The 134,084-nt window shown below is 40.2% G+C and overlaps 3 protein-coding genes and 1 pseudogene across 4 annotated transcripts; 1 reads left to right on the top strand and 3 right to left on the bottom strand.

The window, feature by feature from the left end:
* Positions 1-2,153: 2,153 nt before the first annotated feature.
* Positions 2,154-97,389, bottom strand: LOC137294676 (barrier-to-autointegration factor-like). Of its 2 annotated transcripts, none has more exons than XM_067825747.1 (3): positions 97,261-97,334; positions 93,171-93,322; positions 2,154-2,771 (listed from the first exon to the last, which is right to left on the bottom strand). In XM_067825747.1, exons 2-3 carry the CDS (start codon positions 93,294-93,296, stop codon positions 2,625-2,627), a joined length of 273 nt encoding a protein of 90 aa, XP_067681848.1. In that variant the 5' UTR covers positions 93,297-93,322; positions 97,261-97,334; the 3' UTR covers positions 2,154-2,624. The 2 variants fall into 2 exon arrangements, with proteins under 2 accessions (XP_067681848.1, XP_067681847.1); XM_067825746.1 differs by lacking the exon at positions 2,154-2,771 and adding an exon at positions 85,002-86,131 and having other exon boundaries at positions 97,261-97,389.
* On the bottom strand, positions 21,157-21,994 carry LOC137294254 (uncharacterized; annotated as a pseudogene).
* A 4,802-nt stretch (positions 97,390-102,191) lies between the features above and the next one.
* LOC137294675 (probable RNA-binding protein EIF1AD) lies at positions 102,192-107,622 on the top strand. The gene is made up of 4 exons (XM_067825745.1): positions 102,192-102,385; positions 103,750-103,858; positions 105,774-105,882; positions 107,032-107,622. Exons 1-4 carry the CDS (start codon positions 102,299-102,301, stop codon positions 107,222-107,224), a joined length of 498 nt encoding a protein of 165 aa, XP_067681846.1. The 5' UTR covers positions 102,192-102,298; the 3' UTR covers positions 107,225-107,622.
* Positions 107,623-107,700: 78 nt separating this feature from the next.
* LOC137295331 (ciliary microtubule inner protein 1-like) lies at positions 107,701-116,615 on the bottom strand. Its single transcript, XM_067826647.1, has 3 exons — positions 116,542-116,615; positions 116,174-116,258; positions 107,701-107,973 (listed from the first exon to the last, which is right to left on the bottom strand). The coding sequence occupies exons 1-3, from the start codon at positions 116,613-116,615 to the stop codon at positions 107,701-107,703; spliced, it is 432 nt and encodes a 143-aa protein (XP_067682748.1).
* Between the last annotated feature and the right edge of the window lie 17,469 nt (positions 116,616-134,084).

Below are 134,084 nucleotides of genomic sequence, written 5' to 3' on the forward strand. Positions count from 1 at the left end.
TCACGTTGAGGCTGATGAACCATCTCTTGCACAACGCCGTATCAAATTATCTTTACAATATATCACAAAACTATACTCTAACGAATCTAACCCTGCATATAACTGTCTTCAGTCCTCTTTATGAGGATATATATAGCAAAAAGTCTTCTATTGTTCCACCTCTTGGGCTCAGAATAAAGCCGTTTATTGCTGCTGCTGGAATTGAGCTGGACAATATAGCTCCCTTCCGTCTTCTTTCCTCTCCCCCTTGGCAGTTGGTTAGGCCACAGGTTGACCTAACATTAACTACATTTAAAAAATGAGAAACGAGTGAATTACAGTATAAACAAGAATATACTCAACTGAAACATACATATAACAATTACAAACCCTTATTTACAGATGGTTCCAAGGACGGTGGCGCAGTTCCTTGTGCCACTGTCATTGGATCCAGAACATTGGATCTTCTAGAATTCCAGATAAAAGCTCCATTTTTACTGCCGAAGCAAATGCAATATTAACAGCTCTTAAATATATTCAAAGACACCCTAAACGTAAACAATATATAATCTTTTCTGACTCTCTTTCTTGCCTTCAGGCTATTAAAAATATTTCTTGTAAACATCCACTTTTAATAGAAATTATTGAATTGTATAATGATCTTGCTACCGGCCAATACGACATCGTCTTTTGTTGGTTACCCAGCCACGTTGGCATTTCTGGGAACACACTCGCTGACCTTGCTGCTAAAGCAGCACTCAACAAATCTGTGACACCAATTCTCATTCCACACACTGATTATAAAGCTACCATTAGGTCTTACATTCGTGATCTGATGCAGAAAAGGTGGGACACTCAAGTCGGTATCAACAAGTTACATGAAATACAACCCTACATCGGTTACACCTACTTGGGTTGTCAGTCCAGATTTGAAGAGGTCATCATGCGACGATGTCGCATTGGCCACACAAGATATATGCATGAATATTTGCTTAAAGGTGAAGATCCTCCGTTCTGTATCCCTTGTGATGAAAGAATCACAGACAAGCACGTTTTGCTTGACTGTGTTGAATATTCCATCACAAGGGATAACTATTTTAAATCGGGAACTATGAAGGATCTTTTTAGTAACGTTAGTAATCATTTAATCTTTGCGTTTTTAAAAGAATTAGATTTATTACATGACTTGTAAATAAATTAAGATTGGAAGTTGAATCAGGAACTACGATTTTTAGTGGCTGTATCCTCGAAGGGGGTTGAAGTACCGTAAAAATATTGTCCTCCTGAGAGGGTACGTAAGTGCAAAAACTGTTGAAGTCAGATTTATTCTTCCACTTTTTTAGCCGTAGAATATGTGTCATTTTAATTTGTGGCTAATCTTGCATACAATCGCTAGCAGCTGAGGGGATGGTGTAAATCCACCTAGGGACCATGCAGGTAGCAGAGGTATTGTAAGTCCCCATGGTCCCTAGTATGGTGATCTACCCTCTGTTGTTGGCGATCTATGGCCTGGTTTTATATTGTACTGTCCAAATAATGATACTGTTATATTTTTATAAGTTTCCACACTAGTTTTAATATGAACTGTGATAGTCTAGTGTTTTTACTGTCCTTCGTCGACAGGTTCTACATAATATGCACACATATATATTTTTTTATGGCACGTATGTTCTCGTCACGATATGGCTGCAACATTGCCGATGTGACGTTAAATCTTAACTCACTCACCTTTATCTTTACCACATCCAAATCTTTGAAAGACAATATGAAAAACAAACATTGACTTTTTCTAGTGGATAATAACTTCTGTATCCTAATAAACAAATATGGAATTATCAAAATTGTCACAGAAGCACTAAACACCCTTAGGCTTTGCTTGTTTATTGCCGAAATGGCATCATTATTTACAGCTTATTGATGGCTGTCCGTAAAATGAACTCTTGGCAGACCAAATCAGTGAACCTGACCACATGATCCCATCAGTGTCCTTATGACAAGCTTCTAAAAACCCTACCCTGGATCTTCTAGAGCACAATAGGTATCAGCTTCAGAACATTAACTTGAGATACTGATGTTACACAACCACAAAAGACACATTTGAATACTAGCCCCTCTCTCTGTGTATCCCAAATATACTGAAAACAACACACAAATTGCGATACGAATTTATTGAATATTAATACAATGTCGTCCTTATTTGTCCTTAGGAACTTTCTCCATGTACAGTTTTTCAAAACAAAGAATCATAACTGCGGAACTGACAGTTTATACTACATCGCGCGGTCAGTCAGAACAGTCAATTGTTTGTTAAGCTCCCATTAATAGCAATGAAATTGATGGACATGTTGATTTGACTGATTCCTGGGCTGGGTCGCTTCTAAAACGCATGGACTAAACACAAGGGAACTAGAGGTGTAAAGAAGCTGACTGGGACATTATGCTACTATCAGTCGTCATTTTAAGATTCACTTAAATTTCTGTCTCAGAATTGATGTATTATGGTAAGAACTCGAGGCGGCATGTGTACTATTCACGAAAAGCATACTAAGAACTTAAAACAATCCATTCCTGCAAATGTTGGAGTAAGAAGAACAAAGCGAGGGTAAGCACGAATACGTGTGACATGACTTGACAGGGCAGGCACCTCACAAGTGACTATCACACCAGGCGTTCAGTGCCTTGTAGCAGTTCTCCGCATCGTTGGCAGTAGCAGAACATATCCAGTGCAGCCAGGCTACGAACAACTCTTTATTCTTGTCCCACAGCAGGAACTGGCCCAGAACATTGTACGCCTGGAAAAACAAGACACAATAATTGTTGGAGGTGAGAGGTGAAAGCAGTGTAATGATACTGTCAAGTAACAGATTATCAACACTAAGCCAGTCGTTTTAGCCCCACCACCCGAGCGAGTGCATCCTGCAGTTTAGCATGCATACCCACATGAGTAAAAATAGCATTCTTTACTTAACCTAACTCCCTTGTCAGAATTCTTTGATGCTGCATAATTAATTAAAACTGACGACTTCGGTTGCCCTTGATACTGAGGAGACAAAAATTTCAACCTAGTTCATGCTTAGAATTAAACGTATTAACTGTGCCTGTATGTCTACATAGGTAGCCATCGCAAATACACGTGAAAATGGTCAAAGTAACCTAATCAAGCATTTATTCGAATTGCAGAAAGCTTGCAACAAACAAGACATATCTGAGCAAAGAAAATGGCCGGCAATATTCGCTTTGAAAGGGCATGCTTTTAACGCGTCAGCATGCTACGCCTTGCAGGTAAAGACTACAGGCATGCTTCATGTGGGACCTTCGCAGCGTGATGCTGCTCGTCAATTCAACGTCCATGGAAACATCATTTGGTACTGAAGGTGATTTGCAAAACAATCAAGCTACACAACGTCCTTGTAGTGGTCAGTTACAGTAACAGCTCCACATTAAGACCAGTTCTAGGGGATTCAAACCATGCACCTCCAACACAGTTTCCAGCCAACAACCGTTACAGTTTTATCATGCCTGGCAACACTGGTACATCAGGGAGAACAATTTGATGACATCTACGTTACCTTTGGAAGGCACCCAAGCAGATGACGCTAGACGGTTGACGTTTAAGCCTCCAGAGGAACAGAGATCTATGCAGAGATCACATGGGGAGCATGTGAGATGATGAGTGTTCTCTTCACTTTTCACAGTATTATAGTGTTATCTTGGCTGATAAGATCACCTCATTTGTCACAAGATAGACACATCTAGGATGAAATGGAGCAGCATTTTTGACATTGTCCAAATTCTCCAAAATGCTGGAGGAATTCATATTGAATTTAAGCGACGAAGCCAGGCCTGCATCAATGTACAAGGTGGACATTCGTTGCTGACCACGTGACCTTGCTTGTGACCCACTTTTTGTACTTTGGCTTATTTGCATGTGCCAGGTACACTGTTCTTCTGTTGAATATTACCATAACTCGAAACAATTGTCTTTTCATGTCATAAGATTATATTTGCGACAGTTATGGTTTAATGCTGATTCTTTTTCCTTTGAGTGCATTTATTTCTACGGGTACAGATCACCAGAGCTCTCCCTATTCCTTGTCAGTTACAGGCTTCTCTCCCATTGGTTCTGATACAAAGTCCCGATGTTTTTGAGTTGTCATCCCTCCAGATGCTGTAGAAGACATCCTTCTTGTTGAGATAACAACATTTTTATAAAAAATTGTCATTCCTTCTTGAAAACCGACATGATAACTTTCATGTTCGTTTCCTTGTTTTCATTTTTATCTTTTATTGTTCGGAGAAATGTTGATGCCCTATTTTGTGGCCAGTGAACAGAACGTCTTGGATACGACAAAACAGTGACTGATATTGTGAGCAATGATCAACAGTGTTGGAGTATGATACCACAGTGAACTATGAACTACTACAACCAACTCGGGTTGCTGGAGACCTATCCTAACACCAGAACCCCTCAAGGGTAAAACATTATCCAATACAACACGCAGCATCACTCGCCCTTCCAACTGCCCATAGGACTAGTCTCATATTTTAAAATTATTTTAGGTGGGTGGGGTGAGTGTGGTTGTGTTCAACAGAAAACACCCATGTGGTAGGGGAAACATAAGGATAATGATCATCTTTCAAGCAGTTGTGGGAAAAGACCACCCAAAAACAAGAATATCCAAATCCTAAACATTCGTAAAAATGATCCGTGGTAGTTCATCAATCTAATCTAAACTACCCTTAAAAATTTAGAATGCTAATAAGTGCATTACTATTACTGTAACAATGCTTGTGATATGACGGTATGTGCAGAGTGGTAAGGTAGATATGAATTGTCCTTGTCGCTTTCGACATAAATGTGCTGCTGAACATATACACTTAGAAAGGCCGGGGAACTTCATCGGAGTCTATAATCATATCAATGATAATAATATTGGATGTTCCTTATGACCATAGTTGTTTGTACAGTAATTGCTCTTGAAAGGTGTTTGCTTGCTCTATAATGTGAAATCTGCACGTAAACCAAACAATACGGATAGAAACGAACAGTACCTGTGTGATTCAAGATAAAAGGTATACAGTGATTTATCGACCTTCTTAAAAACTGTCAAAACCAAGAATGTTCGTGTATGGAGCTACCGTGTTGTGCGCGTGCATACCGTGAGTTCGTGAGTTTAGGGATGGTGATAAAGAGAAATGGTAGTGCTTTCATAAGATGTCTGTCTTTGAAAAGTTTGTTGAAGCTTATACTTCCTATCCAAATTGAAAATGCACGTTCCCTTTCTAATATTTAAAAGTGTAGGTGGGAGAATGGATTGTAATGTCAGACGTGTTTGCCTGTCACACACTGACTGCTCTATGAGTTTGCAGCTCTTATTGCAGGCTTCAACGACTTGATCTCACGCCCCCAAACTCCGCCAACGTGTGGGGAGTTTGGGAAGTTTGGGGAGTTTGGAGGATTGTACTTCCGTTTTTCGTTTAGGAAATCTCTCAACTAGAAAGCCACAAGAAAAGCATCAGAATTGAGATGGCATGTAGTCGCCGTATGCGGCTCGCGGGACCATGAAGACTAGGTTATGTGGCAAAACTATTTTATTCACTGTTCCTTCGACAAGCACGCGTTGCTGACGAGTAAATTCTCACTCATTCCCCCGGTAATGTAACAGCGACGACTAGAGTGTGTATAGACACGAACACAGCTGCCTATGATAATGATGGCAACATTTTAGATGTTGACAATTATAATGTTGAAGATTCATCCTGTGATAATGACTGAAGTCCTCAAGACAATTTCATATGAAGATAATTTGAAAATTTGAATGGGTGTTGTCAGAATGTGTCCCATCAATGTCAGAAACTCAGACTTAATAGTCTGCAACAATTAATTTGTGAAATGAACTGTTCTCATATGCGTTGTTTTATTGTCTATACATTGTCCTGAATTATTCGGTCCAAAAAGGTGTCGGAAGGGCTAGCGACATGTTTGGGTCATTTGCTCCACTTTCCTGTGACAGTTTAAACCGGTTTCTAATACTGACCTGAAAAGAGGAAGATGGTTCAGTGTCAGGAAACGAAATAGGATTTAACAAGAAATATCGTAAATCAGAACACTTTTAGAGTCTTCAGCTGTTTGGGCCTCAATACCCGTCGCGTATCACCGAATGGTCTCAAACATATTTTGTTACTTGTGAAAACGTAGAGCTGATGGTAAACTATGATTTTGAATTTTAATTAATTTGAATATGTTTCATGTTGTGTCTAAATTGTTATCAGACATCAGAAATTCTTTTTAATGTCACAAAATCTTTTAGGTATCATAATATTCCTTAATGTTTTCATACTATAAATCAAATTTCTGATAATCAATGTTTCATGATATCGATACTTGTTTCGTGACATCATAAAACTGGATGTTTGTAACATCAATTATTTTTGGACATGATAAAATAGAAGGTTTATCGACGATGTTCGTAAGGAATATGCATTTATTAGCTGCCACAGCAAGGAGGAGGTCGCCAAGAAATCTTCACACAACAAAGTTCTGTCCCTTGTATGTTCTGCGCATCGTGCTCTGCATCCATTCTATTTGTATTTGAACACAAACGCTAGTAAACTGATACACTTTCAATTCGAAACAATATTGCATCTAATAGAACACACTTGTATTGGTATAATTTTGACTTGTACAATTGTATGGTTGGAAAAATTCCATTCCATTTAGTAGCTCTCATTAGCTTTTCCTGTAATTTAGCAAAGGATTGGTTATCGAGAAATTGGTTCGAGAGGCGTGATCAGTAACAGTTGGGCGAGTCCTTGCCATAGACCAAGCTTCTGTAGGTGGTATTGGGTTAGCAATAAGACCTACTTTTTCTGATCATATCATATTATTTAACCATGAATGTGAATATATTATCTTGCATAGTATATCTAAAGGACTGCTAAAAATCGATAATGATCTTTATCTGGGTATTGTGTATTTGCTCAGATAGTTCTAGATACGCAAAAGATGGCATCGATGACATGTGAAAGATAAACAATCGATTTTACAAATGCTTGCTAAGTGTGATTTCATTTTACTTATGGATGGCTTCAGTGCAAGGAAAAGACTATTGAAAGAACAGTGCACAGTTGACGAGCATTTAATTGAAAACCGTGATATCGATATTGTAACTATGACAGATATGTATGAAACTAAAAATATTCTTTATGTTTCTTCTCTATCGATAGCAAGAGCTAACCAAGATTTAGGAAATGCAAATGCTTGCCCAGGAACTTTATAGAACTTTGTGAAAATACAAATATGTTTATATGCAAAGGGAGACTAGACAAAGGTAAGGATGAAAGTAACGTGGCATGAAATGACTAAATTTTAATTGATTGTGTTTAATATTTTAATCCTCATCACAATGTTTTCCATGTTTCGTTGATTTTGATGTCATTGATGTTGCACATCTGTATTCAGATGTTTACTCTTCTATCGTGGTCTCATTGTCTATATAGGATTAAATTATGCTAACTCGCAACCACCTGATGATAGTATAAAAACAATAAGTAACAAATGTAATACTTCTGAAATACCAGACACGACGCTATCTCTATAACATGATAGGTGTAAAATTTAAAGTAAATGTGGTCAGTGAACGAATGTGTTTATAGCATATTGTCATTAGTAGACACATAGACAGGCAGAAACATGTGTGAATAAAACAGGCATAGAGTTTTTGTCTGTGACAGAGATGGCTTACGACTATCATTATATTTTTCACCCTTTCCACAAATATGTATTAAAACATTCCAGTTTTCAAGCTGAGCAATTTTTAACAATGAAATTGGTATTTCTAATGCTATACTCCCTTGAAAAAATGTTTTCAAATCTGCAACCAAGTGTGGGACCTGTGCATTTTTATTATTGCAGACCCAAGATGCTTGTTATCATAAACATCTCTTGTTCTCCAACTTCGAGCACAGAGAGAAGCCTTGAAAGCATTACTTGCTCTGTTGTTACGACTTGCCTTCCTGGTTCAAGCCGCGAGAACCTAATCACTGGACATGTTTTATGGGTGCAGCGCAGCACAGCTGTTGAAAGCACTTTTCAAGCGACCGCTTGGTTAAAATTAGTGAATCGTTTTAACTCCGACTTCGCAGGGGCGTTTTTTTCATCGCGCTATTTTCAACTTCACAAGTTGCATTTGCATTTTTGATAATTTTTGACTGTAAGTCCGTACCAAAAGGTGTGAGAATCTGAAGCCATATAACATTAACCAAAGTCTCCAACAATGCTGCAAGAACTCAGATATGGAATTTCAGCGACATCAGGCGACGAGGCCTGGCCTGCATTTATGTACAAGGTGGACATTCGTTACTGACCACGTGACCTTGCTTGTGACCCACTTTTTGTATTGTGGCTTATTTGCATGTGCCAGATATACTGTTCTTCTTTTGAATATTACCATAACTCAAAACACTTATCTTTTCATGTCATAATATTTTATTTGCGGCAGTTATGGTTTAATTCTTTTCCCTTTAAGCGCATTTATTTCTACAGGTACAGATCAATGTTTGTAATGAGAAATCAGTTTATTAGAATATCTTGATACGTTTTTGTCAGTTGACTGACATTCTTTTCATCAATGTCAGCTATGTTTAGTTCTTTAGTCTACTGAACTGTAAGACATCGTAAAGTGTATTCTCACCTTTGGAAACCCCCTCTCTCTGAGTGTCTTACCATGAGCCTGTCCTATTCCCGGTAGGTCAGTTACAAGCTTCCGTGCCATTGATCCTGATACAAAGGTAGAGTGTTTTTGAGTTGTCGAGGGTGGCATCCCTCCAGATGCTAAAGGACTTGACCTGTTAGAAAAATAATAAGCATTTATTCTGTGATCATTCCTCCTTTTCCAGAAGACATGCTACATCTGATACTAATCATGCTATCGATAAATGAGTGGCGAAAACTTAGCAATAATTATTATTGTTTCGAGAAATGCTGGTGGCCAGTAAATAATACCTCTTGGATACAACAAACCAGTGACTGATATTGTGAGCAATGATCAACAGTGTTGGAGTATGATAACACTGTGAACTATGAACTACTACAACCAGCTCGGGTTGCTGGAGACCTATCCTAACACCAGAATCCCTCAAGGGTAAAATATTATCCAATACAACACTCCGCATCTCTCGCCCTTCCAACTGACCATGGGGCTAGTCTGATAATTTGTTTTGGGTGGCTGGGGGTGGGCGTCGGTTGGGAGTGATTGTGTTCAACAGAAAACAGAAAACGCTCATTTGGTAGGGGAAAGTATAAGGATAATGATGTTGTGCGCGTGCATACCGTGCGTTTAGGGATGGTGATAAAGAGAAATGGTAGTAGATTCGTAAGATGTCTGTCTTTGAGAGGTTTGTTGAAGCTTATACTTCCTATCCAAATTGAAAATATAGGTTCCCTTTCTAATATTTTAAGAGTGTAGGTGGGAGAATGGATTGTAATGTCAGACGTGTTGGCCCTGTTGATGATTTAGCCTTATCATCCGTTCTTGGGTAATGATTGAAGGACTGATGAAGGACAAAAACTAGCTAAGGTGTCAGATTGCCAGCGCCAGCGCCCCACTCACTGGATGCATCACTTAGGGCAAAGAAGGATCATGTCTTGCCATAGGTAGGATTTTTGACGTGAGTGGATCGATGTCTCTCACATCAGAAGAGGTATACCCAAAAGGTCTCGAGTTCAAAATACCTACTATGTCGATCCAAAACAGTATGGAGTACCGCTTCAGTCACACACTAACTGATCTTTGAGTACACAACTCTCATTGCAGACTTCAACGACTTGATCTCACGTTCCCAAACTCCGCCAAGGTGTTGGCAACGTACTTTCCTCGCTTCGGATGGAAAAATATTTTTCATGTCAAAATAAAATATCGGCACTATCAAAGGTACACTTCCATTTCCTCACTTAGCTGTGCTCTCTCATTTCTTACCCCACGTTTAGTAATTACTCACGTGAAATATATTTTATTAAATATTTTAAGCGCCACTCGTGGTATTCAGATCGTTCTTCGCCTCGATTACCCCTGCCAGCTTCCAGTTGGAAATGTGAGAGCACAACCCGGTAAAGAAATGGGTGTATACTTATGATAGTGGCGATGTTTTATTTTGACATGAAAAATATTTTTCGAACTGAAGCGAGGAAGGTATGTTGCCAACCGTTGCTCGTTTCGCTCGCATGTAAGAAGACTGGTCATTTTCTATAAGCTGCGTAACTCATTTGCACTATAATTTGCCTGTGCATCAACAAGCACGCAATACTGATGACTAGAGTGCGTATTGTTACAAGTGTGTAGCTACTGTATATTTTGTTATTAAGTAATAATTATTATTGGGCCACAACGTTTAGTGTTTTGAATAATAATTATGATGGGTCACATTTCGTATAATAGATGGTCAGCATTTTTAAGATTTTGGCAGCAGACTCTCCAGAAATTATCTGCCCTTGGTTTTCTATTTCCTGACATCCGGGATTATTCAAGAGCATTCCACGTGAGTGGCGATGTTCGTGAGTGCTCGAACTTTCGGGAAACGACTGAATTTACATATATATGCTAGCTGCCGTGGTGGAGATGGACATTCACCGGAGTTTACATTGCAACGAATCCGTCAATGCTTGAATCAACATTAGCCGCTGTCAGACCGGTCGCAGTGTTACATTCTGGATCACTGTTTCTCTCGCACTTAGACTTTGGTGAGTTTGCCATATTATATTTTGTGACCCACTGACTTAGATTTTGTCTCATATGTATTATATTTGAAATCGGTATTGTGAAATTGACTTTGAATAACTTGCTGTCTTTGCCAAATAATACAAAATTTGAATGTTTTTTTTCACTTGTCTTTATTCGGTTTTGCTGATTCACAGGGGTTTTCTTACATCGTTTGTCACGGCAAATTCATAACCGTAGCAAAATTGGGGGCTCGTCCGGGATAGAATTCATTTGACGTTTGAGACCATTTGTGAAATTTATTTCAATTTTTTTTTGCAACAAGTTAATTGTGGAAGCAGCAAAATGTGCTCTGAGACAGTTAGTTAGTTGAGGAAATCAGATTTGATCCAAGTTTCCTCACATCTCAAACTTGATGCCAGACCTGCAATGATGAAATTTCAGGTTTTGAAAATTGTGTTGAATCACTATATTGATTAGGGAGTTTTTGAAGATGATGTTTTGGAAATGGTGCCAGAGGAAGGTTCAGATCAATCAGAATATAGAAACATGAAATTCAATTACAAATTGAAAAAGAAGAAAATAGAAACAGGAAGAACTAACAACGTTGGAAATAGAAAGGGAAATGGAAAGAGACAGAAATTAAGGAAAGAGACAGGAATTAGAATTGAAGAAATTGCAAGCTGACAGAGAAATTTCACTGAAAAAGCTTGAAAACCCGTCTCAACTCTCACATTCTTCCTCATCTCACACTGCAAGGCATGTTAGGCTTGTACCCCGTTTTAATGAGAAAGAAGTAGATAAATATTTTCTACATTTGGAGAAAGTTGTTGAAAATCTCAAGAGGCCTAGGGAGTCACGGACTATGTTATTGCAAACTGTTCTGAAGGATAAAGCTCAGGATGCTTATTCAACTTTCTTAGTACAACAAAGCTCAGGTTATGATCTTGTCAAGAGTACACTCTTGAAAGCTTATGAGTTAGTGCCTGAGGCTTATAGTCAGAAATTCAGAAATGCTCACAAAAGGGACAAGTCTGACCTTCTGGTTCACAGGGGGTTTCGTACATCGTTTGTCAAGGCAAATTCTTAACCGTAACAGTATAGACACGAACACAAGGTTATGTGAAAAAACAAGGAATTGAAAAGTTTAAAACTGTAACTGAAGCAGTGTTCGAACTGTCTGCAGTTTACCCGTCTGACAAGTGATAATTTAGGAGCTGATCATGATCCTTGAATCCTGAATTGCTGATTCAGCGACCAAATCGTCCTAAAAACATAAACAAATAGTCCAATGCACGTGTTTATTGATAACTATCTAAATCGTAAGCAGTAACGTCACAGGTCAGATTCTGAAGTGTTACAGTATAACCGCAGTTATTCGCCACGGGTAGAAAGCAAATCCGTGTTGGCTAGGAGGGTTTCCCAACCCCAGGGATTTCAGGAAGTCAGAGATGATGAGCAGATAGACTTCCATGCATATGTGGCAGAGGGTGAAGAGGATGATGAGACCCAAACAGCTGAAGACTCTAACAGCTGCTTTTGATAATGTGCACGTGGAAGATTTATCCTGTGATAATGACTGAAGTCCTCAAGACAATTTCATATGAAGATAATTTGAAAATGTATGGGTGTTGTCAGAATGTGTCCCATCAATGTCAGAGGCTCAGAGTTAATAGTCTGCAACAACTAATTAGTGAAATGAACTGTTCTCACATGCATTGTTTTATTGTCTATACATTGTCCTGAATTAATCGGTCCAAAAAGGTGTTGGGAGGGCTAGCGACATGTTTGGGTCATTTGCTCCACTTGCTGGTGACAGTTTGAATCTGTTTCTAATACTGACCTGAACAGAGGAAGATGGTTCAGTGTAAGGAAACGAATATGATTTAACAAAGAAATATCGTAAATCAGAACACTTTCAATACCCGACGCGTATCACCGAATGGTCTCAAACATATTTTGTTAATTGTGAAAACGTAGAGCTGATGGTAAACTATGATTTTGAATTTTAATTAATTTGAATATGTTTCATGTTGTGTCTAAATTGTTATCAGACATCAGAAATTCTTTTTAATGTCACAAAATCTTTTAGGTATCATAAAATACCTTAATGTTTTCATCAAATTTCTGATAATCAATGTTTCATGATATCGATACTTTTTTCGTGGCATCTTAAAATTGGATGTTTGTGACATCAATTATTTTTGGATATGACAAATTAGAAGGTTTATCGACGATGTTCGTAAGGAATATGCATTTATTAGCTGCCACAGCAAGGAGGAGGTCGCCAAGAAATCTTTATACAGCGAAGTTCTGTCCCTTATATGTTCTGCGCATCGTTCTCCCTATCCATTCTATTTTTTAATTGAACACAAACGCTAGTAAACTGATACACTTTCAGTTCGAAACAATATTGCATCTAATAGAACACACTTGTAATAGTATAATTTTGACTTGTACAATTGTATGGTTGGAAAAATTCCATTCCATTTTAATAGCTCTTATTAGCTTTTCCTGTAATTTAGCAAAGGATTGGTTATCGAGAAATTGGTTCGAGAGGCGTGATCAGTAACAGTTGGGCGAGTCCTTGCCATAGACCAAGCTTCTGTAGGTGGTATTGGGTTAGCAATAAGACCTACTTTTTCTGATCATATCTTATTATTTGACCATGATTGTGAATATATTACCTGGCATAGAATACCAAAAGAACTGCTAAAAATGATAATGATCTTTATTGTGTATTTGCTCAGATAGTTCTACATACGCAAAAGATGGCATCGATGACATGTGAAAGATAAACAATCGATTTTACAAATGCTTGCTAAGTGTGATTTCATTTTACTTATGGATGCAAGGAAAAGACTATTGAAAGAACAGTGCACAGGTGACGAGCATTTAATTGAAAACCGTGATATTGATATTGTAACTATGACAGATATGTATGAAACTAAAAATATTCTTTATGTTTCTTCTCGATCGATAGCAAGAGCTAACCAACATTTAGGAAATGCAAATGCTTGCCCAGGGACTTTATAGAACTTTGTGAAAATACAAATATGTTTATATGCAAAGGGAGACTAGACAAAGTTAAGAATGAAAGTAACGTGACATGAAATGACTCAGTTTTAATTGATTGTGTTTAATATTTTAATCTTCATCACAATGTTTTCCATGTTTCGTTGATTTTGATGTTATTGATTTTGCACATCTGTATTCAGATGTTTACTCTCCTATCGTGGTCTCATTGTCCATATAGGATTAAATTATGCTAACTCGCAACCACCTGATGATACTTCTACAAAACAATAAGTAACAAATGTAATAATTCTGAAATACCAGACATGAAAGAAATATTGGAACATTTCAAGCATATCAATAGCAAGTAGACTATTTCTGATTTTAAAATGATTAAAGATGAAATAAAATGATGACCACATATTTAACGATGCTATGAAAGACGTGGCACATGCTATCAAAAAGCTAAAGCGAAATAAATCTTCTGGAACTGATGACATTGAAAATGACTATCTTGTTGATTCCTTTGAACTACTTGGTTCTGTGTTTCTTCAGTGTTTCAATTTAATATCCTCCACACATGAAGCATGGTTGACCGGCTCTGTTAGACACATGCACAAAGGTACAGGCCAGATATCACAACCCAATGCCTATAGACCAATTACTACTGTCAGCTGTTACAGAAAGTATTTACTAGTATACTGAACATTTTCTTGGAAACAAACTATATTTTAACCCTAGACATGTTATAGAAAGGAACATTCCACTAACAGTGTTATATTTGTTTTGAACTTGCCTACTCAGAAGTTATATTGTGCGTTAATTGGCTTTTCTAAAGCTTTCGATAATGTATTAAGGATTGGACTTTGGCAAAAAGTTGGTGAACAAGTAAATTTTTTAATCTTATAAAATATGTGTTGGAATATCAAATCTTACGTATTTTCAAATGATAACATCACAGATTATTTTCCATGTTATTTGGGGGTTCACCAGGGTGAAAATCTTAACACCGCTTTTGTATTGTTTATTTATTTTGATTTAGAACAATCTGTCACTGATAACAAAACGAAAGTTTTAATTTTTGGAAGTGACTCTGCCCAAAATAGTGAACTTAAATTAGTCTTTGAACACTTTCCAGTTGAAATTGTATATAACTATACTTATCTTGGAGTGACATTTAGTAGAAAAAGGAAATTTAACTTAAAAACCTTGCAGCACGTTTGTTTATATATAAACACATGTAGAATTCATTATGCTTTGGACTGTTTACTTAAGACATTTGATGTTATAGTAGCTCCAGTTCTTTCATATGGCTGCGAAACTTAGGCTTATGAAAATGTGAACATCACTGAATAAACATCATTTGAAATTTACATAAATGGCCAGCGATTTACGAAAATGTATCCATACGATTATGGTATATGGAGATTTCCATCACCGCGGCTAAGTCTATCGTTTTGTCATTGGAGTTTACTTGATAATCCTGCAGAAATGATCATTATTGAATAACAATAATTATTATTCATATGTAAAAAGTATATTTGAGAATGATTTTGATCCCTGGACGTGTTAAATCCTTATTAGATAAGTGTGGTTTATCTTATGTAATTTAGAGCATATAAACTTTGTAATTCATCAGCAATAGGTGATCAGCATGTAAACTTCAGTGGAGGGATCATGAGGCCATAACAAGTCGGGAGAATTTCAATTGAAAAGTCAATCGCAGTGACGTCACAAGCGAGACAGGGGTCAAACGACCACGTCACAAGCTCAATAATGGGTATGTTCACCACCGGCATTGAGAGCAGCAGTGCATCGACGCCACACAGAGCCTATCAAACATACATGGAAGGCTTGTGGGATATCACGCCAGATACCCTCAAGTTATGTTGCAAAGTCAAGGATGTTATCTGGCGGATGAGGAAGATGGCATAGACGTCGATCCATCTCGTCCAAGGACTATGACGTTTCAGAAAAGGAATTGCCACAGGTCGAAGAATCTGATCCCTCACCAGTTAAGCTGCCCTGAACAATCACCAAAGGGGTTCTTTGGTGTGCTGTTATTCCACCACCAAAATGATTCCTCTCTAAGACACAGACCTGTGCATAACGTTCTCCCGCGCGTCTATAGGCACGTTGACGTCCATCACTATGGAAAACCTGGACTCATCTGTGAAAACAACACTTCTCCACCAAAACAAGGGTCTGATTTCGGCACCACATTCGACGAGCTTGTCGATGGCGTTGTGTCAGGATAGGTCGTATGGCGGGACGTCGTGGTCTAATCCCGTGGTGACGTAAACCTTGTCGAACTGAGTTGGGGTGAATACGGCAAAGACCTGGGATGGTCCCGGACAGCCATCACTGCCATCATCTGAAACCTGCGGCGAAGGTAGGTCACCCTTATCCATCTGTCCTGTCTCGGAGTTGTTACACATGGACGTCCAGAACGTGGCCGATCGGTGACGTCATTTGTGTTCTGGAAGCGTCTCACCAGTGCAGAAATGGTGGCAGTGGAAATGTGCAGCCACCTGTCGATGAAACATTCCCGCACAGGTCATGCCAGTGACCTCATGACGTCGTGCAGAAATTAGCCCTGGCATACTATGCGTTTCACTAGCCGTTTAGTTGTTTGAACGATCGCAAGGGCAGGTGTTGAGCTTTCCAAAGTGACAGTATCGTGTGACATTCATTTGCTCTGATTCTCTTTCCCGGGATTCACCTGCCACAACGTATTCCACGTCTCAAGGACGAAACCACTGACATCACGGAACGTGGCACGAGGATGCATGTTGGATACATGTCACTAATCTCTGAGTTTAAATCCTTATGTGTTACTACATATGTTTGATAAATTTACATTTAAATGTTTTGTATGCACAGTTTCTTAATGTGCCTCGTAAATATCCTACTTATCTCCACATCTACCCCTATCGACCCAGCCTTGCACCCAGGTTCGTATGGCCTATGCCGTGACAACACCTTCCGTCACAAACCGTCGGAGAAATACTCATTTCTCAGAAATCAACTTTTCAGGATTTTTTGATTAACCTTAACCTACTGACGCGACAAAGAAAGGCTTTCAAAACACATCGAAAGGCAATATGGTCTCTATACATGCAATTTCAAATAACACCAACGTCAAAGTGTGCTTGTCATTTGAGTCCGACAGATTTGTATTATCACGAAAGCAGACGTGCACTAACATGACTCCATACTGTCAACATTGCACTTATGCACTGCCGCACATCCCTACACTAATGAAATCAGCATGTGTCCACACAGATTTGATAAATTTAGATGTAAAACGTGTGTATGCACAGTTTCTTTATGTGCCTATCAGATATCCTACTTATCTTCACATCTTCACCTATCGACCCAGTCTTGCACCCAGGTCATTCTCAGTCAATTATTATTTCAAGGTTACCTTAAGCTACTAAAGCGACAGTACAAAAAAGTTTTCAAATCACATCGAAAGCCAATATGATCTCTATACATGCAATTTCAAATAACACCAACGTCAAAGTGTGCATGTCAGTTGAGTCCCAAAGATTTGAATTATCATGAAGGTAGATGTGCACTAAAATGACTCCTAACTGACAACATTGCACTTATGCACTACTGCACATTCGTACAATACTATCTCCCGCAACAACGAATTAGGTTCTGTACTCACATAGTTTTATACAGTCCTTCTCTTCCTTACTTCCAGGCGAATCGGACTGGACACAGCAGAACAAACTTTTTACCAATCAGAAGAGAACGTTCTGCTGACTTTGAAAGCCGCACTGCTTTGCGAGTGGTAACAGCGTCTTTTAAGGTTTTCGAGCCTGCTACGCCCTCATCACATGTCCCGATACAACACTTTTGATTCGTTCTGCACAGTTCAAAAGGTTACTCCACGGTCTTATGTCGTACCTCGTGATCAGGGAAGAGAATCTGACTGGCTGAATCTAATTCGTCAATCCTGTCTGAGTCGATGACGTTACGCTAAAAATAGATATCTTTGAACTTTACCTTTAAAGTCTTTAAACTCGTCAACAGATATATATATCATTATTCTATGAGTCCTCTCGTTTATATGCCAGTCTATCCATAAAGCGAGAGTTACATAAGATTATAAGGGGAGGTAGTTAAAACATTACTATTTACAACGCAATATGGGAAATACCTATGCTTGAAATAGCTCACAATGGTGTGTCCACGTCTAAACTTGTTGTGACTGGAATGAACCGGTTGAATGAACCTACAGGAGTGTTTGCAATAATGCTGATCTAAAGTTGTCACTATGTATGTAACCTAACCTCCAAACCCTTCCCATTGTTTGAATATAGTCTATTCATACACTGACGTCACGCAAAAAGTACGCCCCTGTAATTCAAACAGGTTGTATCTGACTGGAAACCCCCAGCTGTTCATTTTAAAGCAACAATGTTGCTAAAGTATGCAGTTTGATTTGAGGTATGTAATGATCAACAGGTATTGGTGTATTTGTAATAAAGAGTGTAAATAGCATCAACTAGCTGAGTTTTTCTTCTTGGGTAGGAATGATCTCGTATATACACATACATGTATAAATTGCATTGAAGGGGACACATTTGCAAAGAAATACACAACCTCAGATGTTAAGTCAAAACCTTTATTTCATGAATATCACAATGTCATAACCATGAACAAATTCAGACATCCAGTCAGTCAACTTGTCTTTGTGGTAAAAACAATATTTTTAATAATCAGTCTATGGACTGATAGTCTCTCCAAATTCACATATAAGCTGGTTGTTATGCTTTATAAAGAGCCAGTTCAATTTTACACAACATAATATCAACATTATATAATTATATATATACTGTACTTGATCAACATACTGTGTTCAGGAACGCTTTCAATTGCTTTCTCCTGTTATAACAAAACTGTGTCATTACATTCTCAAGTTCTAATTGAACAAAGCAACCACTGTGCCCATCAGCAATGTAAATCCTAGAAATACATACAGTCCCATCTGATATGAAAGGTAAGAAATGGTTTAAACAAATACACATGTAAGAAATAATTACTTCCTTGAATCTTATAATGGCCATGAGCTAGTGTATGAACTTTATCCCACAAAACATATGTCTTGTCGTTAAAGCAACTCAAACTAATTTTGTTCACAGCTACGTTGTAGAGCTGGTGACCTTTGCTCAGAATGCTGTGCATATTGTGTCTATATTGTACCTCAATAAAGAGAAATTGTTTGTACATGGAATGTCTAAGTTACTTCTTCATCACGGTTCTGGACACACCCTTAGTCGTCTGTTTTTCTTTTCCATTATGAAAAAGAGAATACATTTTTGGTCTCAATCCAACAAACTGTTCAAGGGCCCAGCCCCAACTTCGTCTTTGAACTTTCCGAAAACTTTGATATTTTGTACAGAATACAGAGGGTGGGAGGGGTTATGATTGCTTGTGTCAAATAAATCAGCATGCTTCGTTATATCGGCATACAGGTTTTCTGTCTAAATGTCATAACACAATGAGTCTGTGTCGGTAAAACACAAGTTTCAGGTGTACAGCCACGAGATCAGGATTTAAGACTTTATAGGTCTCAAAAGTAGGCTTAACACAAAGTTTTCTGTGTCTTTTAGGGGAAGTGACCAATTCAATATTAACATGCTTCCTCACATTCATCATTGCCAAAACATGGGTTATTATATAGCTTGATTCATTCTTTGCTTTTTTCGTTTCTGTGTATTAAAAGAATGTAAGGTCTTAACCATGGTGACTGTTGGAACTGGATTGCTCGATGAATTTTGGTCAACTCTAGTCCCTGCTTCAAATAGAACTGTAAGTTCCTGTAGTGTACGACACCGTTTTGTTTATCATACAGATTTGGGACTACTTTTTTAACAGGTTGTCCCTTGATATAGTATTTTTCTCTTAACTGCAGTGAATGAGGAGAAACCATGCTTTTTGTTACTGCCATGGACTCTGGGGCTAGGGGATAGTCATTCATTCGTACCTACTCGGATCATTCCGGCAAGCAGGTTACGGAAAGAGGCGAGTAGTTACGAATGGATAGTCACTGTGACTGTCATGCAACTCGTGTGGATACTCTAGGTCAACTTCCAAAATGTATCCAGTTTTAGAATCGTGAGAGATGCTCTGTATGTTACGTTTGTCAAGTTTGTCAATGTCATCTGGAGTCATCCATTGGAAGTCTCGCTCAGGCAGTGGCTGGGTCATGGCATGACCATACAGATGGATGATTAGCATCCTAGTACATGATATACAAAGAGGGGGGGGGGTGTCGCTGGGTCTGAAATCCTTTTTCAGATAAGGATTGTTAGCTCCGGTCTTGATTTCCCCTCAAGCCTTGTTCTATCATGAGATGCATATCCAAATTCGTGAGTAGCTCAAGCCTCACGTTTCCCATCTTTAGCATAGCATTCAGACCCATCCCTGGCAGTGTGTAATAATGGGCAGGGTCGAGGTGATAGTATTCTAAAGCCATGTCCCTAAAATTCACAAAAACGCCTGCCAACAATAACACATCCTTTTTCATGTATAAGTCATGATAGTCACCCATTGTCTTGAAAACGAAAGTAGACCATACCTGCTGTGCATGAACATAATCACTGTCTGAAATATGACAGTCACTTAAAACATTAGAAGAGTCATGTTAGGAAGGAGACAATTCATCTGTCATTTCATCATCCATGGAATCATGGGGATACAATACCTTTCTTAACAGACACTGAAATTGTTGCTGGTCTAAACACTCGTGTTTCAGATTCTCAAATTTGGAAGAACCTTCAGCTTTCAAATTGTCTACCAATGTTTCTAAAGATGCATTTAGAAACTGAATCGAATCAATAGATCTCAGATTGCCGACAGAGAATGATATGTAATTTTCCATGCTGTTTGCCAAACATTGTAGTTTTTGCTTGATAGATTTATCCAGCTTTACATGATGAGATGACTGTCATTCTGAAATGTTTGCTCTTCATCATCAGTGATTCTCATTGGTGCCTCCTGATCTAACAGTTCTGCAATATGTTTCTCTTCCTCCAGTAGACATTCAGTGAAGCGTTGAATAGCGTTGGGGCCTCTGTAAACTACACATGGTTTATAATAGTCAGGGTTTGAACATACAACCTTGTAACAGAATCCTGAAGGCTCACGTTGTTGGTAAACATTGGTGTGTGACGTGTTTGGATTAGATTGACAGCTGCTAACTTTTCAGGTAATGCTTTCGAAATCTGCATAGATTAGAAACGGAACCCTTAGCTGTTTCTGAAGACTTTTAAACTTAACCCATTTCTCATCATAGCTGCCTGGTAATCTAACTTTCTGTAGGCCATGAGAATAACGGTAGTACGGTTTATGTTTATCAAGCAAATTTTGTCTACTGAAGCCATGAAGACAGTGTTTACAGTAAAATGTCTGATGTTGATTCTATTCCCCATCAAACAAAATGTCTCTTTTCTCCTGCACTTAACAATAATAAATCTAATTCCTTTAAAAAGTTGCACTTGCTAACATTGAGTGGGAAACACCATCGTTATCACCCTCATAGCCAAAAACATTTACTGAGATATCATTTTGCTTTTCAAATTTGTGAACTTGTGACAGAGGCATAGGTATGTAAGTTCCCTCTAGATTGAAGTATTTTTCAAACTAAATATACTTTCCAACTCTGTTAGCATTCTGTTTCCAGTAAACAGGATAGAGGGCTGCTAACACTGACCACACAAAACATTTATTATCCCCATTTTGGATATTCATGACAGCCTTCTTTTCCTTCAGATAATTTGGCAGGGGATGTAACTACTGGCTGGTAAGGGAGCATACTCGGCCATGTCCACTTCTAAGTGAACAATGTGATCTAACAATCATCCCCTACCTTCAACCTGAAACTCCTGAGTAGCAGTATAGAGCGTTTGATAGGCTTCTGAAATTTGATCTGCTCTTTCAGAGATGTTTGCAAGAACATGCTCTGCAAAAATGCTACCATTATTTTCATAGTATTTATTTCACGTTCAGTGTCTGAAACCATTTCATACCTTTTTTCTCTAATAGGAAATCATGCAATAGTGTTTCAATATTTTTTTCTCATCAGCGAGAAATTGTAAAATATCCACAGAACTCATCTCAGTGGGAGTGAGAGTCGCTGTGGAGACTGACCCCTCTAGAACCTCCACTCGTCTGCCACTTACCTGATGTCTTCTCTCTTCATAACACCCCAGTCTTCTTACACAGCTATCATACTGCTGTACACTGCTCCCAGAATATAACCATGTCATGTCAATCAACCAATTAAGGCATGTGTATCGTAATTCTCATGATAACCGGGAAAAAACAACTTTTGTTCCAAAACCATTAACAAATGGCATCATCTCCAGTTTGGCATTGCAGTAGAAGATACAATGGCAGTCCGAGACCACTTTCAAGAAAGCCCCCCTGGAAAGCTTTATTTCACAAATAAAGCATTTGTCAAGCCCTTTGATCTCGCTGCCATTGTATAGACTACTTTTGCATGCGTAAACAACGTCCTGGTCACTGTTACCGCGAAACAGTACTTTCCTGGTCACGTGTTGGCTTTATGTCATGTTGACAGAAAAAATCAATATTTACTAATTGTGCCATATCGCACAATTTGTAATTCCTCTACCATGAACTAGCACTTTCCTGATCACGTGATGGCTTGCACTGAAACAGATTAATCTTTCTTATCCCGTGTTCTATGTACGTTTTTTAATCATTGTCAGTAGACTTGGACTTGATATCTTGTTTCCTCTTATGGTACTTGTTGAGTTCAGAGAGGATTAAACAAAACTCCTCTTCCGAGATCTTACTGTCAGTGAGTGCAGTAGACATATGCTCACTTATCGTGTTCAGCTTTGCTTCAGTCATATTTCAATGCCTTGCAATGCAGTCTGCAGGACACAAACCTAAACATCAGCCCTGCTAACCCTACCACGCCAGCTGTTATTTCAATACCTAGCTCTATAGGTACAGCCACAGTGGTGGCCAACACCCCAACACCCGTCACCCCATGCTGGTAGTCATAAGGGCAGTATTAGCCCCATACACGATATTGAAAGCTCTATGGTACTTCTCATATAGTGTGTCGCGGTCTTGTTCTTGTTGCTATTATGCATCACATAACTGTCTCAAGCGGAACATATATATCTTAATTGTGTTTTACTTAAGTTTTTATCAATGTATACCCATGGAAAAATTTAAGGGAATGCATGAAATAGCTGTGACTTTTAATCTTTGAAACAGTAAGAGAAAAGTTCATACAGATGAAAAGGCTTATGTCAAGTGATGAAAATCAATATCGGGTGTGTCCCCCATGTCTCTGGAGAACTGCTTGGCATCGTCGTGGCATGCTGTGAATGAGTGTACGAATGGTACCAATTGGAATTCTATGCCATTCTTCCTGGAGAGCCACGAAAAGTTCATTAAAATTGTTGGGATGAACAGGTCTGTCCCGAACATTGCGGCCAAGAACATCTCAAAGATGTTCAATGGGGTTAAGGTCAGGACTTTTAGCCGGCCATTGCAACATCAGGACACCTGCAGCCCTCTGTCTGTCCCGACAAACATGATCGTTGTGAGGGCGGGCATTGTCATGCTGGAACTCGAACATTCGACCTACTGTTCGCGCAAAGGGGATCACAATTGGGTTCAAGATCTCATCACGATATCATACACCTGTTATCCTGCCATCAACATGCAAAAGATCTGTTTTGTGGTTAAAGGTAAACCCGCCCCACGCCATAACAGAGTCCCCTTCATAACGACCATGCTGTTTGATTGTGCAGGCACAGTGACGCTCCCCAACGCGTCTCCAAACTCAAATTTGACCCTCATTATGGTCTAGTGTGTACCTGCTGTCATCACTAAACATGGTGTTTCTCCATTGACGTACGGTTCTTCCTCCATGGTTCTGTGCCCACTGCAGTCTCAAGTGCTTGTGTTGCTCAGTCATGTTGATTCCAACCAATGGACGGCGGCTTTTTAGTCCAGCCGATGTAAGACGATTATGCACTGTATGTGAACAAACGTTTGTTCTTCGCTTGAATTCCATATTGATTTTGGAGGAGGATTTGAACCTGTCTCACAAAGCAATAAGGCGTAGGGTCCGGTCATCCCGTAGGGTGGTTTTCTTTTTCCGTGCCCGACCACGCCTCATTTTGACGTCACCAGTCGCTCTATAGAGATTCCAGAGTCTGGATATCACGCTGACAGACTTGTGAAAAGTTGTTGCAACCTGTCGTAATGAGCTTCCTCCATTAACCATGCCCAATGCCTCCCATTTCTGTGCCAAAGTTACGTACTGTCTCGCCATGTTAACACCAGTTAAGCTGCCCTGAACAATCACCAAAAGAGTTCTTTGACGTGCTCTTATTCCACCACCAAAGCGACTCCTCTCCAAGACACAGGACTGTGCATAATGTTCTCCCACGCGTCTATAGGCATGTTGTCGTCCATCACTATGGGAAATGTTAAACCTGGGCTCATCTGTAAAAACAACATTTCTATACCTAAACAAGGGTCTGATTTCGGCACCACATTCGACGAGCTTGTCGATGACGTTGTGTCAGGATAGTCATACGGCGGGACGTCGTGGTCTAATCCTGTGATGATGTAAACGTTGTCGAACTGAGTTGGGGTAAATACGGCAAAGACCTGGGATGGTCCCGGACAGCCATCACTGCCATCATCTGAAACCTATGGCGAAGATGGGTTACCCTTATCCATCTGTCCTGTCTTGGTGTTGTTACACATGGACGTCCAGAACGTGGCCGATCGGTGACGTCATTTGTGTTCTGGAAGCGTCTCACCAGTGCAGAAATGGTGGCAGTGGAAATGTGCAACCACTCGTCGATGAAACATTCCCTCGCAGATCATGTCAATGGCCTCATGACGTGCAGAAGTTAGCCCTGGCATACTATGCGTTTCAAAAGCCGTTTAGCTGTTTGAGTAATCGCATACCCTATCGACCCAGCCTTGCACCCAGGTCCGTATGACCTATGCAGTGAAACACAAACCTTTGGAGAAATACTCATTCCTCAGATTGTTCGATCACACTCGTGCAATTCTCGTTTCAAGGTTACCTTAACGTACTGACGCGACAAAGAAAGGCTTTCAAAACACATCGAAAAGCAATATGGTCTCTATACATGCAATTTCAAATAACACTAACGTCAAAGTGTGCTTGTCAGATGAGTCCCATAGATTTATATAATCATGAAAGCAGACGTGCACTAACATGTCTCCTTACTGACATCATTGCACTTACGCACTGCCGCACATTCATACAACACTGTCCCCCTGGAACAACGAATTTTCGAGGGATATAGAAACGAGTTCCGTCCGTCCGTCCGTGCGTGCGTCACACTTTGAAATATATCTGCTAAACTATTCGCCACAGCTTAACCAAATTTGGTACACTCATGAAGCATAATCCATAGATGTGCCTTTTGGGGGAGATTTAGATCCAGATATGAGTTTTATTTTTTGTGTTTTCCATGATTTAGTCTGTGACTATAAGGATGCCATTTTGTCCGGAGCAGATCTCCCTAACTATATATCTTTTAGATGCGCCATTTGATAGTTAGACCTAGATAATAATTTTATTTTAATTCATTTATTTATATTTTGTGGTTTCTGAGGCAACAATTTCGAATTTTGCCTGAACTTAGTGGTTGTGCTCTTCTCAGGAGCAGAACTTTAAAACTGGTCATTTTTCTTCACCAAACCTGGCACATGGATAGGTCTCGTTGTGTACTAGTGATTTGGAATTCTGACTAAAACATTTTTTGTGTCTCTATGCCAGAACGTTTAGCTCAGATAGAATTTGGAGGTAGTGCGACTTTCTGGAGTAGAAGGTAAAAACCTTTCAATAACCCTTTTCCACTTTGCCATATACACACCAAAACATTTGACACAATCATAACTACTGGACATATGTGTCGAGAGTATTTTGCCATTGCGGGGGATACTGATGGCTGTGTCTTCTTGTTAAATCAATATCAGATACGGGGCAGAGTTGTGTGGGGATTTCAGGAAAGAAGTGTTGTTCATAAAGCGTGTAACAGCTTTTGTAAATTTGTTATAGGGGTAGGTAAACATGTATCAAGTAATGCTGCATTAGCAAAATGTGGAAGATACAGTAAGAATATTGATTATGATGTTAGATGTATTACATTTTGGTGTAAACTATTAAGAATTTCTAATGATCGTTATGCCAAACAATGGTATAATTATATACTGAGACTGAATTCTGTTGCTAGGATTACCTGGGTTTCTAAAACACGAAAGCACTTAAATGTGTAAGCACTTGGTTATGTTTGGCTTTCCCAAGATATCGGAAATTTACCATCATTTCTATCACTATTTAAGCTGGGATTAATTGATTGTCCAAGGCAAAATATCAGTAGCAGTAACATGGAACCATCCAGTCTTAAAGTCCAGTCTTGTTTTAAAAGTATTTTATCATGACTGTCGCTTGACAATCATATTTTAAGAATTAATTTAAGAGACTTAAGAAGATAGTTATGTATGTTAAGATTCAATGCATTACCGTTAGAATGTAGGAAACTATAAACTCAGATTATTTTGTAAGATGTGCAATAGTAACAGAAATGAAGATATGGTCCACTTCCTATTTGAATGTGATATATATGCCCCGCTACGAAAGGTGTCGCCTTTGTATAGCCACACACAGACGATACATCAAGGCTGGTCTAGAGTCATAACACATCAGTCCGTGGTGTAAGTAATGATAGTCAATCGCTCATTTACTCTCCAGATATCGTAAGCGCTAATACTCTTGGGGAATTAAAAATAAACTAAAAGGACACAACACAATCCACTCCAGACTTCGGCTTGAGTGTAGCGATCTAAAATCGAGATACGTTTACCGGATATATTCTCTTCAACAAAAAAAGAGAAGTAACTATACATGTTGTTTGGAGTTTATTCAAACATGACGTCATTGCTCAGTTACTGTAAAATCATCACTTTACAAATTTCTAAATCATCCAGAAAGTGTTTGGTGAAACCACAGAGGACTATTGAAGCCACTTGGTCAGGAAAAAATGGCAGTATCTCGTGTGTTTCCACCATGAGAATCGATGAGAGCGGTGCCCCAAAGAAGAAAGGAAATGACGTTATGTTTATTCTCTTGCTAAAGTGCAATGTTCAGTTCGTGTAATGTCTGAGGTGACGGATTACGTCGTTCAAGAGTATCCCATGGATGGGATATAAATCGGGTGATCGACAAGGCCAAGGTAACACCTGAACACTGTTTGGCTGGAGGAAGTCCTGTGAAACACGTACAAGGTACGGTTGAGTATTGTCATGTTTCCGCTGATATTGATGAAGAGAACGACGTGACGTTGAACTGGTCTTCTGACAAAGAGTCAGCGTGGCTTCCCACAACCAATAGCTAACTGTGTGGTTTGGTCCTGAGATTTGGTCCATGGATCTGGATTTTTGTGGAAGATGATGCGGCCCTTGTGTTTGAACTAAGATGTCTCAACAGCATGTAGACATCCTGGGTGGCGGTGGTAACTCTAAGTCGACCAGAATTTGGTCTGTCATGAACACTCCCAATGTTGGTGTATCGGGTCCATAGGTTTGACATGGTCTGTCAGGTAACCCTAAAGTGCCTTGCCCCTTCATGCTGCGATGCCCGTCCTCGTAAACGGCCGATGGCGTTGTCGTTAATCTTCTGTCAGTCTTTTCATTATCTTGTCGTCTATAGAGGCTTAAAGCATTGCATGTCAATTGTATTTCAAAGCCCACAGCCATAGCTTTAGCTCAAGGTGATACACAATTTCATGAAGCAAGTGCATTTCATGTAGGGTACGTTTTACCGATTCACTACAGACGTGAGTGTAATGTAACGGGCCTTTTTTCCACGTTTCAGTTTTCAAACGTTTTTGTCGTCAGCAACCATTCCCTCACATTTTGGGTAGCAGCATGGATTGGTTTGTGTCAAATATTTTTCTAAAATTAAAACTTTTCCTATGTATAGTTTCCATTTTTGAAGAGTATATATCTGATAGTCCTGAATGTAACTGGGGGCATCACACCTCATCATTTCTTCAACATCTGTCCCATATTGAACGACATAGGATTAAATGCATGCTAGAAGATTTAATTTGCCTTCAATCTTACATGCTCGATTTCATTAAGTGGCATGTTAAGAAGCAGGCGAATGAGATAAGGCCAAACTTCATGGATGAACAACGTTTTTATACAGATGATGCAACATTTCGATACAGATTCCTGTATCGTTGTCAAGCCAGTATGTCACTTGTCTTATATGGTCATTCAGGCTCATCAGAACAGGTAATCTGGACAGTTAATATCTGCACATAACTGTATCACGTCTTCCCACACATTCTCGCAATTTACCTAACCCATTTCATTGCATATGCCGTGCCTTGATATCTTGATAACAGCAACTAAATTTAAACTTTACCGATTCTTTGCAAATTGTCGCACAATATATCCTCTGTAATGACTTGTACATGCCTTTTATGTTTGCACCCAGCTCATGTGTACATCACTAGCTGTCATTATGATTAATACTGTTGTATCATCGTAAAGGATCGGCATTGATATAAGTATGTTAATGCTTGTTTGTCAATCCCGTCATGGTCACATGAATGAATATGTTTGAAGCATTTGCTCGTGGATTCTTTTCCATCTGGCAATATATCTTCCAAGGTACCCGTGAAGGGTTTAGATGACACATCTTCGCTTGTGTCTCGCGAAGCCATATAACATTATTCAAATTTTCCAACAATGCTGCAAGAACTCATATATGGAATTTCAGTGACATCAAGCGACGAGGCCATGCCTGCATCAATGTACAAGGTGGACATTCGTTACTGACCACTTGACTTTGCTTGTAACCCACTTTTTGTATTGTGGCCTATTTGCATGTGCCAGGTACACTGTTCTTGTTTTGAATATTACCATAACTCGAAACACTTATCTTTTCATGTCATAAGATTTTATTTGTGGCAGTTATGGTTACAGATCAATGTTTTTCACGAGCAGTCTTTTTTTTAGAGTATCCTGATACGGTTTTGTCAGTAGACTGACATTCTTTTCATCAATGTCAGTTATGTTTAGTTCTTCAGTCTACTGATACTGAAATGTAAGACATCGTAAAGTGTATTCTCACCTTTGGAAACCCCGCCTTGCTGAGTCTGTCACCAAGAACTTTCCCTATTCCTGGTAGTTTAGTTACAAGCTTATCTCACATTGGCTCTGATACAAAGCTACGGTGTTTTTGAGTTGTCGAGGGTGGCATCCCTCCAGATGCTGTAGACAACATCCTGACCTGTTATCAGATGACATTCACTTGTAAATAGCAACCATTTGTTTAATTGTCATTCCTTCTTGAAATCACAAAATCATGTTCGTTTTCTTATTCTTATTTTTATCTTTTTATTGTTCCGAGAAATGCTGATGCTCTATTTTGTGGCCAGTCAATAGAACGTCTTGGATACGACAAACCAGTGATTGATATTGTGAGCAATGATCAACAGTGTTGGAGTAGGATACCACAGTGAACTATGAACTACTACAACCAACTCGGGTTGCTAGAGACTTATCCTAACACCAGAATCCCTCAAGGGTAAAATATTATCCAATGCAAAACTCGGCATCACTCGCCCTTCCAAGTGACCATGGGTGTTTCTCATAGACCCAGAATCCCGACAGGAAACAAACACTGACAACTGTGTGATCTAAGACGACTGCGAAACTTAATGGTCTACAGTGATTTATTGTCCTTCTTGAAAACAGTCAAGATAAAATTTATTATTACTCGCCCGTTGAAGATACTGCAGTGCAATATTTTTACGGAAATATTGCATTAGTGTAATACCTCTTGACGTATAACGTCAAATTGGTTCAAAGTTGTGACGTCACAATGCTAATGCCGATGTGGCAATTTTACTAGCCCTTGCTTACTAGCTGAGAGTGATCACACTGTAGGGAATTTCGCGGCACTTTCTGTCAATTTATGTTGGCAAGTAATAAACAGAATACTAAACTCGCTTCCGTGAAATATCATTTTTATTAATATCGTTAAAGATTTAGTATCACACTCGCTTTCGCGCGTTTGATACCAAACCATTAACTCGTTTAATAAAAATGGTATTACACGGAAGGTCGTTTAGTATCCTCTATACGTGACACCCCATGCACGTGACACCCCATGCACGTGACACCCCATGCACGTGAATGGGGCTACTGTATTGAAAATTGGCATTCCCATTTGTAGGGGTAGTGAGATAGAAAAATGGTGGTGCGTTCATTAGATGTCTGTCTTTGAAAAGTTTGTGAACGCATACACTTCCAATCCAAAGTGAGAGTTCAGGTTCCACTACATTTTGTGAAGACTGTATTTGGGAGAACGGATTGTAATTTCAGACATGTTGGTCTGTTGATGATTCTAAGCTTCCAGTCAAACGTAGACAATGATCCTCTATAATTCATCATTCAAATCTAAACAAACCTTTCAGAATTTAGAAAAATAAAGATGGAATTTCAATGCTGTGATATTTCCGCGATGATATAGTAGATGTGTGTTTTTGTTATAGCTGTCCCCATTACGTCGTACTGAACATTACTGACTGTAATTTCCAACGTGTTGGCCTGTTAAGGATTTAGCCTGCCCCAGGCAATATAACAGTTAGAAATCGTCATACATTGTTTAGAGCTCTTTGGTCAGGACAACCTGGAGTTTACATCGCATTTCACTAAAATTCCGCCCCAAATACTTTTTATATTCATTTGAATCTTTTGTAATACCAAGAAGATTTATCAAAAATTTATGCCTAGCATGTCAGACGGTTCGCACATATAGAGAATGAGATCGATATGAGCGAGTAATCAGCTTCTGATAACGTTTAGAGTGTGCGAAATGCGAAACAGTAGATGAATACAAGGAATAGTCACCGGGATATTTTTATTTTTTTATTAGCTTTTTATATCATCAGTGACTCATGATGATGCAATGATACAATTTGACTGGCATCCGGCATATTGCGACGGGTCTGCGAGCATGCCACATTATTTTGTCAAATCTTTGAAAGAACTGGGAGATTCTTAGCCTAACAGCACTAACCTACACTTACCTTCTGAGAAATACATGTTCCTATTACAAACTGATTGTTTATTGTCGTATTATCATATCTTACCTTTTACTTGGTTTGATGGCGCAAAGACGTATGTTTAATCAACACAACCGGGTCCTTGGGTAAGTAACGAAGGTATTGCGCATGCTCAAGATGAAATAAAACAACAAGCATGACATAAGACAGGGGGTGCATGGTTGGGTGGGGTCTCCGAGCTATAATAATTAAGATTTCTCAACAACATAAGTTATTCCTATTGGGATTTTTACTACAGTGCAGATATGGTCACTGTAACTTTGACTAGGAGCAGGGAGTTTTTATACAGTTTTAGATTATCAGTCAAGTTTGAACCAAGTCAAGTTTGAACTGGTTCTTTTGATGTCAGTGTGACCCTCTTGTTTCAGATCAATAATTTGTTGAATACAGTCACACCTCCCCGTTTCATTGAAATGCAATTCACATCAGTGCTTTCTCTATACATCCAGTATAGCCTACCTGGAATGAACTCATCCATTGTCAACCCAACACAATAACGAGAAAGCGTTCGATTCAAATCATTGTGTTTCATACCAGAAACCGAAAAGAATGTTAACATAGTTTCATTTTTCAACCTTCCGTTGCATTTATAGAGGTAACTGAACACCATTTAAGCACGCATAAATTTATTTACAACTATAAGTAAGTAAATATATTAAATTAGGAAAATTAACGTTATTTTTGTGGGGTTATTTTTAAAAATTTACTTCATACCTTCCACATGTTTTAAATGTGTCGGACGTATTTCTTGTTGAACAGTCTGTTGTGGATATTCCTCATTTAACTATTGTCTATGTTATTCCGTCTTATTTTGTTTAGAATGGAGAGCACACAAGAATTTCAGAACACCATGCAAGCTCAAAAAGTCATTTGGCATAGCTTTACTGTATGTGTTCAAATCTTTTTATGTATAATATGCTGCACGCGCGATGGATTTGCTGCATCAAAAACATCAATGACGCTTCTAAAATGAACAAACGGTGCCTTAGATCCTGAAACAAACGTTTATTAAAAATACGAATTCTTTCACAGAGAACCTCTGTATTACATTTAAAAAGTGTACAATTTGTGTAATTACACGCCATTCCGCTGCAATGGGTAGCACAACATGAGTGAAAACTATAAAACGCGTGTTCTTTTGTATGAGATTTTTAATACTGGTTTAAACAAATCGAAACTGTTTGATATTCTCAGGCAAAATAAAACGAAACACAGTCAAACTCACAACATTAGAAATTAGAAATATTCATAATGATCTCTAAATCGAATGTTTCATATTGATGGTTCACTTATTGATACTTATACTATTTACGTCAGTTGTGATCAATATTATTGCCTGATCAATATTATTTGTGGATTATATGTAATGGAAGTGAAGACAGTTGACTATTTATCATTTAACATGACATTATGCTGATACAAGATTCACACCATGCAATGTTGAGGAAGATGATCTAGTGATATCAACAAATCGATACATACATTTGAACGTTTTTCAAAGATGATCTCGAATGATATCTTCTTTGTTTCTCAGATGTCACAAATTGTTTAATGTCACAAAATGAATTTTAGGTATCATAAAATACATTTTAGATGCTATAAGTACAATTTCAGATCATCTGTATTTCATGACATCGATACTTATTTCGTGACGTCATTAAACTGATATAAATTTATGATTATTACTATTGATATAAGAACACAGAAGGTTTTACAAGAATAATAGTTAGGAATACTTAGGGGTTGTATGTGTAAAGGTCGCCAAGAAACCTTCGCATAGAGCATGGGGAGCTGTGTCTCTGGTTCGTTCGGCTGCAGTTTAGCATGAACATCCTACTTAGTCACGTTGTACTGACGTCGAGGAGACCAGACCTTGTTGCACCCATTCTTGCCGTTAGTTTTGTCTGCTGATTTCAGTGTTAGAGCTACGTACTTCACGAAGAAGGGGTTTCTAAACTCTGTTTGATTCAGAAACGGGCCGTTTTATTTCAGATTTTATCATTGTACAAAACTGCCACATAAATAGAAATAGTGCACATGTTTATCATTTACTAATACCCAACAGCTTTCTCATATTTGAAAATTTTCCGGACTCCACCAAAAAAGTTGTTTAAGAAACTATTAGCATTGAAAACGCACAAGTTGTCTGTCGAGGCGGGGTGAAACTAGTACAAACGATTACTTTGTCAAACCAGCCCAATTCTAATTTCTTCAATACAAGATAAATACCAAAACAATCGATACACCCTGAAGAATATTTATTCAAACAATATAGTAATTTTAGTGTTGAATAACACTACAGAGGGCAGGTCATAAATAACCAATGGATTACCAGGAGAATAATGACCACTGTTCACACACAGCAGAGAAGTCTATAAATCAATACTTATAGCTGTGTCATCACAACTGTGTTATAAATGTAATTTAACTCTCTTAAAATCAGACTATCAAGATCTCTCATAAGAAAGTGCAGCTTAAATATACATCAAAAGTTGTGACTTTGATGTGAATAACGTTCATAAAATATGACTATGTGATCATCTGAAAATTGTGTGTATAGGTTTCTATAGGTATACATGTATACGCATAAATATACGCCGTGTCAAAACGTTACTTTGACATGGACTTTTGTTTTGATAATCTTGTAAATGATCGTTTGCATCTGAATCAGACAAAGAGAGTCTTAAAATGGCTAAATAAACTTAATCAATCAGTTGCTATTCGAAATGCTTGAAACTTACAACAAGCATGACATATTTGAACAAAGGTGGTCAGCAATATTCACTTTGAAAGGCGAGACTATCAGACGCTCAGTATTTCGACGCTGTGAAGTTTTATATCAAGATGCGCAGAAGTCAGGAAAGCGTCTCCCCATCATTCTGCTACGCTTTAAGGAAAATGACTACAAGTATGCTTCGTTTATGACCACGAAACATGATCGTGCTCCTGAATTCAACGTCCATGGAAACATCATTTGACACGTATGGGGTTTGTTTGCGGCAAAACAATTACGTTACAGACTGTCCCTGTTGTGGTCAGCCACAGTAACAGCATCACATTAAAGAGGAAAAAAACGCCCTTAATCCCTTAGGTGAAACAAATGGAAATTGGAATAAGTTAATATCAATTCATGAATATATACACCCAATTTTCTTACAATGAATGTCTAACACTCAGTATAAGAGCTACATGGAACCTTTGTTTGCCAGGCTAAACAGGTCACACTTGACCCCTCTTTGACGTAATTGGTGCAAGAAAGCGGTCTAGCATGAAGGATGGGAAATAAAAGCAAAACGTCAATGCTGGGGAGAACCACGTTAGAAAAGTGTGTAAAGATACGAAAGGAGAACTAGAACTGAAAATGTAAGCAACAGGATGGCAAACAGTTTTCACTTTTATTAAGAAATGAATGAAGATATTTTGAATAGAATTGAAGATATCTTGAATTGACTAGAAGACATATTGAAATGAATTGGAGATATATTGAATTGAGATAATTGTAGATATCTCCAAATAAAATTCATGACGTGGCGAATTGAATAAAGGATATGTTAAATCATTATAATGATATCTAAGATAAATTGCTGATATCTTGAACTGAATTAGAGGCATCTTGAAATGAATTATACATATCTCAAAAAGAGAAAATATATTGAGGAATTACTGATATGTTAATTGTCTATAGATATCTTGAATTGAATTGGAGATCTCTTGAAATTGATTAAGGATCTTTTAGATACAAACAAATTCAAGATACCTTAAAATACTTCGGGTTACATATCCGTAAATACTTCCGGGTCGGAAAATGGCTGTCTATGGCAAGCCATTTTCACATTTATTAAGAAATTATAGATAGCCGAAATTGATTTGAAGATATCTGGAATTGAATTGAAGGTATCTTGAATGGACCTGAAGATATCTCGAATTGAGATAATGTTAGATATCTCCAATAAAATTCATGACATCGCGAATTGAATTAGGGATACGTTGAATCATAATAATGATGTCTTGAAAGAAGTGATGATGTCTTGAAATGAATTAGAGATATCTTGAAATAAATTAAAGATATCTCAAACACGGAACCCCTTGATACCAAGCTTTCCACAGACTCCATCATCATTCTCACTAAATCCTGTATAACGTCTACCTACTGGGGAGACAACACGGTCTGCCCATGGGATCCCCTCTTTCCCCAGTTCTTACTGAAATCTACATGACCCATTATGGAGGAGAAACCCTGGGCCCCTATCCATCCTGTCAGCTGGTATAGGCAGCTGGATGATACCTTTGATATCCTCGGGAAAGACCAAGACCCCACCTCACCCACAATCATTCAATCAATGATATTATATACCATCGGTCTATGAAGTGAGTGAGTGAGTGAGGGAGTTAATATTTAACGTCACATCGGCAATATTTCAGCCATATGGTGACGAGAACATTTAACAATCATAATATACTATATGTAGATTATAAAACCTGTCAACGAAAGACAGTAAAACAACCAGTTAGTCACATCTAGCCACAAATTAAAAATACACATATACCACGATTAAAAACAGTGGAAAGTCTAAACGTACATGGAATGTTTTGGGACTTACGTTCCGTCTCAGGAGGACAATAATTTTACAATACTTCAACCCCCTTTGAGGGTACAGCCACTAAAAATTCTAGTTACTAATCTAAAGTAGCAATTATTAAAATATATCTATCTATAGAACATATTACAATTCAACAATGAAATCAATTTCCTTTAAAAAACCAATAATTAAATGAGCACTGACTGTGTTAAAAAGATCGTTAACGGTTTTTACTATAAAATACCTATCCCTTATGATGGAGAATTCAACACTGTCAGGCAGGATATGCTTGACCGTGACTCTCTCATCACAAGGGATACAAAATGGGGGATTTTCACTTTTAACAGGCATGCATGAGTGTATCTAGTATGGCCAATACGACAGGGTCGTAAAATGACCTGTTCAAATCTGGACTGACAGCCCAAGTAGGTATAACCACTATACGGTTTTATTTCATGTAATTTATTCATGCCTACTTGCGTGTCCCACTTCTTCTGCATCAGATCACGGATGTAGGTTCTAATGCTAGCTTTGTAATCAGAGTATGGAATAAGCCTCGGCAGCAACACCGGCCATTGTGTTACCAGAAACGCCTACGTGGCTGGGTAACCAAAAGAAGACGATGTCGTATTGGCCAGTAGAAAGATTATTATGCAATTCAATAATTTCGATATTTTTAATAGCTTGAAGGTAAGAAAGAGAGTCGGAAAAGATTGTATAGTTTTTATGTTTAGGGTGTCTTTGAATATATTTAAGAGCTGTTAATATGGCATTTGCTTCTGCAGTAAAAATGTAGCCGTTATCTGGAATTCTAGAAGATATTGTTCTCGATCTAATGACAGTGGCACAAGCTACTGCACATTGGAACCATCTGTAAATAAGGGTGTAATTGCTATATTTAGTTTTCAATAGGTGATATTCTTGTTTATATTGTAAGTCATTGGTTTCTGATGTTTTAAGTATAGGAGAAAAAACGCCTCCGAAGTAGCCCCGAGGGATTTCCCGACCCCCGAAGGTTTACATTCTCTACCAAAACTGAGGAGAAGTTTTTTCTCTTGCTTATAAACCGTCATTTTAAATATTGCGTTATAAGGAATTAGGACCTCACTATACCGCGAACATTCGGAATGACAGCAATGTCGCAACTCTAATGCACAAGTTAGAAAACGCACGGGATTTTCACGCAGTGCACGTGTTTTTTGTGAGTGAGTCAGTTATATACCACGTGGTTACTTGAATCCGCTCATTGCTAACCATGGCAAACCAGAGCGAAGACGAAATGTTTTTAACACAGTCGCAGTTTAAGAAAGATGATGCTGCTGCTGCTGCTGCTGCTGCTGCTGCTGCTGCTGCTGATGCTGCTGCTGATGCTGATGCTGATGCTGATGCTGATGCTGATGCTGATGCTGATGATTTTCTGTTCCGTTTCGCGGCACCTTTGACTGAGGAAGATATTGAAAGGAAATTATCTCGATGTGTTCCAAGAACGACAAGGTACAAAAATGATTGGGCGAAAGGAGTATTCAGGCGATGGCAAGAAGAGCGTCGGACGAGGTCAATGGATGCAAACATCGCGCTGTCGTCGTCCGTCTTGACTGAAGACTTGCTGGATATGACTGCTAAAGATATAAATACAGCCCTAAAGTATTTCCTATTCGAGGCGAGGAAAGTGGACGGGACTTGCTACCCAGCTGTTACTGTGTATGGGCTATTCACGGCAATAGCGTCACACTTGAAAGCTAACAAATCTCCTTACAATCTGATGGAAGGCGAAGAGTTCCAGGACAGCAGACAGGCACTGGACGCATGCATGCGTGAGAGGTCCACAGCTGGTCTTGGAGCAGACGTGAGAAAACCTACAGAGGTGATAACTCGAGACGAGGAGAACACTCTGTGGGAGAAGGGGGCTCTTGGAGAAGGCACGCCGCAAAAACTCCTGGACACAGTCCTCTACTTAACTGGTGAGTTGCATTTTGCATTTGATTTCCCTGTCGAAAAGTCGGATATTAGCAATTTTGGCATTTACAATCAAACCTTCACATCGAAAATAAATGTGATTAACTGGAACAAAATGCCCGACTTCACTTTGAGGCAAACCAAACCAAACAAAGTTTGGATGGATATTTTGAATCCCGTGTTAAGACCAAAATAGATAAACATTATATAATTGTGTACGGAATTTTATTTTCCAGGACTTAACTTCGCCTTGAGAGGTGGAAAGGAACATCGGAGTTTAAGACTACACCAACAACCTCAGATTACAGGCCCACATACAGACCAGAACGGACGCAGGTACCTGCAGTATGTGGAAGACGTCTCTAAGACAAATGCCGGGGGAGTGAAAGACAGGAAACTGCAGAAGAAAAAGGTGCGAGCGTATGAAAATACCAAGAACCCGGAACGATGTTATGTGCGCCTTTTCATGAAGTACAAGTCACTTTGGTATGTATTAGATGTTTTCTGATACATTTCTGATACATGTTATACATTCTTTAGATATACCACTCATTTAATCACATCATGCGGGTGACTTGACCCATACTGCATGTACATTGTCTTATAATTTTACTCCCTGATGATGATTGCACGCATTGGTTTAGGGGCATATAAATGACAAATGCAAACATTTCATACTTAATTGATTCTATGTCAACACAATTTAACTTTCCAGCCTACCATCTTCAACTCGAGCAAATGCCTTTTACTTCACCCCGATGAAGAAACCTAAGGATGGAAAATGGTACCTAGAGTCGCCCATGGGCCACAACACAATCCAGACAACGGTGAAGAGAATATGTGCTGAAGCCGGAATTGAAGGAAGGAAAACGAACCACTCGCTCAGATGCACTGCTGCTACCCGTCTCTACGAGGCAAACATAAGCGAGCAACAGATTTGTGAACAAACTGGTATGTAACTCAATGAATATCTGCAAAACACGAATGAAACTTGAAGTGACTGGGCCAAATTGCAATTTGGCGATTTTAAATGCTAGAACTTGTGATGTCAACATGTGTTATGGTTAACATGCCAAGATCCGGGTTCGAATCCCAATGATGGCCCCAAGCAAAGCGATTACAATATCATATAAATTGCTTTTCAAACGGTTATGTACAATTTGAAATGACTTATCAAGATGAATTCTTTTATTGTAGGTCACAAAAGCGAGGCAGTGAGGGTTTACAAGAGAACCAGTGATCAACAACAAGCAATGGCGTCAGATGTTCTCTCATGTTCAGCTCCAAAGAAAACTCAGACGTCTGCGACAGTGTCGGTTCCTACTTCAGAGGGAGATTCCGGTACAACACAAACTGTCGCTCACGGAAGTGTTACAATGACGTTCAATTTCAATTAAAACACTGTTGTCAGAGTTTTTGTTTTTCCTTTCCTGTGAATGCAGATTTCGGTGGCTGATCGCTCCAAACCGGTACTTTCGGGACGAGGGTTTACTCCTAGTAAAACCTGGGAATAGGTTTTACTTAAATCTAGTTAAACCTATTCCCAGGTTTTACATTGGGAGTAAAACCTCTTACCGGGTATTGGTGCAAGTAGAAAGGATAATGACCATTAAAGGCAGTGATCAGAATTAGGTTTATAAATGAAGTTAATGTTAGGTCGACTTGTGGCCTAACCAACTACCATGGGGGAGAAGAAAGAAGACGAGGGGGAGATATGTTTTACAGCCCAATGCCGGCCGAATAAAGAAAGGGTTTAATTCTGTGCCCTAGAGGTGGAACAAGAGAAGACTTCTTTCTTACATATTCTCATAAAGTGGATTGAACACAGATATGCAGGGTTAGATTCATTAGAGTATAATTTAGTAATGCATTGTAAGGATACTTTTATACGACGTTGTGTAAGAGATGGTTCATCGGCCTCAAAGTAGAGACTGTCAATAGGTGAAGTTCCGAACGACCCAAGACAAAGTCTTAAACCTTGGTGGTGGACAGAATCAAGAAGTTTAAGGTTGTTTTTGCAAGCTCCACCATATACGATGGAGCCATAATCAAGTTGGCCAGTGATCGATATAGGTGTAAGAGGGTTGCTTGATCCCCTCCCCACTTTGAGTTGGAAACAACTTTCAACAAATCTAGTGCCTTCAGGCATTTAGCTTTAAGGGATTTAATGTTCGGTAAGAAGGTTAAATGAGAATCGAACATTAAACCCAAGACCTTGGCCTCCTTTACAACTTTAATGGGAGTGCCATTTAAAGATAGTTCTGGGTCCTTATACAGCTTATATTTTCTAAAAAAGTGTATACAATTAGTTTTAGACTTTAAAGCCGTTTTCAAGACTCCATTTGTTTATTTTATTCAAACACAACTGTAGCTGCCGTTCAATAGTATGCACATTTTTACCACGACAAGAAATATTAAAATCATCCGTGATCCGTCAATGGGATCTTTTAAAACCTTGGATAAACTGTTGATCTTAATACTAAATAATGTGACAGACAAAATACTGCCTTGTAGGACACCTTGATCCTGATTATAATAGTCAGACAGCGTTAAACCCACTCGGACTTGAAATTGCCTGTCGGTTAAAAACTGTGATATGAAGAAAGGTAAACGACCGATTAAACCAAAATCACGTAAGTCCTTTAAAATACCATGCTTCCAAGTGGTATCGTATGCTTTCTCCAAATCAAAGAATATCGATACTGCATCTTGTTTATTGACTATAGCATTTTTGACAAAGGATTCTCGACGTACCAAGTGGTCAATGGTACTACGAGTTTTCCTGAAACCACATTGAATATTTGTTATAAGATTATTGGTTTCAAGATACCAAGTTAATCTATTGTTTACCATTCGCTTCCATGGTTTTACAGACACAACTCGTTAAAGAGACTGGCCTGTAATTCGAAGGATCAGTATAATCCCGGCCAGGCTTTGGTATGGGAACTACAATGGCATTAGGCCATGAATTTCGGAAATTCCCTGTAGTCCATATCATATCAAGTATATTTAGCAATGTTTCCAGGCATGATTCGGGTGAATGTTTCAGGAGTTGATAATGAATATCATCAGCCCATGTTGCTGTATCATGAGCTTGCTCAAGTGCTGTATATAGCTCATGTAATGAAAATAGTTCATTATAATTTTCAACATTGTCTGAGTTAAAATTGGTTGTGTTCTTCTCCTGCTGTTTCTTGTATTTCTGAAACTCAGGGACGTAATTTGATGAAGACGAATGTTTGGCGATGTTTCACGAATGTTTCACCAAGTTTATTGGCAAGGCACCCGTGGAGAGCCACCTCCTCGTGGTGGGTGCTGGGTAACGCCAAGAGCTCGCCGACGCCCCCGTTGTGGACCCGGGGGGATATTTGGTCCACCAACCCGTTTGCCGTGGGTTGCGGCCCTGTGTCGGTGGAGGACGGGAGTCTGGGGGTTGAGGGCACTGGGGGCCTGTGAACGCGTTCCCTTTGCTCAACACACCCTTTCGACCCTTACTTCACCTAGACGGGAGGTTGAATGGACCCGGTTCAACCAATCGGCTGGTCATGCCAAGCCCTGTGCATGGAATCTATATATATTTATCATTGCATATACATAATTTGAAATTGATGTAATTTTGGTCTTGGCTTCCTTTTCATAAACATGTTTGGTTTGAATTATGACGTTTAGAACTTTGCCTAGAGTCTTATGCCCAGAAGGCGATGGCTCATGGGCCAATCTGGTGGATCAATTATTCATAATTCTTCTACTGGAGTATATCATCCGGGTATCCTTGGTGCTGCAGGCTGGAGGCCCGCTTGCTTTAGCATTGTCCTTGTGACACTCCGTGGTGGGTGGGGAGCTCGGATGATGAAACCTAAATAACTCACCATGGCCAACTCACCAACTCTTGAAAATGACCCTGTTGATGATTTCAGACCGTCTAAACACATTGACTACTGGCCACGTTTTATCGTCATCGAGACCAAAGATAATGCACCTTTAAAGTTAAACCCTTTTGCGGTGTCTAAAGGTATCCAAGGCATTGCCGGTGATTACGTTCTAGTGCACTGTTGATCGAGTGTGCCAAAAGGCAACAGTCAACGAACCTTTTGAACACTGACACTTTCGTTGGCACTCCGGTTACCGTCACGGCCCACAAAAACACTGAACACGAGTAAGGGAATCGTACGTGATCGAGATTGCTTTCTGGCAGACATGTCTGAACTTGATGTCGCTTCCGAAATGAAATATCAGGGTGTATTGTATGTTAAACGTTTCACAACCCGTAAAACAACACAACTATTCAAACTAGTACCTATCTATTTTCTTTCCCATCACCTACTGCTCCAACATCACTTATAAAGCTGGATACTGTAATATCAGTGTGGAAAAGTACATTCCGAATCTCCTTCGGTGTTTCAAATGCCAAAAGTTCGGCCACGGTGTCAATACTTGCACATTGGCTGTTGTGTGTGCTCACTGCAGTGAAAAGACACACACAACAGAAGATTGTGACAGTAATGTCAAAAAATGCACCAACAGCTCAGGTGACCATTCATCATTTTCTAAACAGTGTGTTATTTGGAAAGAGCAAATGGAGGTAAACAGAATAAAGTTTACTCAAAATATCTTCTTTTCTGAGGCAAAAAAACTGGTAAAGAGATCTGATCTTCCAGAAAGTCTACCTCTAAAATAACTTCCATTCTAAGGCACATAGCTTGTCGCTCTCCAAAAGAGTGCGGGGTAGATCCCCAATAAATCCCCCCCAAAAGATAGTTTATTCCAATAATATTGTACAGTGGAACTGCAGAGTACTAAGGACTAATTGACAGGAATTACAGCTATTAGTCCAAGATTTTACACCTTCAGCGTTATGTCTCCAAGAGACATATTTAAAACAAACAGATATATTTGACCTTCGTCATTTTAATGCATATCATTGTTTTTTCTCCTCCGGGTGATAGGGCCACTGGCGGATCATCCATTCTCGTCAGACAAAGTGTTATTCAAAGCCCTGTTTCACTTATTACTAATATGCAGGCTGTTGCAGTAAGAATTACTTTATATGTAGCGTTTACGCTATGCTCTCTTTATATTTCACCGTCTTCGACGTTTGCCAAAACCGATCTTCAAGTTCTATATGATCAGCTCCCGAAGCCCTGCATTATAATGGGAGGTTTAAAGCTGTTGGAAGCTGTTGGAGGACTTTTGTTCTGACAATGATTTATGTATTTATATTGATGGTTCCAACACATATTTACATCCTGGTACAGGGACTTATTCTGCTCTCGACTTGTCACTGACAAATTCAGAACTATTTAATGAATTCGAATGGTCAGTCCACGATGACCTGTGTGGAAGTGACCATTTTCCTACTATATTAAAAGCTGTAACTCCATCTGATGTTCCTCCATCATCAAGGCGAAATTTTATAAAGGCTAACTGGGCTTTATATGAAACACTGAGTGCTGAGAAACTTAATCCTGAACGTTTTATTGACGTTCCAGATGCTATTAAATGTTTTTCTGATGAACTGAATTCCATAGCTGATGAGTGTATTCCAAATTCCTCTGCATTTCCACATATTCGAAAACCATGGTTCAACGATGACTGCAAACAAGCTAGGAAGGCAAGGAAAAAAGCAGAACATTCTTTCCGTCGCCATCCTATGGTGCATAATTTAAATAAATTTAAAATTTAAAATGCTAAAGCACGGCGTACTTTTAAACAGAACAAACGCCAATCTTGGCAGAATTATGTATCTAAAATAAATTCTCGGACACCCATGTCCAAGGTATGGAACATGGTCCAGAAAATTAAAGGTAAAGGTACTAAATCTACTGTCCATCATCTTAAACATGGAGATCAATTACTTACTGATAAATCAGATATCGCGAATAAACTGGGCGAAACTCTCGCTAAACACTCTTCCTCTTCCTCTTCTAATTATATACCTAAATTTCAGCAATATCAAAAACAACAAGAAAGGAAAACTATTAACTTCAATTCTGATAATGGGGAAGATTATAATGAAACGTTTTCTATTCATGAACTCCATAATGCTCTTGATCAAGCTCACGACACTGCTACAGGCGCTGATAACATACATTATCAACTCCTGAAGCATTTACCAGAATCCTGCTAAGAAACTCTTCTAAATATTTTTGATGATATTTGGACATCGGGTAACTTTCCACCATCATGGCGTGACGCTATAGTAGTACCAATACCTAAACCTGGACGTGATCATACGGATCCTTCCAAATATCGACCTATTTCATTAACTAGCTGTGTTTGCAAGACCATGGAAGGCATGATAAATAATCGACTTGTTTGGTACTTGGAAACTAATAACCTTATCACAGATATACAATGTGGTTTCCGGAAAAAGAGAAGTACAGTCGATGACTTAGTGCGTTTGGAATCATTTGTGAAAAACGCGCTGATTAAGAAACAACATGCTCTGTCTATCTTTTTTAATGTTGAGAAAGCACATGACACAACCTGGAAATATGGCATTTTGAGAGATTTACATGATTTCGGGTTGCGGGGTCGTTTGCCTCAATTCATAGCCAAGTTTTTAAATAACAGACAATTTCAAGTCCGAGTGGGTTCTACCCTGTCTGATCATTACAATGAGGATCAGGGTGTTCCACAAGGCAGTATTTTGTCTGTTAAACATTTTAGCATCAAGATCAACAGTTTATCAAACGTTTTAAACGATTTAATAGATGGATCTTTATTTGTGGATGATTTTAATATTTCTTGCCGTGGTAAAAACATGCATACTATTGAACGGCAACTACAGTTGTGTTTAAACAAAATAGATAAATGGTGTCTTGAAAACGGCTTCACATTTTCAAAATCAAAAACCAATTGTATACACTTCTGTCGTAAATATAAACCTCATAAAGACCCAGAAGTACATGTATTTCTAAGTGGCACCCCTATCAAAGTTGTCAAGGAGGCTAAGCCAAATGCTTGAAGGCACTGGATTTATTAAAGGTCGTTTCTAATTCAAAATGTGGAGGGGATCAACCTACCATCCTTCACGTATATAGATCACTCGTCCGCTCAAAACTTGATTATGGCTCTATCGTATATGGTGGAGCCTGCAAAAGCAACCTGAAACTATTAGATTCTGTCCATCACCAAGGTCTAAGACTTTGTCTTGGTTCTTTTAGAACTTCACCTATTGACAGTCTGTATGTGGAGGCCGACCATCTCTTGAGCAGCGCCGTATTAAGTTAGCTTTACAGTACATTTCTAAATTATACTCTCATGAATCTAATCCTGCCTATAACTGTGTTTTCAATCCCCTTTACGAGGATTTATACAATAAAAAATCTTCTCTTGTGGCGCAGTGGCTTGTGCCACTGTCATTGGATCCAGAACAATATCTTCTAGATTACCAGATAATAGTTCTATTTTTACAGCTGAAGCTAACACCATATTAACAGCTCTTAAATATATTCAAAGACACCCTAAACGTACACAATATATAATCTATTCAGATTTTCTTTCTTGTCTTGAGGCGATTAAAAAGTTATCATGTAAACATCCACATTTAATTGATATTATTGAATTGTATAATAATCTTGCTACTGGCCAGTACGACATCGTCTTCTGTTGGTTACCAAGTCACGTACACAATGGCCGATTTTGCTGCCAAGGCAGCACTTAACAAATCTGTGACACCACTTCTTACCTCAAAGGGGGTTGAAGTATTGTAAAACTATTGTCCTCCTGAGAGGGTACGTAAGTCCACAAACATTCAAAGTAAATTCTAAATTTCCAGGATTTTAATCGTAGTATAAGTGGGTTTTTTTATTCTATGGCTAGATTTCCGAAATTGCTGACGACTGAGGGGATGATGTAAATCCAGCTAGGGTCCATGCAGGTAGCACAGGTACGTAGGTCCCAAAACAGTGGAAGTCAGATTTAATCTTCCACCTTTTTAGTCGTAGAATATGTATCATTTTAAATTGTGGCTAATCTTGCATACAGTCGCCAGCAGCTGAGGGAATGGTGTAAATCCAACTAGGGACCATGCAGGTAGCTGAGGTACTGTAAGTCCCCACGGTCCCTAGTATGGTGATGTACCTTCAGTTGTTAGCAATCTATAGCCCAGTTTTATATTGTATTGTCCTCTATAGATAAATTGTTTTAGGCATAGCTACTAGTTTTACGTTCTTTTCTGTGATGTGCTAGTTGTTTTACTGTCCTTCGTCGACAGGTTTTTATAATACTCATATATTCCCTTTTAATGTTACGTTCCCGTCACAATGTGGCTGAAATATTGCCGATGTGACGTTAAATTTTAACTCACTCACTTATTGACAATGTCACCCTTATCTGTCAATACATCGTCACCATCCTTCAGATGGTGAACAGTAGATTTGGAACCTTTGCCCTTTTTTCGTTTAATCACATTCCAAACTTTTGAAATTGGTGTGCGGGAATTTATCTTCGAAACATAATTTAGCCAAGATTGACGCTTATTCTGCTTGAAGGCGCGTCGAACCTTAGCATTTAGAATTGTAACTTTGTTAGTTATGGACTGTAGGATGCCGCCGAAAATATTTCTCAGCTTTCTTCCTACTCTTTCTGGCCTGTTAACATTCATCATTAAACCATGGTTTACGAACGTGTTGCAGAGGACTTAGGTATAGTTTCATTAGCTATATTCTTCAGTCCGAAATAATGGCCAGTTGGCCTTACTGAAATTCCACCTTGTTGCAGGTGGGTTATCAATCGGATTTATAGCTGTGAGAATTGTTGGAAAATGGTCACTTCCACAAAGGTTATCATGGACTGACCATTCAAACTCATTGCATATATCTGGATATGAGGGTGACAAATCAAGTGCAGAATACGTTCTTGTACCAGGATGTGAATAAGTGGCTGATCCATCATTAAATATGCATACGTTGTTATTAGATATGAAGTCTTCAAGTACTTACCCTTTAGTGTTAGTATCAGTACTTTCCCATAAAGGGTTAAGATCGTCCATGAAAATACAGGGTTTGGGACGTTGGTCATATAGATCCTGAAGATCGGACTGCTGAACAGCTGAAGATGGTGAAATGTACAAGGAACAAAGCGTGAAAGTTATTTGTAAAGAAATCCGTACTAAACAGCCTGAAGATTGCTTTTAAGGGGAACAAGGCTATGAATAACACCCTGCCTCACCAAGATAGAAGCGCCACCAGTGGCTTTATCACCTGGGGGTGAAAACGAATGAAATGAGTTATACTGACGCAAGTAAAAACTATCTGTACTTTTCAGGTATGTCTCTTGCATACCCAGAATCAACTTTGAGTGGGGAGGAGACTGCAGCGGAATAGGCGAGAGCGGTGGATGAAGCAGATAATTCATTATCAACAAGTTTCCTTGCATCAGCAAAGGAAATGTCATTGGTATGTTTGACTTTCAGAATTTTTGTCTGTCTCACGAAAGAGGCTCATGTGCTCACCCTTACAATTTGCGCACTTGATGTTATCAAAGCAGTCTGTGCCATCATGGCCTTTACAACACCGGAAGCATACGGGGGTGTTTTTGCAAGATCTTGCACCATGACCAAATTGTTGGCATTTGAAACAACGGGGTGGACTTGGTATGTACACATCCACACCGATGTTGATATAGCCTGCTTTAACAGAAGATGGAATCTTTGTAAGGGCAAAAGTGAAAAGGTAGGTGTTTGGTTTTTTTATGGTTTTGTCACCCTCTCTCCTTTTAAACCGTTTTACAGTACTCCTTTAAGTTTCATTTCCGCCACGATCTCTTCTTCAGACATATCTGAGAGGCACATTGCGCGATCACGTACAATGACGACAAACAGAACTCGGGGATCATTAGTGCCCGATTGGCCCATGAACCACCGCCTTCTGGCATAGGACTCTAGACAAGAGTGTGATACAGTAACAGTTTGGTGGTTTCCATAGTAACCACGTGAAATATCAATATGTACACTAAAGTATAATTATCCATACTCACGGCATGACGTGACCAGCCGATTGATAGAATCGGGCCAATTGTACCACCCGTCTTGGTGAAGTTATTGACCTCAACCACCAGGATCCCATCCTCCACCGACACAGGGCCGCAACCCACGGCAAACGGGTTGGTGGACCGAATACACCCCCGGGGACCACTACGGGGGTGAACGGCTCTTGGCGTTACCCTGCACCCACCACGAGGAGGTGGCCGTTCACGGGTGCCGGCCTATGAAGAACTAATCAAACTATAAACTATTCAAGCATGTGTCTATTTCTTGTTAGTGCTTAATCTCCCTCTATTTATTGTTTTACTTCCTTGCTGTCCTCTTCCAACTTGTTAATCCACAACATACCATGTATGTAAAGCTTCTCACTACTTGGTTGTATTCACTTTTAGCTTGATAACGATGGAAGAATCTACATCGAAACGTCGCTCAACGTAATAAACAAGGACTTGCAGTCCATAATGTTGTATGTTTCATTTTTTTCACCCACCAACAAGCATCAAACAAGTAGTTGTGAAAACTATGTAACTGTGTATAATGTAGAGTATTTCACAGTCGCATTATGTTGTATACTTTGAATGTGTGTTGGTTTTAGTGTAGTGTGTGTAGGCACTCTATACAATCCCCAAAAAGAAATGCAGAGGTAATTTGTATTTTTAAAACTCTATTAATTACCTATCGTGTTAAAACAATCGTTAAAATATGTAACAAAAGTGTTGATGACATGATTTTACACAATTGCACAAGTAAAAAATCGATTTTACCTGAAAATGTTGATTTTGATGAGATTTCTTACAGAAATTAGAAAGGCCACAACGCAACGGAAATCACCCTCCAGCTGAAATGTGCAGCAAAGAGCATTCAGTGTCTGGAAAAAAGACCCAGATTGCTTTCATAAATTGGCATTCGTTTTGGAGGAGTTTCATGGTCAAATCACGACGTCACATCTTGACTCTTCGACACGGAACATCGACATTGAAAGAATGCATGCTGGAGATTACCAATCTTCTCTCGACGGAATATTAGTCTGTGCGAGATATCATGGCTTGCGGCTCGTTGCAGCCAAACAGGTATATCTCTGTCCTCATACAGGCAGATCTCGAGTTACCACTGTAGCCAAAAAACGGTACATCCGGGTACTACAGGTGAGCGATCGTACTGCCACGGATGAAAGCACATCAGCCAGGGTGCATGGACTTCAGAGGATATCCAGTCCAACTGTACGGATCAGGCTGAAAGAGATTGGTCTGAGAGCCAGGAAACCCGAATAGGGGTCGTGCTACGTCGTCACCATCGCGGTCAGCGTCGCCGTTATCTAAAAGTATCCACTTGGTTGTATAGACATTACCTTCTCCTAAACGTGTGTAATATTCCACGCGCTAAAGTCTATTTGTGGACGAGTTATACATGTTTCAAACTACAACATTTTCGCAACAGATTTCTCACCTATGCGAGGTTTTTTTTGTTTTTATTTGGAGGAGGGGTGGGGGGGGGGGGGGCGGGGGTAGTATACACATACTGTTTATGTTCTTTGAAAGCTGGTTGATAAATATGATTGTAAGACATACTGTTATTGAATTAAAAGTGACCCTTGTTTATTTTATTCAGGTGTTGTGTTGTCTGTGGGTTGGTTCAGGCTTACCTCCTGACAAGCGAGCTAATTCCCCAAGACACGTGTTCTAACATAATGGTTGACGTTAATCGCAGAGAGTGAAATCCCGCTGAGGGAATTAACTCTCCCTCCGGGTATTACGCAATATTGCTTCTGTATATACCAAGTGCTCAGCGCATCTGTGGCGCATTTGTACGAAAGCCTAATGCTGCCACTTTGGTAGCAGAAAATATTTTTTTCAAAGACAATTATCTTTACTTCGATTATTTACTCGTGGCTTCTAGTATTTTCTCGTTATTTCAATAATTTTCTCGTTATTTCAATAATTTTCTCGTAACTTCGAGTATTTTCTCGTTATTTCAAATATATTTTCGTTGCTTCGATTAATTTCTCGTTACTTCGAGTATTTTCGAGTATTATACCGTTGAAAATTGTGGTATGTACCCTGATAAAAAAGACAACATTAGGTTTAGAAATGATTATACGACCTCTGGCCATATGAAACTTTAAGTGTTCTTGAAAATGTTCATTCAATATTTTCAAGAAAACTGCTTCGCTACATGTTGTATGTGGAGACTGGAAGCGAAACAATTCGTACTGATATTAATACCAAAATGGTATGCTTTTTGAGCAAACTGAGTTCAGTCAAATCCTCAAAGATATTTAGTATATGGTATTATTTCATAGTTAATTCTTAGTTGCGGTTCACTCCCAAATGACAGACCTCCTGTAAGATAAACTCAATGAGTACACTAATTAGCTCAGCCATGCTCTCCACTCCTATTCCATTAATAAGTTCACCCGAAGGCAGTACATAGTATAGTGAGTACAGTGAGTTAGACCAGTTTGTTCGATCCTGGAATTCAAGCAATACTCAATCATCAAAAGGATTTCATTTCACAATGTATTAAAATGCACTCATTCCAGAACCTCATCTTAAATTAATCTTACAAGGTAGAATTTCACTGACAAAATGTAGAACAACAAATCATAGGTTACCAGTGGAAACAGGGCAATGTCTGAGTGGTTTGAAATAAAGTCGACTTTGTAATCTTTGCAGTCAATCCATATGTGACGAATTCCATGTTTTACTAATATGCCCACCAAATGTCGAACAACGAATATCATTTTTAACAAAATATTTCTGTGGGAATCCCTATATCTGTACATGTACTTTTCTCATGAAATGTGATTATCAACCACTCACTCTCAAATTATCCAAATATATGAAACAATGTGCCTTTTCAAATGATATCATGTAAATATTTTAATTATATTTACATATACTTGTATGTTCTATGTTTCACCTTTTGTGCTTTTGAGAAAAGAATAAAAATTCTTTTTTGTTCTGCTACCAGTCACTGCAGAGTATAGTAACACATTTCCATCTTTCTTAGTTTACTGGTAATTAGAGTGAAAAGTAGTTGAGTGAGAACTGAGTTGTTTGAGAAGCTGAGAATGTTCTCAAACACTTTATTTTGTATCTTTGATGCAATAGATCTTAATGTAGAACTCATAATACATTACATGAATTTAACAAAGTATAGTTTATATATTACATATCTGGGCACATGTTATTATTATCAGCTTAAATAAGCCTTATGCAAACAACCCTAAAGTGTGTTGTTTTAAGCGGTCTGTCTTTTGTGAGGTCTGCTTTATGGGAAGATACCGCGGTTGCAAGGGTGAGCATCCTCCCTATTGAACTGAAAGTTTGTTTTATAAACCTAATTCTGATCACTGCCTTTAATGGTCATTATCCTTTCTACTTGCACCAATACCCGGTAAGAGGTTTTACTCCCAATGTAAAACCTGGGAATAGGTTTAACTAGATTTAAGTAAAACCTATTCCCAGGTTTTACTAGGAGTAAACCCTCGTCCCGAAAGTACCGGTTTGGAGCGATCAGCCACCGAAATCTGCATTCACAGGAAAGGAAAAACAAAAACTCTGACAACAGTGTTTTAATTGAAATTGAACGTCATTGTAACACTTCCGTGAGCGACAGTTTGTGTTGTACCGGAATCTCCCTCTGAAGTAGGAACCGACACTGTCGCAGACGTCTGAGTTTTCTTTGGAGCTGAACATGAGAGAACATCTGACGCCATTGCTTGTTGTTGATCACTGGTTCTCTTGTAAACCCTCACTGCCTCGCTTTTGTGACCTACAATAAAAGAATTCATCTTGATAAGTCATTTCAAATTGTACATAACCGTTTGAAAAGCAATTTATATGATATTGTAATCGCTTTGCTTGGGGCCATCATTGGGATTCGAACCCGGATCTTGGCATGTTAACCATAACACATGTTGACATCACAAGTTCTAGCATTTAAAATCGCCAAATTGCAATTTGGCCCAGTCACTTCAAGTTTCATTCGTGTTTTGCAGATATTCATTGAGTTACATACCAGTTTGTTCACAAATCTGTTGCTCGCTTATGTTTGCCTCGTAGAGACGGGTAGCAGCAGTGCATCTGAGCGAGTGGTTCGTTTTCCTTCCTTCAATTCCGGCTTCAGCACATATTCTCTTCACCGTTGTCTGGATTGTGTTGTGGCCCATGGGCGACTCTAGGTACCATTTTCCATCCTTAGGTTTCTTCATCGGGGTGAAGTAAAAGGCATTTGCTCGAGTTGAAGATGGTAGGCTGGAAAGTTAAATTGTGTTGACATAGAATCAATTAAGTATGAAATGTTTGCATTTGTCATTTATATGCCCCTAAACCAATGCGTGCAATCATCATCAGGGAGTAAAATTATAAGACAATTTACATGCAGTATGGGTCAAGTCACCCGCATGATGTGATTAAATGAGTGGTATATCTAAAGAATGTATAACATGTATCAGAAATGTATCAGAAAACATCTAATACATACCAAAGTGACTTGTACTTCATGAAAAGGCGCACATAACATCGTTCCGGGTTCTTGGTATTTTCATACGCTCGCACCTTTTTCTTCTGCAGTTTCCTGTCTTTCACTCCCCCGGCATTTGTCTTAGAGACGTCTTCCACATACTGCAGGTACCTGCGTCCGTTCTGGTCTGTATGTGGGCCTGTAATCTGAGGTTGTTGGTGTAGTCTTAAACTCCGATGTTCCTTTCCACCTCTCAAGGCGAAGTTAAGTCCTGGAAAATAAAATTCCGTACACAATTATATAATGTTTATCTATTTTGGTCTTAACACGGGATTCAAAATATCCATCCAAACTTTGTTTGGTTTGGTTTGCCTCAAAGTGAAGTCGGGCATTTTGTTCCAGTTAATCACATTTATTTTCGATGTGAAGGTTTGATTGTAAATGCCAAAATTGCTAATATCCGACTTTTCGACAGGGAAATCAAATGCAAAATGCAACTCACCAGTTAAGTAGAGGACTGTGTCCAGGAGTTTTTGCGGCGTGCCTTCTCCAAGAGCCCCCTTCTCCCACAGAGTGTTCTCCTCGTCTCGAGTTATCACCTCTGTAGGTTTTCTCACGTCTGCTCCAAGACCAGCTGTGGACCTCTCACGCATGCATGCGTCCAGTGCCTGTCTGCTGTCCTGGAACTCTTCGCCTTCCATCAGATTGTAAGGAGATTTGTTAGCTTTCAAGTGTGACGCTATTGCCGTGAATAGCCCATACACAGTAACAGCTGGGTAGCAAGTCCCGTCCACTTTCCTCGCCTCGAATAGGAAATACTTTAGGGCTGTATTTATATCTTTAGCAGTCATATCCAGCAAGTCTTCAGTCAAGACGGACGACGACAGCGCGATGTTTGCATCCATTGACCTCGTCCGACGCTCTTCTTGCCATCGCCTGAATACTCCTTTCGCCCAATCATTTTTGTACCTTGTCGTTCTTGGAACACATCGAGATAATTTCCTTTCAATATCTTCCTCAGTCAAAGGTGCCGCGAAACGGAACAGAAAATCATCATCATCATCAGCAGCAGCAGCAGCATTGTCATCATCTTTCTTAAACTGCGACTGTGTTAAAAACATTTCGTCTTCGCTCTGGTTTGCCATGGTTAGCAATGAGCGGATTCAAGTAACCACGTGGTATATAACTGACTCACTCACAAAAAACACGTGCACTGCGTGAAAATCCCGTGCGTTTTCTAACTTGTGCATTAGAGTTGCGACATTGCTGTCATTCCGAATGTTCGCGGTATAGTGAGGTCCTAATTCCTTATAACGCAATATTTAAAATGACGGTTTATAAGCAAGAGAAAAAACTTCTCCTCAGTTTTGGTAGAGAATGTAAACCTTCGGGGGTCGGGAATTTCCCTACCCCTCAGGTTTACATTCTCTACCAAAACTTCGGAGGCGTTTTTTCTCCTATACATATTCATTAGAAAGAGCATTTCAATTCGCTTCTGGTGGTGTATGGCATGTGCATGTGCGACGTTGAGCAAAGATGCTAGGCATGTCCGTAGGTAATGCCGCTTGTCCGTTCCGTCGCAACGGCGCCGGTAGCGGAAGTAGACTTTCGTTCTAATTTCGTTATCCCTCATTGGATTTCTAATATCTATGATTCATTTGAAAGGTCTCTTCATGGGGTTTCTGGCGATGCATAACATGCACGTCTGCAATGCTGTGCACAGCTGCAACCGTCTGCATATAGTGCCGCTTTTCTATCCGGCTTGACTTCCGCCGCCGACTCATGTCGACCCCACCAATAACCCCTTATAATATCTCTCTCCTTTCGAAGATCCCTAACATCTATAGGTATAGGAGAAAAAACGCCTCCGAAGTTTTTTCTCTTGCTTATAAACCGTCATTTTAAATATTGCGTTATAAGGAATTAGGACCTCACTATACCGCGAACATTCGGAATGACAGCAATGTCGCAACTCTAATGCACAAGTTAGAAAACGCACGGGATTTTCACGCAGTGCACGTGTTTTTTGTGAGTGAGTCAGTTATATACCACGTGGTTACTTGAATCCGCTCATTGCTAACCATGGCAAACCAGAGCGAAGACGAAATGTTTTTAACACAGTCGCAGTTTAAGAAAGATGATGACAATGCTGCTGATGCTGCTGCTGATGCTGCTGCTGATGCTGCTGCTGATGCTGCTGCTGATGCTGATGCTGATGCTGATGCTGATGCTGATGCTGATGCTGATGCTGATGCTGATGCTTTTCTGTTCCGTTTCGCGGCACCTTTGACTGAGGAAGATATTGAAAGGAAATTATCTCGATGTGTTCCAAGAACGACAAGGTACAAAAATGATTGGGCGAAAGGAGTATTCAGGCGATGGCAAGAAGAGCGTCGGACGAGGTCAATGGATGCAAACATCGCGCTGTCGTCGTCCGTCTTGACTGAAGACTTGCTGGATATGACTGCTAAAGATATAAATACAGCCCTAAAGTATTTCCTATTCGAGGCGAGGAAAGTGGACGGGACTTGCTACCCAGCTGTTACTGTGTATGGGCTATTCACGGCAATAGCGTCACACTTGAAAGCTAACAAATCTCCTTACAATCTGATGGAAGGCGAAGAGTTCCAGGACAGCAGACAGGCACTGGACGCATGCATGCGTGAGAGGTCCACAGCTGGTCTTGGAGCAGACGTGAGAAAACCTACAGAGGTGATAACTCGAGACGAGGAGAACACTCTGTGGGAGAAGGGGGCTCTTGGAGAAGGCACGCCGCAAAAACTCCTGGACACAGTCCTCTACTTAACTGGTGAGTTGCATTTTGCATTTGATTTCCCTGTCGAAAAGTCGGATATTAGCAATTTTGGCATTTACAATCAAACCTTCACATCGAAAATAAATGTGATTAACTGGAACAAAATGCCCGACTTCACTTTGAGGCAAACCAAACCAAACAAAGTTTGGATGGATATTTTGAATCCCGTGTTAAGACCAAAATAGATAAACATTATATAATTGTGTACGGAATTTTATTTTCCAGGACTTAACTTCGCCTTGAGAGGTGGAAAGGAACATCGGAGTTTAAGACTACACCAACAACCTCAGATTACAGGCCCACATACAGACCAGAACGGACGCAGGTACCTGCAGTATGTGGAAGACGTCTCTAAGACAAATGCCGGGGGAGTGAAAGACAGGAAACTGCAGAAGAAAAAGGTGCGAGCGTATGAAAATACCAAGAACCCGGAACGATGTTATGTGCGCCTTTTCATGAAGTACAAGTCACTTTGGTATGTATTAGATGTTTTCTGATACATTTCTGATACATGTTATACATTCTTTAGATATACCACTCATTTAATCACATCATGCGGGTGACTTGACCCATACTGCATGTAAATTGTCTTATAATTTTACTCCCTGATGATGATTGCACGCATTGGTTTAGGGGCATATAAATGACAAATGCAAACATTTCATACTTAATTGATTCTATGTCAACACAATTTAACTTTCCAGCCTACCATCTTCAACTCGAGCAAATGCCTTTTACTTCACCCCGATGAAGAAACCTAAGGATGGAAAATGGTACCTAGAGTCGCCCATGGGCCACAACACAATCCAGACAACGGTGAAGAGAATATGTGCTGAAGCCGGAATTGAAGGAAGGAAAACGAACCACTCGCTCAGATGCACTGCTGCTACCCGTCTCTACGAGGCAAACATAAGCGAGCAACAGATTTGTGAACAAACTGGTATGTAACTCAATGAATATCTGCAAAACACGAATGAAACTTGAAGTGACTGGGCCAAATTGCAATTTGGCGATTTTAAATGCTAGAACTTGTGATGTCAACATGTGTTATGGTTAACATGCCAAGATCCGGGTTCGAATCCCAATGATGGCCCCAAGCAAAGCGATTACAATATCATATAAATTGCTTTTCAAACGGTTATGTACAATTTGAAATGACTTATCAAGATGAATTCTTTTATTGTAGGTCACAAAAGCGAGGCAGTGAGGGTTTACAAGAGAACCAGTGATCAACAACAAGCAATGGCGTCAGATGTTCTCTCATGTTCAGCTCCAAAGAAAACTCAGACGTCTGCGACAGTGTCGGTTCCTACTTCAGAGGGAGATTCCGGTACAACACAAACTGTCGCTCACGGAAGTGTTACAATGACGTTCAATTTCAATTAAAACACTGTTGTCAGAGTTTTTGTTTTTCCTTTCCTGTGAATGCAGATTTCGGTGGCTGATCGCTCCAAACCGGTACTTTCGGGACGAGGGTTTACTCCTAGTAAAACCTGGGAATAGGTTTTACTTAAATCTAGTTAAACCTATTCCCAGGTTTTACATTGGGAGTAAAACCTCTTACCGGGTATTGGTGCAAGTAGAAAGGATAATGACCATTAAAGGCAGTGATCAGAATTAGGTTTATAATGCATGTGAAAGCCCATGCAAATGGGCTTCAAGACGATGTACGACATGCCCATGTGCACTGGCATGTCAAGCTACATACGCCTGCGTGTCATGCCGCGTGTCCCGTGCGTCGCCAACACCATCAGTGCGTTATTTCTTGGTTAATCATGTGTACATGTCTGATGCGACTTTCAGTATCTTATATTCATTAGAAAGAGCATTTCAATTCGCTTCTGGTGGTGTATGGCATGTGCATGTGCGACGTTGAGCAAAGATGCTAGGCATGTCCGTAGGTAATGCCGCTTGTCCGTTCCGTCGCAACGGCGCCGGTAGCGGAAGTAGACTTTCGTTCTAATTTCGTTATCCCTCATTGGATTTCTAATATCTATGATTCATTTGAAAGGTCTCTTCATGGGGTTTCTGGCGATGCATAACATGCACGTCTGCAATGCTGTGCACAGCTGCAACCGTCTGCATATAGTGCCGCTTTTCTATCCGGCTTGACTTCCGCCGCCGACTCATGTCGACCCCGCCAATAACCCCTTATAATATCTCTCTCCTTTCGAAGATCCCTAACATCTATAGTGCATGTGAAAGCCCATGCAAATGGGCTTCAAGACGATGTACGACAAGCCCATGTGCACTGGCATGGCAAGCTACATACGCCTGCGTGTCATGCCGCGTGTCCCGTGCGTCGCCAACACCATCAGTGCGTTATTTTTTGGTTAATCATGTGTACATGTCTGATGCGACTTTCAGTATCTTATATTCATTAGAAAGAGCATTTCAATTCGCTTCTGGTGGTGTATGGCATGTGCATGTGCGACGTTGAGCAAAGATGCTAGGCATGTCCGTAGGTAATGCCGCTTGTCCGTTCCGTCGCAACGGCGCCGGTAGCGGAAGTAGACTTTCGTTCTAATTTCGTTATCCCTCATTGGATTTCTAATATCTATGATTCATTTGAAAGGTCTCTTCATGGGGTTTCTGGCGATGCATAACATGCACGTCTGCAATGCTGTGCACAGCTGCAACCGTCTGCATATAGTGCCGCTTTTCTATCCGGCTTGACTTCCGCCGCCGACTCATGTCGACCCCGCCAATAACCCCTTATAATATCTCTCTCCTTTCGAAGAACCCTAACATCTATAGTGCATGTGAAAGCCCATGCAAATGGGCTTCAAGACGATGTAGGACAAGCCCATGTGCACTGGCATGTCAAGCTACATACGTCTGCGTGTCATGCCGCGTGTCCCGTGCGTCGCCAACACCATCAGTGCGTTATTTCTTGGTTAATCATGTGTACATGTCTGATGCGACTTTCAGTATCTTATATTCATTAGAAAGAGCATTTCAATTCGCTTCTGGTGGTGTATGGCATGTGCATGTGCGACGTTGAGCAAAGATGCTAGGCATGTCCGTAGGTAATGCCGCTTGTCCGTTCCGTCGCAACGGCGCCGGTAGCGGAAGTAGACTTTCGTTCTAATTTCGTTATCCCTCATTGGATTTCTAATATCTATGATTCATTTGAAAGGTCTCTTCATGGGGTTTCTGGCGATGCATAACATGCACGTCTGCAATGCTGTGCACAGCTGCAACCGTCTGCATATAGTGCCGCTTTTCTATCCGGCTTGACTTCCGCCGCCGACTCATGTCGACCCCGCCAATAACCCCTTATAATATCTCTCTCCTTTCGAAGAACCCTAACATCTATAGTGCATGTGAAAGCCCATGCAAATGGGCTTCAAGACGATGTAGGACAAGCCCATGTGCACTGGCATGTCAAGCTACATACGTCTGCGTGTCATGCCGCGTGTCCCGTGCGTCGCCAACACCATCAGTGCGTTATTTCTTGGTTAATCATGTGTACATGTCTGATGCGACTTTCAGTATCTTATATTCATTAGAAAGAGCATTTCAATTCGCTTCTGGTGGTGTATGGCATGTGCATGTGCGACGTTGAGCAAAGATGCTAGGCATGTCCGTAGGTAATGCCGCTTGTCCGTTCCGTCGCAACGGCGCCGGTAGCGGAAGTAGACTTTCGTTCTAATTTCGTTATCCCTCATTGGATTTCTAATATCTATGATTCATTTGAAAGGTCTCTTCATGGGGTTTCTGGCGATGCATAACATGCACGTCTGCAATGCTGTGCACAGCTGCAACCGTCTGCATATAGTGCCGCTTTTCTATCCGGCTTGACTTCCGCCGCCGACTCATGTCGACCCCACCAATAACCCCTTATAATATCTCTCTCCTTTCGAAGATCGCTAACATCTACAGTGCATGTGAAAGCCCATGCAAGTGGGCTTCAAGACGATGTACGACATGCCCATGTGCACTGGCATGTCAAGCTACATACGCCTGCGTGTCATGCCGCGTGTCCCGTGCGTCGCCAACACCATCAGTGCGTTATTTCTTGGTTAATCATGTGTACATGTCTGATGCGACTTTCAGTATCTTATATTCATTAGAAAGAGCATTTCAATTCGCTTCTGGTGGTGTATGGCATGTGCATGTGCGACGTTGAGCAAAGATGCTAGGCATGTCCGTAGGTAATGCCGCTTGTCCGTTCCGTCGCAACGGCGCCGGTAGCGGAAGTAGACTTTCGTTCTAATTTCGTTATCCCTCATTGGATTTCTAATATCTATGATTCATTTGAAAGGTCTCTTCATGGGGTTTCTGGCGATGCATAACATGCACGTCTGCAATGCTGTGCACAGCTGCAACCGTCTGCATATAGTGCCGCTTTTCTATCCGGCTTGACTTCCGCCGCCGACTCATGTCGACCCCACCAATAACCCCTTATAATATCTCTCTCCTTTCGAAGATCGCTAACATCTACAGTGCATGTGAAAGCCCATGCAAGTGGGCTTCAAGACGATGTACGACATGCCCATGTGCACTGGCATGTCAAGCTACATACGCCTGCGTGTCATGCCGCGTGTCCCGTGCGTCGCCAACACCATCAGTGCGTTATTTCTTGGTTAATCATGTGTACATGTCTGATGCGACTTTCAGTATCTTATATTCATTAGAAAGAGCATTTCAATTCGCTTCTGGTGGTGTATGGCATGTGCATGTGCGACGTTGAGCAAAGATGCTAGGCATGTCCGTAGGTAATGCCGCTTGTCCGTTCCGTCGCAACGGCGCCGGTAGCGGAAGTAGACTTTCGTTCTAATTTCGTTATCCCTCATTGGATTTCTAATATCTATGATTCATTTGAAAGGTCTCTTCATGGGGTTTCTGGCGATGCATAACATGCACGTCTGCAATGCTGTGCACAGCTGCAACCGTCTGCATATAGATCCGCTTTTCTATCCGGCTTGACTTCCGCCGCCGACTCATGTCGACCCCACCAATAACCCCTTATAATATCTCTCTCCTTTCGAAGATCGCTAACATCTACAGTGCATGTGAAAGCCCATGCAAGTGGGCTTCAAGACGATGTAGGACAAGCCCATGTGCACTGGCATGGCAAGCTACATACGTCTGCGTGTCATGCCGCGTGTCCCGTGCGTCGCCAACACCATCAGTGCGTTATTTCTTGGTTAATCATGTGTACATGTCTGATGCGACTTTCAGTATCTTATATTCATTAGAAAGAGCATTTCAATTCGCTTCTGGTGGTGTATGGCATGTGCATGTGCGACGTTGAGCAAAGATGCTAGGCATGTCCGTAGGTAATGCCACTTGTCCGTTCCGTCGCAACGGCGCCGGTAGCGGAAGTAGACTTTCGTTCTAATTTCGTTATCCCTCATTGGATTTCTAATATCTATGATTCATTTGAAAGGTCTCTTCATGGGGTTTCTGGCGATGCATAACATGCACGTCTGCAATGCTGTGCACAGCTGCAACCGTCTGCATATAGTGCCGCTTTTCTATCCGGCTTGACTTCCGCCGCCGACTCATGTCGACCCCGCCAATAACCCCTTATAATATCTCTCTCCTTTCGAAGAACCCTAACATCTATAGTGCATGTGAAAGCCCATGCAAATGGGCTTCAAGACGATGTAGGACAAGCCCATGTGCACTGGCATGTCAAGCTACATACGTCTGCGTGTCATGCCGCGTGTCCCGTGCGTCGCCAACACCATCAGTGCGTTATTTCTTGGTTAATCATGTGTACATGTCTGATGCGACTTTCAGTATCTTATATTCATTAGAAAGACCATTTCAATTCGCTTCTGGTGGTGTATGGCATGTGCATGTGCGACGTTGAGCAAAGATGCTAGGCATGTCCGTAGGTAATACCGCTTGTCCGTTCCGTCGCAACGGCGCCGGTAGCAGAAGTAGACTTTCGTTCTAATTTCGTTATCCCTCATTGGATTTCTAATATCTATGATTCATTTGAAAGGTCTCTTCATGGGGTTTCTGGCGATGCATAACATGCACGTCTGCAATGCTGTGCACAGCTGCAACCGTCTGCATATAGTGCCGCTTTTCTATCCGGCTTGACTTCCGCCGCCGACTCATGTCGACCCCACCAATAACCCCTTATAATATCTCTCTCCTTTCGAAGATCCCTAACATCTATAGTGCATGTGAAAGCCCATGCAAATGGGCTTCAAGACGATGTACGACAAGCCCATGTGCACTGGCATGGCAAGCTACATACGCCTGCGTGTCATGCCGCGTGTCCCGTGCGTCGCCAACACCATCAGTGCGTTATTTCTTGGTTAATCATGTGTACATGTCTGATGCGACTTTCAGTATCTTATATTCATTAGAAAGACCATTTCAATTCGCTTCTGGTGGTGTATGGCATGTGCATGTGCGACGTTGAGCAAAGATGCTAGGCATGTCCGTAGGTAATACCGCTTGTCCGTTCCGTCGCAAAGGCGCCGGTAGCGGAAGTAGACTTTCGTTCTAATTTCGTTATCCCTCATTGGATTTCTAATATCTATGATTCATTTGAAAGGTCTCTTCATGGGGTTTCTGGCGATGTATGACATGCACGTCTGCAATGTTGTGTATAGCTGTCCAGATTTGATGCCGCATGTTAGTTCCGTCGCAAAGGCGCCGGTTGCGGAAGTAGACTTTCGTTCTAATTTCGTTATCCCTCATTGGATTTCTTATATCTATGATTCATTTGAAAGGTCTTTCCATGGGGTTTCTAGCGATGTATAACATGTACGTCTGCAATGTTGTGTATAGCTGTCCGTATGTAATGCCGCATGTTAGTTCCGTCCCAACGGCGCCGGTAGCGGAAGTAGGCTTTCGTCCTAATTTCGTTATCCCTCATTGGATTTCTTATATCTATGATTCATTTGAAAGGTCTTTCCATTGGGTTTCTAGCGATGTATAACATGCACGTCTGCAATGTTGTGTATAGCTGTCCGCATGTACTGCCGCATGCTATTTCCGTGTCAACGGATCGGTAATCGGAAGTTAATTTCGTTGATAATTTTTATATCGTTTTCTCGTTCCTAAATGTCCATAATGCGTATGAATGCCCTTTCAAATCTGCTTCTAACGACGTATCACATGTACATATACAATGGTTTTTGGAGAGGCTACACACGTCCGTATATACCGCCGCTTTTCGCGTCTACGGCCTTTCAATGGCGCATTTGCTCTCGTGTTGCCTTATTGCGTCTTTTTTGCTTCTAACTGCAGCACTCTAGTCTGTAGCATACATTTTTTGGCATCATTAGAAAGCTCTTCTGGTGACGGCAACAATGGTGTAAGCAGATTTCATCTATTCTGAAAATTGTAAAGTATATTGCACAATTTGTTCGAAAAAATAGTCGTTTTTTACTGTATTTTTTTAAAAAATACTATGTAACTTCTTTTCTAAAAGTCAGATGTCAAATTGGATGGTATTGCCAGAAAGCCCATTTAATGGCGGAGGTACATGCAAAATTTCGTTGCTCTATCTTTTCAAATAAAGTAAATCTAAACTTTTTAAAATGTGTACTATCGTCAGGTGAAAGTTTAACTATCCAACGTATTTACGTACTTTTCTACACAAGGGGAACCCGAGCCAGCTTGGCCACTGCTCGGAAAATGCCTACGTTCCCCGGGCACGAACGTAGACGGGACGGGAACGGAACGGCGATGCGGAAATTGCGACGCTGCCCTCTACGTCTGCCCACGGAGGTTGGAAAGTATCAAGGTTGTGCATAGGGGGATAATTCCGACCTCCACCATGATCAAGCACTTGGTTGACGTGGTGGTTAGCGTGAGCAACGGCGCGCGACGTTGTTCATACTATTCATCATTCGTTCTGCCGAAGACGCTCGATCTATAAGCGGCCATGGTGTAGCAAAACGGAAAACTATCGAGTCTTGACAGGGGGCTCAATGGCGAGTTTGCGAGAAGCAGAACGATATGCTGGTGTTGCATAGCAGGCGAGGGGACGATCCCGAGAGGAGAGTCGATGATGGTGAAACGGTAGCTGGCGCAGGCAAACCCGTTCGAGTCTTGATTTGCCCGTGAGCAAGTGTAGACTCTGCTGACTTTTGCCTAGAGATGGGTGATAGTGTCGGAAGCAGATCGACATGCTGGTGTTGCATAGCAGGCGAGGGGACGATCCCGAGAGGAGAGTCGATGATGGTGAAACGGTAGCTGGCGCAGGCAAACCCGTTCGAGTCTTGATTTGCCCGTGAGCAAGTGTAGACTCTGCTGACTTTTGCCTAGAGATGGGTGATAGTGTCGGAAGCAGATCGACATGCTGGTGTTGCATAGCAGGCGAGGGGACGATCCCGAGAGGAGAGTCGATGATGGTGAAACGGTAGCTGGCGCAGGCAAACCCGTTCGAGTCTTGATTCGCCCGCGAGCAAGTGCATACGCCGGTGATTTTACCTAGAAGCAGGCGATGTCTCAGCCACGAAGCAGGCAAAACACTGGTGTTGCACAGAGGTTGAGGGGACGATCCCGAGAGGAGAGTCGATGATGGTAAAACGGTAGCTGGCGCAGGCAAACCCGTTCGAGTCTTGATTTGCCCGTGAGCAAGTGTAGACTCTGCTGACTTTTGCCTAGAGATGGGTGATAGTGTCGGAAGCAGATCGACATGCTGGTGTTGCATAGCAGGCGAGGGGACGATCTCGAGAGGAGAGTCGATGATGGTGAAACGGTAGCTGGCGCAGGCAAACCCGTTCGAGTCTTGATTTGCCCGTGAGCAAGTGTAGACTCTGCTGACTTTTGCCTAGAGATGGGTGATAGTGTCGGAAGCAGAGCGACATACTGGTGTTGCATAGGAGGCGAGGGAATGATCCCGAGAGGATAAGCGATGATGGTGACAGGGTAGCTGGCGCAGCGAACCGGTTCGAGTCTTGATTCGCCCGCAAGCAAGTGCATACGCCGGTGATTTTACCTAGAAGCAGGCGATGTCTCAGCCACGAAGCAGGCAAAACACTGGTGTTGCACAGAGGTTGAGGGGGCGACCTCGAGACGAGAGTCGATGATGGTGAAACGGTAGCTGGCGCAGGCAAACCCGTTCGAGTCTTGATTTGCCCGTGAGCAAGTGTAGACTCTGCTGACTTTTGCCTAGAGATGGGTGATAGTGTCGGAAGCAGATCGACAGGCTGGTGTTGCATAGCAGGCGAGGGGACGATCCCGAGAGGAGAGTCGATGATGGTGAAACGGTAGCTGGCGCAGGCAAACCCGTTCGAGTCTTGATTTGCCCGTGAGCAAGTGTAGACTCTGCTGACTTTTGCCTAGAGATGGGTGATAGTGTCGGAAGCAGATCGACATGCTGGTGTTGCATAGCAGGCGAGGGGACGATCCCGAGAGGAGAGTCGATGATGGTGAAACGGTAGCTGGCGCAGGCAAACCCGTTCGAGTCTTGATTTGCCCGTGAGCAAGTGTAGACTCTGCTGACTTTTGCCTAGAGATGGGTGATAGTGTCGGAAGCAGAGCGACATACTGGTGTTGCATAGGAGGCGAGGGAATGATCCCGAGAGGATAAGCGATGATGGTGACAGGGTAGCTGGCGCAGGCAAACCCGTTCGAGTCTTGATTTGCCCGTGAGCAAGTGTAGACTCTGCTGACTTTTGCCTAGAGATGGGTGATAGTGTCGGAAGCAGAGCGACAGGTTGGTGTTGCATAGCAGGCGAGGGTCGATCCCGAGAGGAGTGCCGATGATGGTAAAACGGTAGCTGGCGCAGGCACACCCGTTCGAGTCTTGACAGGAGACTCTAGGTCGATTTGGTGGTAATTGTTCATGATTTGCCGTGTCAAATCTTTGCGATTCCCTAAGGTGTGGCATATGGGAAATGAGCGGTTTATTGCTGTAGTGTCTACAGCTACGTGAGACATCTACTTGATGGGTAGATGCGACGGCATGACATGCCAGACGGACATTGACGTTTTGTTATGCATGTTGATGTAAAGCGTAGTGTGTGTTGTTCACGTGTAGCAGCTCAACTGCCAACAGTACTTGAAGAACCACGACCTCCTTCCTACGTCGACTCAAGTGTGCCTTCACAGCAATCAGACTTTGGAATGAAAGTTGTATCCTTCCAGGTTTCATGATTTGTATGATACATTTGTGTTAACATATTTGAGGTATCTGTCCATTATGTACGGCAATTGTATGGGTATTCAATAATTCGTGAGCTATGGTTATCATGGTGCATGCTAAATTAAAAGAACAATCTAACGCTGTTCCCTTCTAATCCAAACCATTAACCTCCAATCAAAGTAACATAAAATTAAAACGGAAAGTCCACGTCCTTCTCTCTACACCAAATCACTAACCCATTCCGAATTAACCTAAATGACATAACCTTAAAGCTAAAATCATCAATACCGACAATGTTAAAACTAATCCGCTAACCCAAACCTAAATGACATAAATTTAAAGCTAAAACCATGTATACCGCGGTGCGTATAACTGAATAATAAACACTGACAATGACAGAACGTAAAACTGGAGATAAATGCCAAACTAAAAGGACAAAAGTAACACCGCCTAAACCACTTAACCCCAAACCAAAAACATTAAATTAACGTGAAAAAATTACCAAGAGAGAGAAGGTGACTACGAAACTCAAACATTACCAACTCAAAACAAAAACACCTAACACCACTAATAAAAAACTAAAAGCGCGAAATAAACACAGTAGGTGGAAAAGGGTAGATGATGTAACCCTTGACCCAAGTGAAATGGTATACTTGCATCAAGATCTACAAAGTCAGTCGTTCGGCCGAGGCATTGATAATATGTTACCGGGTGAAGGTGCCATATTTTCAATGCCTACAAACTGGCCCGGAAAAATTGTCTTTAATTCCAGCTGGTGTGATGCTTAATGCCGGGTTTCCATGTTTGCCGATAGTTTGATGTTGCATGGAAATGTAGCCTTGGTATTGTCTTTAGTTCCAGCTGGTGTGATCCGTACTCCCGATAGTTTGATGTTGCATGGAAGTTGTTTGATGTTGTATGGAAATGTAGCCTTGGCATTGTCTTTAATTCCAGCTGGTGTGATGCTTAATACCGGGTTTCCATGTTTGCCGATAGTTTGATGTTGCATGGAAATGTAGCCTTGGTATTGTCTTTAGTTCCAGCTGGTGTGATCCGTACTCCCGATAGTTTGATGTTGCATGGAAGTTGTTTGATGTTGTATGGAAATGTAGCCTTGGCATTGTCTTTAATTCCAGCTGGTGTGATGCTTAGTACCGGGTTTCCATGTTTGCCGATAGTTTGATGTTGCATGGAAATGTAGCCTTGGTATTGTCTTTAGTTCCAGCTGGTGTGATCCGTACTCCCGATAGTTTGATGTTGCATGGAAGTTGTTTGATGTTGTATGGAAATGTAGCCTTGGCATTGTCTTTAATTCCAGCTGGTGTGATGCTTAATACCGGGTTTCCATGTTTGCCGATAGTTTGATGTTGCATGGAAATGTAGCCTTGGTATTGTCTTTAGTTCCAGCTGGTGTGATCCGTACTCCCGATAGTTTGATGTTGCATGGAAGTTGTTTGATGTTGTATGGAAATGTAGCCTTGGCATTGTCTTTAATTCCAGCTGGTGTGATGCTTAATACCGGGTTTCCATGTTTGCCGATAGTTTGATGTTGCATGGAAATGTAGCCTTGGTATTGTCTTTAGTTCCAGCTGGTGTGATCCGTACTCCCGATAGTTTGATGTTGCATGGAAGTTGTTTGATGTTGTATGGAAATGTAGCCTTGGCATTGTCTTTAATTCCAGCTGGTGTGATGCTTAGTACCGGGTTTCCATGTTTGCCGATAGTTTGATGTTGCATGGAAATGTAGCCTTGGTATTGTCTTTAGTTCCAGCTGGTGTGATCCGTACTCCCGATAGTTTGATGTTGCATGGAAGTTGTTTGATGTTGTATGGAAATGTAGCCTTGGCATTGTCTTTAATTCCAGCTGGTGTGATGCTTAATACCGGGTTTCCATGTTTGCCGATAGTTTGATGTTGCATGGAAATGTAGCCTTGGTATTGTCTTTAGTTCCAGCTGGTGTGATCCGTACTCCCGATAGTTTGATGTTGCATGGAAGTTGTTTGATGTTGTATGGAAATGTAGCCTTGGCATTGTCTTTAATTCCAGCTGGTGTGATGCTTAGTACCGGGTTTCCATGTTTGCCGATAGTTTGATGTTGCATGGAAATGTAGCCTTGGTATTGTCTTTAGTTCCAGCTGGTGTGATCCGTACTCCCGATAGTTTGATGTTGCATGGAAGTTGTTTGATGTTGTATGGAAATGTAGCCTTGGCATTGTCTTTAATTCCAGCTGGTGTGATGCTTAGTACCGGGTTTCCATGTTTGCCGATAGTTTGATGTTGCATGGAAATGTAGCCTTGGTATTGTCTTTAGTTCCAGCTGGTGTGATCCGTACTCCCGATAGTTTGATGTTGCATGGAAGTTGTTTGATGTTGTATGGAAATGTAGCCTTGGCATTGTCTTTAATTCCAGCTGGTGTGATGCTTAATACCGGGTTTCCATGTTTGCCGATAGTTTGATGTTGCATGGAAATGTAGCCTTGGTATTGTCTTTAGTTCCAGCTGGTGTGATCCGTACTCCCGATAGTTTGATGTTGCATGGAAGTTGTTTGATGTTGTATGGAAATGTAGCCTTGGCATTGTCTTTAATTCCAGCTGGTGTGATGCTTAGTACCGGGTTTCCATGTTTGCCGATAGTTTGATGTTGCATGGAAATGTAGCCTTGGTATTGTCTTTAGTTCCAGCTGGTGTGATCCGTACTCCCGATAGTTTGATGTTGCATGGAAGTTGTTTGATGTTGTATGGAAATGTAGCCTTGGCATTGTCTTTAATTCCAGCTGGTGTGATGCTTAATACCGGGTTTCCATGTTTGCCGATAGTTTGATGTTGCATGGAAATGTAGCCTTGGTATTGTCTTTAGTTCCAGCTGGTGTGATCCGTACTCCCGATAGTTTGATGTTGCATGGAAGTTGTTTGATGTTGTATGGAAATGTAGCCTTGGCATTGTCTTTAATTCCAGCTGGTGTGATGCTTAGTACCGGGTTTCCATGTTTGCCGATAGTTTGATGTTGCATGGAAATGTAGCCTTGGTATTGTCTTTAGTTCCAGCTGGTGTGATCCGTACTCCCGATAGTTTGATGTTGCATGGAAGTTGTTTGATGTTGTATGGAAATGTAGCCTTGGCATTGTCTTTAATTCCAGCTGGTGTGATGCTTAGTACCGGGTTTCCATGTTTGCCGATAGTTTGATGTTGCATGGAAATGTAGCCTTGGTATTGTCTTTAGTTCCAGCTGGTGTGATCCGTACTCCCGATAGTTTGATGTTGCATGGAAGTTGTTTGATGTTGTATGGAAATGTAGCCTTGGCATTGTCTTTAATTCCAGCTGGTGTGATGCTTAATACCGGGTTTCCATGTTTGCCGATAGTTTGATGTTGCATGGAAATGTAGCCTTGGTATTGTCTTTAGTTCCAGCTGGTGTGATCCGTACTCCCGATAGTTTGATGTTGCATGGAAGTTGTTTGATGTTGTATGGAAATGTAGCCTTGGCATTGTCTTTAATTCCAGCTGGTGTGATGCTTAGTACCGGGTTTCCATGTTTGCCGATAGTTTGATGTTGCATGGAAATGTAGCCTTGGTATTGTCTTTAGTTCCAGCTGGTGTGATCCGTACTCCCGATAGTTTGATGTTGCATGGAAGTTGTTTGATGTTGTATGGAAATGTAGCCTTGGCATTGTCTTTAATTCCAGCTGGTGTGATGCTTAATACCGGGTTTCCATGTTTGCCGATAGTTTGATGTTGCATGGAAATGTAGCCTTGGTATTGTCTTTAGTTCCAGCTGGTGTGATCCGTACTCCCGATAGTTTGATGTTGCATGGAAGTTGTTTGATGTTGTATGGAAATGTAGCCTTGGCATTGTCTTTAATTCCAGCTGGTGTGATGCTTAGTACCGGGTTTCCATGTTTGCCGATAGTTTGATGTTGCATGGAAATGTAGCCTTGGTATTGTCTTTAGTTCCAGCTGGTGTGATCCGTACTCCCGATAGTTTGATGTTGCATGGAAGTTGTTTGATGTTGTATGGAAATGTAGCCTTGGCATTGTCTTTAATTCCAGCTGGTGTGATGCTTAGTACCGGGTTTCCATGTTTGCCGATAGTTTGATGTTGCATGGAAATGTAGCCTTGGTATTGTCTTTAGTTCCAGCTGGTGTGATCCGTACTCCCGATAGTTTGATGTTGCATGGAAGTTGTTTGATGTTGTATGGAAATGTAGCCTTGGCATTGTCTTTAATTCCAGCTGGTGTGATGCTTAATACCGGGTTTCCATGTTTGCCGATAGTTTGATGTTGCATGGAAATGTAGCCTTGGTATTGTCTTTAGTTCCAGCTGGTGTGATCCGTACTCCCGATAGTTTGATGTTGCATGGAAGTTGTTTGATGTTGTATGGAAATGTAGCCTTGGCATTGTCTTTAATTCCAGCTGGTGTGATGCTTAGTACCGGGTTTCCATGTTTGCCGATAGTTTGATGTTGCATGGAAATGTAGCCTTGGTATTGTCTTTAGTTCCAGCTGGTGTGATCCGTACTCCCGATAGTTTGATGTTGCATGGAAGTTGTTTGATGTTGTATGGAAATGTAGCCTTGGCATTGTCTTTAATTCCAGCTGGTGTGATGCTTAATACCGGGTTTCCATGTTTGCCGATAGTTTGATGTTGCATGGAAATGTAGCCTTGGTATTGTCTTTAGTTCCAGCTGGTGTGATCCGTACTCCCGATAGTTTGATGTTGCATGGAAGTTGTTTGATGTTGTATGGAAATGTAGCCTTGGCATTGTCTTTAATTCCAGCTGGTGTGATGCTTAGTACCGGGTTTCCATGTTTGCCGATAGTTTGATGTTGCATGGAAATGTAGCCTTGGTATTGTCTTTAGTTCCAGCTGGTGTGATCCGTACTCCCGATAGTTTGATGTTGCATGGAAGTTGTTTGATGTTGTATGGAAATGTAGCCTTGGCATTGTCTTTAATTCCAGCTGGTGTGATGCTTAGTACCGGGTTTCCATGTTTGCCGATAGTTTGATGTTGCATGGAAATGTAGCCTTGGTATTGTCTTTAGTTCCAGCTGGTGTGATCCGTACTCCCGATAGTTTGATGTTGCATGGAAGTTGTTTGATGTTGTATGGAAATGTAGCCTTGGCATTGTCTTTAATTCCAGCTGGTGTGATGCTTAGTACCGGGTTTCCATGTTTGCCGATAGTTTGATGTTGCATGGAAATGTAGCCTTGGTATTGTCTTTAGTTCCAGCTGGTGTGATCCGTACTCCCGATAGTTTGATGTTGCATGGAAGTTGTTTGATGTTGTATGGAAATGTAGCCTTGGCATTGTCTTTAATTCCAGCTGGTGTGATGCTTAGTACCGGGTTTCCATGTTTGCCGATAGTTTGATGTTGCATGGAAATGTAGCCTTGGTATTGTCTTTAGTTCCAGCTGGTGTGATCCGTACTCCCGATAGTTTGATGTTGCATGGAAGTTGTTTGATGTTGTATGGAAATGTAGCCTTGGCATTGTCTTTAATTCCAGCTGGTGTGATGCTTAATACCGGGTTTCCATGTTTGCCGATAGTTTGATGTTGCATGGAAATGTAGCCTTGGTATTGTCTTTAGTTCCAGCTGGTGTGATCCGTACTCCCGATAGTTTGATGTTGCATGGAAGTTGTTTGATGTTGTATGGAAATGTAGCCTTGGCATTGTCTTTAATTCCAGCTGGTGTGATGCTTAGTACCGGGTTTCCATGTTTGCCGATAGTTTGATGTTGCATGGAAATGTAGCCTTGGTATTGTCTTTAGTTCCAGCTGGTGTGATCCGTACTCCCGATAGTTTGATGTTGCATGGAAGTTGTTTGATGTTGTATGGAAATGTAGCCTTGGCATTGTCTTTAATTCCAGCTGGTGTGATGCTTAATACCGGGTTTCCATGTTTGCCGATAGTTTGATGTTGCATGGAAATGTAGCCTTGGTATTGTCTTTAGTTCCAGCTGGTGTGATCCGTACTCCCGATAGTTTGATGTTGCATGGAAGTTGTTTGATGTTGTATGGAAATGTAGCCTTGGCATTGTCTTTAATTCCAGCTGGTGTGATGCTTAGTACCGGGTTTCCATGTTTGCCGATAGTTTGATGTTGCATGGAAATGTAGCCTTGGTATTGTCTTTAGTTCCAGCTGGTGTGATCCGTACTCCCGATAGTTTGATGTTGCATGGAAGTTGTTTGATGTTGTATGGAAATGTAGCCTTGGCATTGTCTTTAATTCCAGCTGGTGTGATGCTTAGTACCGGGTTTCCATGTTTGCCGATAGTTTGATGTTGCATGGAAATGTAGCCTTGGTATTGTCTTTAGTTCCAGCTGGTGTGATCCGTACTCCCGATAGTTTGATGTTGCATGGAAGTTGTTTGATGTTGTATGGAAATGTAGCCTTGGCATTGTCTTTAATTCCAGCTGGTGTGATGCTTAATACCGGGTTTCCATGTTTGCCGATAGTTTGATGTTGCATGGAAATGTAGCCTTGGTATTGTCTTTAGTTCCAGCTGGTGTGATCCGTACTCCCGATAGTTTGATGTTGCATGGAAGTTGTTTGATGTTGTATGGAAATGTAGCCTTGGCATTGTCTTTAATTCCAGCTGGTGTGATGCTTAGTACCGGGTTTCCATGTTTGCCGATAGTTTGATGTTGCATGGAAATGTAGCCTTGGTATTGTCTTTAGTTCCAGCTGGTGTGATCCGTACTCCCGATAGTTTGATGTTGCATGGAAGTTGTTTGATGTTGTATGGAAATGTAGCCTTGGCATTGTCTTTAATTCCAGCTGGTGTGATGCTTAATACCGGGTTTCCATGTTTGCCGATAGTTTGATGTTGCATGGAAATGTAGCCTTGGTATTGTCTTTAGTTCCAGCTGGTGTGATCCGTACTCCCGATAGTTTGATGTTGCATGGAAGTTGTTTGATGTTGTATGGAAATGTAGCCTTGGCATTGTCTTTAATTCCAGCTGGTGTGATGCTTAGTACCGGGTTTCCATGTTTGCCGATAGTTTGATGTTGCATGGAAATGTAGCCTTGGTATTGTCTTTAGTTCCAGCTGGTGTGATCCGTACTCCCGATAGTTTGATGTTGCATGGAAGTTGTTTGATGTTGTATGGAAATGTAGCCTTGGCATTGTCTTTAATTCCAGCTGGTGTGATGCTTAATACCGGGTTTCCATGTTTGCCGATAGTTTGATGTTGCATGGAAATGTAGCCTTGGTATTGTCTTTAGTTCCAGCTGGTGTGATCCGTACTCCCGATAGTTTGATGTTGCATGGAAGTTGTTTGATGTTGTATGGAAATGTAGCCTTGGCATTGTCTTTAATTCCAGCTGGTGTGATGCTTAGTACCGGGTTTCCATGTTTGCCGATAGTTTGATGTTGCATGGAAATGTAGCCTTGGTATTGTCTTTAGTTCCAGCTGGTGTGATCCGTACTCCCGATAGTTTGATGTTGTATGGAAGTTGTTTGATGCTGTATGGAAATGTAGCCTTGGTATTGTCTTTAATTCCAGCTGGAGAGAAAGCGAAGACACTGCCTTTGTGATTCTTAGCGTTACTACAGGTCACCCTCACACAAGACAAACACAATCACATCACATCACTACATTGTCTGGAATTGTGCCGTGACTGGTGTCATGTTTGCAGAAGCACTTGTCGGGGTGGGACACACAAGCTTGGCTCTGATGCTTTGATGGTAATGCCTAATCCGTGAGTTTCTGAGTGAGAAGCCAACCAAAGTGGCGGCAATTACGACTGAAAACACCAATCATTGACTCGTTGTTTTATCCCATAACTGAACGAGATGAGTGAGTCGTGTCAGGCTTAAGCTAACAACAGGTCTTAATCCATGAACGATTGATCCCGTGAGTTCAATGCAGAGCTCAGTACAAACACGTATCAATGACCCAGGCTATATATACTTAGCAGTCAGATACGAGCATCACGGCACTTGTGCTGATATTATTTGACACAACTCATTGTCAGAAATCGTTTTTGAAGACTAACTTCATTCAAGTCATGGCCTGCGCACTTTTTGAAGCTCCTGTTTCAAAGCCACTGCACTTTGCCATCCTGGGGCATAGTTTCGTGCGGCGACTTGTTCAAGTCTGTCCCCCTCCACATGGCATCCTCACTACCGTGCGTGGGATCGGAGGGGCGACCGTCGCTCGGATGAAAGCTGAGGTGGATGCCCTTGATGCAGCTTTTCAGGGCATTGTGTTCTTTCAAGTGGGAGAGAACGACGTGTCGGCCTCTACTGATCCTCGGGACCTGGTCGAAGACCTGCTGGATCTTCTGGACTACCTTCGGTGGAAACGGCCAGGCTCCAGGCGGTGATACGGAGTCTGTTTCCGAGGGTAAAACCAAGGAACATGACGGTCTCTGCCTACAAGCGGAAGGTGGAGGAGGCGAACCGGCGCTTGAAGAAGATGTTGCGACGCCGTCTGGATGCCACCCTTTGGGAACACAGCCAGCACATGAGGATGGGACCTGCGCTGCTAGCCAAGGACGGCGTACACCTGACACCAAAAGCTAATGGGCAGTTCTGGCTTTCCATTCGTAAGTGTATGTGTAGGTATGTTTAATCACTCACTCACTCACTCACTCACTCACTCACTCACTCACTCGCGTGATATCAAATAAGCTGTTTTGCATCCCGCCGCACGCACAGGCTTTGGCTTTGGGTGGCTTTAAGGGTGGGAAAACATAACGGCAGCCACACGTGTCGCACATGACGCGAAAGTCAAGACACAGGGCTTCCGACCCATGTCGAAGACAAAACCCTGGGGTCGATGTACGAAACATGACAAGTACCTACAGCGTGAAAAAATTGCCATAAATCGGGATAAATCGGGCTTAAAAGCGCCCCGGCGTCGAACCCGGTAAAGATTTGTCACTTCTGATGTTACCACCAGATAGCCCTGGGGACCAGCTTCACGTCGATGTGAAACCTGTCAATAGGATGTGAATATTCAACGTTCGAGTGACGTTTAAAAGATGCTCTCCGAGTAAGGCTTTTGTCTTGGTAAAATTACAGGTCTATAACAGATGGGAAAATGGGCGTGGACGCCCAACCAGGCACCCCATGTCGACCCCGTGATAACCCCAGGTGCTTCATGCACGTGGCCGAATTTTCATGTATGATATGTGTGCAGTATGTCTCTTTCTCCCAGGATGGGACAATTAGTGAACGCAGGATGCATAGATCGAACCCTGGTGATATCAAATCTGAGCTGTTTTGGCCCCCGTTACGCGCACGGGGCTTAGCTTTGGGTGGCTTTAAGGGTGGGAAAACATGACTGCACCCGCATGTGTCGCACATGACGTGAAAGCCAAGACACAGGGCTTCCGATCCAGAGTCAAATCAAAACCCTGGGGTCGATGTACGAAACATGACAAGTACCCGCAGCGTGAAAAGCTGCCAAAAATCGGACTTTAAAGCGTCCCGACGTCGAACCTGTCGACGGCAGGTCATTTCTGATGACACCGCCAGATAGCCCTGGAAACCAGCTTTACGTCGATGTGCAACATAGGAATGGGCCGTGCATGGTCAGCGCCCAGGCGGCCGTTAAGTGACGGCACCCTACGTCTCTTGCTCCCTGATATAGGCCACGGCGTTGTTTGAGTGCTTTTGTTTCAGCTTCAAAAACTTCATTCACATACACCTTTTTTCCATTAGGGAAACATACCATCTAGTGAAAGGTGTTTGGAAGTAATAGTGCTAATTTTATAATTTAAAAAAATCGGTAGGGTGTTTTTGAGGTGTTGAAAAATGTGCCATCTCGCGGTTCTGTTCTGATCCGCCATTGAAATAGTATAACTTTGAGTGTTTCTAGATATTGCTCCAAAACCTCTTTCACATGCACCTTAAATATTTATGAGGGGAGTATACTATGACCCGAAAGGTGTTTGCAGGTAATATTTATAATTTGATAATCTAAACATATTGTTAGGATGTATTTGAGGTGTGTGAAAAACGTGTCATCTCGCTGATCTGTTCTGATCCGCCATTGAAATACTACACAGCATTTTTTGAGTGTTTCTAGTTATTGCTCAAACAACGTCTTTCACACACACCTTTAATTTCTGTTAGGGAAACGTTCCATTTGGTGAGAGGTGTTTGAAAGTAATAGTGATGATTTTATGAATTAAAAAAATAATTGGAAGGGTGTATACATTCACAAGTATTTCATGTGTGTGAAAAATATGACATATCGTTGATCTGATCTGATCACTCATTACTACAAGCCAATGTTTGAATGTGTTTAGTCGTCCTAAAATTCATTTCTTTCAAATACACCTCTAAGTATTGAGGGGAATATTCTATCTGGTGAAAGTGTGAGGTATGACATATCTGATCTGCTCTAATCTGCCATGGATGCCTTTGATGCTTGAATGTTTTAGTTCTGAAACTATTGTTGATATTTGACAAAAGTGCAAAGGACTTTTTAACGCTTTGTGATGGTTTTAAACTTTCTGGTTTTTTTAGGTGGGAGTGACTGTGTCAGTATCCATGCAATAGCGCACATGCAGGAAGACATCTGGTCATCTTCATTAACTGCCCTCTTAAAAAAAATAATTTCGACTTTGCCACGACCGTCCATTTGTCCATTATAGACTGAGTGTCTGTAAGAATGAGACTGACTGAATCTACAACTCATTAACATGTGCTTAACTTTCCAAACTGTATTCCTGAAGGAAAAAGAAATAAAAATGTGTTCCTCCCTCGTCACATTTTTCTATCAAAAATTAAAAACCAAAGTCTTACTCGTCACTTTTGAAAAGAATGTGCCTGAGAAACATATTTTTATGCAGCCTAAGCATTCCACACAAACAGAAAACCACTGAAACATAATGAGACATTTTAATTGTGTAACAGATAATTTCAAATATTTATAATAACAGTGTTTGCAGTTCTTTAGTTTGCCATTTGGCCATCAGGGCTTGCTGCCACTTGCAGTCTTTAAAGTCTGCATACCCATTTTGTTGAAATCAAACCAATAAAAACAAAATAGTCTTCATTGTAGAGGGTTTCACAATCCCTACAAAATCCATTAGTGAAGTGTATGGAGCACAGAGAAGTTTACACAGAGAAGTTATAGACTGCTGACATTCCTATGCGGCACTGAATATATAATACTATGAAGTGAAACTGGAAGTTATCCTAACATGAAGGATCAGGGATAATTCCTGAACATTACTACAAATTATGGGCAAGATGCTAGTTGAAAAGAAATGAGATCTAATTGACAGAAGACCACAAGGGCCTGCAGATAACTGAAACTGTTGGCCTGATACATTAACAACCGACGCTGGGCCTCTGGGCTGGCGATCGTTTCGAACGCTGTATCAAAATTGTCACATAAACAGAGAGTCTTTGAACAAGGCAATGTGTAAACACATTCTCAAGTCCTCTCATTAATCCACACATGCATCATTCGGCGACAGGAAGTGTAACCAGCTTGTTGTGACAACATTCAGGGGAGCCTACTCCAATTTACCGAGTATTACTCCGGGAGATGCCGATAGTTTCCGACAATAAACTGGTTGAAATACTGTTAAGCGCAGCCGATTTGCGCTGAGAACAAACCAAGTCGACGTGTGCAGTGGAGCATGACGAGGCACACGTTAATTAGTACAAATGGTAAGGAAAGCAAGCGAGTGACCAATCCCTGTTATAGGTTATCCCTGTTTCAAGTCAGCATGGAAGGCTTGTCGCGGAGACGTAAAGATCTAGATCTCGACACAAAAATTACCAAATCATGACTACTTCCAGGGTGGATCATGCAAAATAACTACATTTTACCGTCTTGGATCGACAGGCTAGTGGTTATTTCTGTCCCAGGCAATATGACAAATGCAAAACTGCACATATGACACGTTCTTTTGATCTTTAGATATCGTTGAATGAGACACTTTGAATCAGGGAAAGGTGAGAGATTTTCCATGTATGAGCGTGTGATCAGTTTCTGATAACGTTTAGGGTGAGCGACATGCACAACATTGGATGAATAACACAAGGAAAATTCAGCGGACTCGAGATTTGTTACATTGTTGAATCATCAGTGACTGGTGCGGACACAACTTCTTGAAAAGTGCGCGTGCACACACACGGAGTTAATTTTCACCTGTTTTCACGAGGTTTTCAAAGGTCATTTTATAAAGTTTGGGGACACAGGGAAGTACGCAGAATGGGGCCTAAAATGACGACCCTGCGATCATGTCATTGTATAAATCATGGAAAGAAAGAGGAGATTATGTATCTTTAAGCAGTACCTTAAATGGACTAGCTGAAAACTACATATTCCTTGCACTTACTGATTGTTTATTGACATATAACCATATCTTACCTTTTGCTTGGTTTGGTTGCGCAAAGACGTATATTAACACACACACACACACAACCGGGTGTTCTTTAGATAAGGAAGTATTACTCAGGGGCAAGATGATACCGGACGGCTGATGTATGACATACGATAGAGGGGTTGGGGAGGTGGGGATGGTTGTGAGCAGTATAAATAGATACTCTATACCTGTGTGGGCCTCTCTAAAGTCTTTGTTCCTCGACACGCTATAGTGATCATATCTGTATTGTAGTAAAAATCCCCACACGTTTGCTTGCACACCAAGTTATAACTGGGGGACTCTTCAAACCGTGTTAAACACACACTCACCACTCACTCACTCAACCACTCACCCGACTTAAATCCACACACAGATACTGTCATAAATGATCATTTACCAGAGTTGCTGTTCAAATCCGTGGACTAAATGAAGAAATGTCTTACACTCTGCAATGGGTTTATTGGAAAGGCTAATGTGGAAGGTTGCTCTGAACAACTGTTCTGTTCTAATTAAAGCGTTGCCATGGTTACCTGTACCCACAAACTCACAAGGTTAAAAATTACAAATGAAATAGAAATTTCGCATGGGTGATATGAATGATTCGCCTCTTGATGCATATAGTAAATACGTTAATGGTCTCCAAGATTTAATTTTAACATAGTAGGTTGTTGATATGATTCACACAATGCAATATTAAGGAAGATGATCTATTGATATCACCAAATCGATACATACATTTGAACTTTTTTCAAGATGCTCATATATCACAAAACAAATGAACGATATCTTTTTTGTTTCTTGGACATCAGAAAATCTTTTCAGTGCCACAGAATATATTGTAGATATCATTCCTTTTTAGATGCTATGAACCAAATTTCTGATAATAAATATTTAATTAAATCGCTACCTGTATCGTGACATAGTATAAATTGGATAGCAATCAATTATCACTACTATTGATATATAAAAATAGAAGGCTCAACGAGGATGTTCGAGAAGCACGTGCACAAGATGTGACCATATTTGACCGTGAATATGCTAAATATTTCATGTATATAAAATAGGAACGGTACCAGAACAGAGAAAGGTATTTATTCATTAACCTGTGCTGTGCTGTCTCCATGCTTTCTCGCACACCCGGTTGTCCCTTTCTGTGCACTCCTCCCTCGTAACAAATAGTGAACTGTGTCAATATTTAAATGAAAGTTTGTTAAACATCTTTTTTTTATTTTAAGGGAAAACAATTTGCTAAAAAACTCACAGTTTATATGATGTACCGATTATGATCAGCGTTTCACTGAGTATGTTATGTTCATTAGTTTTCGAGCAAGACTGCAATTCATCGGTCCGCTTTTGAGACTATACGATGGTACTTGATAGGTGATTTCATAAAAGCTTGCAATATCAACTAGGTAGTTGTTACCTTAGTTGATATTTTACATCAGCCTTTTGATGAGAATTGAGATGAGAAAATGCAATAACCATTTTTTGTAGCATTGTTTACAGTGGTCAAGTTTTGTTTCAGAGGGGAAAAACGAGAGAACACATGAAAGTTCCTTTTTAACCCCCCGGCATGCAATGCGGGGGGATATAGTCGACGCCTCGTCTGTCCGTCCGTCCGTCCGTCCTTCCGACCCCCATCCGTAATCATTTTGTTTCCGGAGCATAACCGTTCAATATTTTTAGACCAAACTTGATAGATATAGTAATCTCAGCCTATGGTTGTGCCTTTTGCTATTTACAGATTTTTGGCATTTTTATATATATATTTGTTTTGTTTTTCCATGGAACATTTTGGTGTTAATCTTATGGAGGGGTGGGCCTGGTTTCCGGAGCAGAACAGGTCAATATTTTTCTGCAAAACTTGGTAGATATATCAGTCTGAACATATAGGGATGCCTTTTGCTATGTACAGTTTTTTGTGATTTATTATTTTCTTGGTCTCCATGGAAACGTTTCGGACTTAAGTCTCAAAAGTGAGAGGTGTGTTTCGATTCCGGAGCAGAACTCAAAAGCCGCTCAATATTTTTCTGCAAAACTTGATAGATATATCAGTCAGAAGCTAGAGTGGTGCCTTTTCCTATGTACAGGTTTTTGTGATTTATTATTTTCTTGGTTTCCATGGAAATGTTTCAGACATAGTCTCAAAATTGAGAGGTGTGTTTCGATTCCGGAGCAGAACTCAAAAACCATTCAATATTTTTCTGCAAAACTTGGTAGATGTGTCAGTCAGAAGCTGAAGTGGTGCCTTTTGCTATGTACAGGATCTTGTGATGTATTATTTTCTCGGTTTCCATGGAAACGTTTTGGACCTAGTCTGAAAATTGAGGTGTGTTTCGTTTCAGGAGCAGAACTCAAAAACTTCTTAATATCTGTCCATACAGTTTGGCAGATATGTGTGGCAGACCCCAAAGTGGTGCCTTTTGCTCTCTACAGGTTTTTGTGATTTATTATTTTCTCGGTTTCCACGGAAACGTCTCAAAATGGAGGGGTGGGCTTCGTTTCCGGAGCAGAACTCAAAAACCATTCAATGTTTTCTGCAAAACTTCATAGATATATCAATCAGAACCTATAGTGGTGCCTTTTGCCATGTATAGGATCTTGTGATTTATTATTTTCCCCGTTTCCATGGAAACGTTTTGGACCTAGTCTGAAAAGTGAGGTGTTTCGTTTCCGGAGCAGAACTCAAAAACTTCTTACTATATGTTAGTAAAACTTTCTAGATATGTGCTGCAGACCCCAAAGTGGTGCCTTGTGGTTTGTAGAGGTTTTTGTTATATACTATTTTCTTGGTTTCCATGGAAACATTGCGGACTTAGTCTCAAAATGGAGGGGTGGGCTTCGTTCCCAGAGCACAACTCGAAAACCATTTCATATCTTTCAACAGATCTTGGCAGATATATGACATTGTGACTTTGCTAGTTACAGATATATGGCATTTATAATTTTCATGAATTCATGAATTGAAACTTTGTCTAAAAAAAACGATGAGTAACTCTCAGATTATTTGTCCTTTCAAACATGTGGGGGCCGGGGGTATATGTCATCTTCTGATGACTCTTGTTTTATTTTCCAAGTGTCTTCACAATCTGTTGATGAAAGATTTGTGAAGAAACCCGGAAAGAATTAAAGGAACACTTTTGCTTTAATATGATCCCTATTTTTTTCCCCTCAGTTTATATGAAATCTTGATACAATATCAAAATCTGGCGACAATAATGCCCCTTTAAGACCACAAACAGTTATACAATATATACTTAATGGTACGGACTGAGACTTTGACAGAGTGGTTTGGGACCTGTGTTTACACCATCTGGATCCGCCTGTGTCTCAGGACGCTAACTGAAGAACAAGGCATGCTGATATCAAGTCATGAATGTGTACAGTGCTGAGATCCGAACCGATGATTATAACTTGGCGACCAAGAAACGCAATTTGCAGAGCAAATGGCCCCGTCAGAGTACAACGAGAATAAGCGCAAAGAAACTTGTCTGCTGCAAAATGCATTTCCTTGAACATCGACATTAACAATGCATGAAGCAACGTTGAAAGATTTCTTCACGTTCAAGAAAACCATCCACCATTGCAACTCTGGTTTAAAAAAAAAACGTCAGCGGTATCTGAAGACCACTGGAGTCTTAAAATGAGAATGAAAATGAGAATACCTTTTCCGCACATGCTGCTTTATACTTAGTGGCTTTATACGCACGCGCACCAGTCATGGAAAAGGGCGACAACGCTACATATTCAGTACGTAGCGTAATTTAAGGCTTCTTGCGCATCTTAGATAGGGCGACCTTGAAAAAATTACAGCCTTGTCACATTGTCGTGCTTTGGGTGAAAACTAATATATACCACTTCAAAAAATAAGGGGTTTTCCACTTTGCGCAAAGGGCTTATAACGCTGAAAACTGCCATCAAGGCATACACTTTGATGGGGTATTAGTACTATAAAGGATCTTTTCTATAGTTCAAGTACTCCATCAGAGACAGTATATGCCTTTATGGCATTTCTAGCGTTACAAGCCCCTGAGTTTGCGAGCATGCCACTGCCAATGCATATGAGAACATTCATTGTCACTGGGGTGACAAAGTCCCCAGTCGCAAATGATCAAATCCAACTAAAAATGGAATGAAAGTGAAGGTCGTAATTTAAAATGAAGTAAAATGTCAACAAAAACATGAGCAGTTAAACCCTCTTGGTGTCTTGCTGTGTAGTTGTTCAAAGACACAAATATTTTCAAGACTCACTTTGACCTTTACAAGAATGTCATAGTGTACGAAATATGTGCCTTCCCCAGATTAAGCCAGAATGTGAAGAAAATCCAATGAACGGTGTTTGAGAAGTCGCGCTTACAAGGGTAAAACATTCGGGTCCCCTTGTGACCTTGAAATGAAGGTCAAGGTAACGAAACGTGACTGGGACCTTTCTTATACTATAATGAACCCAGGTTCCAAAGATGAAAAGAATCTCGTCAAAGGTTCTTGAGATATTGAGATAAGTCGTACATAAGTACGGGCGGAGCCTAATACTGTAACCTCCGCTTCGCACTGAACGCGCCGCTGTGGACTAAAAGTAATATATATCCATACAGGTGAAACATTTCCAAAAACAATGAAAACAATGTCACATTTTCCCTCAGTTTCTCTTATCATCTGTTTCCACCTTGGCTTCTTCATTTGCATTTTATCGGTCTTCTAAATCCAATATCCCCACCTGTTTAATGATACAAGTAGGGGGTTTCAATAGTTGACCCGAGTCCAAGTACTTAGTCTCGGTATTATTCGTTACACCAATTCAATACTCACACATTTCCTGACGTTCATCATGGACGGAATGCGGAGCTAATTATCAACTTCTGACGAGACAATGTGTCTTTTATCATCCTAATTGAAAAACAAGTCTGATGTTTACTTTTGAAACAAAAAAAAGAACTGATATGAAGTGGAACTGCTCAATCCTCATCCTCACACGCAAATGCGTTACAGAAATGCTGTTTGACTTCTCGGATTTGAAATTTGAAACCTCTGTTGATATGACAGTACCGACACATACATTTGAATGGGGATTTTTTCATTTTGCTTATACACGTATATCGCAGGATGAAATATCATCTCTTTTGGTTCTTTGACGTAAAAAGTTCAGTTATAGGTCGCGAAATATCCTTTATCTATCATGAAATATCTTTTAGATACTATAAATAAAATTTCTGTTTATCAGTATTTAATAATATCGATACTTATTTCGTGCCCTAAAAATGAACGTTTGTGACACCAATTATTTTTTTACCAATGATAGACATGTAATAAAATGGAAGATATAAGGAAGAAAAAAAAGCAAGAAAATAGAAGAATCCCAAAGAATTTTCAAGCTTGGTTCTTAAAGGCGGTCTGACTAGCGGTCCGCTAAATCTCGAGGCACCGATTCTTGTTTAAATCACAGATTCTGTCAATCAAAACTAATAGTTTTACAGCATCACGTTATTAGGTGTGGTAAGGCAGGTGCCATAATACGTTTTCAAAAGGGTTGTTGTTGATGTTGTTTAACGCTGCTTTCAGCAATACCCCAGCTGTACGGTGGTCAGCAAATAAGCTTGCCTGGACCAGACAATGCAGTGATCAGTATCATCGTTTTACACAACAGGGATATGACAAGTGTCAACAAAGTCAGCAAGCATGGTAGACTCTTCGCAGAAAACTAATACGTCGGCTTGATAGATTGGTGGAAATATATATCCAACACGCCACAGTGCTACAAATTTTCTCAAAATGTACTCAGATAATTCTTGTAAAAATAAGCTGATGTTGAAAATACAGGGTATATAGTCCTGCTAATTTTCTATACCATGAATAAAAAGTTAAGCGCCACCTAGTATATTTTTCAAAAATATAGGTTGGCATATAGGAAATCTTTCAGAAAAAAATACGAGCTGTCACAATGTCGTTTAGTACTTTGAGTTCAAAAACAAAGCTATAATGGAAATTATCTATTACTTTCAACAGGATGCATGCGCTTTTGGAAACCATGAATTTTGGTTTCCTCAAAAAGGTTACCTTTCATAAAAGTGAAAATAAGAAATGACTTATATGGTCACATGATCGTCACTTTTAACAAGTGAAACCTAAATTTAATAGCCTTGTATAAGCACAACAGGAATAGTTATTGTGATTTAAAAGGCAGTGTCATCATATCTGTAACAATATTTCCTTTAATTGTAAATACAAATGATTATGACATCCCTAAAACAGTTACCAGATAAACCTTCTCTAAATATGGATTGGTCTTCCCAATTAGTTCAGCCTAAAATTTTCACAGCTTCACATCTTAGTCTTGAAATAGACTGGCGCTTTTCTCGTTATACTCACGAGGTTTGGTGAGGCTACAGAACAAAAGTAATATGAGGAGTAGTCTCCCCTAGTCTGACTTCCTACAGGATGATGCCTTAACACAGATATGTCTATCTATTAAACGTCATGGAATGGCTAGAGGCATAAATTCTTTTTGCTTTGTCCCAAAATTTTCTCAACATGGTCTACAATGATGGGCCGGGGGAAGCACATCTGAAACCATTCTCACTTTGGTGAATCCACGAGTGAGTCAAGTGATGACATACACATCAGGTAAAACTGGACCAGAAACAATTCTCATTGGGGTTTGGCGTGAGGCAAGCATAACAATTAATCATTGATGGATATCTTGTCACTTGAATAGTGAAGATCATTCACATCATGCCACGTGATATTTAGTGAGTGAGTGGGAGAGTTTAGTTTTATGCCGCACTCAGCAATATTCCAATTATATGACGGGGGTCTGTAAATAATCAAGCCTGGACCAGACAACCCAGTGATCAACAGCATGAGCATCAATTCGCGCAACAGTGAACCGATGATATGTATTCCAGCGATTCCTTGGATCCCAGTGTTCGATTTCTCTTTCAACGTACAGTGACAGTCTCAGGAGGCAAACATCCTGGTCATAAAGGGGGCACAGCTCAACATGGCCTGCTGTCTTAGCCACATCCAAGTCTTTGACAAACAATTTGGAAAACAAACCAAATTGACTTTTTCAGTGGCTAACATCTTTTTGTCCTAGTAAATAAAGAAAATGTTATCCATCAAAACTGTAATGGAAACACTCCACGCCCATAGTTTTTGTTTGCATCAATAATGCAGGATTGTGTTGTAAAATCAACACTTGACAAATGCCTGGCAGCATGGGCATTGATCTGTGCCATGTGTGACAGCACTAAACCAAGTCAGTGAACCCAACCACATGATCCCATTAGTGGCATCATGAAAAGTATGGATCTTCCTAAACCCTACCCTGGATCTTCCTAAACCCTTCCCTGGATCTTCCTTAACCCTACCCTGGATCTTCCTAAACCCTTCCCTGGATCTTCCTAAACCCTTCCCAGGATCTTCCTTAACCCTTCCCTGGATCTTCCTAAACCCTACCCTGGATCTTCTGGAGGACAATATGCATCAGCTTCAGAACATTAACTTGAGATGCAGATGCTAAACAACCACAAAAGACACATCTTCCTTAACCCTACCCTGGATCTAGCTAAACCCTTCCCTGGATCTTCCTTAACCCTACCCTGGATCTTCCTAAACCCTTCCCTGGATCTTCCTTAACCCTACCCTGGATCTTCCTAAACCCTTCCCTGGATCTTCCTAAACCCTACCCTGGATCTTCCTAAACCCTTCCCTGGATCTTCCTTAACCCTACCCTGGATCTTCCTAAACCCTACCCTGGATCTTCTACAGGACAATATGTATCAGCTTCAGAACATTAACTTGAGATGCAGATGCTATACAACCACAAAAGACACATTTGAATACTCGCCCCTCTCCCCATGTACTCAAAACATAATGAAAACAACACAGATATGATAATAAGAATTTACTGAACATTGCCACAACATAAAATGGAAAATTCACATTGACTAAATGTACATGTTTAAGTTTTCGCTACTTTCTTGATGAATCAGTGTGCAGAGATGAACAACTCAATCCCTGTCTCAGCACAGTACAACACCCTATCTTATGTGAATGGCCTACTGAGGTCATTATTAAATCTAACCCTTTTCTTTACTTGTCAGATCAGTTTGCTTTATCTAATAACAAAACAAACAATCATTGCACTTAAGCTTATACTTTCCCTTAGCTTTTTTCTAGTTTCTGCCTTGGGCATAATCCTTGTGTAGTCAGTTTACATACAACTTTTCAAAACTATGTCAAACAAAGAATCGTATGTCACCGGCGCCTGATGGTATTCTGAGAACAATGGGTAGTATATCATTCAAATAAAATCCCCCATAAAAAAATGTGAAATGCCTAAATGGTCCCTTGAATACGATCAATTCTAAAAATGTTTGTAACTACTACTTCATATAATTCTATGTCCAAGCTGTTTTAGAAAAATGAATGTCTGCCTTATGGTGTTTTTAAACTGACCATAGCATAACAAACAAGACGACTACATAGTCTGGACATTGAAAATGTATATTGTCCACAACAAGCATATCGACATCTTAAACCATGTATAATATCGGCAAAATGTGTTGCAAACATTGTCCAGGAGAGACAAATCACAGCACTTGGAGATACATGTCTACAATCCTGGATTATAAATCTTGTACAATTTCTCATATTTTTTTGCCCCAAGATCCATAGAGTTTATTGCTTTGTAAAATTGTATAACTGTGTCAGGTTCCCAGAAGGATGTCAGCCATATAGCCTATGTCGCCATACAAAAAAAATGTTCTAACAAAAGGAAGATTGTGTTGTGCAACTTGTAACAAGAAAGCCCAAAGTAAGAGTACACATGAGTGTATGTGGACAGAAGCATGTTTTGACAGGGCAGGCACCTCATAAGAAAGAATCACACCAGGTTTTCAGACACACATAGCAGTCCCCCGCCTGTTTGGAATTAGCAGAGCATGTGTCCTTCAGCCAGTCTATGAACATCTCCTCATCTTTCTTCAACACCAGGAACTGACCCAGGACAACGTATGCCTGGAAAAACAAGAAACAATAATTGTTGGAGATGAGAGGTGAAAGGAGTTGAAACAGACTATCAACACTAAGCCAGATTTTAGTCCTACCACCTGAGCGACATTCTCTTCCCACAGAGGTTACTTGTCATATCTTCCTACGAACCTCGGCCATATTTCGCAGTTCTCATAAAATCCCCTAGCAGCTAAAAATGGCAGCAGATTTATCTCCCTTTTTTTCTGTCCAATCAGAACACATATTACATCGACCTAGATTCAACTTGACAAATGCAAGCAATGTGGAGAAACAAATACGACATGACTGAGTTCTGTCTAGAAGAAACATTTGAGTATCGCACTTGGGAAGATGTCCTAGTTTTAATGATGCATCCGGAAATTACCGAGATCTTGCGAATGATCACTTTTGAAACAAGGTTGCTGATTGCACAACTAAATCTGATTGCCTCCAATCACAAGTCTTGAACACTCGCACCATGAAGGGTCGTATTAGAACAGAGGTTAGGTAGGAAGATATGACAAGTAACCACAGTGGGAAGAGAATGCCTGAGCGAGTGCATCCTGCAGTTTAGCATGCATACCCACATGGGTAAAAATATATATCATTCTTTACTTATCATGCTTATTCACTGATGCTACATTATTAATTCACTGCAACAGAAATGTTCGACATGTAACTTGTAAGATGACTTTGACTGCCCTGGATATGGAACGCACAGAAATTTCTTGGGTTCAACCTAGTTTATACTTAGACTTAAATGTATTGACAGTACCTGTCTACATAGGTAACCATCATGAACGTAAGTGTCAAATGTTATTGTGACATTTTCTAAAAAAAACCAAGAGTCATCAGAAGATGACATATCCCCCCGGCCCCCACATATTTGAAAGGACAAATCATCGGACAGTTACTTATTGTGTTTTTAGACCAAGTCTGTATTGTTTCCATGGAATTCAAGAAAAGTATAAATGCCATATATCTGTAATCAGAAAAAGTCACCATTTCAAGAACTGTCTCGTATATCTGCCATGATCTTTTGAAAGATATGAAATGGTTTTCGAGCTGTGCTCTGGAAATGAAGTCAGCAACATGTTCATGGAACAGAGAAAATAATACATAAAAAAAAAGGAAATAGCAAAAGGCACCACTTTGGGGTCTGCCACACATATCTACCAAGTTTTACTGACAGATATTAAGAAGTTTTTGAACGAAACACACCTCTCACTTTTGAGAGTTAGTCAAAAACGTTTCCATGGGAACTGAGAAAATGATAAATCACTAAAACCTAGAAATAGCAAAAGGCACCACTTTAGGTTCCGATTGATAAATATATATATACCAAGTTTTGCTGAAAAATACTGAATGGTTTTTTAGTTCTGCACTGGAAACAAAGCCCATCAATCCATTTTGAGACTAGGTCCAAAATGTTTCCATGGAAACCAAGAAAATGATAAATCACAAAAACCTGTAAATAGCAAAAGGCACCACTCTGGGGTCTGCCACACATATCTACCAAGAAACACTGACAGATAGACTAACAGCTAGTCTCTGAAATGAACATATTTTACTGAAAAAACATTCATACTGAAAAAAAAACATAATATAATGAAATGGAACCCTGAGACTTTCTTCATCCTGAAGCTAAGGAAATCTAGACTTGCCACATTTTCTAGACTTGCGTGGGTTTTCTTGAATATATATACTTTAGGGTCTGTATGACAGACTAACTGACACACATTTAGAAGTTTTAGAGTTCTGCTCCGGAAACAAAACACACCTCTTACCTTTGAGACTAAGTCCGAAACGTTTCCATGGAGACCAAGAAAATAACAAATTACAAAACACTGTAAGTAGCAAAAGGCACCACTTTAGGTTCCGATTGATATATCTATCAAGTTTTGCTGAAAAATATTGAACGGTTTTTTTTAGTTCTGCTCCGGAAACGAAGCACATCCCTCCATTTTGTGTCCGAAGTCCGAAACATTTTCATAAAAACGGAGGAAATAATAAATCAGAAAAACATGTAAGTAGCAATCTTAAATATGTCTGCCACACATATCTACCAAGTAACACTGACAGATATTAAGAAGTTTTAGAGTTCTGCTCCGGAAACGAAACACACCTCTCACTTTTGAGACAAAGTCTGAATCGTTTCCACAGAAACAGAGAAACTAAGAAATCACAAAAACCTGTAACTAGCAAAAGGCACCATTGCAGCTCCTGATTGATATATCTACCAAGTATTACAGCAAAATATTGAACAGATTTTGAGTTATGCTCCGGAAACGAAACCCATCCCTCCATTTTGAAACTAAGTCCGAAACATTTCAAGAAAACTGAGAAAATAATAAATCACAAAAACCTGTAAATACCAAAAGGCACCACTTTAGGATCTGTCACATATATCTACCAAGTTTTGGAAAACGATATTGAACGGTTTTTGAGTTATGCTCCGGAAATGAAGCCTGCCCCACAACTAGACTAACACCAAAATGTTCCATGGAAAAACAAAAAACATAAAAACTCTGTAAATAGCAAAAGGCACAACTATAGGTTGAGATCATTATATCTATCAAGTATGGTCTAAAAATATTGAACGGTTTCTGAGTTATGCTCCAGAAACAAAATGATTACGGACGGACAGAGAGACGAGGCGTCGACTATATCCCCCCGAATTATAGGCCGGGGGGATAAAAATCTTGAAAATGAATTTTTGTGTTTGTGTGTGTTTAATTGATCAAAGAAAAGTAATGAAGCACTTGTTTGAATTGCACCAAATTTGCAACAAGCATGCCATATTTGAACACAATGGCAAGCAATATTCACTTTAAGGGGCCAGACAATAGGATGTTTATCATTTCCACTCAGTGAAGCCTTAAAAAGTGTAAAAGAGCACCTCTAGTCATCATTCAGGAGCAAGTCAACATGCTACACCTTGGGGAAAATGGAAACACCATTGGTTACTTACGGTGATGTTTTCAGCAAAACAATCAAGCTACACATCGTCCCTGTTGTGGTCAGACACAGTAGCAGCCCCACAATAAGACCAGTGGATTCAAACCATGCACCTCCAATACAGTTTCTAGCCAGCAACCTTACTGTCTGTATCATGCCTGGCAACATTTGCACTAAGGCAAAGCAGACAGGAAATTCTGATGACAGATTATCAGTGATTATAGACATTTAAGTCTCCAGAGGAGCAGAGAACACCTGCTGTAGGGAGCATGTGAGATGAGGAGAGTTCTCTTCTCTTTTCTTCATATTTCACTGTGTTAAAGTGTTACCTTGGCTGACAAGATGACCTCTTTTGTCACCTGATGGTTACATCTGGGATAAAATGAAGCCACATCTGTAACATTATTCAAATTTCCCAACAATCACATGTGAGAAATCACATATGGAATTTCAGTGACATCAAGTGACCTCAGTGAGGCAGAGCAGCCAGGCCTGCAACTGTGTACAAGGTGGACACACGTTACTGACCATGTGACCTTGCTTGTGACCTGCCTTTGTGTTGATGCTAATTTGCATGTGACAACCTGCTCAAAGTTTGAATCCTATCTGTCCAATCTGTATCAATCAGTGTATATTGATGGTGACTCCAGCTCCAGTGAATGATTCAAGTGGTGTGGTACTGGGGTCGGATTCGACCCAGTTCTGTTCACGCTGTACACCAAGGCACTTGGATCAATCATTAAAGGTCACATGCAACATAAAACGCAACTTTGAAGATTCTGGTACCATTTGGTATGCACTTACCGAAACAAATCATAAAAAATGCCAATTCAACCGATAAAGTTGAAAAAAAAAAGCGATGAAAGAAAAGCCCGCGAAATCGGAGTTCAAACGTTTCACTAAATTCCCCCCATCGCTGGGAGGAAAACTGGTTTCAGCAGCTGTGCTGCGCTGTGTTCATAATGCATGCGCAGTGAATAGGTTCGCGGAACTTGAAGCAGTATGCGTGCCCAGAGTCTGAGGTCGTGAGCAGTAGTCTAATCTTGGTTGTGTACACAAACAAGTAAATAATCCCACTCGTTACGTAAAAAAACATGTTGATTATGGTAAGCAGTCTCTGCCTCAGAGAAAGCTCAGTGTCTGGTTTATTAACACCTATATGTCTGCCTGTCTGTCTGTTAGAGACAACATGCAGTACACAGCTTGTTGTCATTGACCACGTGCAATTTGAACTTAACACCTATCAGAATATACAACGTAAAGAAAATAAATTGATTTATGACTCGTGCACCCGAGTCCCTCTCTACCACATTATGTAATTAGGCACGTGTGATACACATGTCATGATTCGGATGATTGGATCTGACGGAAACTGGTGCAAACTCTTGTCAGTGTCAAGTCCTGCTTTGTACTTGGACAAATGACAGATTCCAGCTACGCAGTAGTTTACAATCTCTACTGAGATGATTTTTGATTCGATCGAGCGCAAATTCAGAGAACATGTATTTTCAAAACCTAACATCTCTATATACATTCTTCATTGATAACAACTTCTTTTAGTGTATATGATTTTTTGTTTGACAACAGTATATGAATCCATACTGAAACGACGCATCCAGTACACAAAAAGAAGTTGTTATCCATAAAGAATCTTACTTTCTTGTGACTTGCCATACTTCTAAAATGCCCATCAAACAAATCACCTTTCTGTACACATAATGAACCCTCAGCATATCAGCAAATGAAACAGCCAATCGGAAGCCGTCATTACACTTGAGTGCAGATCCACCCGCTACAACTGGGTTCGGTCTCCCGAAGGCTTCGTTTCGGGGGAAGTAAGCCTAAGTACAAAATATTGCACTTTTGAATCGCAATTGTATGCTTATAATTTTGTTTATTTGTTTTTTTAAAAGCAGCAATGTATATTATAAGTCATGAAGAAGTGATAAATGTGTTTTAATTATGTTTGATTTTTTAGTTGCATGCGACCTTGAAGGTACATGAGATCAATAGGCATCTATATAGAGAATACTACACAAGGTCTCATTACATATGAATCATATGAAATGAGAGTCTTTCCTTATGGTTTCTGACTGAGCCAAAGCTCATTAGGATAAACTGTAACGCTACAAATTTGCCCATGCCTCTCGCTTACCTGACTGTTACCTGAGCTGATGCTATACCCATGTCACAGATCTTGAGTTTCAAATGAAAATAACGTTGGTTTGTCAAACAACTTTTATATTTTGTTGACAAAAATTATAACAAAATTCTGCTGAGTTGTATGTATGTATGTATGTATGTATGTATGTATGTATGTCTGTCTGTCTGTCTGTGTCTGTCTGTCTGTCTGTCTGTCTGTCTGTCTGTCTGTCTGTCTGTCTGTCTGTCTGTATGTATGTATGTATGTATGTATGTATGTATGTATGTATGTATCACTCGGAAGCATTCCTACAGAAAAAAGCATCTGGAATAGTTCGGGTACACACATTTTTTACAAAATACTTGAATGGGTATGTGCTAATGTTACCTTTCGTGATTTGGTAAGCTGTGTTCTGACTGGTCAGCCTAAAAGGTTAGGTGGGCGATCTGGCTGTGATCCAGCGAGATTGAGGTGTCTGGATCGAGCCCACCTGTGACCAGGAGTAAAAATCTTGGAGTCAACTTTGTGTGCAGACTCTCTCCGTGTTGTCACAACCTCTCGTGTACAGTACACAACCCTGTTCACTTAAAAGAACCCATGAATCCGTTGGTGTAAGACCAGATGGTAGCCACATGAGTACTTACATATACCCAGTTGCGAGTACAGCAACATGCAGTATACTTGGACAGAGTGCTGAGACTATGTGTCCCAGTCCACACAATTGTAAACTGGGTACCTCGATAGGATGAGACAGCCACAATAAACTTGGTGTGTCTAATGGCATTAAGAGCTGTATACTCCCCAGGGAGTTGAGATTGATAATATGATGTGATGCTGAGATGAACATCCAATGATTGAGGGAAACAAATACCAGCGCCTTGAGCAAGCAATAGTTGCATGGATATGTGCGCTAAACAATACCTTTAAAAAAAGATAATAATAATAATAATTGAATCACCCGAACCCTCTCTGCTGCATTGCAATCTTACTCTGAAAACATAATAGTGAGTGAGTGAGTGAGTGAGTGAGTGAGTGAGTTTAGTTATACGCCGCACTCAGCAATATTCCAGCTATATGGCGGCGGTGCGTAAATAATCGAGCCTGGACCAGACAATCCAGTGATAAACAACATGAGCATCGATCTGCGCAATTGAGAACAGATGACGTTGTGTCAACCTAGTCAGCGAGCCTGACCACCCAATCCCGTTAGTCGCCTCTTACGACAATCATAGTCGCCTTTTATGGCAAGCATGGGTTGCTGAAGGTCTATTCTACCCCGGGACCTAAAACATAATAATTGAAGCAGCCTTATACTAGGGTTTGTTAGACTCAGAATAAGCAGTGTTACGTATAATACTGACCCTAAGTTCTCTTAGACTGTTAGCAACAATAACTGTGTAATGCTGATTATATTTGGTGTGTGTATGTCACAATAACTCTTGCCTTTGGCTATTTTTATTTCTGCAGATACAGATGAGTTATCAAGTTTAACAGAATATCAGAGTTCAATTTTTTAATATAGTCACTTGCCATAGGGCAGGTTACTGAGAAAGTACATTGTCCTGAAAATTTCCCACTTGCACTGATTCTACGCCGTGATCATGGTGATGCAATAATACAGAATAACTAGACATGGTAAGTGATGTTGAAAAGTGATAAATAGCAAAGAAAGATAACTCTACTTAAAATCATTACAAAATTGATTATCTACATGTTCAGCAGATATCAAATGAAATCCAAGTTTATTTGCAGTTCGAAACCATAAGTGGAAATCATCTTGTAGTCCACAGGCAAGTAATGGACCAATATTGTTTAATTCACGTAATGAAAACTGACATGTCCCGGACGTTGGGTGATGGGATTTTTTAACCCCTGAATATGCAGATACTTTTTGTCATTACATTGATACAAAATTCTGTTTGACATTGTAAAGAGTAATTTCACCTTATCAAACCCCGCTTCATTGAGTCTTCCTCCAAGAACTGGACCTATTCCAGCTAGTTCAGTCACAAGCTTTTCTCCCATTGGCTCTGACACAAAGTTCCGGTGTTTTTGTGATGTGGACGACATCCTGACTTCTTATCAGATGACTTGTACTGGAAAAACATAATCATGTGTTATACTGTCATTCATCCTATAAAAATGAATAAAAATCCCCTTCATGTTACTATTCATCAGAATAAGTTCCCATATTTTGTCTGAGTAAAGATTGATCAAGTGATCAAACTGACATTCGAAAGAAATAAACAATGAACTGAAATTACTTTCTGACTTCTGTGAGTGAGTTTAGTTTTATACCACACTCAGCAATATCCCATCTTTATTGCGGTGGTCTGTAAATAACCGAGTCTGGACCAGACGATCCAGTGATCAACAGCATGAGCATTGATCTGTTAAACTGGGAACCGATGACATGCCAACCCAAGTTAGCAAGCCTGACCACCCAATCCCGTAAGTTGCCTCTTTCGACAAGCATAGACACCTTTTATGGCAAGCATGGGATGCTGAAGGACTATTCTACCCCGGACTTTCAGCGGTATCTTTGTGACTTGAAGAGTAGAAGGTTGATCAGGGCTCCAGATAAAAGCCATATAGGTGCATGTACAGACAAAAACATAGGTGCCATACACAACAGATATGCACCATTATAAAAGTGTACAGTCATAGAATCACTTTTGGTGTATTTAACTGAAAAAGTATTATTTTATTGTTTAATGACCTGTTTACACAAGAGTAGCAATGTTGTGATGCATATATCAAGTGAAACACAAGATTATTGGAACTCCATTAAATTGAATTCAATACTCTAAATGTACTCTTCAAGTATTTCCAATTCTCCCATATTGAAAAAATACTCCCAATATTAAGCAAGAGTCATCAGAAGATGACATATCCCCCTGGCCCCCCCCACGTATTTGAAACGACAAATTATGTGGAGCCCTGTTTATACTGTGTATTCTATTTAGTTCAAATGAGGATAGTGTGTAATCCAAAATCGAGAAACCTGTTTATTCATGACTGTCACGTAACCATCACACTTGAGGATTTTATAGGATGCTTCAATCATCCTTCACCATGTTCGCATCCGACTGAATTGACTTCACAGCGATTGATTTAATCATGATCAAGTGCTTAACTCAGTACCACAGAGTGCACCCCTCTTGTGTACATCTCTGACTATTTATGCTGGTGATGAACTAGTAGTGAAAAAATAACCATGTTTTTTAGTTCTCAGTTTTCAGAAATAGTGGTAAAATAGACGTTACCAACCTGCTGATTCAGTGTCTGGATATTTCACATGTTTTTCTGAAGTTGCTATATATGTGACATGGGACACTTCTTTGCTGTTTATTAATCTAATGTTTGTTATTACATAATGTTAATACTTTCAATGCCAATTATATAACCAACTTGGTTGATACATCTCATCGTCCTCAAATTGTGCTGAGCGATTCTCATGCTGTTGATCACTGGACTGTCTGGTCCAGATTCGATTATTTACAGACTGCCATCATATACTTGGAATATGGCTGAGTGTTGTGCAAAACTAAACTCACTTACTTACTCATAGTCCCTAAACCTTACTATTTTTCCTGACCAGTGAAGGTCCTGGTGTAGAATAAATCTTCATCAACCCATGCTTGCCATAAAAGGCGACTATGCTTGTCGTAAGAGGCGACTAATGAGATCAGGTCGGCAGACTCGTTGACTTGGTTGACACGTCACCAGTTCCCAATTTCGCAGATTGAAATTGTTTTGAGTTGTCAGCTGTTGATCACTGGATTGTCTGGTCCAGGCTCGACTATTTACAGACCACCGCCATATAGCTGGAATATTGCTGAGTGAGGCGTACAACTAAACTCACTCACTCATTCTAAAATAGACTTAGCTTCTTCTTAAGAACATACAAGCCTGCTTTCTTAAAACTGAACTCACTCAGTACTATTTTTCCTTACATTCAGCCCAATCAATAGCCAAACATAAAGTAAGTCTGGATTTACCTCAGCATCAGGATTTTGAGTTCACTGGGGTTTCTTTACAATTAAGACAAGGTGGTGTTTCTTTCAAACTTTTCTTTTTCAGTGACTCACCCTAAGAATTGACAAGCAAAAGGAAACAGCATTTGTTGTTGGAAAATATGAGGATAATTATAATATTTGAAGCACTTGTGAGAAGAGCCCATCACCATGACAAGCATATCAAATTCTAAGCATTGCTAATCATGCAAATATACACAATGATTCATTGTGATTCATCAATTTAATCTAAAATGTCATTTTAAAATTGAGAATACAAAAGAGTCTATTTCAATGGTGTCACATTCCTTGTGGTATGTGCCCAGCTAACATCACATTACTGTGCCAGTGCTGGCATTGTTCAGCACTGTACCGTTGTTACTGGCTTAACGCACGCCAGTATAGAGCCAGTATTGGACCAGTGCTTATTTTCCTTTAGTGCCCATTACAGGCAAAACTGTACTGGGCCACATATGGATGGCTACCGTAAACACAGCACCACAATGCTGTAATGACCCAGTACAGGCAGTGAACTTCCTGTCTGGAGAATTGTGGGAGATTATCTCAGGACCATGTCGTCTGCTCTAGAGAGGTGGCCAAAAGGTATAGGTTTCCGAGTGTTAACTGATATAATGTGACTCTAAATAGTAACAGTCTTTGTTTTGAATCACTTGTAGAGACTACTTTTGCTACTCAGTTTAGTGTTAAGCTATACTTTGAATAATAACATGCAGTATAAATTTTGCTGAGACAAGGGCATTTGGAACATTTTAAACATTTGGCCATTCATCATATATGCCATGTTTTAGATCACGCAAAACTTGTTTGCACATTTAATTTCAAAACATAAGTTCAATCCAGAAGGAATTAAACTAACATGGATAAACTTGTGTTATGTTTTGTTTTAGTTCTTCAGATTATTTTCGTTTTGTATATTAGCTTGTTTTAAACTATAGAAACAGTATTAAACTTGTAAGTGGGCCTGTGCCATCAAACTGTAAGCGGCCAATTAGGCAACCGTTACGGCTGTGTACCTCGGCCAGAATTATCTGCCTGCACTGGGCCAGTCCAACACCAGTGTTCAAAATAGTACAGGCCCAGTTCCAGAATGCCTTAAAAGTTAAATGGACCTGATGCTCTGACTTCACTGGGCCAGTATTGGCCCAGTTACGTGATGTTAGCTGGGTGCCAGAGTGGCTTCTACAAAATAACTACATTTTGGGAAATATAACTATATTATAAGTTATGTAAGGCTCATAGTCAAACTAATAGTTATCAGATGAGGAAGATATATTCAGGTGGCAAGAAAAGAAACTTAGGGGGGAATACGGGTAGAAGTCTTACCAATTTTTCCTCACTGTTAAAATTTAGGAGGGACAAGGGCGGAGGTCTTACCTATTCTTCAAACAGTGTATAGTGTAATAACTGTAATTTGATCAGGACAACCTGGAGTAGGTCTGTCTGGTGTTGACTCTGCCATTCAACATGTTCAATAAACACCCTGCCCGAATGATTTGGATCCAGTATTTTTCCCTTAGATGTTTTTTTTCTCATTCCCAGAAGATTCATCAAAATGTTATCTTATTATACCTTTCCAATGTCTGCTGACATTCGAAAAGGTTTCGCCCACTATTTTCAACTTTCGATATCGTTGAACGAAGCACGTTGAATCGGGGCAAGGTGAGAGATCTGCCAGGTGTGGGCGAGTGATAGATCTTAACGTTTAAGTTGAGCGAAATGCGCAACAGTTCGTAAACAAGGAAATATTCTCTGGACCCGTTATTTGTTAGGTCGTTGAATCATCAGAGGATGATGATGTTGCAACAATAAAATTTGACTGGCTTCCGGACTAACAGTAACACGAAAAAGACGAGCCTGCGATCATGCCATATTATTTATTGAAATCGTTGAAAGAAAGGGGAAATTGTGTGCCCTGTAACACCAGCGTAAACAGACTTCCTGAAAATAAGTGTTCCTCGCACTGGCTTATTGTTTGTTATTGTTTAATCATACCTTACCTTTTACTTGGTTGATTGGCGGGAAGTAGTTTCGCTTTCGAAGTTATTGACCTGAATGAACAACGTATATTTATCGCACCTTGCGGGCATTCGATAACTTACAAAGGGACATAACCGCTCTGTAAATATGTCGTAAGCGCGCCACCTCTTGGCAGCTAAGGGTAGGCAACTCTAATCTTTCATATAAAACATTTTGCTGACAAAAAGAATGAGTTTTAAATCAGTTCGAGTCCACTCGTATAACATCTATAGAGAGATGAGTCTAAGAATGTTTTTTCGAAAATATTTAATGATAATATTGAACAACTGAGGAGAGGAATCACATAAGCAAAGTCACCGCCCTTATAAATCTGATCCGAAGTAATTAAAATATACTATAACAATAAAAAAAAATTAAAAATATTACTTGACGCTCCTGATGACAATTGACATGATTGATTATGAATCAGGTGATTTACAAGTATCACTTCCTGATTTCTATACTTCGTATGCTTATGACAGAACACAGTATTTGATGACAATGTTACATATACTATTTGAAAAACGCTATATATGTTTATATCTTGAATAAGATAAGTAGTTTCACAGATAAACTGTGACAACAGGCGGAGACTTTAGTCGCTGAACGTCAAATGGGCATAGTTTTTGTAAACTAATATGCCAAAAACCCCTGACTCTCTATCAAGTTATGGTTTTGTTTCATATATCATAAAAATCAAAATTCATTATTCGGATTCAACGAGGCATATTCTTAACTCCGGCTTCCGATCATCCTAGTCTGAGTGCCAGCCATGGTCAGATGCTTTCCTTCTTCTGTTGGAAGTAGGTCTAGTATGTAACATTAAAGGACCTGATATGCTTTATAAAAGGTGTTGCGTCCGTGAGCACCACACTATTATTGAGTTTCCTTCGTCAAGTCGACAGACACGGTGGGGACAGTGTGATGATATGTCCATCCACGTCCTACACGCAGATGTCATGTGATGGCAGTGCATACTTTGCACACAGATGTGAGGTGCGTGAGGCGTAAAAGGTCAAAGTGCAAACCACTTGGGAAGTCTTCAGAGCATTTCATAGAATGATGTGACATGCCATTTCTGACCAGACTGGCCTACGGCACAGGAAGGATGTCTAAAACCTGCTTACTCTGGATCAGTAACAGCTAAAGTGGCAGCTTTCGTTGTCAGAATCTCGTTGTGTGGGACTACAGAGCCGCTGCACTTTTGGTTACTATGGGTAAATGTTTCATCGGTAACACAAAGGTCCGGATTAACAGGTGTCCACTGTATAAATGTCACGTCTTTTTGCAAAATTCCGAATCATTAGGAATGTCACATGAGTAAATAGGCCATACAGATTGTGCGTAGTTGTCTTGGACACTGCTTTCATGAGTGCAGGTCACATAAATTAAGGTTGGCCCTCGTGTCTCAATCTTCAAGAGATCCAGGGTGCTCAGGGTCCTGTTTCCAAAAGCTCTCGTAAGTCTAAGATCTCGTAACGTTTCTAGTAGCATTCGTACCTCCTATACTGAAACACAGGAACTACGGATGCTACGAGAAAAGTTACGAGATCTTAGGCTTCCGAGAGCTTTGGGAAACGGGGCCCTGGTGGTTTGCTGATCATCATGAATCCAGTTGTATTCAACAAGCGAAATCCAAAACCAAATTTGAAAGTAAATCAACAACGTTTGTTTGGTGTCGAAATTGTAAACGAAATTTCGTTTGCGTGAATACTAGTATGAAAACAGTTTCGTTTAACCATGGTTTTAATGTCGGAACAACATATAATTAAACGCTACAAAATTAATTCAGTTCCTAATCATAAGAAATATCTGCCACCAGAGACCATATAATAGATATGGTCTCTGCTGCCACGAGATTGTGCGTCTTCGACTATATGACGAGCATGTGTTTTTATGCATCACTATCAAATAGTGATGAACCTTGGTATTCGCGAATTGAGATATGGAGTGTGTGAGTAAGTTTAGTTTTAGGCCGCTTTAAGCAATATTGCGGCATTATCACGGCTGGGGCCACCAGAAGTTGGCTTCATACATTGTGTCCATGTGGGGAGTCTAGCATGCTCTACGGCTTGATGAGCGAACGCTTTTACCACAAGGCTACACCGTGAAGTCGGGGGTCATCTCAAAACTTTCATATTTAAAAAATACATCATATTAAATTGCACCGTGAAGCGTTTCAAGTCGGGGGTCATCTCAAAATTTTCATATTAAAAAAAGATATCTTTAATCCTCGCAATGACACGAGCGCCTGTGGCTGTAAGCTGTCACACCTTTATCTCGTCAGTTCAAACATCCAGTGCTTCAAGTGTGTCCAACAGATGTGTTCTGGATGGTAGTGAATGTGCGGCAATATTATGCGCACAGTTGTCTCCCTTACGAGTCAGAAACCTATGATGGTGTGTTTGAACCCCATGCTTGCACTGATTATCTATCTCAGTTTGTCAACCCCATACCGATGACACTGGTTTTCACGTGTTAAAGGGGCACTGATGCGGAGCATTTTCCGTGGACTGGCGTAAACTTTTGTTATTGTTTTTCTCCCGTGAGTACCCGGATGATATCCCAGAATTCGTGACTGGTTCGTGACCTCTGCTGCGTAGTCCGTAAGCGCAATTGATAGTTTAATTATAGACAGAACAACTTAGGTGAAGTCATTTTTACTTCATAACAAATGTATTATGAAAACAAATGAAACACTTAGAAGGTTAATCATCTGCCAGTGGTAGAAATGGTAAAAGACTATTAGGACGGAAAAATAACGAAGCCAATGTACGTCTCTATATTTTGTCTCATAACCCTAATTAGTTTATTGTCATATTTGTATGATTCTGAAAATTAATAAAAGAACACACGATTTGCTTATACTCATTGTAAATTTCTAACATAACAGCAACATTTATACATTGTATAAATTGCCGATGTGGATCCTATTTCACACACATACGCGATCTAGTGTGTGTTTTCTGTCATACAGATTCTGCTGAATGCTACAACAAATAAATTAAAACAAAATGCAAATAATGAACGTAAAACAGACTACTTTTATAGCAACAGTGTCAGGCTACTACCTTGTTCAGGAATGTATCCATCAATATCCACGTAAAAGAAATCGTATTCCATTCATCTGCAGCTGGAAATAATCCTGCTCTGTGTCGCGTGTCTTACAACTGTCTCATTTGCGAAAAAGTAACACATCGTTTCACGTCTTTCGTTGGTGAAAACTAGATAAAGCTCTCATTGGTCTCCCAAGATAGCACACCTGGCAACTAATTGTATGATGTCCACTATTCTTAGTAATTTAGTTGACCAATATTGAGCAATCAATCAATCAACGCAAGGGTGGTTAATTCTTTGAAGGGAGGATGTTGTTTTTGCACTCACACTTTACGACAGGGTGTAGTCATCTACACACACTGCCTTTTGACAAATCCGCTAGAAGAACAAAAGTAATTAATCAATCAGTGTGTTATCGGTTAATCCTTTGATCGATGTTTGTTTTTGTAACTCAGGTGATAAACCCTCTTGCATCACTTACATCCACATATTACATAACATACAATACATTTGCCATTACAGACCTTAATTTATAATGTTGAGTATTTACTCCAGACAGGAGAAATGCCAAATGGGAACCTTTGTTGAGTAACCGAAGTGGTGTTGCTACTAATTATACCTGTTATAAATTCATGAATTGACCATCAAGAGAATGATGACAAATAACACGTGTAGGTTTACACCATCAAACGCGAGTTACAGCAAGGAAGATGTAATCTCTGTGTCGCATGCAGCCTGAAAACACTATTGGGCCGAAACTGTTTTGAGGATACCAACGGAATTTCGTTACATAAGGAATACACACAGGCATTTGCTGTGTATTTTGGTAAATAAGTGAAATAAGTTTTTTTGTACGTAAGACAATTTTCAGATTTCTCTACCAAAGCCAAGGTCATCGTTTTTTTTGTTTACGAATTCAAATAAATCAACTGTGTGTTTTATTATCATAAATAATAAACCATTGTAGCTACCATAGCTACCAAAATTTACGTATGCTATTTGCTATCACAGCTCAACCAACACTCAAAACTACCTAAATATACAGCTTTGCAATCTTCCGTACTGAAACAAATGGCTTGCTATACGTGCCTGTAGACATCATATTTTCATGTAACATGATTAAATATCGAGGTTAACAACACAGAAATAGGATCAAATTGGATCAGTAAGTATACCATCCAAGCATCCGAAAAGAACTACACTGCTGGGATATATGGTTACGATCAGACAAGGAATACCATGGATATTTTTAAACAAATGGCATGTGATGGGCATCCGGCCTCCTGACTGTTTAAGCCTGCGGGATAATCTACAACACTTATTGATTCTGCCTGCTGTTACACAATGATATTATTGTTGCGCCATTAATCTAACTCTTTGACGCACTTTCACAGTTCTTTTACTTCGATCTCATGTCGATATGCCTTATAACAAGCTACACCATTTACTGCAGAAAATGTCAAAAAGATACATAACTGTCATAAGATGGGATGGGATATGTTGCTTATGAAACAATACATATAATCACTCTACTCTACGGAACGTCTCCGCCTGACGACGATCTTAATGGGAGCAAAAAGGTCACATAGATAGATAGTTTAACAGATGGGAGCCTTATCGCATAACAGACAAAATGTCAACTCTCCGATAGACAAGTTTAAGACATAACGACTGTTCATAAATACAGTATGTTCAGATGTTTTGTTTACGTTTTAGGCCAGGCATTACAAATATCAGTGTAGTGACAACATCAACATGCCAGTAGTTGATGCAATGATATTTCATCTGATCCTCGAAAACGCCAGCAAACTCTGTGTTTACTGGTATTCACGTTTTTGACAGGAAGTTGTTGGATTACTTCCCTTGTCCATGTGTTGAGCAATGTTTTAGTCTGCTTCAACGAGCTTTCAGTTTTACTTGAGGTTTCATCATAACACGCGTTAACATACTGATTTGTGTGAAATGTCCAAGGCTACAAAGAGAAAACATGTCGTGAAAGAGGTTCTCAATGACTATGTTCTTCCCGAAGGAGACCAAGAAATCGTCAGGGTAGGTGACACATTCGGACGCACATCAGCCACATGACACATTGGCCAAGTTTGGGGAACCTCGCGATCGGTCTGTAACAGGCAGAACGGGATGTCATAGGCCGCTGTGCCTATTTTGCTAAATCTCGACTATATTTGAAACATTTTTCAAGTATTTTCTCAAACTATCAATTTCCGCACAAAACGGCTTTATATGATCAGAAACCTCTATTTGAACAAAATAGATTTTTGGACAAAATGGAAATTCATATCATGTTCTTGAAAAGACGTTTCTTTGAGAACACAATTTTTCTTTGATTTTCCTTATGACAACTACAACTGAATATCTAGGTCATTAAGTTTTAGTGAAAACTGTCCATAGTATTATAGACTTATAATCAATTTCAGTGTAGTGGTCGCCTGTCGTCCTCACTGAGAACCTCGGTTACCTATTTCCATTCATAGATGGAAACAAAACTAACAAACATGTCGTCCCCTATACCTTTCTTCTTACATGGAAATAGCCAGGATGGCAATGTTAACAACCTTCAACATATAGTAGTTTCATACTGACATACACAGGCCTGGCTTACACAGATATTCTTCAAGTTCCACCATTTACAGTATTATTCATTCTATTATTAAAGTCATATAATTACCTAATTACCATCCTGTACTTGCTACTTACTTGTTTCCAATGTAGATTCATTAATTTTGAAATGATTCATGACAGTTAAGAATTATCACGGTTGTCAGTGATTAAAAATACTGATAATTTGTGACTGTGTAGAGTGAAGAATTTCATGAATGTCAACTTCTAAGAAATTCTTGCCTCTACGAGCATCACTTCTAAATGCCATTTAAAGACTCCAGACGAGCTAAACACAATTTGTGGGTAACAATTTCTTAATCAACTGTTATTGCCAAGTAATTGTGCCAACAAGAAGCAACAGGGTGTACTTATCACTATATAATATCAGTCACAGTGGTGGAGATATTGAGCAACAATATGACCCTATTAGCACCTAGTAGTTTCTAGTCCTTAGTTTTATCGTCTACATTCTTGAAATCAATCATGACAGTCATGAGATACAATGGGTCTCTGTGGTTTTGTCACCGGATAATCCGGGTACTACTTCACTGTCATTAAGTAATCCAAACAGACTGGTTGAGCCTGTTTTACACATGTTAGACATTATCAAAACTGGAATAACTTATGTATCTCCATTATATTATCATGTCATTCACTTACATCCCATAGTGCAGCTGAGTAATAGTAAAAATGGCAATGAGTACAGGATTGCTGACAATGTACAATCTAATATCTGCATTACAAGCATGGTGATCACATGGTGATTACTGATTGTATGCTTCCTCTGTGTACAGGTTACAGCCAGTCGAGGCAACAACCTTCATGAAGTAGAAACGGCAGGAAGCTCCAGGTACCTAGTCAGTATGCCAACCAGGTTCAGAAAGAATGTGTGGATAAAGAGAGGTGAGTTTAGTTAATATCAACATGGTTGTGCAACAGGTTCAGACTGTGGCCCATTTCCAGTCTTCACATTGAAATAATCAGCAGATCCCTCATTCAACCATTTGTTCCAGTTCCAGGAATCGATCAGTAATGTCTTATGATTTTACAGGAGCTCATAAAGGATTAGACTTTCATAAATATACAGCATTGTTGTAAGGCCTGTTGCCATGGAATATGTCATGCTCATATCAGTAGTGTCTTTTTTGTAATTATATCATAATCACAAGTATACCATGACCAGAAATTACTGAAAGTTTAAAGATTGTAAACATTTTTTTTTCACTCATTACTCACATATTAAATGTGAATATTAGCAGAGCATAACTCCAGATTGAAAGACAGGTGAACAGTTAGTATTTTGTCAAGTCGCCATGGGCAACAATGCAGGCTTCAATGCAGCGGGGCATACTACTGACCAAAGAAGTTAGAAAGTCGTGGTCCATGCTGTCCCAATATCAGACCACCTCTTCTTTCATTTCAGAAATATAGACTTTACTTAATGACACTTTCCTTCATAAGTCCCCAAACATATTCTGTTAGATTTAGGTTAGGGCTGTAGCTTGGCCAATCTACCAATGTCATATTTTGGGTTCAAAAGCAGGCCTGTAAATACTTTGAACGATGTTTTGGGTCTGTGTCCAGCTGGAAAATCTAAAAATGTTCCATAGAACATGTGAGCAGATTTAAGTAAATACCCCAAGAGAATATGTGTGTATCGCTCATGTGTATAATCCCTTCAAACACACAGCGGGACATTGCCCCTAACAAATATATGCCACCCCATACGCTCAATTTCAGATTGTACTTTGGACCCTGATACAAAGGTTTTTTAGTTGGTTTGGTCCAGAATTTCAGTGTGTTAGGAAACAGCCATACAGGACTTTCATCTGAAAAAATCACATTGTCCAAGTTAAAATTTCTATGCTGTAAGCACAAGTTCAAGCTTTGCACCTTTGTTCTGGTTTAATAATCAATGATGGAATTCCTTAACCTTTCTGCTAACCCATTGCATGCAGCTCACTTTTATTTGTCTCCCTACAGACAGCCACAGTTCCTCTATCAATCATATCCAGCCTTACATTTTCTAAACTCCTTCATTTGTTTCATAAACAAGAATACCAATCTGCCTCCTGTCACCAACAGTCAATTTTCCGGGCCTACCTGCACCTCCCTGGTGCTCAATGCCATATCCATATTTTTCAAAACAAGATAAACAGTGGACAAAGGGTTTTTTAAGTCATTTTAGCTGATCTGATGTCCTTGTTGTAATACTTTAAATCAACTTCCTCTTTTCTAAATCATCCATACTGAGGATCACTAAAATATGTTGTCTGCTAGCCAGTATACAAAGGAGGATAACTCTTCACAAACTAATGAAAACGGATTAACAGGGTTGAATCCCTTGGATGAAACCGAGCACTTGATAGCTGGTCGTGGCTGTTTATGCTAGAAATCCAGTTAAACATATTCCTAAAATTCTCAATAATTTCTGGTAGTACTATAAATGACTAAATCTTGTTGTTATATACTTGTGAAGAAAAAAAGATAAGTGTTGACTACATATTCATATAGAGTGCTTGTGATGCATGATTGTGTCTCTTTACATGGCATAGTGGTTAAAGTATTTTCTTCTCATGCCAAATACCGATGTTCGATTCCCATCAACTTTGGGTGCAATATGTAAAGTGTATTTGTTGTGTCCCCTGTGATAATGGTAGAATATTGCTTCAACCTGTTCATTATTGACATTCAAATTTGCAAAGACGTTCTTGTAACGGTGTGTACTGATTCATATTTGATGATTTAATTCCACTCAGCAGAACATAACCAGAGAATGATTATTCTATTTATTAAATAGTCTGTAAATATTATCCAGGAGACTTTGTGCTGGTGGAGCCTATTGCTGAGGGAGACAAGGTGCGAGCAGAGATCCTCAGCATCTTGTACAAGGACCAGATCAAGCACATCAAGGATGAAGGGCTTTGGTGAGATTTGCAGGGGTTGTTATGAGATGGAGAGTAGCTTTGGAGAAGTAGGTAGACACAGAGATTGGCTGGAATCGTGTGGAATGTTGGTAAGATAGGGTTAGGCTCTGGTGAGATGGTGAGGAGAGTTTGAGGATTGGTCTGTGGTAAGATGGTGGGGATTGTTGGTGAGATGGGGTTGGGCTGTGGGGAGGGTTGGTGAGAGGGGTGGGCTGTAGTGAGATGGTGGCTAAGGTTGGTGAGATAGGGGTGGGCTGTGGTGAGATGGAGGGGGAGGGGTAGTGAGATAGGGATGGGCTGTGGTGAGATGGTGGGGATGGATGGTGAGATATGGGTGGGCTGTAGTGAGATGGTGGCTAGTGTTGGTGAGATAGGGGTGGGCTGTGGTGAGATGGTGGGGGAGGGTTGGTGAGATAGGGGTGGGCTGTGGTGAGATGGTGGGAGAGGAGTGGTGTAATAGGGGTGTGCTGTGGTGAGATGTGAGGGAGGGTTGGTGAGATAGGGGTGGGCTGTGGTGAGATGGTGGGGGAGGGGTGGTGAAATAGGGGTGTGCTGTGGTGAGATGGTGGGGGAGGGGTGGTGAGATAATGTTGGGCTGTGGTGAGATTGGAGGTAGTGGAAGGTTGATGATATGGGTTGATGTTGTCATGAAGTTAGGAGGGCCTGTGTTGATGTAGTTTAAGACTCGGTAAAGTATAAGTAGCTGCTTTGAGAAGCTACAGGACTGTGGGGAGGTAGGGATGGCCAATGATGAGGTCTAAATGGGGAAAACTGTTGAAGTGCTCACTGGCCATCATGAGGGAGTGAGGTAGGTTAGTTTTACCAGGCTCTCAGCAATGTTCCAGCTATATGGCCACGGTCTGGACCAGACAAGCCATTGATCAACAGCATGAGCATTGATCTGCGCAATTCAGATATTATGACCTGTGTCAACCAATTCATCCAGTCTGGCTACCAGATCCCATTAGTTGCCTATACTGAAGACCAATTCTAGCTTGGATCTTCATGGGTAGGGCTGTTATGACACAGGAAGGGCTGTTGTGAGATGGCAAGTGTCTACTGTGATATGTGGAAGTTGTGTCAGATTTGTGTAAGTTCAGATAATTAACATGTCAAGAAGCCAACCTCCCGTGGACTGTTACATTTCAGGCCAGCTGCATTCGAGGAGGAAAGGAACGAGGGCAAAAGTGAACTGATTCCTGATGACATGCTGCCACCTAGTGATGACTCAGATGAAGACCTGGCGGACATGGTTGTGAATACCAACAGGCCACACGTGGTGTATGAAGACGGAGACTCCTCAGAAGAAACCGACACAGTTGAGGATGACGGAAACAGCTGACGTCACCAGGTCATTCTTCATCAGGGGTATTTTCATAAAATACTGCAAATATTCTCAGTATTGCAGAAATGGATGTGACTCGGCAAAGCGTTTCAGAGTGATACCTCTCTCTGACAATTGTTTTTGGTCATTACAAATGATTAAATATTAGTGAGTCATTAAAACACTGGAAATTGTTAAACAACAAGGATTTATTGAGTAATGGATGATGAGGACTCCTCCTTTCACAGACATTATCAACCATTGACGTGAGACTAAATGTTACATGATGTATCAGACAAATATTGCTTCTGGTAACCAGGAGCATGTAAATAGCAAATTTCATCATGCACAAGTATTGTTCATGAAAATAGAATGTTTTGTACATATTATTAATGCAATAAATGTTGAAACATGAACCACAGTTATCTTATATTTGACAGAAAACACTTCCAAAAGATGATTATCTCCTGTTAATGGGAGTCTTCCTTCCAGGCTTAAGGAGCAGCCTCTGCTGGCCATTTCAGCAGCTTCAGAATACCAAACTGACCTCGCGCCCGAGGTGCCCACTTGTTACACAGGGGGTCTTTATCAGGCCCAACTGCCTTCCAACCAATCTCACGGGCTGTTGTTACCGGGAAGGAACTATCTCTGGTTGTTTTGAAGGGTCTGATTGGTGGAAGCCGGATATCTCCTTGTTTTAACTGTGGTTGGGCGCCATAGATGGACTGGCCTTGTTTAGGGGTCTTCCCCTCCAAGACACATGTCATCTGTGAACAGGATAGATTGAACCAAGTGATGTTAATGTTGACAATACTGATAGAAGAAGCTGACTGAAGCATATAAACAACCGCTTTATATTAACAAAATACTGAGTGAATGAGTATGTTTTTATTCCGCTTTTAGCAACATTGCAGCAACATCAGGTGGGATACACCAGAAGTGGGAACAAAAGACAGAGTCAAATGTATGAGATAAAGATGCTTGATTGGCATTTTATAAGATGTTATTTGATGAATGCTGAGAAATTTCTGGGTTTTATCTTCTTTTTGTTCTTTTAATACAACATTTCATGACTTGTCCTGGCCCCATCATCAGGTAAACTGACAGGGACAGTGGGGTGGTGATGAAATAATACCAAGCTTAGACAGTTTATGTTGTTTAAACTCTTAGTAACTTTCTACAATTATCTGTGTAACCTCCCCTGGGATTCTAACTGGATCTAGGAAATTGTAGCTAGGTTAGGACCTGATAGTATTCCAAGGAATCTACAAGTGGAAGAAAATGGTTTCAACAATTCTTTTCAAGAAAACTGGTGTAGTATGACAAGTATTGGAATGTTGAGTTTGTCGATCAGAGTCAGCCAAGTCATCTAAGGAAGCCTGACCTGTCTGGGCCGTGGAACTTTCGCACCACTACAGAACATCTAGTGCTACATTAGGCAGGAGGTTTTGTTTCAGATTTGCCTGTCTTCATCCTGAATGGGTACTCCGGAGGATGAGATGGTGATATGACTGTTTACATTCTAGTGCCTCAAAGACTGCTTGGGTTGTATACTCCTCAGGAAGGTCAGAATCACATTTGACGTCACTTCTGTTTAGGATAATGGTAATGTATCCCTGATCTTCATATGGTGGATCGACTTTGACTTACTTCAAAATGGAATTACTAATTATTTAGAGCAAGTTTTAGTGTTGATATCATTTATAACTGTTGTACACACAAAATGTTTCAGTTCCGAGAACTGTTTGTTTTGTCCTGACCTGTACTGCAAATAGGCTGGTTGGCTGGTTTGTTCTTAAACACTCACTTAGGAATATTCCAGCCTTATGGCAGTGACCTGTAAACAAATGAGTCTGGATCTGCCAATCCAGTGGTCAACAGCATGTGCATTGATTTATGTGATTGTGCAGTTAAGAAACAAGGAGCCTTATAGATGTGGAAATACAAGTGACAGTGTTTGACCTGACTTATTGGGTGTCACATTACATCAGTGGTTTCTAGAGCTTTCACCTACTCATTTGTTTTGTTGTGTCTCATGTAACTGGTGAAAAATGCATGTTTTAGGTTGGGGTTCATCACTGTTTGAATCTTGTCATTTGGGGTTTATTAACAAATGGTACCTTTCATGAGATGAGCCTTATAGTTATCTACCGTAAGAATATTCATTGGAGTGCTCAAGACATATGCTATTCTGGATCCACACTTCCTGCAATTGATGGTTCTTTCAGTTGCACTAAATGACTAAAGGGCAGATGGGTGTGCGATTGCATCCAGATTCTCTCGGAAGCTGAGATTATTAAACCAAAGACACATGGATAACCTCCTACTCCTATGAACAAAATGTTGCAGTAACTCGTATGCATTTGAGGTTATGAAAATAAAATCACTTTTTGTGAATTTGTGCCCCAGTGATTCAATAGGGATGCGGTCGTAAAATGACTTTTCTGGACCAACTACTTCTTGGTCACGAGCCACGACCTATCAAATGACCCTAATTTTCATATATGAGAACGCCCTCTAGAACATTCCATTTGAAACGAGGGAAACAAATTGTCGTCTACGTATTGAACAGTTCAATTTCTTCGTGCGAATCGTGTCGTGATGGTGTTTTGCTGAATTAGGTCGCTCTACGAGACACGCGTACAGTAGCGGTGCTGATTTCACGCCACGATCAGCATGTATTGCATGTGCTTAATTGCCAATCTACCTGTAGCAACCAAGTGTATTCGTCCATATTACTAGCTCCGCCTGCTTGCCACAGACGCGTTCACTGCGCTGGCTCATCTAATACTTAATGTATCCCTCTTAGTCCTGGAGGAGAATCTCAAAAGGGGCCTAGAAATTGGATTTCGTAGCCTCCCCAGTGCCGATTTTGTTTTTACACTATTTTCGGTTAGTATGATGTCTTGGGCTCACGAAAAGGCCTGTAATACACTGAGATTGTAGTATCAGGTCTTTTTTTCACAGGACATTTTATGTGGTGGGGGTCTGTGAGCATTTTCATGACATTTGGTTTGTTGTCCGACAACACCTCACAGTTAATCATGGATAGTTTTACTACTATCAATCTGATCACTTTCATTTTGACTTTTGTGTATTGCTAAAGGATGTAGAAATTATTTGACATATTTTTGTTTTTGAAAAAAAAATGAAAATGGCCGCCATTTTGGCCGCCATCTTGAATTGTCGCATGTTGCATTCTCGGCACTTAAATGTACATAAAAAATAACACCGAATGTTTCCATTTACATCCAAAGTTGATACTTTTGTGGTGATTTATTTATTGAAACTTTACATTATTTTTGTAGCTAGAACCAGTTGGTTTTGTTTCCTGTTTACTTCTAAACTGACAGCATGTTATATGGAATTGTTTCATATTACCCAGAATTCAAAATGGCCGCCAAGATGACCGCCATTGCATAGCAGAGGACTAAATTTGTACTGATATATAAAACAAACAATTCATTTGATGTCAAATGTTTTATATAGTACAGAAAAAGAACAAAATTTCAATGGGATGGTGTATGAAAGCTTCACTTGCCTAAAATAGTTGATGAAATAACATTACCCAAAGTGATAGAAAACTATGCTTCAAGGCCTGTAACTGCGTCTTAGCTCTGCTTGTACAGGGCCGGGGAGGCATTGGTACAACTTGCCCCCAACTGGCATGCTTACCACCCACCACCCCCCAACCCCCAGGTCCTTTACAGGTTATTTTGTATGCATAAACGTATTGATTTAAACGTATTTAAGGTTGATAGTGCCTCCTTAATTGAGAAATGTTAACTTCGGCCATGTTGTAGCTATTCAAAGTGTTCTGTCAGATAACTCTTAATCACTTTTGATACAATCAGAAGCTTGCAATGAACTCTCCTCTTCACTTTCTTTCATTTCATGTGTTACATGATGTCAGAATTGGAGTCAAAGCTCAATAGCTAGTCAAAGCTATTTGGGCAATCATCACCTGCCATACAAAAAGACATGTCTCTGCGCACAATAAATCCATCCATCTGCGTCGACATAGACCTCTTTGCTGGCATGCTTACCTTTTGCATTTACACAACGTCAGTTCTACCAATCAGGATCTCTCGACATCAGAAAAGGGATAAGCTGACCATCACAAATGCTCCAACCAGGGCCAAATGGCGAAGGAATTTTCATGATTGGTTGTATCCAAACATGCACTCGGGAGTTAACTCGCTCAATAAGACGCTTTAGACTATTGGTGGGAGTGTCTTTCAATACTTCATCCTTTGGGTTATGACACGTCATTCATTTGGAAGGCTGAGTTGATTCCCCATCAATCCTGATTAGCACATTGACATTTCGGGTCTTCCTTTCACAATGGCTCGTGCAGGTGGAACATCAAATGCGGCATGTAAAGGGAACTTTAAACGGAAGTTTTTGGTCCTTCACTCCCTACTAGCAGAGGAGAGAATGTTGGCTCTGCATATAGTTAAATGAATGGCAAAATTGCAAATGTGCAGAAAGGGAACTGCTTCAAAATATACATTGAGATAAATACGGAATGGAACAGACTGCATCAGAGTTGATGCTGTTTGGGACAGGTGTGCCAGGCAAGAGTCAGTCAAAGTAGGGGAGCAAATCAATGATGGCGCAAGTCAAGAGTTGGTAAACAGCTGTCAGTTTGTCTACCTCATCTGTGCCCCATCCCCAGACAGTTGGTATTACGTATAGACTGGGAAGAAATGCGCCTTCACCCCATGTGAACAACGTTTTCAAGCAGTTCAAACCCGTCCTTAGTCAGTTTATATCCGTTCTGAATTAGGCCTGCCACGTTCTTAATATGCACTACCCGTTCTAACTCTTTCTTAACTCAACCAGCTCGTATTCAGACACTTCTTCCCATTGGCACTACATTCTCAGTCTCATTCTAGCGTGTGCAGTGGTCATAGCAGACATGTCTTGGTTTGTTTTCTCTAAGTACCCAGCCTATTCTTGGTTCCGTTATCAGTTTTAAGATGGAAACATCGACATCACCATGCCTCCACAGAAAAAATTGTTGACGGACTCATGATCATCAAGGCGGAGATCCTTTATCAGTAGATGACGTGTTCCACAACTTTTGGCCTCTCGGGTTAAAGCCAGTTTCTCACCCAACAAGTTCTTGTTCGTTTCCTCCTTTCTTGCTCTACCAACACATTGTACTCTTGTTCTGCTCCCATTGAAATTGCAGGAAATAAGCATTCAGCTTTTTTTGTCCCAAATGGAGAACATGTTGAAAATGCATGTCTGTATACCCTACTGTGTCATATCGTAATGCACAGTGTTGACCTAGTAAAACCTGTGTGAGACCTACATAAACGCACTAACGAGTAGAACTTGATGAGAATCGATTGCACTCTTTTAGAACCGAATAGAAATGTACTACAATCTCAATAAGAACAATTCATTTGGTTTTGAGAATATTTGCACGGAATACCAAACATGATTCGGTCGAGTTTCGTCTGTCTGCGAACGGAGTTGACCTGGTGGAAACTGTGTACAAACGTATTGCAACTGATGCCCAACTGTATTATGTCTGCACACGTCCCCATTAAGATTGAAGTACGGCGATTCCGTTCGTCATATGGCAATCTTGTTTAAGGTGTGTTATCACTCCGTCCATCTTAGAACATGTAGAACATTGAACATTGGGAATTGTCTTACTGAAGTCCTCTGAAACTAACCAACTCCATTCACACAATTAGTTGACAATCAGGATTTTGTTGGTCATTATATCCTGTGGACAGTTTGTAAGTTCAATGTATGTATCAAACAATCCAGTGATGTCTGTAGATGAGACAAGACATTGAGTGAAAACCTCCCACCAACATCCAACAGTCTAAAATATCACATTGAGCAAGTAAACTACCAAGTGCATGTTTGGAAACAGTATCTGTAGCCAATCATATTCCTTCACCAGTTGACCATGGTTGGAGCATTTGTGATGGTCATCTTATCCCTTTTCTGGTGTTCTTATGTCGAGAGATTCTGCTGTCCATGATTGGTTGAACAGACATCGAGTAAATGCAATAAAGTCAGTATACCAGCAGAGAGATCTGTCAATGCAGATCGACTGATTCAAAAACAAAAATATGTCAAACCAAATGTCATGAAAATGCTCACAGACCCCCACCACATAAAATGTCCTGTGAAAAAAACCAAACAAACCTGATACTACAATCTCAGTGTATTACAGGCCTTTTCGTGAGCCCAAGACATCATACTAACCGAAAATAGTGTAAAAACAAAATCGGCACTGGGGAGGCTACGAAATCCTATTTCTAGGCCCCTTTTGAGATTCTCCTCCAGCACTAAGAGGGATACATTAAGTATTAGATGAGCCAGCGCAGTGAACCGTGGCGTGAAATCAATACCGCGATAAGTCATTTTACGACCGCATCCCTATTGAATCACTGGGGCACAAATTCACAAAAAGTGATTTTATTTTCATAACCTCAAATGCAAATGAAAATGCTCACAGACCCCCACCACATAAAATGTCCAGTGACAAAAAAACTGATACCACAATCTGAGAATATTACAGGCCTTTTCGTGAGCCCAAGACATCATACTAACTGAAAATAGTGTCAGACAAAGTCAGTACTGGGGAGGCTACGGCATCAAATCTTTCAGCTGCCTCCTCCTGGACTACTTAGACTACTATGTAGATACCTATGCTCTGACTGAGCAGTCCCCTGGCTGCATAGTTTTTATTGTTTACAACAGGGATTCAGAAATAAAATGTAAATTACACAAAAGCTATTGATTTCTAACCAATCCCTGCCTGGCGCTTGCCAGGCCATATTTTCATGTAACCCCGATAGGTTACAAAGCTTCTTGTTTGGTATTGAGGGCTTGCCCATCCGTTTTAGCACCAATCATCTGTAAGACCGGGCATTTTTTTATTGTGGTAGCTGCGCCCCTGCCTGCCAATTGTATTTCTTTTTTCTCTGAAGTGTATGGAAGAGAATGTATAATATTTAGCGTTAGAATGTATTAGCAGAGATCTTACAAACAGAAACTTTTAATTAATTTAACAATTCGGGAAAAAGCATATCTGGATGGCATAACTGAATGATATAAAGTATAATAAAGATTAACGGCAGAAGATGTAAAACAAGATGTATATTGCTGATTATGATATTTTTCTTCGATGTCAAATTCATGGAATCCTGTCTGACTGAGTGGACTGACTATTGTTTCTGTCACAGACGGTATTATTACGATCGAACATGCACATGCAAACGGGTGACTGAAGTCATGAGCAATGATCAACTCGTGTTGCCATTCTCCATAGATACAGTGCATGGCTGACCGACCACAACGTTACTATTGTCATGTTTTTTGTTTGTTTGTCGGTTTTTTGTTTTTTATGCCTCTTTTGTTTCTTTTGTTTGTTTGTTTTGTTGCTTTTTTGTTGGTTTTTTGTTGTTGTTTTTAGCGGGGCGGTGAGGGTGTTAGCAATTCTGAATTATGTAACCACTGTTTCTCTTTAAACTTCACAGAACGCGGGGCATACGCTGACATAACTTCTCCATAGGCGATACGTACCTCCCTGTACGTCGGGGTTCGTTTCCAGGAGAACCAAAAACATTTAACCATTGTTTCCATAAAACAAACTGAACGATTTTTTATGTTAGTTATGTATTCAGGCACGATGCAGTCAAGTGCGCTCTTGTGGAAATATGCTTAGCACAGAGAAACTACTCTATACTTTTATGGATATAGTGCGAGTGAGTAGGCTCTGACGCCGCTTAACAGTATTCCATTGATATCACAGCACGTTACATGATGTGGGAGGACAGCCCCAAATGATGTCTCTCACGTTTCCGCATAATGAGTTTTGGCCATGGTGGAATCACTTGACAAGACATTTAAAACAACATAGCCATTTGTTCACATCAGGGCGTAGGTACAATAATAATTATTATTATTTTATTATTATAGGATATTTATATTGTGCACATATCCATGCAACTAGTACATGTACATGCTCAAGGCGCTGGTATTTGTTTCGTACTATCCATCTCAACTCCCTGGGGAGTACATAACTCTTGCTGCCACTGGGCGCACTGAGTTGATTGTGGCTCTCGCATCCTATCGAGGTACCCTTTTCACAGCTGGGTGCACATAGTCACTGTACTTTGTCCAAGGTTAGTGCACGTTGTTGTACCCACAACAAGATGTTTGCCCGTATTCATGGGGGTCTTCATCTGGTCTTATACCAATTGATTCGTCGGTTTCTTTAAGTGAACAGGGTTGTGTACTGTACACTCGGAGTTGTGACAACACGGAAAGAGTCTGCACACAAAGCTGACTCCATGGTTTTTACCCCCGGTCACAGGTGGGCTCGATCTCGACACCTCAAGCTCGCTGGATCACTAGCTTGGCGCTTTAGCCAGTTCGCCCACCAATTTCAAGGAGGCAAAATCTGTCCATATACGGGGCAGTTCATTAATTAATTTGGCCACAATTCGCTGCTCTCCTACAAGGGACACAACTCTATACTTTAAATTGCAGACCGTTGTCAGACATATTGTGAAGGCGCACGAAAACCCCTGACAGGTATGAAGAGAGTGTCCACTCAAAGAATTAACCCTAACCACTCAAGATATGAAAGTGTCCCAGTGGGCTTTCTAGACTGTTATCCATAATCAAGACTGAGTTTTGAAGGAGTTACTATATCACCCGTCACTGATTCAACTGTGTCAATATTTTAATGATAGTTTGTTAAACAATTATTTTTTGTTAAGACGTACCTTCTGCAAGAAACTCACAGCGTCTTGATGATTATCGGCGCTTTATTGAGTATCATATGTTTGTTAGTTTTAGAATGTATCGATCCACTTTTGAGCCAAAAGGATTGCCGAGACCTTCCATGTAATGACAACATCTTGTTGTACATTAACTGAACTTGCAATAGATGAAATGTGTCTGGTCGAATATAATCAGCTTCCCTACCGTGTCGTATTCCTGTACGAGGTACCCCCACCTCTCTGGCCATTTCCGGAGCTGGGAGCTGGTTTCGTGGCGGATATGATCCTTCCTACAGAATAATCAAATAAAGAATCTAAGGAAATAACTTGAATAATACATATATTGCTAGTATTTATAGACTTAATATAATCCGTTACATAGGTGGCTGTGGGCTAGACAAGTAACTGAAACGTTTGCTCGACAAGCCAAAAAACCCCAGTTCGATTCCCCACAATAGTACAATGGATGACACCCATTACTGGTATCCCCCACCAGCTGGGAGACTGCTTAAAATTTCAAAGGATATTCACCCATCCCATTACAAAGACAGTATACAAATATCATTTACATACCAAATCTGATCATTATGAACAAAATTCAGGTGCATTGCACTCCTTTTCTGTGCACCTGGGTCGTTCGGCGGCATGTTTCGGCCTGTTTGACACACCCTCCTGGGGCAGTCTTAGTCGTGATTGTGACGTCACATATTACGACCGTGACGTAACAATAGTCATACGGCATCCATGTCTGTCTCTCTGAATCAGTGTAAAATTAGAAGATAAATAGTTTGGTTACGCTGGTTCCCGGCTCACTTTGGCTCTAACGTTCGTCAAAGCTAGTGCGATATGCGAGACGGGGCCCAGCTTAATAGTTTGGTTTGTTCCGGGATTCATTGCAATTCAACATACGCAGATTTAGTTAAAAACCGACGGCGTCAGCAACTCACTATCGGTTCACGACAAACGATCTTGTCATGTGCATGAGATCTTTATTAGTTAATCTTTATAAGAAACTGCCATGTCCAGATGGTGACAGCTTGGTGTAGTGTCCGTCAGATATTTCTATTAATCCTATCTTTACCTTTGGCGTTGTAAGGCGTTTAGCATTATTGCGGTCACATTGTATGATTACACGATGCCATTTAGAAAGTGGTCAAATGCAACATATGTCATATTTGGGATTTCACTTTCTTAGTAAAGTACAAATTCTAGTACTTTTTTCGTTTGAGTCCCATCCGGGATTCGAATTTGTACTTTACTAAGAAAGTGAAATCCCAAATATGACATATGTTGCATTTGACCACTTTCTAAATGGCATCGTGTAATCATAGCTTTCGGCCGTGGAAGCCGTGCCAATTTACACTCATCAGAGGGGTACACAAAGTACGCAGTCTAGACTACCAGTTGTCCGACTTTCATTTTTGTGGAAGTCGCGGTGGCTGAGCGGACTAGGCGGCTGACTTTGTGTGCTGGCGATTAGGTGCCTGACTCTGAGGGTGCGGGTTCGAATCCCGGATGGGACTCAAACGAAAAAAGTACTAGTATTTGTACTTTACTAAGAAAGTGAAATCCCAAATATGACATAGGTCACATTGTAATTGAAAAAAAAAATTAAATGAATCAGTTTTGACCATGTTTTAGCCACAAAATACCACTGTCTACTTTTCTTTCAAGCGGAAACAATTCTAAATGGTACAGAGTCACGGGTAGTTATGTGAGCGTTCACAAAAAGGTCAATGCAACACGAGTGTGGGGCTCTGCGGGGGAACATGAAACTTTAAGCCCATCACTGCTTGAAAGATTCAACTTCGTACCCAACAAAACGTTTTAAGGATCATTGCAATCATTTGCACTTAACAGATAATAATTAGTCAATGATATGGAAAGAAAGACATTTATGTATTAGTAGCTGCACTGTAGCGAAACGCGCCAACACTGTTCAGTATCAACAAATCCAAAATCACGACAAATGATTAGAGAGATATGATATCTTCATACTATATATTATACACCTTTAAAACATTTCACCAGGTCAACGGGAACAGAACAGAGCATAAATTCAAATGCGAAAAAGAGAGAAGATTTTAACAATAGCAAATAATAAGAAATACAAAGAGCAGCACATATGTTATACTTGGAACTGCCCTTTCTCTAGTAGATATTCATATTACTTCTAGCACAGATTCTAGTGCGTGTGTTGGGTTGAGTCCCGGCCGGGATTTGAACTCATACCCTCAGTGTCAGGCACCTAATCGCCAGCGCACAAAGTTAGGTATTCGACTTTCATTCTAGTGGCAGTCGTGGTGGCAGAGTGGGTAGATGGCTGACTTCGTGTGCTGGTGATTAGGTGCCCGACCCTGAGACTGTGGGTTAAAATCCCAGAAGGGACTCAACCCGACAAACGCACCAGAATCTGTACTCCACTAAGAAAGTATAATCGCAAATATAACATATGCTACCTTTTACCGCTTTTTAAATGGCACTGTGTAATCAAACACGAGCAGTTTGTAAACACGATATATCAAAGATACGTCGCCCCTCAAGTTACTAATAACAACCGAATCTTAACTACAGGCTCGATTCCAGCATGACAGGGGCGTGTACTGGCTGTTGTGGTGACCAAGTGGCTAATAACGTATTGAACAGAAAAGTAACATAGCTCACCGTCCTGTTCTACGACAGTCAGAATTTCATCGAATGGTTTAACAGTGGCTAAGGAATGCTAACGTCTGCACGTCTAATCGCGACTTGGAATGCTTATTTGACCCCAGGTCTTTCGACAAATGCTCGTTGCGGAATGTGAAAAGACAAAGGGTATATTCTGAGCAGCTGACGTAATTAACTTGACGCATCTGATGGAAGAGTAAACAAAATAGGGCTGTTTTGAAGTCCTCGTGATTCTGACGTCGAATGGTGGCCGCTCATACTTGAGGTACCACGCTATCCCAGGCATTTTGATAAGTCAGTAGCATATGTCAGCAATAAGCGGAAAACGTGTCTGTGAGTTTCAGTTACCCGATTTCTTCATAATTTGGGACGGAGCAATGTACCAGAAGTTAATTTTTAAATGTTGGTGATAAATATATAATTTCCAGTCGTGTAGTTTTCTGTATAACCTGTCAAGAAGTTGCCATGTTGTGCCCAAGCTTAGAATGAATGTTTCATGGGCTGTTTACGGTACATCATCCGTGTTTTGAAGGACATCTGTTCTGTAATTATGGACCTTTCTTCGTCACACAGAAGACTCGGGTTCTAGTCCTATAATGTGTGAAAGTCATTTCTGAAACTCTGCTCGTTGTCATGCTGCTGGAATATTGCAAAGAAGCGGTTTGTGTAAAACCACATTCACGCTTTTCTTTTGCTAAAACACATATGCCTAAACTACAATTATTAGAAAAACCAGAAATCGAAGTTGTTCGGATCTGCCGCTTAACTCATTTTGGTATCTTCTTGGACAAAGCTCAGTAGTGTTTAAGACAGGTTTGAACAAACTTTTAATCTGGCAGAGTATGACAGTGAGCGTAAGGGTAAGATGGCGATTGTAGATTTGCGAATGTTTTCAAATGTACATGATTTTGCAAAGCGGTGCACATAAATGTGGAATAACCTCACAGGGGGTTCACTTCAATATGTAGGATTGCACTTGACCATTTCCACAAGCGGGTGTGACAAACATGTATCAATACACACAGTGTTACAATCCTGGAATTAGCGGTTTATCGGAGGTGAAGTATGATTGACCGTTACTCAATTTTGGTTCCTGGGGTCTGTAGCCAAACATGCATTCTAGAACGCCCTGGCGACATTCCCAAACCAGCTGGACGCCACTTGAGTCCACACGATCTAACTTGATCTACTAACGACCGCCGAGCCACTCTGACTTCCGCTCGAGTTCACTCAGAAAATTGAAATTATACATTGCCATAGGGTGGAGATTTGTCTTGGCGGTGATTATGGGATAATCGCTGGCACCTGTAGATTCGTTAATCACTGTTAGACCGGGCTACTGGTCATTGTAAGTAAACACGACATGGGAACCGCTTTACCAAGACACAGTGTAGCCATGCTGTCGTAATTCCAATCAAGTCACCTGTATTAAGCTCGTAATGGCTGCAATATGGAAGCCAACTGAGAGGGGTATTCATTGCTGGGATTATTCACCTGGAAGAGATAGGTGAACCTTAATTAAGAACCGATATCAAGTATCATATTCTGGCTTGTTTACCAAGTCGCTGGCCACGACACTTTCGATTTTGTTTTCAGTGGGTGAGTGAGTGAGTGTAGTTTTAGGCCGCTTTAAGCAATATTCCAGCAATATTACGGCGGGGGCGCCAGAAATGGACTTCACGCGTTGTACCCTTTTGGGGAATCGAACCTTCGGCGTGACGAGCGGACGCCTTAACCACTAGGCTACCCCAGTAAACATGAACTACAAAAAGTACTCAGAAGCGTTAAGTGTTTTGGGGTTTTTTCAGTCCAATTAGGCAGCCTCTGTCTCCGAGTTCCAAATGCGAGTTATTTCGAAACTTGATCCTAACTTACCTTTCTCAACGCAGGACTAACCAAGTCTTCTCAAAGTCGAATTCGAATCTGTAATGGTTCGTCACCCGAAACTGTTGTAACTATTCTACACAGATATCTGATCGGCAGAAACTGTTGTAACTATTCTACACAGATATCTGATCGGCAGAAACTGTTGTAACTATTCTACACAGATATCTGATTGGCAGAAACTGTTGTAACTATTCTACACTGATATCGGTAAATGCTTAAAAATAAATATTTGAAACATATCGCCATAGAAACGCGAATCGTGTCTGTTTTTTTACACTATAACAAAGTGTCAAAAGACACCATCTCACCAGACCTATCTATTTGTCAGGTTTGGTGACGAACTACTACACGGCTTTTAAAACCCGCTGGGGGGAAAAAGCACTATCGCAATTTCCTGGCTGAGCCAAACTTGTTGCCGAGGAAACGCACGAGGATATCGAGCGTGGCGGACGGAGGCACGCACGTATGGACATGTCACAATGGATGATGCATCCGTGTGACATATACAATCCACTTCTTCTGAAATCTACAAACGATTAAAAATATTAATGCAGGTCACATACTGTCAACACCCATTACAGGATAAAGCAAGCAGAAACAATCTGCATTCCAGATATTTATGCAACGTTCAAATGTTAAAGTTCAAATTTCACTGTTAAAAGGGCGACACCTTTGTCTGAGCAGTTAAAACTGAATGGGCATCTAGACAAAGTCCTGGGATGATTATGGAATTTAGGTCTAACGTTATTCGTTCAGTCGCATTGCTGGTCGGCTAATTGTATATCGTATGTTACGTGAGCAGGTCAACATTGAATGAAAACGAGTAAACACTTTCCATTATCGTAAGAACTCGTAGTTGACATACCCCGCCTCGCCACCGGCACGTCACAAACACGCGCAAAGGCCAGTCAGTTGTTCCGAACGTTGAAAACATGGTGCAAAACAAAAACTGCTGCATCCTAAATCACGGTCCTCCATGGGCTTACTGAGAAAGATACACCTTTGAAAGACTACAGACGTCTTGAACGCTGTAAATCTTTTGAGCAAAATTAATGTGGTATTCTTTGGAGCCTTTGTTGAAATAAATATCTAAAAGGTTGTGCAACGCAGACACGAAAGACTGAACCAGTAGTGATATCGCTAGACATTTGCTATATAAAATATGGCCTCAGATTTTAGAGTAACTTTCGATAAAGGGCATTACTGACAGAGTTACAAGATGCATTACACAAGTTCCTTAAAAATATTGTCTAATGGACCAATGGTAGTACCCCCAGTGTCGAAACAACTGCACGACCGTTGTGACCATCTGTGACCATTACTGAACATAGTATGTACAAAGTTTAGATATCATTTGTGAGTGTAAATGGAAGCGACGTTTGGTATAGAGAAAGTAGTTCTTCATCAGGTTATCTCCCAGTTGGCAGATACCCATTTGGCAGACAGCCAATTGACAGATACCGAACAAGAAAGTTAATTAGGCTAACACCTATCCATGGGTACAATGCATCATAATCAAGTGTTATCTAAATCATATCTTAATCTAGTGTGCAAAACATTTCATTTCTTATTCCAAATGAATTATAATTTGGTGCGCGTTTTTCTTTCTCGTGGGTATAAGATTTAAATAATGAAGCGCAGAGTCACATATCCTTACAGCTAAAGGAATATTATTCCATATTACATTATTCCGGGTGGATCGTACAATCATGTTAGACCCAAATGCGTATTGGGAGGACACCATTCATCCATAAATTGTTATCCTTCCTTATGAGATGAACCTTCTCTATGTGTGTGCGAATCCGTTAAGTTTATAAATACCTATAAAATGAAAAGCTGAATGTAATGTGTCAGAATGTTTCTGGTTATTCCGACAGAGTATCAATCCGAGTAATCTGGTCGCTACGGTCATTGTAACTTGTACACTACTTAAATGTGGCACTGTTAATGTGGACCAAACACATCACATAAAGCAAAAAACTCTCATTTAGAAAACTAAGTGGCGCCCGATTCTACCATGCCATGACAGGTTAATAATTGTAATACAAAGGCATTTGATGGCCCTGAACTTCTTTTCAGTGGTATGTTTCAATGGACTTCGGAAAACAGTTTTCTGACCATACGTGATTTTGACGTTGATCCGGGGATCTAATCAAGCAAAGTTAATCAATCTACATTATAAACTGATTTAAACACAATTGCCTATTTAAAAAAAAAAATTAGTGAAGAGCATTTTTTACTTCTCTCTATCGGTGTCTATTATCAGTCAGCCCGTCCACTGTTTTGCTGATTCGGGTTAGAGGTGAAAACACAAATCTAATTACTCGAAATGTTATATTCATATTCATTCATTTCCATTGTTTGTATGTACATGTATCGTCATTAAACCTTCACTCTTATTTAATAGGGATGCCTTACTTTTGGAAGTGTCGCAATGGACAGTGGACACTTATGTAAATGCTTTCACAGATTTCATTTAATGACAACCTTTGGACCGAAACACTTGACGAACCTAGTTTGCCGCCCTGAAACAGGGTGTCCAGTGTCGGCGGTGGAGTCATCTTTGGCTCGTCAGAAATAAGTTCTTTGAAGGTCCGACTTGGACACTTACTTTGGGGTTCTTTTTCTTTAGATACAGTTTGGAGAACCGTAATGAATTAACCATACACTACATCCTTGTTTTTATACGGTTGTTGAAACTGCCCCGTCAATTGTAAGTCACCTCGAGGAGGTCGCATGCCCTCAAAGCATTGCGTGAGGGCTAGCACTATGCGATACAGGACCCAACAAACAATTGGCATATTTCAGCGGGGGCAGCAAAATGTCATACAGTCTCTCAAGGTGGAAGATAAACTATTGTTATACCCCTTTACCTCGGTCCAACAAATGACAGGCCTGGTCTGGGTTGCTACTGACCGCCACGCGCTGTCAATGGACATCCGGTGGGTGCGTGGGTGTTATGCGCACTGACGTAACCTACAACGGCACGAAGTCGTTGACTACAAAGAGAAAGGAAGCTTGTCCCCTCTTCTCTGTGAGTCATAACTGGACGGTAAGGTTTATGAGGTTATGGTGAAGTAACGTCCCTTGACCGGGGAAGAGAGTGTACATACTGGTGATATATCACACGTTATCGCGCAGCGAGGATGATAAGTGATAATAGTCATAGCACAGTTGTGAAGGTGGCACCGTTCTCTGTTCGGGTTCTGACCAGTGTCCAGACTATGTCTGGTAGTCGACCGGAATGTGGACTCGAGTCAAGGTCACAGTCATAAGATTCACCTCTCAAACTACTTTTACGTGTTAATTTATGAAAGGGTGAATTTGAAAGATATTAACGGTTACAATAGTGACAGAAATCAACTCCACTCGTTCTCTCGATGTAAAACTGTCCTTATCTGGCATGCCACAACGTTGTGGGTTTTTTTTGTAGTTGTTGTTGCTGTTTGTTTTTTTTTTGTTTTTTGTTTTAAAAACAAATGCAGTTTCAGAGCAACGGGTGCAAGTTATTCTTACCGTGATTTGTACATTTCATTCTTGACCATGTATATTCAAAGCTTAACGGGGAGGCTGGGTAGCCCCATGGTCAAAACGTCCGCTCACCACGCTAGTTTGATTCCCCACATGGGTAGAATGTATGAATCCCATTGCTGGTGTCCCCCGTCGTGATATTGCTGGAATATTGCCAAAAGCCGCGTAAACCATACTCACTCACTCACTGCTTAAGGATATTTGTTAGACTGCACAAAAAAATAAATATTTCTCGGGCACAAGAGAAGAGGGCGGTAGGGTGTTTTCAAATTTTTTGATAGGCAAAAAGTGACGTGGGAGGCCACATCTCTGCTTTCTCCCAGAAATACAGATTGGGAAGTGTAGCAAGTGTTAATGAGTTGTAGATTCAGTCACACTCTTTCTTACAGACACTCATTCATTAGTGGACAAATGGATGGTCGGAACGCGGCCAAGTCAAAATCATTTTTCGTAAATGGCAATAAAAATTGTTACGCGCACAAATAAAAGTGAAGCGCTGATTCCCGAGAAGCATTTTACTTTTTTAATTAGCCTTATTTATCAATAACTGCAAGAGAATCACACGGAATACATTGACACAATGGCATCCGCATACCAGCATATCAGGTCATCCAGCCTACTACACTGTGGCATCCGCATACCAGCATATCAGGTCATCCAGCCTACTACACTGTGGCATCCGCATACCAGCATATCAGGTCATCCAGCCTGCTACATTGTGGCATCCGGTTCACCCACAGACGTCAGACACACACGTTGACATTTCGACTTTCACATTATCATCTACCAATAAACTACGACAGCTAGTGTTCAATCAAGTAAACATACGATGCCAAAAATGTTAATTAAGCTGCAATGGCCCGATGATCGGGGTTGACTGAGATCAAATGGAAGCCTCAAAGCCTCATCTCTCCAAGGGTGTTCCTCTTCGTAGAGTCCTAAGCCCTTGATTGTCTCCCTTTGTGACGATCCTGTTAGATTCTTGTTTTACCCTGTGAAGTTCCTGACTAGATTCAGTCTTCATCAACCCCTGTTTGTCTCATCCCGTGAAGGTCTTTGCTAGAATCAGCCTTCATCAACCCATGCTTGGCCCAACCTGTGAAGATCCGGGCTAGAATCTGCCTTCGTCAACCCATGCGTGTCTCAACCTGTGAAGATCCGAGCTAGAATCAGCGTTCGTCAACCCATGCTTGTCTTAACCTTCGAAGATATGTGCTAGAATCGGCCTCATCAACCCATGCTTGTCTCACCCTGTGAAGAATCGGCCTTCATCGACCCATGACTGTCAGCCACCGATCGGGTGGTCTGGCTCGCTGACATGGTTGACTCATGTCATCGTTCCCCACTGTGTAGATGAATGATCATAATGTTAGTCATTGTATTGTCTGGCCAGACTCGATTATTTACAGTTGATTGTCTGGGTTTTCCCCGATATTTACAGGCTGTTGTCAAATAGCTGAAACATTGATGAGTGTGACGTTACACAAACAAACATCTCAAAATTAAGATTATTCTAGCAGTGTAGTGTTTAGGCCAAACAAATGGATGAAAAAATCCATTTTAGTATATCAGCACCAAGAAAGAAACAGTACCCACAGAAATCTTGAAGGGGCGTATTCGAAAAACACTGTCCAAAATTCTAGGAACGAGTTTATATTATTTGCTGAAAGTGTTGCAGTCTGCATGGGAAAGGATACCTGCGTTTATTGATGCTATATATTCTCTCACCATTGCGAGCCTATCGGATCAGTGGTGTAGCCTAATGTTTAAAATTCGTCACACTGAAGACCCAGGTTCGAATCCCATAGGCGTTGGTAGAATGTACAAACCTCATTTCTAGTGTCCCCAACTTTTGCAGTGCTTCTCATTCACTTTGCATGTCTGTTTTGTCTATGCAACATATTGTCAATGCAAAGTGTTATTTTTCCATTCGTAGCAGCGGTTAAGTGCTCCCTAAGTGTCAGATTGTATACACCTTTAATATGGAAATCCAGCTAATATGCACTGATGATACAAAATGCCCCTGTACTTGCTTGATAACACGTTAGAAACTACACCGAAACGTCGCTCTCAAAATAGATTGTTGAGGATTGTTTCTTTGAAGCTTGTTCGTATCCGTCAGAGACGTTTAACGTTTAACGTCCTGCCTTTGATACGTCCAAATTGACCTCTTGGATATACCCGCTAATAAATTCGGGTCAATATGTTATTATCTCGCGACAGAGTATACACGTAAATCGTTAAACTAAATAACTGTTCTTGACATCTCATGTCGTAAAAGCGTCACCACAACAAAGCAAGTCGTCCAGACGACGGTGCGAGACGTCACCAAGTCGGCGTTGGCGAGCAGATCTTTCGCTGCAGTAATTAAACCACGTGATTGCAAGGACCACGAGCGAGCGGGGACCACATGGGAACAGCGTTCCCACACGTTATCGTCCGATCTTTCAATTAGACCAACAAGATCTGGAGACATCAACTTTTGTCCCACAACGTTTCCATTTCGCGTTCCGTCATTGCTGGGGGCCAGAGTTACGTCATCCTTTCTTACACGCCGACGTTAAAAGCCCGTATCGGGAACCGGACAATGTACCTATAATTTCTTAACAAAATATAGAGCGGTTCTTTTGATAAGGGGTCATTTTACGGCGGTCAGCGCCAACCTCTCTGTTGAAGATAGTTATGTTTACATTGGGTTGTAAAACATCTTAGGCTGGGGCAGCAATCTTTCCTCCCCCTAACATTGACGAGATAGTTGTCATTGTACTGTGGTGTAGATTAATGGGTGGGGTGTAAACACTGAAGAATAATCGAGCTATGTTACCCTGGAGTGTCAATAAGTCAATCAAATCACGCACCTGCTGATTGTTCGGGAGAGGTAATTGCGATAAATTGGATTTAGGGGGTGATTGTCCAAATATATTTAATTGTTTTAAAACCGCCATAAGATTAAAAGGTTATTTGACTAATGAACCAAATGATTGCTTCCCCTTGTTGTGGAGAGAGGAAATACAAAGGTGTTTATCTTGACTTGTTGGACACAAATGACATCAAACATTAACAAGCCACACAACAGCTTCAGGCATCTTTTCATTATACTGCTCCCATCTATACAGAACAGAAACATTCTCACGCCAGAAATCTTTTGGACTAAGATTTGATTTCGATGTCAAAACAAAATAAAAAGTAATAATATAATCCCTATGTATTGTCATTTTATTCCCTAAAATGGCGACACACAGGGATGATATTTTTACATTCGACTTTCAAGGTTTTATTCATAAGAAAAAACACCCACGATGATCCAAGAGCATACTCATTTCATACAAGTAGTAGCATTGGCAGTTGACGACATTTTGGTTTGTTCTTGTAACACATTTAGACAGCTGACACATCTGTTGAGCTGAAAAAGTTTTGAAATTTACACAGATAAACCAAACGATCTTCTCTGAACGTCAACAGGCTTCTCTATACTCCTTTGTGAAAACACTACACCATGCCTCTATGTCTGCCTCAGTACACAATCTTGAACATCACTTGCTTGATAACGCCAGAACCTTCACACGCACGTTGCTGGACATGGTAATAAAGTTTGGTCACCCACACAGCTTATCCATACCAAAAATCGAGTTTTTCTACCGCACTCCCGACTATGAAATAAACAAAACGTTTGTCTTCGTTAGTGGATGTTTACAATAAATATGAAAAGCGAAAACAGATTCATTAATCATAAGACGTTGGTGTTTACATGAAATACAGCATAATAAGGCATAAGTATAGGGATTTACACGTTATTGCCTTAAGAGGTACCCCCTTCTGGAAGAACTATGTCTGTTCTGGAAGAACTATGCACCTTTAATATGTTGTGACTCTTGTAGTATATCCTTTATTAACCCATGGTTTTAATAATGGTATGGTTCACTTAGCATCCTTGGACATTAAGGCGGGTTAACTTTTTTTCCATTTAATTTATTCACTTTCACTTGGATACAGATTACATGAAACTATCAGTGATCAAAGATTTGACAATGGTATAATATTAGTGAAATGTGACTTTGTTTCAGAGTACAGACATGTAAAAACTGGGACAGATGGAGAGACACTGGGGCGTAAGTTATTTTATTGTCTACACAGACATAGAGCATATTGGAGTAAACCTCATTTTCGCTCAAACAAATTCATCTGAGAAATGTTTCTAGCAATATATTTGTCGATGTCGTAAACATCTTTAAGTAACTCTTTATATGTGGTGAAACTTGGTTTTATACCCTTGATATTCTTGACAAAAATGTGGCGCTTTGACATCATGATGAATGTTAACTTTCTTCGATCGTTCTGTAGTTCCAGGATAAAGAACAAGATCTCATGAGTGGTTTTAATGTATTTCCTGGGGAATGGTCGAGCTTCTCGTGCCAGCTTCCCCGATGTGTTTTGAAAAATTCTCCAAAACTCGGTTAGAATTTGGTTCATCTGAACAGTTACTAAAGACACTGTTCACATACTAAAGTTATTAAACGAGCCGAAAGGTAATCTGAATGTACTGTATTTGAAGTTTCAGATGCACAGAATGTAATCATATGTTTACGGGTTAATGTATTTGTTTCAAGTGAACGTGTACATATATTATAGTACAAAGTACATATATTACATAAACAGACAGGAATGGTGATATTGGTAACATTAGTTCAAATCCAATATCTAAATATTCGACAGATTCGTCAATTCTGACATTTTTCTTGTACAGATTAAACTCTTGCTTTTTAACATAATTAGACATTTAAAATAAAATTCATTAATACAAAGACGATGTTCTCTTATTTGTCTGACCAGAGTATTACTAGTCTGGCGTCATACATTAGATGCAAAGAAATTTTTGTGTGACACTGTCGAAATTTGATGTATGTTAGCGAGACACGCTGTTAAGTTCTACCTGGGATAAATATTTACATAGTTAAGTTATCACAATGGTACAGGTATTTATTTATCAATAGTTCCGCCAATAGGTTCAAAAAAGTGTGTTGGTACGTTTCAAAACTTATACGACATCGAACGTTTGAACATCGATCTCTCGCGGAATACTGTCTAGTTTTGCAAACGTTTTATGTATCAATCAAGGAAAATGTTCATCTATTGCAAAATCACCACGGTTCTGTCCATTTTGTCATACTGTAAAGGATGAATTGCACTTTTTATTTCTTTGTAGTGTAAATAATGATTTAAGGCAGATGTGTTTTCCACAATGGCTACAATCAAATGTTAATGCTAAAGAACTGTTTCCGATACATTCCTGAAAAGCATCCCCAGTACTACAGAACGTTGCTCTAAATATTAAATCCTGCGCTTGTATTGAGAAGAGTAACGTGTGTGGCGTGTGTTGAATATGTTGTACATATTATGCATATTTTATTCATTTTGTAAGAAACTTCATGCAAGAAACTGACTGACTGACTGACTGCTAAATACCCGCAAATTATCCACACCTCAGCCAACGTGTCCTCATGGAGTTGTTCTTATCATAAACACATTTTTTTTGTGCAATTATTTACCCCTTATAAAGATTCATTTTATGATCTCAAGTACCTGCCTGGAGACTGAACGTTAGTATGGTATGTTTTTGTTTGGTCAGATGTGTCTCTATGTGTCTCTTCAACTCGTCTGTCGTTCGGGGTTGTGGAGTAAACAATTACTTTATTGTGAAACACTGCGCTCATTTGACCTTCCATTTTTTTCTGTGTGAAGATGCAGTGATTAAAAATGGAGTAAACTGATTTGAGAGTGTCAGAAAAGATTAACGGTAATCCCAGGTCATCTTGACTTAATCCGTATACAATAAAACAATGAGGGATCACAGTATCCCGTCACTCTCCTTCATCAGCCAAGCTTCACGTCACTGTCACTCGTGTCATCTCACTGACTTCAACAAATCCCCTTTTAGCGCTGAACCTCTCAACAAGCTCCTCAGATCACTCATCGATGACCTCTGTCCCTGTAACGTAACAGACCCCCATTTAACGCGGGTCCCCTCAACTTTTGTGAGTCATAGATGGTCATCACACGCCAAGAAATGTCGATACCCTTGTCCGACTTGAGGAAACATTTACATATCGTAATCCCAGTCACGCAGCTTTATCCCGCGGGCTCGTTACGGGATTACTAGTTGATTCCACGACAATAGTGTCGACAGCTAACCTAATCAAATCAGCAGCTATCTTTTGGAAGGGAGAGTTCACCGTAAGCTCTGCTGGTATTTCAGCTATACGTGATTGTCGCTAAGAGTATTCAGGACTTCCGTCACGGGAGCTTCACAAGACCTTTTTTTGGACGAAAGAAAAGCAACTATAGGGTAGACATACTGACCAATACTGAAAAATGTTGAGTGCTTCCTTATCCCTACAATGAAAGTGGGAACAGCCCAGTGCTGAAGGATACCCATGGTTCATTACACAGAAACTAGAATAAAATGTTATGTTGTAATGGCAAAATGAATACCATTTTTATAATGTTATGTACAATTCATAGTCTTCAAATGCTGATTTTAATTTTCCATTGTTGTCAAGTGTCAAGCGTTTCACACCATTTGCTTTTTTAGAACCTTATTTTTTACAATTACCTCATTACTATAAGCCCTGGTTGACTAAATTTAGAACTTCAAACCACTTGTTGCCAAATTATTACGACACTGAAGGATGGAAAATTGTATACATCATCTCTCCGTGACGAACTGCACATTATATTTTACTTTCCATCATTAAATGACATCAATTTCTTTTCCCACATTTCTGTAAACATCCTAATATTTTAATATTTTAATATGATGCATGTCCTCTGTGTCACCAAATGATATTTTTTAGAAAAATGTTCTGTTCACAAGGTTCAGTTACACAGTTAAACCATTATTAGCTAAGGTTAATCCATTCTATCAGATAGGGGAGTATGGTGTGTAATCTTTGTTAATTACCTACTCCACTGTCTCACATCTGGGAGTTTTCACAAATAGGAATTGACCGTTTTTATGCATATGGTAGGAATATGTTTTTACATGGTGTCACAGAAGAACACGATGATTCTGAAGTATATGCTGTAAAGTAAATTTGTTAAAACCAGGTGCTAAGTAACTATAATATAGAAATGATAATTTTGAATTTATTCAGAAAATATTTGTCATTACCGAAATAAGTACAATCACTCATGACATACAAAGTATCTACCGTCATTGATGTCATTCAATAAATGGTATTACTGTATTTATTAAAAACACGAAAAATCACATTCCCTGCTACGTCTGTCTTCGTGGTGCTGTTGCAAAAAAAAACTGGGAATCATAATATAATATAGGTGCTAAAATTATTATTTACGTGCATATTAAACATGCAACATTCCTGTATCTTAGGGTACACAACCTGCTAATATAGCAAGCAGCGTATTTATATCACTCTATCCGACTGATCCCCAATACACGGTTGTACTTTTATTTTTATATATTGTTTTATTAAACCGATGGTTTTACTTAAATCACATAAATAATACGACAGAGACAAGCCTTGGGTAGATGGTTGTTTGGTACATCTATATCCACATGCACCTACCATCTGCGAGGAAACAGCCCGTCACTTGGCTGGTTCGGGATTGCCAGGAGCTCACCCATTGTGCCACTAGTGGAACTGGATTGTCAGGCTGGAATATGCGCTCACTTGGTTGAAGAACATCATCGTTCTCTTAACGCGCAGATCACGCTCAGTCACCAGATTGATTGGTCCAAACCCGATTCCTGGGTAGGTCGTTAAACACAATTGTTTAAGAAATTTGAAGTTTGAACAAAACAATTGAACATGTATATTTCATTAGCCCGTGTACATACGCACCTTATAGTCGTAGCCTATATTTTATCTGTGTAACATATTAATTCCACTTTGCATACCAAGATCGGGATTATGTAATCCTACTTGCTTTTAAATAATGTTAAAGTTTTTTGTTTTTTTTTCTTCAAATGGGCAATGGCAAATAAATAAATAAACCAAGAAGTAACATGTGAGAACTCTTTCATCAGTAAGGTATATAAGATATATCTTAATCTTAAAGCCATAACAATAAACAGTAACTGCGCTCAGTACTCAGAATATTTCTACTTGGTGTCATTTTTCAAATATTTATATATTAAATATTTATTTACAACTTACTAATAAAAGTAAAATATATGACATAAACCACAGCTTATGGTGCGTATCTTGTGCGTCTTATATTTTTGGAGATGAAAACATGCTTTTGTTGGCACGAAGTTGGAACAATTACAACATGGTCTACGTATTTGTTTTACAAATGTATTCCCCACCCCTGTCTTGACTCACCAATATACCTTTAGACAATAACACCCATCCACAGATTTCTTTTCACTAACTATTGCAGGAAAGAGTGATTATTAGATGAAAAAATTGATTTAACCTCAGATTTTCAGTTTTCGGCTGCATTAAAAAATCACACACAAACACTCTTTGGCCCGTCAGTTACTACGACTTGCATTCCCTTCCAGAAAAAAAACAACGTTGAAGGTATGCGCCAGTAAAACTTGCCAAACAAACATCCCGATGTGAACAATGAAGTTTGTTATTTAATATGCTGGAAAGATTTATATTCATTATAAATAAACAAAACAGTATGAGGGAAAAGAAACGATGTGTCTCGCGCATAGAGTATAATGACACATTGTTTACCCAACTTTATTTACTCCCAAACGTCAACTCCACACCAGTGTTAGGTAGCCACAATTAGTCGACGGTATGTGAGCTTTTTATACTCACTGGTTTCATCACAATTTATCCAAAACTATCTCGAAACAATCACATATATACCATTTTCTACTGAAATCGTATTGAGAACGACAGAAAAGGAGAACAAATGTCGTTTAATCATACAACCCTTCACAACTACACAGTCTGCATCTCTTCGGGTCGTCTTGCAACTCGGAGACAATACGCCATTATATCTAAACAATTCTGTTATACCCAGCTCGCCGATGTCCGTTAATCTGAAAATAAGCCTTATGACTCCATAAACTTTTAACTTATTTCAAGAGACTATTTGTTGCTTCGCCTCCGGTAGTATAACCATCACTTGATTAAGGTTTTAACTATATTTTCGTACGCCGGAAATTCTAAACCAATAAAACCTCAGGATGTTTCAGCGGAAACCTTTCACCTTCTCGTCCTACCTTCCTAAGGCATAAAAACTCAACAGTATCACAGGGTAGCGCCAACCTGCAGCAATATATGCAGTAGCTAACAGTTAAAGTAACAAATTAAGGGATTTGGGGATGGAGTTTTTCTGTTAATTAACGAGCATGGTCGACTTAACTCGCTTACAATAGATAATTCTATCAGTCAGCCCAGCACCAAAGTGCGGAGTGAGTTCTAGCAACATGTTCTATTCTTCACCCGTAATATTCCTCGTAATCCTCCATAAGCCGAGATACGGGTAGAAAAGGCGATGTAACTTTGTGGAGAGAGCAATTACCTATGCAGATACGGCTGTGAGTCTCGATAAGATGCAGATAGCTCAAGAAGCATTACTCAGTCACTATACACCGCATCTGATAGGCCTTGTTGCAGAGCTCAACGGGTCTCAACTGAATTTTGTCTAAGTACTTCACAAATAGTTATATAGGCGCCTGGATTCAACAGCAAAATGCGCAAGAATGCCTCGGAAAAATTTCGCCAAAATTATTTACTAACGGGTAGAAAGGATGTATACAACAGACAAATAAATACGAACGTTATAAAAACACTACCTGGCTGAAAACAATCTCCAAAATACTGACTTCTGTAATATATCTATATTTGAAATATGTAACAATTACAAATTCGTTTACACATAGATTACGCGGGTTCTGAAAATTGATATGATAAGGAAATATATATATTTTTTTTCATAAAGGTACAGACTCACAGGAAGCATCATGACATTGTGTCACAGCTTGTAATATTTTTTTAATTCTGATAACACTGGTTTCTTTATGATGTCGTCTAATATATTTATGT

This window comes from Haliotis asinina, chromosome 8 (assembly GCF_037392515.1).
Source record: "Haliotis asinina isolate JCU_RB_2024 chromosome 8, JCU_Hal_asi_v2, whole genome shotgun sequence".
In the NCBI taxonomy this organism is placed as follows: Eukaryota; Metazoa; Mollusca; class Gastropoda; order Lepetellida; family Haliotidae; genus Haliotis; species Haliotis asinina.

What these genes read in the sequence shown, in the direction of transcription:
- LOC137294676 (XM_067825747.1), bottom strand. Translation starts at nt 93,296, where the DNA reads ATGTCGTCCACATCACAAAAACACCGGAACTTTGTGTCAGAGCCAATG. An exon ending in ATGAAGCGGGGTTTGATAAG is followed by an intron (nt 2,772 to 93,170) that starts GTGAAATTACTC and finishes TTGTTTTTCCAG; the next exon opens with GCGTACAATGTTCTGGGCCA.
- LOC137295331 (XM_067826647.1), bottom strand. Translation starts at nt 116,615, where the DNA reads ATGCCGCCGAACGACCCAGGTGCACAGAAAAGGAGTGCAATGCACCTG. An exon ending in GTTCATAATGATCAGATTTG is followed by an intron (nt 116,259 to 116,541) that starts GTATGTAAATGA and finishes ATTATTCTGTAG; the next exon opens with GAAGGATCATATCCGCCACG. An exon ending in TCGTACAGGAATACGACACG is followed by an intron (nt 107,974 to 116,173) that starts GTAGGGAAGCTG and finishes TCCTGTTCACAG; the next exon opens with ATGACATGTGTCTTGGAGGG.
- LOC137294675 (XM_067825745.1), top strand. Translation starts at nt 102,299, where the DNA reads ATGTCCAAGGCTACAAAGAGAAAACATGTCGTGAAAGAGGTTCTCAAT. An exon ending in GAGACCAAGAAATCGTCAGG is followed by an intron (nt 102,386 to 103,749) that starts GTAGGTGACACA and finishes CTCTGTGTACAG; the next exon opens with GTTACAGCCAGTCGAGGCAA. An exon ending in ATCAAGGATGAAGGGCTTTG is followed by an intron (nt 105,883 to 107,031) that starts GTGAGATTTGCA and finishes GTTACATTTCAG; the next exon opens with GCCAGCTGCATTCGAGGAGG.